This window comes from Callorhinchus milii, unplaced genomic scaffold (genome assembly GCF_018977255.1).
Source record: "Callorhinchus milii isolate IMCB2004 unplaced genomic scaffold, IMCB_Cmil_1.0 Scaffold71, whole genome shotgun sequence".
Classification (NCBI taxonomy): domain Eukaryota; kingdom Metazoa; phylum Chordata; class Chondrichthyes; order Chimaeriformes; family Callorhinchidae; genus Callorhinchus; species Callorhinchus milii.
Genome location: NW_024704812.1, coordinates 70,377 through 212,477, shown reverse-complemented (window position 1 = coordinate 212,477; position 142,101 = coordinate 70,377). Strand labels below are relative to the sequence as shown.

The 142,101-nt window shown below is 48.8% G+C and overlaps 8 protein-coding genes and 1 long non-coding RNA gene across 11 annotated transcripts in view; all 9 read left to right on the top strand.

The window, feature by feature from the left end:
• The window catches only part of LOC121851610 (carcinoembryonic antigen-related cell adhesion molecule 1-like), a 7,133-nt gene extending 3,690 nt beyond the window's left edge, over positions 1-3,443 (top strand). The window contains exons 4-6 of the mRNA XM_042345652.1: positions 158-448; positions 1,211-1,495; positions 3,403-3,443. Coding sequence (XP_042201586.1) covers positions 158-448; positions 1,211-1,495; positions 3,403-3,443 — 617 coding nt within the window. The remainder of the gene's footprint in view (positions 1-157; positions 449-1,210; positions 1,496-3,402) is intronic.
• A 2,158-nt stretch (positions 3,444-5,601) lies between these two features.
• LOC121851615 lies at positions 5,602-8,396 on the top strand. Its single transcript, XR_006085935.1, has 4 exons — positions 5,602-5,661; positions 6,718-6,773; positions 7,549-7,593; positions 8,266-8,396. It is a non-coding gene; the product is annotated as an uncharacterized LOC121851615 (long non-coding RNA).
• Positions 8,397-13,400: 5,004 nt separating this feature from the next.
• Positions 13,401-40,240, top strand: LOC121851614 (carcinoembryonic antigen-related cell adhesion molecule 5-like). Its single transcript, XM_042345661.1, has 10 exons — positions 13,401-13,574; positions 14,844-15,128; positions 16,956-17,240; positions 19,438-19,728; positions 36,096-36,335; positions 36,670-36,984; positions 37,408-37,506; positions 38,559-38,614; positions 39,390-39,434; positions 40,110-40,240. Exons 2-10 carry the CDS (start codon positions 14,933-14,935, stop codon positions 40,170-40,172), a joined length of 1,590 nt encoding a protein of 529 aa, XP_042201595.1. The 5' UTR covers positions 13,401-13,574; positions 14,844-14,932; the 3' UTR covers positions 40,173-40,240.
• On the top strand, positions 20,317-25,077 carry LOC103172937 (V-set and immunoglobulin domain-containing protein 10-like). The gene is made up of 6 exons (XM_042345662.1): positions 20,317-20,500; positions 20,842-21,156; positions 21,646-21,744; positions 22,650-22,705; positions 23,032-23,076; positions 24,951-25,077. Exons 1-6 carry the CDS (start codon positions 20,320-20,322, stop codon positions 25,011-25,013), a joined length of 759 nt encoding a protein of 252 aa, XP_042201596.1. The 5' UTR covers positions 20,317-20,319; the 3' UTR covers positions 25,014-25,077.
• Positions 40,241-43,788: 3,548 nt separating the features above from the next.
• Positions 43,789-55,460, top strand: LOC121851609 (hemicentin-1-like). Its single transcript, XM_042345651.1, has 12 exons — positions 43,789-43,878; positions 44,870-45,193; positions 46,299-46,583; positions 47,218-47,508; positions 48,271-48,555; positions 50,461-50,751; positions 51,288-51,527; positions 51,868-52,182; positions 52,611-52,709; positions 53,778-53,833; positions 54,610-54,654; positions 55,330-55,460. Exons 1-12 carry the CDS (start codon positions 43,815-43,817, stop codon positions 55,390-55,392), a joined length of 2,358 nt encoding a protein of 785 aa, XP_042201585.1. The 5' UTR covers positions 43,789-43,814; the 3' UTR covers positions 55,393-55,460.
• A 3,192-nt stretch (positions 55,461-58,652) lies between these two features.
• On the top strand, positions 58,653-84,079 carry LOC103174531 (V-set and immunoglobulin domain-containing protein 10-like). The gene is made up of 10 exons (XM_042345656.1): positions 58,653-58,729; positions 59,807-60,130; positions 61,327-61,611; positions 79,194-79,484; positions 80,027-80,266; positions 80,605-80,919; positions 81,377-81,475; positions 82,213-82,268; positions 82,597-82,641; positions 83,317-84,079. Exons 1-10 carry the CDS (start codon positions 58,666-58,668, stop codon positions 83,377-83,379), a joined length of 1,782 nt encoding a protein of 593 aa, XP_042201590.1. The 5' UTR covers positions 58,653-58,665; the 3' UTR covers positions 83,380-84,079.
• Positions 84,080-87,005: 2,926 nt separating this feature from the next.
• Positions 87,006-111,860, top strand: LOC103174355 (carcinoembryonic antigen-related cell adhesion molecule 1-like). 3 transcript variants are annotated; one of them, XM_042345658.1, is made up of 10 exons: positions 87,006-87,110; positions 88,333-88,656; positions 89,979-90,263; positions 94,135-94,425; positions 94,961-95,200; positions 95,539-95,853; positions 96,276-96,374; positions 97,429-97,484; positions 111,007-111,051; positions 111,730-111,860. In XM_042345658.1, exons 1-10 carry the CDS (start codon positions 87,047-87,049, stop codon positions 111,790-111,792), a joined length of 1,782 nt encoding a protein of 593 aa, XP_042201592.1. In that variant the 5' UTR covers positions 87,006-87,046; the 3' UTR covers positions 111,793-111,860. The 3 variants fall into 3 exon arrangements, with proteins under 3 accessions (XP_042201592.1, XP_042201591.1, XP_042201593.1); XM_042345657.1 differs by lacking the exon at positions 94,135-94,425 and adding an exon at positions 90,892-91,182; XM_042345659.1 differs by lacking the exon at positions 94,961-95,200.
• A 7,573-nt stretch (positions 111,861-119,433) lies between these two features.
• Positions 119,434-126,705, top strand: LOC103174401 (titin-like; the record flags this gene model as incomplete). The annotated part of the gene is made up of 9 exons (XM_042345650.1): positions 119,434-119,569; positions 120,309-120,629; positions 122,613-122,778; positions 123,314-123,552; positions 123,892-124,206; positions 124,692-124,790; positions 125,475-125,530; positions 125,856-125,900; positions 126,579-126,705. Coding segments are annotated over 9 exons (1,440 nt in total), but the record flags the coding sequence as incomplete, so codon positions are not given.
• An 8,831-nt stretch (positions 126,706-135,536) lies between these two features.
• LOC103171921 (V-set and immunoglobulin domain-containing protein 10-like 2) lies at positions 135,537-138,699 on the top strand. Its single transcript, XM_042345660.1, has 6 exons — positions 135,537-135,740; positions 136,313-136,552; positions 136,891-137,058; positions 137,335-137,402; positions 137,733-137,777; positions 138,579-138,699. The coding sequence occupies exons 1-6, from the start codon at positions 135,542-135,544 to the stop codon at positions 138,639-138,641; spliced, it is 783 nt and encodes a 260-aa protein (XP_042201594.1). The 5' UTR covers positions 135,537-135,541; the 3' UTR covers positions 138,642-138,699.
• Positions 138,700-142,101: the final 3,402 nt, after the last annotated feature.

Here is a 142,101-nt window from a genome sequence, read left to right as displayed (position 1 = left end):
TGTATATGTTATGAGCAAAACGCAGCAGCCAATTGCACACAGCAGCGACCCACAAACAGTCAGAGGTCTGTGATACATGTAAAAAGACTGTTTCTCTCACACTATCATCTGCCATCCATTTATCTATCTATGCATAGTTTAATGCTTTTTCTTTCAGATGGCCCTGATCCACTCACCTTTATTGTGAGTGGGCAGGTGATATGTGACAGTTTGGTCCCAGGACAGTACTGTGGGAAGGAGGGAGATTTGATGACCCTCAACTGTCAGACGAAATGTTTCCCAGAGTGTAACTACAGGTGGACACATAACACCACAGTCATTGCCGGCAACACCTCACAGCTGCCTATAGAGAGCCTCACGTTCAACAACAGCGGGGATTACACTTGCAATGTGAAGAATGATTACACCACGATTAGCCGCACGGAGAAGGTTTCAATCCTCGTGTACAGTGAGTTAGTTATCTCAGTCAAAAATGTCATGGTGTAAACAACAACAGTGGCTTTCATATCAGGACGACGTCCCAAGGCACTGGATAGTCAGGGATCCGCACTCGAGGTGGGGGTTGGGATAAGGAGGGGTGGAGGGCGGGTAGGGTTGGAATAGAAGGATGACTGGAGGCATGGCCGGTCGAAGAGGAAGGCCTTGAAATGGGTCTTTAAGGTGGCCTGGACTTGGGTATAGAGAGCACAATTGCCAAGTTTGGAGCCTGGGCAGGACTGGGGTGATGGGGGTACAGAGTTTAGTGTGTGATCAGGAGCCACACACATGATACTAAGCTAAGAAAAGTAGTAAACAGTGAGGAGGAGAGTAACAGACTGCAAGAGGACATAGACAGACTGGTAACATGGGCAGACATGATGAAGTTTAATGTGGAGAAGTGCAAAGTGATGTATTTTGGGACGATATACTGTAAAGTGAATTGCCGGTCTATTTTGTGGGCGAAACTCTGCAGCCAATTGCACACAGCAGTGTCCCACAAACAGTCGTGGATTGGGGCAGAGAGGCTGAAGGCCCAACCGCTGATGGTGGGGCAGGTGGGCGGGGGGCATGAAGCAGGCCGGAGCCCGCTGAGCAGAGGGAGCGGAGGTAAGGAGAGAGGAGTGAGGTTGTAGAGGACATTCAAGGTGAGGACCAGGATCTTGAACTGAAGCAGAACAGCTTTGTGTTAAGTAAAGTAAATCCGGATGAAATGAAACACTTTATCTTACAGCTCTGCTGTCCAATGTGAGCATCAGCCTGAGTCCAGACAAGGAGATATTTATCGAGAATAAAGACACAACGACATTGAGGTGTACAGCGATGGGATTGTTCCCCACCTATTCCTGGGCACTGGGTGGACACCCGTTACCTGTAACCCCACGTTACACACTGTCTGCAGCTAATAGCACTCTGACAATCAGCCCCGTACACAGGAACGACAGTGGAGGGTTTATCTGCGCGGCCAGTAACCCGGTGAACAGTGACAGCAGCAAACCAGTGAAGCTGGTGATAACTTGTGAGTATATTTGCTGTGGTGTTAAAACCAGATCAACGTGAGCTGAACAGGACAGTGCAGTTGGCCCACGTATATCCCTACTTGTTCCAGCCTGGCTCAGCTCTCTATAAGTCAGAAGGTTGTGGGTTCAAGCCTCACGTCAGTACTTGGAACTCATATAGTCCTTCCTCCACTCATAGAAACACACATAGACATGGCTCTGCTGACCTGCAGTAAGTGGGAACCTACTTGTCAGTTCATTGCCGGATCACTTTCTGGAGGTAATAACCACTCCATAAAATGTCAACCAATTGCACACAGCAGTGTCCCACAAACAGTTGGGGATTCAGGGACCAATTCATTAATATTATTTTTTGAAGGAATTTTTACCCTCGGAAAAGCGATCCATCAGTCGACTAACAACTGGGTCCCCACACACTGCGAGGTAAACAGAGGCGTGCGGAGTAAGGAAACTTGCCCAATGTTTTGCCCTATAAATAATATAATAAACCTTTCATTTGATGCCGCGCTCTTTACGTCTTTGAGACAACTCAAAATGCTTCACAGAATATATTGTAAAGTGAATTGACTGTATATTTGTGGGTGAAACACAATTGCACACAGCGTCGTCCCAAAACAGCCGTGGATTGAAGTGCCCAATTTACTATTAGTTTCTTTCTGGAGGGGTTATTATCAGGCGTGTGGAGTAAGGAAACTTGCCCAAGCATTCGCACCCTGATGGGAATTGAACTCAAGTTCACTTACGAGGCAAATGCTCTAACCACTGAGCAACAGGACTCCACTATTGTTATTATCATTGAAGAGCCGCTGTTTGGATGAGACGTTAAACTATCTGCCTGTTCAGGTTAAAGATCCCATCACTATCTGAGTGTCAATCGGCCACTTGACTGTAGAGGGCCCCACAGACAAACCTAATCTCCCCACCAGACTGCAACACCCACACTTGAGCCCGAGAGGGAGTTTAGGGACCAGGAGCAGGAACCCCGACTCGCTTTAAACTCCATGACCCAAAGTCAGCCTCACGTGACCTGAGCTGCAATAACAGTAAAGATAATAACAATAATAATGATCATAGTCATGATCATCAGAATAATAATCATTCTTGCACTTGATATATCGCCTTATCAAGCGAGAGGACCTGGGTTTGATTCCCGCGCAGGTCAGGACGAAAGCTTAGGCAGGTACATTACTCCACCCAACACTCGCCCCCACCCCCACCCCCCCACACACATACACCCCACTGTTTAGCAGCGCCAATGTCTTGGGACGTCCTCCCGACGTTAAGGACGCCCTATAAATGTAATATTATTGTTGTTGTATTTTGTTGTTTACCTAACAGTAAGCGGGAACCCTTGTTAGTCGATTGCCAGATCACTTTTCCGAATGTATTAACCCCTCCAAAAAAAACACCTCCTCACGTCTCAAATCACTTCACAGAATATACTGTAAAGTGAATTGACTGTATATTTTATGGATGAAACACAACAACAACAACAGGATTACATTTGTATAGCGTGTTTCACATCGGGAGGATGTCCCAAGGCACTGGACAGTGACAGCATTTCAGACCCGAGCTGGAGTCACGGGGGGAGAAGGGAGGGGCGGGGAAGGGGGATGGCCGATGGCATGGTCGAAGAGGAGGGTCTTGAGGCGTGACTTGAAGGAGGCTAAGGAGGGCGTGAAGCGGAATGACTGGGGGATAGGATTCCAGAGGTTGGGGGCAGAGTGGCTGAAGTCTCTCCCGCCAATGGTGGGGTGGGTGGGTCGGGGGACGGCAGCCAATTGCGCACAGGAGGGACCCACAAACAGTCGGAGGTCTGTGATACATGTAAAAAGGCTGTTTCTCTCACACTATCATCTGCCACCCATTTATCTATCTATGTCATCACTTAATGTTTTTCTTTCAGATGGCCCTGATCCACCCACAGTATATATGAGTGGGCAGTGATATGTGACAGTTTGGTCCCAGGACAGTACTGTGGGAAGGAGGGAGATTTAGTGACGCTCAACTGTCAGACGAAATGTTTCCCAGAGTGTAACTACAGGTGGACACATAACACCACAGTCATTGCCGGCAACACCTCACTGCTGCCTATAGAGAGCCTCACGTTCAACAACAGCGGGGATTACACTTGCAATGTGAAGAATGATTACACCACGATTAGCCACACGGAGAAGGTTTCAATCCTCGTGTACAGTGAGTTAGATCTCAGTCAAAATTGGCACTGTCTAAATAACAACACATGGCATTTACACAGTGGCTTTCACGTCAGGAGGATGTCTCAAGGCGCTGGACAGTCAGGGACCCACATCTGAGCTGGGGTTGCTATCAGGAGGGTTGGAGGGCAGGGAGATGGGTGTAGGAGGGTGACCGAAGGCACGGTCTGTCGAAGAGGAGGATCTTGAGATAGGTTTCGAAGGAGGTGAGGGAGGCGTGGCAGAGGGATTGTGGGAGTTTCAGAGGGTGGGTCAGAGAGGCTGAAGGGGATGGGCGGGCGGGGAACATGGAGCAGGCCGGGAGCCCGCTAAGCAGAGGGAGCGGACCGGTTGGTCAGGGATTAGGAGGTCACAGAGGTAGGGAGGGAGGAGTGAGGCCATGGAGGGCTTTAAAGCTGAGCACCAGGATCTTGAACAGTATCCTCTGAGGGATGGGGAGCCAGTGGAGCCGGGCGAGGGTGGGGACAACTCAAGGTGGAGCCAATAACTGGACTGTTTGTCTTTGCCTTGTTCAAGGGGCTCCCACACAGCGGATCACATGCGGGAGCAGCAGATAAAGGAACAGCATTGGTGTTGATGTGCTCCTGGGCTGGTGGGGTGCCAGACTCTGTCCTTCAGCTGAAGGTTGGACAGACGACTGTCAATGCGACAAACGAGGGGAATGTCACCATCACAAAGGATCAGCTCAGCTCCCGAGGAGATCTTCACATGTGTTGGACGCCATGTTGTCTCTGACAGTCAATGCTCTATAGTTATTGGTGAGGACTTGAGGGGCTGGAAACAGCAACAACGATGACAAATTTACACTTGTATAGCGCCCCTTCAACGTCGCAAAAGATGTTCCAGGACGCTGCACAGTCAGGGTTTTTGGACCTGAGCTGGGAGTTGGGGGCAGGAGGGGGTGGAGGACAGGGGGGGGTGGGTTTTGGGGGTGGGAGGGTGGCCTGAATGTGCGGGTTGGTCGAAGAGGAAGGTCTTTAGATGGGATTTAAGATGTCTCGATGGCGTGATAAGGCGCTGTATCAAACAGGAGGATTATTATTATTCCTACTGACTGTTGGGGTGACTGTGTTGCTGTTTTGCTGAACGCTGTCTGTGCTGTTACACAGATAAACCCCAGAGAGCGTCAGGGTCTGAGCCTCAGGTGGAAGTGGGGAAGGAGGCAGATGTGACCTTAGACGTGTCACTGACAGACACAGTGCGGGTGTCAGACCCTGGCCTGCTGCCCGCACACTTACATGGTCGAAGGAAGACAACTTCCATCACTGGGCTCTGACGACAAGTTTCAACATACCTCAGGACTACCTTCTCTAAACTGCTCATCAGTAAATTCCAGGCAAACCGATCAGGGCACATATCAATGCCGTGTCACTAACGCAAGGGAGAGAACTTCTCCAATTTGACGTGACTTTGAAAGGCGGAGGTAAGTTTATTGATATTTGACACACACACAGACACACACCCACAGACACACACACACACACACACACACACACACCGCAGACACACATAGACACACATACACACACAGATGTGCACTCTGTTTATCAGCAGTAGGTAGGAACCCGCTGTTAGTCAATTGACGGTTCACTTTCTGGGGGTCATAATCCCTCCAAAAAAACAAAAAATCTGGGTCAATCAATCCACGACTGTTTGTGGGTCACCGCTGTGCGCAATTGGCTGCTGTGTCCGCCCACAAAAATACACAGTTACTACACTTTACAACAACGTGATAAGGCGCTGTATCAAATGCGAGGATTGCTATGATTTACATGAGGTCTGTGCTGTGGTCTCTATGTTACGAGAGTATAATCTAATAGAGAGACAGTGAAGGTGTTTTCTCTCCGCAGTGAATGTGGCCCTGATAGTGGGGACAATGTGGGGGCTGTGGGCTGTGGTGGTCATTGCAACACTCGCTGTGGTGTACGTTTACAGGAAACGTAAGGAAGGTGAGGCCGTATATACACAGGAAAACCTTTCACCTTCATGTTCTGTAGTTTATTATACCAGCCCAGACCCCCCTCAGCCACTCACCCTCTCACTGTCCTCTCTCTCTGCAGTCTCTTACCCCTCCGTCTCTCTCTATCTGTCTCTAGCCCCTCCATCTCACTCTCTTTCACTATCAGTCTCTCCCACTTTGTCTCTCTCTCTCTATCAGCCTCTCCCCCTCCCATTTCACCCTCTCTTTTCTATCAGTCTTCTACCCCTTCTCTCTGTCACCCTCCATCACTCTCAGTCTCTCCCTCTCCATTTCACCCACTCTTTTCTATCAGTTTCTACCCCTCTCTCTCTATCACCCTCCATCTCACTCTCTGTCAGTCTCTATCCATCCATCTCCCCCTCTCGCTATCAATCACTCCTCCTCCGTCTCACTCTCTCTCACTTTCAGTCTCTCCCTCTTTATCTCACTCTGTCAGTCTCTCCCTCTGTCTCACACTCCCTCTATTAGTCTCTATCCACCTCCATCACAAACTCAATCAGTCTCTACCCTCTCCGTCTCACTCTTCCTCCATCAGTCTCTCCCCCTCCATCTTTCTCTCTCTCTCTATCAGTCTCTCCCACTCCATTTCACCCTCTCCTTTCTATCAGCCTCTACCCCTGTCTCTCTATCACCCTCCATCTCACTCTCTATCAGTCTCTATCCATCCATCTCCCCCTCTCTCTTTCAATCGCTCCCTCTTTGTCTTTCTGTCAGGCTTTAACCCTATCTCTCACTACCAATCTCTCTCTCTCTCTCTGTCTCTCTATCAGTGCCTCCTTCTCCGTTTCTCTCCAAGTTCACCGGTTCAGCAAATGTACAAACTCTTGTATATTTTCAAGATTTTCTACGATTTCAAGATCCTCTCACTCGTTTTCAAACCCCTTCATGCCCTGGCACCTCCCTACCTCTCCGACCTGCTCACCCCCCACCGCCCCCACACCGGCCTCCTATTTGTCCCTCGTTCCCTCCATCCCACCATCAGAGGCTGTGCCTTTGAATAAACAAGTTGTTGTTTATTTTCCAGCCAAAACACAGCAAGAGACAGAGGGTGAACCATACTACGAGACCATTGATGTCAGAGTAAGTGCTGTGCAGTCCTGTAGCTCAGTGGTTAGAGCCCTCGCCTCTCAAGCGAGAGGATCCGGTTTTGTTTCCCGGACAGGGCAAAACCTTAGGCAATTGACTCCCCTTTGATACGACTCAAAGACGTGATAAGGCACTGTATCAAATGCAACGATTATTATTATTTTTGAAACCACACAGTCACTACTCTTTACCGTGTATCAAGATTTCAAGATCCTCATCCTCACCTACAAGGCCATTCACGGCCTCGCTCCCTCCTACCTCTCCGACCTACTATCCCCCTACCTACCTGCCCGTACCCTCCGTTCCTCTGGCTCCGGTCTGCTCCACGTCCCCCGCCCCAATCGCCCTACCATCGGTGGTCGGGCCTTCAGCCTCTCAGCCCCAGGCTCTGGAACTCTATCCCCCAGTGCCTTCGCCGCTTCCTCCCTTTCCTCCTTCAAGGCCGGTCTCAAAACCTTTCTCTTTGACCGAGCCTTCAGCTCCCCTCTCGACTCTCTTCCCCCTCCTCGCTCCCTCCCTTCCCTCCCCTTACCCTGACCATTTCCCCCCTGCTCGGGTCATGACCCAACTGTGCAGCGCTTGGGACGTCCTCCTGACGTGAAAGGCGCTTTATAAATGGAATCTTGTTGTTGTTGTTGTTGTATCCTGTGAAGCGCTTTGAGATGTTATGAAGACGTGATAAGGCACTGTATGAAATGCAATGGTTATTATTATTTACTGCTAACGACATTGCTAATGAATAGCTAAACTGTGTTTGGTTATATTTTAGGCTTCCTCTGCCAATGTCTCCCAGAAGGATTCAGGCCCTTACATGGTGAGGAAACAAATGGCTGACACGGACAGTGTGTCAGCCCGGCTCAGTCTCTTGCTGTCCCAACTCTGTCCTTTACGACCCTAAACTGTCCTTCATCCCCTCATCCGTGCCATGACCTGATATGCCTTCCCCACCTCCGCCATATTGCCCGGCTCGCCACTGTCTCTCACCGCAGGCCACCGAGGCCCTCATCCATGTGTTCACCACAAACAGGCTTGACTTTGCCCCTCCCTGCTTGTCGGCCTCCCAACGCCTCCCTCTACAAACTGCAGATCATCCAGAACTAACTCTGCAGCTCCCCATACCCCCTAACAACCTGTCCGCTCTCTCTGCTCAGCGGGCTCCGGCCTGCTTCACATCCCCCGCCTCACCTGCCCCACCATCGGTTGGGCCTTCAGTTACTCTGCCCCACCCTCTGGAACTCCATCCCACAGTCCCTCCATCCCACCCCATCACTCCCTCACCTCCTTCAAGGCCTGTCACAAGACTTTCCTCTTCAACCTGGTCACCTTCCTAACCCCTACCTCGCCACCATCCACCCCGTCCTGATCCCAACCCACAGCTCAGATCCAAATCCCTGACTGTCCAGGTCCTTGGGACGTCCTCCTGATGTGAAAGGTTCAGTGTAAAATGTTGTTAGTAATGGTCTGTCCGATCTGCATTGTGTTTCAGGACCTTGGAAAGCACCAAAAAGATATTTATCACAATTTACGTCGTAATGGCACCAGGAAGTAGATAGCTGTGACAACGTAGATCGATTTCAAGATCCTTTCAATCATCTACAAATCTCTTCAGGCTCTGGCACCTCCCTACCTCTCTCTCCGACCTGCTGACCCCCCCAACCCACTACCCACTGCCTCCTCTCGGCTGCCTCCGGCCTCCTGCGTGTCCCTCGTGCCCTCTGATCCATCATGGGGGTCGTATTGTCAGACTTTGGAGCTCTCTCCACCGATCCCTCCGCCTTTCCCCCTTTCCTCCCCTCTCCTATCCTTCCCCCTCTTTTAGATCAAGACTGAAAATCTTTCTCTTTGACCATGCTCACGGTCACCTTCTGCCTGTCTCTCCCCTCCAACTGGCTCTGCGTCAGGCTCCACCACTCCGAGACGCTACCCTCATAAAGGGCGCTGTGTAAATACAAGTTGTTGTTGTTGTGACTTATCGGCTCACTGAGAAGTTAATGTTATTTACCAGGAGTTCAGTATTCAGGGTGAAACGTAGGGCAAGTTTCCTTACTCCACACACACACACACAGACACATACGCAGACACAGACTCACACACACACATACTCACAGAAACGCACACACAGACATACACACACAGACATGCACACACAGACATACACACGCACACGCGTTTGCCTCTGTTTACCAAGCAGTAAGTAGGACCTCGCTTGTTAGTCAGCAGCCAATTAATTGCACGTGCACAGAGGTGCCCACAAACAGTTGCGGATTGAAGTGACCAATTTGTCTTTTTTGCAAGAATTACTATTATTACTATTATTATTAGTGAGAGACCTGAGTTCGATTCCTGGCCGGGCGAGGCCTTGGACAAGTTTCCTTACTCCACACCCTGATAATAATCCCTCAAAAAAAACAATAATAAATTGGTCATTCCAATCCACGACTGTTTGTGGGACACTGCTGTGTACAATTGGCTGCTGTGTTTCACCTACAAATGTAGTCAATTCACTATTCTGTGAAGCGCTTTGAGACGTCTAGAAGACGTGAAAAGCGTATATCAAATGCAAGGATTATTATTATTATTATTATTATTGTTGTTATTACCATTATTATCCCAGTCAGCTGGTACAGGACAAGGTACAGGAATCTGAGGCCACGAGCCAGCTTTATGAGTGAGCTAATCTTACAATGGCTTTCACTTCCACATGAAATCACTGCTTCAAACCAACTGAAACCTTTGAGCTGTACAGCGATTAACTCCAGACATTCCTAACTCACAGGTCACTGAGCTCCGGGTGGTTAACCTGTCAGGGGTTTTATCGTTGGAGTCCTGCAGCTCAGTGGTTACAGCACTCGCCTCACAAGCGAGAGGACCTTTGTTCGATTCCTGGGCGGGTCGGGGCATAATGTCCTTATTTCACACGCACACGCCTCTGTTTACACTGCAGTAAGTAAGAATACGGTTGTTAGTCGACTGGTGGATTACTTTTCTGGGGGTAATAATCCTTACAAAAAATAATATATTGGCTACTTCGATCCACGACTGTTTGTAGGACACTGCTGTGCGCAATTGTCTGCCGCGTTTCACCCACAAATATACAGTCAATTCACTTTACAGTGTATTCTGTGAAGAGCTCTGAGATCTCGAAGACGTGTTAAGGCGCTATATCAAATGATTATTATTATTATTATTATGGAATCACAGAATCTTACAGCACAGGCGGAAGCCATTCAGCCCATCGTGTCTGTGCCGGTTCTTTGAAAGAGCTGCCCAATCAGTCCCACTCCCCCGCTCCTACCCCGTATCTCTGCATATTTTTCCTTTTCAAGTCCCTGTCCAATTCCCTTTCCGGCAGTGCGTTCCAGACCGTAACAAATCGCTGCGTAAATATCCCCTCGTCTCCCCTCTGGTTCTTTTCCCAATTATATTAAATCTATGTTCTCCCGTTACTGACCCACACACCAGTGGAAACAGTTTCTCCCTATTTACTCTATCAAAACCCCTCATCATTTTGAACACCTATATTAGATCTCCCCTATCCTCCTCTTGCTCTAAGGAGAACAATCTCAGCTTCTCTCGTCTCTCCACATTTCTCTCTTGTTATCTTCTTCTGGTAATAAAATTCCTTTGGTTTGACCGCAATAATTCCATCTTGTGTCAGAGGTTAGGAGTGTGGTGGGGTGCACACTATCCCTGACAGTCACTACACAGTCACTGAACACACAGTCACTACACTTTACAGTAGCATATCCTGCTAAGCTCCTTGAGCCACTTCAATGACATGATAATTGGTTGCCGTGTTTTGGCTACAAAATACACAGTCACTCCACTCTACAGTCTGTTCTATGAATGAGATGTCTCGACAACGTGATAAGGCGCGATATCAAATGCAATGATTATTATGTTCATGTCAGGAGGACGTCCCAAGGCGCTGGACAGTCAGAGGTTTATACCCAGGTTGGGGGTTGGGATCAGGAAGGGTAGAGGACTGGGAGAGTGAGGGTAGGACAGTGACCAAAGATGTGATGGTCGACGAGGAAGGTCTTGAAACTGGCCTTGAAGGAGGCGAGAGAGGGGGTGGAGAGGCTGAAGGCCCGACAGCCAATGGTGGGGGAGGCGGGTGGGGGATGTGAAGCCGGCCGGAGCCTACTGAGTGGAGAGAATGGACAGGTTGGTAGGGGCTTAGTTAGGAGTTCACAGAGGTGGGGGGGAGTGAGGCCATGGAGTGCTTCGAAGGTGAGGACCAGGAGCTTGAACTGTACTCTCTCAGTGATGGGGAGCCAGTGGAGCCGGGCGAAGATGGGGGTGATGGGGTAACGAAACATGACCCTGAACACATCCCTAAACAGTCACTGAACACATCACAAAACACACACTAAACTTGTGTCTCAGTGAGTATCTTGTGGAGTCCCTGTAGCTCAGGGGTTAGAGCGCTCGCCTCGCAAGCGAACGGATCTGGGTTCGATTCCCAGGTGTGTCAGGGCAAAACCTTAAGCAAGTTTCCTTACCCCCCCACACACACACACTTGTTACTCACGCCCCTGTTTACCAGCAGTCAGTAGGAACCCGGTCGTCAGTCGATTGGCGGAATGCGTTTCTGGGGGTAATAATAACTTCAAAAAAATAACAATAATGTGGTCACTCAATCCACAACTGTTTGTGGAGACGTCGCTGTGTGCAATTGGCTGCCATGTTTCAGCCTCCAAAACACACAGTCACTCCACCTTACAGCGTATCCTGTGAAGCGCTTTGAGACGTTCCGAAGATGTGATAAGGCGCTGTATCAGATGGAAGGATTATTCAAAATTTTTTGTAACTATTAAGGCACTCAATCCTCTACTGTTTGTGGAACATTGCTGTGCGGAATTGGCTGCTGCGTTTCTCCCACAAAACAGTCCCTACATTTCCCAGTGTATCCTGTGAAGCACTTTGAGAAGTCTCAAAAACGTGATAAGGCGCTGTGTCAAATGCAAGGATTATTATTATAATAATATTAAAAATAGTGAGGGCGTAAAGTGTGTCTTACAGGAAGCAAAACTATTTATCTCATAAATTAACATATTAATTCCTGACAAAGTGAAAGTGCACCGGGTGCCATTAGAGCCAGTGTCAGGGTCTCTCCACAGTAACAGTAATGATTAACAGCAGACTCTGCCCTGCGTTCAGGTGACAGCCCATATTCAGTTTGTCTCTGTCTCTCTCCCTAACGTGTATATGTGGTGGTTTCCAGCCGCGAGGATGTTGGTGGCTGCTCTGCTCATTCTGGTCACTAATTTGGGTGAGTTACTGGTAACAACATAAGCAAAGGTCCATCTCGTTCATCTCCCACCATCCTGGCAGTCGCTACACATGTCGTGTCACAAACTATATACTGTGTGTGTGTGTGTCTATCTGTCTCTCTGTGTGTCTTGATGTGTGTGAGTCTCTGTGTCTCCTCTCTCTAAGACTTCGCTCACTAATATACAGTCAATTCACTTTACAGTGTCTTCTGTGAAGCGCTTTGGGACGTCCGACGTGAAAAGCACTATATCAAATGCAAGGATTATTATTATTATTATTATTATTATTATTATTATACGACTGTGTGTCTGTGTATGTGTGTCTATACACTGTATCCTGAGATATTATTTTCTTGCAGAAATCTATCCAATTTGATCTTGAAATAAATAACATTTTCTGCTTCTGCCGTCTGTCTCCTTTGGGATCCTGTTTCCCACTCTCTCACTGAGGTCGTTTTTCCACAGAATTGTTCTGAATTGTGGAGTCCTGTAGCTCAGTGGTTGGAGCACTCGCCTCGCAAGTGAGAGTCCTGGGTTTGATTCCCGGGCGGCACAGGGCGAGAGGTTGGGTAAGTTTCCTTACTCCACACACACGCGCCTCTATTTACCGAACAATAAGTGGGAACCACTTGTTGGTCGGTTGGCGGATCGCTTCTCTGGGGATAATAATTCCTTCAAAATAAAAAAATTGGTCACTCAATCCACGGCTCTGTGTGGGTCGCTATTGTGTACAATTGGCTGAAAGGGTTCACCCACAAAATATACAATAATTCACTTTACAGTACAGCCCATGAAGCGCGTTCAGACGTCTCAAAGACGTGATAAGGCACTATATCAAATGCAAGAACTATTAATATAATATTAATAATCATTCCATTTATACAGTGTGCACTGCAGTGCCAAAAAACAGTCATGGTTTGAGTCATCAATTTATTACTTTTTTGAAGGAATTGTTATCCCGAAAAAGTCTCTAATCGGTTAACAACCGGGTTCCGACTTACTGCGAGAAAAACAGAGGCGTGTGTGTGAAGTAAGGAAACTGCCCAACGTTTCGCCCTTCCGCCCGGGGATCAAATCTGGGTCTGCTCACTTGCGAGACGAGTGCTCGAACAATAACTACAGGATTATTATTAATATTATTATTTTTATATTGTGAGATTACCTGGTGATTGACTGTTGTGTGTGTTATGTGTTACAGAGCAGGTGGGAGCTTTCAGTCTGACCGTCACTGAGAGTCACATAGAAGCCACAGCCGGACAATCTGTGTACTTCCTGGTAATGCCCAGTGAACAGGGAAATTTCAGTGTATCGTGGAAAGTCAACAGCATCTTAATCGTATCAGCACAGGGAACAACAGTGAATTACTCTCCAGACTACCAGGGTCGGGCTGAGCTTTACCGCAGCAATGCCACTCTACGTCTGGACACAGTGACTCCGACTGATTCCGGTTCGTACTCAGTGATTGTGTTTGAATTAAGCCACGGATCAGCCACAGCAGCTTTACAACTGCGTGTTCACAGTGAGTAAACAACAACTTGCATTTACACTGCGCCCCTCACGTGGGGTAGCGTCCGGGAAGGCTGGACAGGGAGGGGGGAGGTGATGGTAAACCCAATCAAAAAGGAAGGATATTAGGTGGGATTTGAAGGTGGGGAACGAGAGGGGGAGACGGAGGGATTGACAGGGAGAGAGTGACAGAGTTTCAGGGCGTAACAGCTGAAAATACAGCCACCGATGATGGAGCGGAGGGGCCGAGGGGCAAACAGGAGGGTGTGATGGCCCCCGGACCGATTTCATTTCATTCAGTTCAGTGTGGTCCAACAGGCGGTACCTGGGCTGTCAGCTGCCCGGAGGTGATTTTGTGCGGCCGGCGACCATTTGCAATGTTCCAACTTCCCCAACCACCCCTCCCTCCCTCCCTCTCTCCCTGGTGAACGTCCTCACAGGGCAGCGGCAGGAGCCGGCGTTTGGGAGAATGCAGCGAGCAGAGCCTTTACTGCAGGAAGGCAAACAAATCTCTTACCAACTGCGCCCTTGGGCTCCTGCCACTGCAGATTGGGAGAGACAGATTGCGAGAGAGAGAGGGGAGAGAGAGAGGGGGAAAGAGAGGGAAAGGGAGAGGAGGGGAGAGAGAGGGGCGGGAGAGAAGGGGGAGGGGGAAATAGAAGGGGGAGAGAGTGGGAAAGAGAGGGCAAGAGACGGGGAGAAGTGGGAGGGGGGAGAGGGGATGAGAGAGTGGGGTTGGGGAGTGAGTGGGGGGGGAGAGAGGAGGAGAGAGAGGAGTAGAGACACACTTGCTCTGCCTTCCTGATAGACTGCAGTAAAGGCTCTGCTCACTGGGTCTTCCCAACCATCAGCTCCTGCCGCAGCCCAGGGAGGGGGGGAGGGAGGGAGGAGAGGAAGCGAAGTGGAAATGGCCTCAGGTTGGATGTGGTCTGTGGACCTTTGTCAAATAGGGTAATCCGTCCCACGGCAGCCACCCTGCTTCAGAGCATCGGTGAGAGCAGGGTGGGCCAACTGGTGGCCCACGGGCCGCATCCGGCCCCCGGGCCCATTTCATTTCATTCATTAAGCCAATAAACCTGGACTGTGAGCTCCCAAAGTGGGGCTTTAAACCATAACATTGTGCTACCAAATGAGCCAGACTGAGACCTGAATAAACAGTGAATCATAACAAACAGCGTCAGAAATAAAGTGTAGGGTTCAGCAAAGTGACTCTGAACAGGTCTGTGTCAGTGAAGTGAATCTGAACAAGTTTCTGAATGAAATGAAATGCGTTATCTTACAGCTCCGGTGTCCAATGTGAGCATCAGCCTGAGTCCAGACAAGGAGATATTTATCGAGAACAAAGACACAGTGGCACTAAGATGTACAGCGATGGGATCGTTCCCCACCTATTCCTGGGCACTGGATGGACACCCGTTACCTGTAACCCCACGTTACACACTGTCTGCAGATAATAGCACTCTGACAATCAGCCCCGTACACAGGAACGACAGTGGAGGGTTTATCTGCACGGCCAGTCACCTGGTGGGCAGTGACAGCAGCAAACCGGTGGCCCTAACCATACAAGGTGAGTTGGACCAATACAAACAAAAGGCAATACTGCAGATGCTGGAAATCTGAAAGAAAAACAGACGTCGCTGGGAACACTCAGCAGGTCAGGCGGCATCTATGGAGAGAGGAAACGGGTCAACGTTTCAGGTCCACGACCCTTCGTTCTGACATTCTGATGAAGGGTCGTGGACCCAAAATGCTGACTCACTTTCCTCTCTCCATAGATGCTGCCTGACCGGCTGAGTGTTCCCAGCGACATCTGCTTTTGGACCAATGGAAATGTGCGCCCTTGTCATGCGGAGCCCACTCCAATATTATATTATTAGTACAATCTACGATATTATATTAATACAATCTACAATATTATATTATTAATACAATAATAATACAAGAGTCTCAACGACGTGATAAGGCGCTATATCAAATACGAGTATTGTCATTATTATTATTAGAAACCCGGTACAAATAATAATGTACTTTCCGGCCCACGGGCCTCACTGACGTCACTGTGGGGCGCTCGGCTCAGGACATGCAAATGGGCTTCACTTGGATTCACCGCTGTTGTGATTGTTTGCGTCTGTGTGTGAGTGTGTGTGTCTCTCTCTCTTTGTGAGTGTGTCTCTGTGTCCGTGTGTGAATGAGTGTGTGTGTGTGTCTCCCTATATGCATTTGTGAGCTATGTGTGTCTCTGTGTGACTGTGTATCTCTGTTTGTGAGTGTCGTTGTGTGTCTGTGTCTCCGTCTGTTTGTGAATGTCCCCTTGTGTGTCTCTCTATGTGTTTGTGAGTGTCTCTCTGTGTCTGTGAGTGCGTCTCAATCTATGGGATATGCTCCCAATGTAAAAGGCGCTATACAAATGTGTGTGTTGCTCTCTGTGTCTGTGTGTGTGTCTCTCGCTGAGTCTCTGAGTGTGTGTGTCTCTCTGTGAGAGTGTGTGTCTCTCTGTGTTTCTGTATGTGCGTCTCTCTGTGAGTGTGTGACTCTCCCTGTGTGTGTTTGTGTGTGTGTGTGTGCGTCTCTTTCTCCCCCACCCCCGCAAAAAAGACACCCAGTCCTTGATAAAGAAGCAATTATATTTTTCCCCAACAATGTAATATTTCTTATTTCCTCGTGTTCAGTTTTTATCAATAAAGTGAAAACATGTTCATCAATATCCCCGATCAACTTCCCGCCATTTTCTGCAAAATTTGTCAAAAATGCCCAAATCCCCCACAACTTTTACTTTTCTTGGCCCAGATTGTTGAGCGCATAACTACTGGTGTAACAATACTACTAACTACAGAACTGCATACTATGTACGGAGACCTGTAGCTCAGGGGTTAGAGCACTGGCCTCGCAAGTGAGAGGGTTTGATTCCTGGCGAAACAATGCGCAGGTTTCCTACTGCACACGTCTCTGTTTAACAGCAGTCAGTAGGAACCCAGTTGTTAGTCCATTGGCGGATCAGTTTTCTGGGGGCAATAATTACTTCAAAAAAATAAAATAATAATAATAATTTGGTCACTCAATCGACAACTGTTTCTGGGGATGTCGCTGGGCTCAATTGACAGCCGCGTTTCACCCACAAGTTACACAGTATATTCTGTGAAGTGCTTTCAGATGTCTCGAAGATATGATAAGTCGCTGTATCCAATGCAAGGATTAATATTATAACAACAACAGCTTACATTGATATAGCCCCCCTCACGCAGGATAGCGTCCCAGAGCACTTGATGTCTGAATTAAGGGGGAAAAATAATAACACAAACAGTGTTGGAAATGCAATGCAGTGTTAGTAAAGTGAATCAGAACAGCTTTGTGTTAAGCTTTGTGTCTGAATGAAATAAAACACTTTATCTTACAGCCCTGGTGTCCAATGTGAGCATCAGCCTGAGTCCAGACAAGGAGATATTTATCGAGAATGAAGACACAGCGACACTGAGATGTACAGCGATGGGATCGTTCCCCACCTATTCCTGGGCACTGGGTGGACACCCGTTACCTGTAACCCCACGTTACACACTGTCTGCAGATAATAGCACTCTGACAATCAGCCCCGTACACAGGAGCGACAGTGGAGGGTTTATCTGCACGGCCAGTAACCCGGTGAACAGTGACAGCAGCAAACCAGTGAAGCTGGTGATAACTTGTGAGTATATTTGCTGTGGTGTTAAAACCAGATCAACGTGAGCTGAACAGGACAGTGCAGTTGGCCCACGTATATCCCTACTTGTTCCAGCCTGGCTCAGCTCTCTATAAGTCAGAAGGTTGTGGCCTCACCTCAGTACTTGGAACTCATGTAGTCCAGACTGAAGCTCCAATGCAATGCTGGAATATTCTACATTGGGGTTTGATGCTGTGAATAGAGGAACAAACAGTGGGGTCCTGTAGTGGTTGGAGCCCTCACCTCGCAAGTGAGAGGACTTTGGTTTGATTCCCACCAATCGACTAATAACCGGGTTCCTAATTACTGCTCAGTAAACAGAGGGTGTGTTTGGGAGTAGGGAAACTTGGCCGACATTTTTGCTCTATCAATAATATAATAATCCTTGCATTTGATACAGTGCTTTTCACGTCTTCTGGACGACTGAAACGCTTCACAGAATATACTGTAAAGTGAATTGACTATATTTGTGGGTGAAATGTGGCAGACAGTTGCGCACAGCGACATCCCCACAAACAGCCATAGATTGAAGTAACCAATTTATTATTGTTTTTTTTTCTTGAGGGATTATTATCAGGCGTGTGGAGTGAGGAAAGTTGCCCAAGCATTCACCCCCTGCTGGGAATCGAACCCAAGACTCTCACTTGCTCGAAACACTGAGCTACAGGACTCCACTATTGTTATTATCATTGAAGAGCCGTTGTTTGGATGAGACGTTAAACTATCTGTCTGTTCAGGTTAAAGATCTCATCACCATTTGAGTATCAATCGGCCACTTGACTGTAGAGGGCCCCACAGACAAACCTAATCTCCTCACTAGACTGCAACACACACACCTGAGCCCGAGAGGGAGTTTAGGGACCAGGAGCAGGAACCCCGACTCGCTTTAAACTCCATGACCCAAAGTCAGCCTCACGTGACCTGAGCTGCAATAACAGTAATGATAATCACAATAATAATGATCATAGTCATGATCATCAGAATAATAATCATTCTTGCACTTGATATATCGCCTTATCAAGCGAGAGGACCTGGGTTTGATTCCCGGGCGGGTCAGGACGACACCTAACGCAACTTTCCTTACTCCACCCACACACCCCACATTCACCCCCACACACACTATTGTTTGCCTAACAGTAAGCGGGAACCCTTGTTAGTCGATTGCCGGATCACTTTTCCAGAGGTATTAACACATCCAAAAAACGTGCCTTACCTCGTCTCAAATCGCTTCACAGAATATATTGTAAAGTGAATTCACTGTATATTTTATGTGTGAAACGCGCAGCCAATTGCGCTCAGGAGGGACCCACAAAAGGCCAGAACAACAGCAACAACATCAACAAAATTACATTTATAGAGCGCCTTTCACGTCAGGAAAACGTTCCAAAGTGCTGAACAGTCAGGTGTCGGGGCCCGAGCATGTGGGAGGGGTGGGGGAGGGGTGAGGGAAGGCAGAGAGGTGGGAGGGAGACCAAAAGCACGATAAAGAAGAGGGTCTTGAGACCGGCCTTGAAGGAGACCAGGGAGGAAGCGAGGCCAAGGGACCGTGGGATGGAGTTCCAGAGTGTGGGGCAGAGAAGCTGAAAGCCCGGCCAGCGATGGGCCGGGTAGGAGACATGGAGCAGCCGGAGCCCACTGAACGGAGGACGCGGGCAGGTTGGTAGGGAGTCAGCAGGTCAGAGAGATAGGAGGGGGCAAGGCCATGGATGGCCTTAAAGGTGAGGACAAGCATCTGGTATTCCATCCTCTGAGGGATGGGGAGCCAGTGGAGTCGGCGAGGGTGGGAGTGATGGGGTCACGGAGCCGGGTGCACGAGAGTACACGAGCTGCAGAGTTTTGGATGATCTGCAGTTTCTGAAGGGAAGAGTTGGGAAGGCCGATGAGGAGGGAGTTCACGTAATCAAACCTTGAGGTGATGAATGCGTGGGTGAAGGCTTCGGAAGCCTGATGGCTGAGACAGTGGCGGAGTCTGGCAATATTGCGGAGGTGGCGGAGTCTGGCAATATTGCGGAGGTGGCGGTAGGCAGTGCTGTCATGGCGCGGATGTGGGGGAGAAAGGACAGTTCAGGGTCAAACAAGATTCCCAGGTTCCTGTGATACATGTAAAAAGGCTGTTTCTCTCACACTATCATCTGCCATCCATTTATCTATCTATGTCATAGTTTAATGCTTTTTCTTTCAGATGGCCCTGATCCACCCACAGTTGAAGTGATCGGGCTGGAGCTATGTGACAGCTTCTTCCCAGGACAGTACTGTGGGAAGGAGGGAGATTTAGTGACACTCAACTGTCAGACGAAATGTTTCCCAGAGTGTAACTACACGTGGACACATAACACCGCGGTCATTGCCGGCAACACCTCACAGCTGCCTATAGAGAGCCTCACGTTCCAAAGCAGCGGGGATTACACTTGCAATGTGGAGAGCGATTACACCACGATTAGCCGCACGGAGAAGGTTTCAATCCTCGTGTACAGTGAGTTAGATCTCAGTCAAAGTTGGCACTGTCTAAATAACAACACATGGCATTTACACAGTGGCTTTCACGTCAGGAGGATGTCCCAAGGCGCTGGACAGTCAGGGACCCACACCTGAGCTGGGGGTTGCTATCAGGAGGGTTGGAGGGCAGGGAGATGGGTGTAGGAGGGTGACGAAGGCACAGTAGATCGCACAGGTTTGAAGAAGGCGAGGGAGAGGGCGAGGCGGAGCGGTTATGGGAGTTTCATAGGATGGGGCAAATTAGGGCAGAACGCCGATGATGGAGTGGGCCGGGAAGGGACATGGAGTAGGTTGGAGCCTAATGAGCGGAGGGAGTGGACAGCTTGGTCAGGGGTTAGGAGGTCACAGAGGAAGGGAGGGAGAAGTGAGGCCATTGAGGGCTTTGATAGTTGAGGATCAGGATCTTGAACAGTATCCTCTGAGGGATGGGGAGCCAGTGGAGCCGGGCGAGGGTGGGGACAACTCAAGGTGGAGCCAATAACTGGACTGTTTGTCTTTGCCTTGTTCAAGGGACTCCCACACAGCAGATCACATGCGGAGCAGCGGATAAAGGAACAGCAGTGGGTTGATGTGCTCCTGGGCTGGTGGGGTGCCAGACACTGTCCTTCAGCTGAAGGTCGGACAGACGATTGTCAATGGGACAAACGAGGGGAATGTCACCATCACAAAGGATCAGCTCAGCTCCCGAGAGATCTTCACATGTGTTGGACGCCATGTTGTCTCTGACAGTCAATGCTCTATAGTCATTGGTGAGGACTTGAGGGCTGAACAGCAGCGACAATAACAAATTACACTTGTATAGCACCCTTCACGTCGCAAACACGTCCCGGGACGCTGCATAGTCTGGGTTTTTGGACCTGAGCTGGGAGTTGGGGTCAGGAGGGGTGGAGGGCAGGGGGTGGTGGTGGTTGGGGGTGGGAGGGTGGCTGAAGGTGCGGTTGGTCGAAGAGGAAGGTCTTTAGATGGGATTTAAGATGTCTCGATGGCGTGATAAGGCGCTGTATCAAACGGGAGGATTATTATTATTCCTACTGACTGTTGGGGTGACTGTGTTGCTGTTTTGCTGAACGCCGTCTGTGCTGTTATACAGATAAACCCCAGAGAGCGTCAGGGTCTGAGCCTCAGGTGGAAGTGGGGAAGGAGGCAGATGTGACCTTAGACGTGTCACTGACAGACACAGTGCGGGTGTCAGACCCTGGCCTGCTGCCCGCACACTTTACATGGTCGAAGGAAGACAACTCCATCACTGGCTCTGACGGCAAGTTCAACATCACCTCAGGACTAACCTTCTCTAAACTGCTCATCAGTAAATTCCAGGCAACCGATCAGGGCACATATCAATGCCATGTCACTAACGCAATGGGAGAGAACCTCTTCCAATTTGACGTGACTTTGAAAGGCGGAGGTAAGTTATGATATGTTGACACACACACAGACACACACACAGACACACACACTTACACAGTCACAGACACACACAAACTCACAGACAGACATATACACCCCACCGCAGACAACACCCACAGACACACACACACACACACACGCAGACACACATAGACACACATACACACACAGATGTGCACCTCTGTTTATCAGCAGTAGGTAGGAACCCGCTGTTAGTCAATTGACGGTTCACTTTCTGGGGGTCATAATCCCTCCAAAAAAACAAAGAATCTGGTCAATCAATCCACAACTGTTTGTGGGTCACCGCTGTGCGCAATTGGCTGCTGTGTTCCGCCGACAAAATACAGTTACGACACTTTACAACGACGTGATAAGGCGCTGTATCAAATGCGAGGATTGATATGATGTTCATGAGGTCTGTGCTGTGGTCTCTATGTTACGAGAGTATAATCTAATAGAGAGACAGTGAAGGTGTTTCTCTCCGCAGTGAATGTGGCCCTGATAGTGGGGACAATAGTGGGGGCTGTGGCTGTGGTGGTCATTGCAACACTCGCTGTGGTGTACGTTTACAGGAAACGTAAGGAAGGTGAGGCCGTATATACACAGGAAAACCTTTCACCTTCATGTTCTGTTGTTTATATACCAGCCCAGACCCCCCTCAGCCACTCACCCTCTCACTGTCCTCTCTCTCTGTCAGTCTCTACCCCTCCGTCTCACTCTCTTTCACTATCAGTCTCTCCCCCTCCATCTCTCTCTGTCAGTCTCTACCCCTCCGTCTCTCTCTATCTGTCTCTACCCCCTCCGTCTCACTCTCTCTCACTCCCAGTCTCTCCCCCTTCATGTCTCTCTATCAGTCTCTTCCCTTCTGTCTCACACTCCCTCTATTAGTCTCTATCCACCTCCGTCACAAACTCAAATCAGTCTCTACCCTCTCCGTCTCACTCTTCCTCCATCAGTCTCTCCCCCTCTATCTCTCTCTCTCTCTCTCTCTCTCTCTCTCTCTCTCTCTCTCTCTCTATCAGTCTCTCCCACTCCATTTCACCATCTCCTTTCTATCAGCCTCTATCCCCCCCTCTCTATCACCCTCCATCTCACTCTCTATCAGTCTCTATCCATCCATCTCCACCATTCTCTTTCAATCGCTCCCTCTTTGTCTTTCTGTCAGGCTCTAACCCTATCTCTCGCTACCAATCTCTCTCTCTCTCTCTCTTTCTCTCTCTCTCTGTCTCTCTATCAGTCCCTCCTTCTCCGTTTCTCTCCAAGTTCACCGGTTCAGCAAATGTACAAACTCTTGTAGATTTTCAAGATTTTCTACGATTTCAAGATCCTCTCACTCGTTTTCAAACCCCTTCATGCCCTGGCACCTCCCTACCTCTCTGACCTGCTCACCCCCCACCGCCCCCACACCGGCCTCCTATTTGTCCCTCGTTCCCTCCATCCCACCATCAGAGGCTGTGCCTTTGAATAAACAAGTTGTTGTTTATTTTCCAGCCAAAACACAGCAAGAGACAGAGGGTGAACCACACTACGAGACCATTGATGTCAGAGTAAGTCCTGTGCAGTCCTGTAGCTCAGTGGTTAGAGTCCTCGCCTCTCAAGCGAAAGGATCCGGTTTTGTTTCCCGGACAGAGCAAAACCTTAGGCAATTGGCTCCTCTTTGACACGACTCAAAGACGTGATAAGGCACTATATCAAATGCAACAATTATTATTATTACGAAACAACAGTCAATTCTCTTTACCGTGTATCTTGTGAAGCACTTTGAGACGTTTTGAAGACGTGATAAGCTGCCTTGTGAAATGCAATGGTTATTATTATTTATTGCTAACGACATTGCTAATGAGTAGCTAAACTGTGTTTGTTTATATTTTAGGCTTCCTCTGCCAATGTCTCCCAGAAGGATTCAGGCCCTTACATGGTGAGGAAACAAATGGCTGACACGGACAGTGTGTCAGCCCGGCTCAGTCTCTTGCTGTCCCACCTCTGTCCTTTATGACCCTCAACTGTCCTTCATCCCCTCATCCATACCATGTCCTGCTATGCCTTCCTCCACTATATTGCCCGGCTCCGCCACTGTCTCTCACCACAGGCCACCGAGGCCCTCATCCATGTGTTCACCACATACAGGCTTGACTTTGCCCACTCCCTGCTTGTCGGCCTTCCCAACGCCTCCCTCTACAAACTGCAGATCATCCAGAACTAACTCTGCAGCTCTGTCCTCTCCCACCCCAGGCTCTGCCCCCCATCAGCCCCACCCTCCCCAACTCCACTGCTTCCCATCACACACAGCATACAGACATGGAGTTAACTCCCACATGTATGCGGATGACACCCAACTCTACCTTTCCTCCTCTACTCTCAACTCCACGACCCCCGATGTCCTGACAGCTGTCTGTCCGACATCGAGTCCTGGACGAGAGACAACTTTCTTCAGCTCAACGTGTGCAAAACCGAGGCCCTCCTGATTGGCTCACGTCAGCGCCTCCGCACCTCAGGCACTGACAGCATCAGCATCGAAGGCCGCACTCTCCACCTCTCAAAGCCATCAGGAACCTCGGGGTTTTGTTCGACCCTGAGCTGTCCTTTCTCCCTCACATCCGCACCACAACTAGCACCGCCTTCCATCACCTCCGGAACATCGCCAGACTACGAAACCCTGGTTCACGCCTATGTCACCTCAAGGCTAGACTACGGGAACTCTCTCCTCGCCGGCCTTCCCGCCACCTCCCTCCACACTGCAGGTCATTCAGAACTCTGCAGCTCGTGTACTGTCCCGCACCAGACACCGCGACCACATCACTCCCACCCTCGCCCTCGCCCTCGCCCTCGCCCTCGCTCGCCTCCACTGCTCCCCATCCCCCAGAGGATTGATTTCAAGATCCTCATCCTCACCTACAAGGCCATCCACGGCCTCGCTCCCTCCTACCTCTCCAACCTACTATCCCCCTACCTACCTGCCCGTACCCTCCGTTCCTCTGGCTCCGGTCTGCTCCACGTCCCCCGCCCAACCGCCCTACCATCGGAGGTCGGGCCTTCAGCCTCTCAGCCCCCAGGCTCTGGAACTCTATCCCCCAGTGCCTTCGCCGCTTCCTCCCTCTCCTCCTTCAAGGCCGGTCTCAAAACCTTTCTCTTTGACCGAGCCTTCAGATCCCCTCTCGACTCTCTTCCCCCTCCTCGCTCCCTCCCTTCCCTTCCCTCACCCTGACCATTTCCCCCCTCCTTGCTCCCTCCCTTCCCTCCCCTCACCCTGACCATTTCCCCCCTGCTCGGGTCATGACCCAACTGTGCAGCGCCTTGGGACGTCCTCCTGACGTGAAAGGCGCTTTATAAATGGAATCTTGTTGTTGTTGTTGTTGTTCAAGATCCTGGTCCTCACCTTCAAAGCCCTCCATGGCTTTGCTCCCCACTACCTCTGTGACCTCCTAACCCCTAACAACCTGTCCTCTCCCTCTGCTCAGTGGGCTCCGACCTGCTTCACATCCCCTGCCTCACCTGCCCCACCATCGGTCAGGCCTTCAGTTACTCTGCCCCACCCTCTGGAACTCCATCCCACAATCCCTCGGTTTCACTCACTCCCTCACCTCCTTGAAGGCCTGTCTCAAGACTTTTCTCTTCAACCTGGTCACCCTCCTACCCCCTCCCTCCCCACCCTCCATCCCTTCCTGATCCCAACCCACAGCTCAGATCCAAATCCCTGACTCTCCAGGTCCTTGGGACGTCCTCCTGATGTGAAAGGTTCAGTGTAAAATGTTGTTGTTAGTAATGGTCTGTCTGATCTGCATTGTGTTTCAGAACCTTGGAAAGCACCAGAAAGATATTTATCACAATTTACGTCGTAATGGCACCAGGAAGTAGATAGCTGTGACAACGTAGATCGATTTCAAGATCCTTTCAATCATCTACAAATCCCTTCAGGCTCCGGCACCTCCCTACCTCTCTCTCCGACCTGCTGACCCCCCCAACCCACTAGCCGCTGCCTCCTCTCGGCTGCCTCTGGCCTCCTGCGTGTCCCTCGTGCCCTCTGATCCATCATGGGGGGTCGTATTGTCAGACTTTGTGGAGTTCTCTCCCCCGATCACTCCGCCTTTCCCCCTTTCCTCCCCTCTCCTATCCTTCCCCCTCTTTTAGATCACGACTGAAAATCTTTCTCTTTGACCATGCTCACGGTCACCTTCTGCCTGTCTCTCCCCTCCACCTGGCTCTGCGTCAGGCTCCACCACTCCGAGACGCTACCCTCGTAAAGGGCGCTGTGTAAATACAAGTTGTTGTTGTTGTGACTTATCGGCTCACTGAGAAGTTAATGTTATTTATCAGGAGTTCAGTATTCAGGGTGAAACGTAGGGCAAGTTTCCTTACTCCACACACACATACGCAGACACAGACTCACACACACATACTCACAGAAACGCACACACACAGACATACACACACACACAGACATGCACACACAGACAAACACACACACACGCGAGCGCGCGCCTCTGTTTACCAAGCAGAATGTAGGACCTCACTTGTTAGTCAACAGCCAATTAATTGCACAGAGGTGTCCCACAAATAGTGGATTGAAGTGACCAATTTATCTTTTTTGCAAGAATTACTATTATTACTATTTCTACTATTATTAGTTAGAGACCTGAGTTTGATTCCCGGCCGGGCGAGGCCTTAGACAAGTTTCCTTACTCCACACCCTGATAATAATCCCTCAAAAAAACAATAATAAATTGGTCATTTCAATCCACGACTGTTTGTGGGACACTGCTGTGCGTAATTGGCCTCCGCATTTCCCCCACAAATTTATGCAGTCGATTCACTATTCTGTGAAGCGCTTTGAGACGTCCAGAAGATGTAAGGATTATTATTATTGTTGTTATTACCATTATTATCCCAGCCAGCTGCAGGCAAGGTACAGGAATCTGAGGCCACGAGCCAGCTTTATGAGTGAGCTAATCTTACAATGGCTTTCACTTCCACATGAAATCACTGCTTCAAAACAACTGAAACCTTTGAGCTGTTCAGCAATTAACTCCAGACATTCCTAACTCACAGGTCACTGAGCTCCGGGTGGTTTACCTGTCAGGGGTTTTATCGTTGGAGTCCTGCAGCTCAGTGGTTACAGCACTCGCCTCACAAGCGAGAGGACCTTTGTTGGATTCCTGGGCGCGTCGGGGCATAATGTCCTTATTTCACACGCACACGCCTCTGTTTACACTGCAGTAAGTAAGAATACGGTTGTTAGTCGACTGGTGGATTGCTTTTCTGGGGGTAATAATCCTTACAAAAAAAATAATATATTGGCTACTTCTACCCACGACTATCTTTGGGACACTGCTGTGCGCAATTGGCTCCCGCGTTTCGCCCACAAATATACAGTCAATTCACTTCACAGTATATTCTGTGAAGAGCTCTGAGATCCCAAAGACGTGTTACGGCGCTATATCAAATGCAAGGATTATTATTATTGTTGTAGAATCACAGAATCTTACAACACAGGCGGAGGCCATTCGGCCCATCGTGTCTGTGCCGGTTCTTTGAAAGAGCTGCCCAATCAGTCCCACTCCCCCGCTCCTACCCCGTATCTCTGCATATTTTCCTTTTCAAGTCCCTGTCCAATTCGCTTTTGAAAGCTACTATGGAATCTGATTTCATAAGCCTTTCCGGCAGTGCGTTCCAGACCATGACAAATCGCTGCGTAAATGTCCCCTCGTCTCCCCTCTGGTTCTTTTCCCAATTATATTAAATCTATGTTCTCCCGTTACTGACCCACACACCAGTTGAAACAGTTTCTCCCTATTTACTCTATCAAACCCCTCATCATTTTGAACACCTATATTAGATCTCCCCTATCCTCCTCTTGCTCTAAGGAGAACAATCTGAGCTTCTCTCGTCTCTCCACATTTCTCTCTTGTTATCTTGTTCTGGTAATAAAATTCCTTTGGTTTGACCGCAATAATTCCATCTTGTGTCAGAGGTTAGGAGTGTGGTGGGGTGCACACTAACCCTGACAGTCACTACGCAGTCACTGAACACACAGTCACTACACTTTACAGTAGCATATCCTGCTAAGCTCTTTGAGCCACTTCAATGACATGATAATTGGTTGCCATGTTTTGGCTACAAAATACACAGTCACTCCACTCTACAGTCTGTTCTATGAATGAGATGTCACGACGACATGATAAGGCGCGATATCAAATGCAATGATTATTATGTTCATGTCAGGAGGACGTCCCAAGGCGCTGGACAGTCAGAGGTTTATACCCAGGATGGGGGTTGGGATCAGGAAGGGTAGAGGACGGGGAGGGGGAAGGTAGGACAGTGACCAAAGATGTGATGGTCGAAGAGGAAGGTGTTGAAACTGGCCTTGAAGGAGGCGATGGAGGGGGTGGAGAGGCTGAAGGCCCGACAGCCAATCGGTGGGAGATGTGAAGCCGGCCGGAGGCTACTGAGTGGAGAGAGTGGACAGGTTGGGAGGGGGTGAGTTAGGAGTTCACAGAGGTGGGGGGGAGTGAGGCCATGGAGGGCTTTAAAGGTGAGGACCAGGAGCTTGAACTGTACCCTCTCAGTGATGGGGAGTCAGTGGAGTCGAACGAAGATGGGGGTGATGGGGTAACGAAACATGACCCTGAACACATCCCTAAACAGTCACTGAACACATCACAAAACACACACTAAACTTGTGTCTCAGTGAGTATCTTGTGGAGTCCCTGTAGCTCAGGGGTTAGAGCGCTCGCCTCGCAAGCGAACGGATCTGGGTTCGATTCCAAGGTGTGTCAGGGCAAAACCTTAAGCAAGTTTCCTTACCCCACACACACACACTTTTTACTCGCGTCCCTGTTTACCAGCAGTCAGTAGGAACCCGTTCGTCAGTCGATTGGCGGAATGCGTTTCTGGGGGTAATAATAACTTCAAAAAAATAACAATAATGTGGTCACTCAATCCACAACTGTTTGTGGAGACGTCGCTGTGTGCAATTGGCTGCCATGTTTCAGCCGCCAAAACACACAGTCACTCCACTTTACAGCGTATCCTATGAAGCGCTTTGAGGCATCTCGAAGATGTGATAAGGCACCGTATCAAATGCAGGATTATTAAAAAAAAAGTTAACTATTGGGTCATATAGTTTGTGGAACATTGCTGTGCGCAATTAGCTGCTGCGTTTCGCCACAAACACACAGTCACTACAATTCACAGTGTATTCTGTGAAGCGCTTTGAAAAGTCTCAAAGACGTGATAACGCACTGCGTCAAACGCAAGGATTATTATAATATTAAAAATAGTGAGGGCGTAAAGTGTGTCTTACAGGAAGCAAAACTATTCATCTCATAAATTAACATATTAATTCCTGACAAAGTGAAAGTGCACCGGGTGCCATTAGAGCCAGTGTCAGGGTCCCCTACAGTAACAGTAATGATTAACAGCAGACTCTGCCCTGCGTTCAGGTGACAGCCCATATTCAGTTTGTCTCTGTCTCTCTCCCTAACGTGTATATGTGGTGGTTTCCAGCCGCGAGGATGTTGGTGGCTGCTCTGCTCATTCTGGTCACTAATTTGGGTGAGTTACTGGTAACAACATAAGCAAAGGTCCATCTCGTTCATCTCCACCGTCCTGGCAGTCGCTACACATGTCGTGTCCCAAACTATATACTGTGTGTCTGTGTGTGTGTGTCTATATACTGTATCCTGAGATATTATTTTCTTGCAGAAATCTATCCAATTTGATCTTGAAATAAATGACATTTTCTGCTTCCGCCGTCTGTCTCCTTCGGGATCCGTTTCCCACTCTCTCACTGAGGTCGTGTTTCCACAGAATTGTTCTGAATTGTGGAGTCCTGTAGCTCAGTGGTTGGAGCACTCGCCTCGCAAGTGAGAGTCCTGGGTTTGATTCCCGGGCGGCACAGGGCGAGAGGTTGGGCAAGTTTCCTTACTCCACACACACGCGCCTCTATTTACCGAACAATAAGTAGGAACCACTTGTTGGTCGATTGGCAGATCGCTTCTCTGGGGATAATAATCCTTCAAAATAAAAAAAGGTCACTCAATCCACGGCTCTTTGTGGGACTGTTGTGCACAATTGGCTGCCAAGTTTCACCCACAAAATATACAATAATTCAATTTACAGTACACCCGTGAAGCGCTTTCAGACGTCTCAAAGACGTGATAAGGCACTATATGAAATGCAAGATATTATATACTATTAATAATCATTCCATTTATACAGTGTGCACTGTAGTGCCCGCAAACAGTCATGGTTTGAGTCATCAATTTATTACTTTTTTGAAGGAATTGTTATCCCGAAAAGCCTCTAATCGGTTAACAACCGGGTTCCTACTTACTGCGAAGAAACAGAGGCGTGTGTGTGAAGTAAGGAAACTGCCCAACGTTTCGCCCTTCCGCCCGGGGATCAAATCTGGGTCTCCTCACTTGCGAGACGATGTTGAACAATAACTGCAGGATTATTATTAATATTATTATTTTTATATTGTGAGATTCCTGGAGATTGACTGTTGTGTGTGTTGTGTTACAGAGCAGGTGGGAGCTTTCAGTCTGACCGTCACTGAGAGTCACATAGAAGCCACAGCCGGACAATCTGTGTACTTCCTGGTAATGCCCAGTGAACAGGGAAGTTTTACTATAACATGGACAGTCAACACCAGCTCCACAATCGCAGCAGCACAGGGAACAACAGTGAAGTACTATGGAGACTACCAGGGTCGGGCTGAGCTTTACCCCAACAATGCCACTCTACGTCTGGACACAGTGACTCCGGCTGATTCCGGTTCGTACTCAGTGACTGTGTTTGAATTAAACCACGGATCAGCTCACAGCAGCTTTACAACTGCGTGTTCACAGTGAGTAAACAAACAACAAACTTACATTTACACCACATCCCTCACGTGGGGTAGCGTCCGAGAGCACTTGATAGGGCAGAATCTGACCCGAGCCGGTGGAGAGGAGAGGGGGAGGTGACGGTAAACCAATCAAAAAGGAAGGATATTAGGTGGGATTTGAAGGTGGGGAACGAGAGGGGGAGACGGAGGGATTGACAGGGAGAGAGTGACAGACTTTCAGGGCGTAACAGCTGAAAATACAGCCACCGATGATGGAGCGGAAGGGGCCGAGGGGCAAACAGGAGGGTGTGATGGCCCCCGGACCAATTTCATTTCATTCATTCAGCTCAGTGTGGTCCAACAGGCGGTACATGGGCTGTCAGCTGCCCGGAGGTGATTTTGTGCGGCCGGCGACCATTTGCAATGTTCCAACTTCCACTCCCCCACCCCTCCCTCCCTCCCTGGTGAACGTCCTCACAGGGCAGTGGCAGGAGCCGTTTGGGAGAATCCGAGCGAGCAGAGCCTTTACTGCAGTCTGTCAGGAAGGCAAATGAGTCTCTTACCAACTGTGTCCTTGGGCTCCTACCACTGCAGATTGGGAGAGAGATTGGGAGAGAGAGGGGGAGAGAGAGAGGAGAAGAGGGAGGCATGAAAGATAAGGGGAGAGAGGGGAAGGGAGAGGGGAGAGAGGGGGGGGGAGAGAAGGGGAGGGAGAGGGGAAATAGAAGGGGGAGAGAGTGGGAAAGAGAGGCAAGGTCGGGAAGAGTGAGAGGGGAGAGAGGGAATGAGAGAGTGGGGTTGGGGAGTGGGTGGTGGGGGAGAGAGGAGGAGAGAGAGAGGAGCAGAGACACACTTGCTCTGCCTTCCTGATAGACTGCAGTAAAGGGCCCATTTCATCTCATTCATTAAGCCAATAAACCTGGACTGTGAGCTCCCAGAGTGTGACTTTAAACCATAAAATTGTGCTACCAAATGAGCCAGACTGAGACCTGAATAAACAGTGAATCATAACAAACAGCGTCAGAAATAAAGTGTAGGGTTCAGCAAAGTGACTCTGAACAGTCTGTGTCAGTGAAGTGAATTGAACAAGTTTCTGAATGAAATGAAATGCGTTATCTTACAGCTCCGGTGTCCAATGTGAGCATCAGCCTGAGTCCAGACAAGGAGATATTTATCGAGAATAAAGACACAGTGACACTAAGATGTACAGCGATGGGATCGTTCCCCACCTATTCCTGGGCACTGGATGGAAACCCGTTACCTGTAACCCCACGTTACACACTGTCTGCAGATAATAGCACTCTGACAATCAGCCCCGTACACAGGAGCGACAGTGGAGGGTTTATCTGCACGGCCAGTACCTGGTGGGCAGTGACAGCAGTAAACCAGTGAAGCTGGTGATAACTTGTGAGTATATTTGCTGTTGTGTTAAAACCAGATCAACGTGAGCTGAACAGGACAGTGCAGTTGGCCCACGTATATCCCTACTTGTTCCAGCCTGGCTCAGCTCTCTATAAGTCAGAAGGTTGTGGCCTCACGTCAGTACTTGGAACTCATGTAGTCCAGACTGAAGCGCCAATGCAATGCTGGAATATTCTACATTGGGGTTTGATGCTGTGAATAGAGAAACAAACAGTGGGGTCCTGTCGTGGTTGGAGCCCTCACCTCGCAAGTGAGAGACTTTGGTTTGATTCCACCAATCGACTAATAACCGGGTTCCTAATTACTGCTCAGTAAACAGACGGTGTGTTTGGGAGGAGGGAAACTTGGCCGACGTTTTTCTCTATCAATAATATAATAATCCTTGCATTTGATACAGCGCTTTTCACGTCTTCAAGACGACTGAAACGCTTCACAGAATACACTGTAAAGTGAATTGACTGTATATGTTATGAGCAAAACGCAGCAGCCAATTGCACACAGCAGCGAACCACAAACAGTCAGAGGTCTGTGATACATGTAAAAAGACTGTTTCTCTCACACTATCATCTGCCATCCATTTATCTATCTATGTCATAGTTTAATGCTTTTTCTTTCAGATGGCCCTGATCCACTCACCTTTATTGTGAGTGGGCAGGTGATATGTGACAGTTTGGTCCCAGGACAGTACTGTGGGAAGGAGGGAGATTTGATGACCCTCAACTGTCAGACGAAATGTTTCCCAGAGTGTAACTACAGGTGGACACATAACACCACAGTCATTGCCGGCAACACCTCACAGCTGCCTATAGAGAGCCTCACGTTCAACAACAGCGGGGATTACACTTGCAATGTGAAGAATGATTACACCACGATTAGCCGCACGGAGAAGGTTTCAATCCTCGTGTACAGTGAGTTAGATCTCAGTCAAAAATGTCATGGTGTAAACAATACATGACATTTACACAGTGGTTTTCACGTCAGGAGGACAGTCAGGGATCTGCACCCGAGCTGTGGATTGGGATCAGGAGGGGTGGAGGGTGGGGAGGGTCGGGATAGGAGGATGACTGAAGGCATGGTCGGTCGAAGAGGAGGGCCTTGAGATAGGTCTTTAAGATGGCCTTGGGTATAGGGAGCACAATTTCCACGTCTGCAGCCTTGGCAAATTCCAAGTTTGGAGCCTGGGCAGGACTGGGGTACAGAGTTTAGTGTGTGTGAGATCAGGAGCCACACACATGATACTAGGCTGGAAAAGTAGTAAATAGTGAGGAGGTTAGTAACAGACTGCAAGAGGACATAGACAGACTGGTAACATGGGCAGACATGATGAAGTTTAATGTGGAGAAGTGCAAAGTGATGTATTTTGGGACGATATACTGTAAAGTGAATTGCCGGTCTATTTTGTGGGCGAAACTCTGCAGCCAATTGCACACAGCAGTGTCCCACAAACAGTCGTGGATTGGGGCAGAGAGGCTGAAGGCCCAACCGCTGATGGTGGGGCAGGTGGGCGGGGGCATGAAGCAGGCCGGAGCCCGCTGAGCAGAGGGAGCGGAGGTAAGGAAGAGGAGTGAGGTTGTAGAGGACATTCAAGGTGAGGACCAGGATCTTGAACTGAAGCAGAACAGCTTTGTGTTAAGTAAAGTAAATCCGGATGAAATGAAACACTTTATCTTACAGCTCTGCTGTCCAATGTGAGCATCAGCCTGAGTCCAGACAAGGAGATATTTATCGAGAATAAAACACAACGACATTGAGGTGTACAAGCGATGGGATTGTTCCCCACCTATTCCTGGGCACTGGTGGACACCCGTTACCTGTAACCCCACGTTACACACTGTCTGCAGCTAATAGCACTCTGACAATCAGCCCCGTACACAGGAACGACAGTGGAGGGTTTATCTGCACGCCAGTAACCCGGTGAACAGTGACAGCAGCAAACCAGTGAAGCTGGTGATAACTTGTGAGTATATTTGCTGTGTGTGTTAAAACCAGATCAACGTGAGCTGAACAGGACAGTGCAGTTGGCCCACGTATATCCCTACTTGTTCCAGCCTGGCTCAGCTCTCTATAAGCAGAAGGTTGTGGGTTCAAGCCTCACGTCAGTACTTGGAACTCATATAGTCCTTCCTCCACTCATAGAAACACACATAGACATGGCTCTGCTGACCTGCAGTAAGTGGGAACCTACTTGTCAGTTCATTGCCGGATCACTTTCTGGAGGTAATAACCACTCCATAAAATGTCAACCAATTGCACACAGCAGTGTCCCACAAACAGTTGGGGATTCAGGGACCAATTCATTAATATTATTTTTGAAGGAATTTTTACCCTCGGAAAAGCGATCCATCAGTCGACTAACAACTGGGTCCCCACACACTGCGAGGTAAACAGAGGCGTGCGGAGTAAGGAAACTTGCCCAATGTTTTGCCCTATAAATAATATAATAAACCTTTCATTTGATGCCGCGCTCTTTACGTCTTTGAGAATCTCAAAATGCTTCACAGAATATATTGTAAAGTGAATTGACTGTATATTTGTGGGTGAAACACAATTGCACACAGCGTCGTCCCAAAACAGCCGTGGATTGAAGTGACCAATTTACTATTAGTTTCTTTCTGGAGGGTTTATTATCAGGCGTGTGGAGTAAGGAAACTTGCCCAAGCATTCGCACCCTGATGGGAATTGAATTCAACTTCACTTACGAGGCAAATGCTCTAACCACTGAGCAACAGGACTCCACTATTGTTATTATCATTAAAGAGCCGCTGTTTGGATGAGACGTTAAACTATCTGCCTGTTCAGGTTAAAGATCCCATCACTATCTGAGTGTCAATCGGCCACTTGACTGTAGAGGGCCCCACAGACAAACCTAATCTCCCCACCAGACTGCAACACCCACACTTGAGCCCGAGAGGGAGTTTAGGACCAGGAGCAGGAACCCGACTCGCTTTAAACTCCATGACCCAAAGTCAGCCTCACGTGACCTGAGCTGCCAATAACAGTAAAGATAATAACAATAATAATGATCATAGTCATGATCATCAGAATAATAATTCATTCTTGCACTTGATATATCGCCTTTATCAAGCGGAGAGGACCTGAGTTTGATTCCCGCGCAGGTCAGGACGAAAGCTTAGGCAGGTACATTACTCCACCCAACACTCGCCCCACCCCCACCCCCCCACACACATACACCCCACTGTTAGCAGCGCCAATGTCTTGGGACGTCCTCCCGACGTTAAGGACGCCCTATAAATGTAATATTATTGTTGTTGTATTTTGTTGTTACCTAACAGTAAGCGGGAACCCTTGTTAGTCGATTGCCAGATCACTTTTCCGAATGTATTAACCCCTCCAAAAAAAACACCTCCTCACGTCTCAAATCACTTCACAGGAATATACTGTAAAGTGAAATTGACTGTATATTTTATGGATGAAAACACAACAACAACAACAGGATTACATTTGTATAGCGTGTTTCACATCGGGAGGATGTCCCAAGGCACTGGACAGTGACAGCATTTCAGACCCGAGCTGGAGTCACGGGGGGAGAAGGGAGGGGCGGGGAAGGGGATGGCCGATGGCATGGTCGAAGAGGAGGGTCTTGAGGCGTGACTTGAAGGAGGCTAAGGAGGGCGTGAAGCGGAATGACTGGGGGATAGGATTCCAGAGGTTGGGGGCAGAGTGGCTGAAGCTCTCCCGCCAATGGTGGGGTGGGTGGGTCGGGGGACGGCAGCCAATTGCGCACAGGAGGGACCCACAAACAGTCGGAGGTCTGTGATACATGTAAAAAGGCTGTTTCTCTCACACTATCATCTGCCACCCATTTATCTATCTATGTCATCACTTAATGTTTTTCTTTCAGATGGCCCTGATCCACCCACAGTATATATGAGTGGGCAGGTGATATGTGACAGTTTGGTCCCAGGACAGTACTGTGGGAAGGAGGGAGATTTAGTGACGCTCAACTGTCAGACGAAATGTTTCCCAGAGTGTAACTACAGGTGGACACATAACACCACAGTCATTGCCGGCAACACCTCACAGCTGCCTATAGAGAGCCTCACGTTCAACAACAGCGGGGATTACACTTGCAATGTGAAGAATGATTACACCACGATTAGCCACACGGAGAAGGTTTCAATCCTCGTGTACAGTGAGTTAGATCTCAGTCAAAATTGGCACTGTCTAAATAACAACACATGGCATTTACACAGTGGCTTTCACGTCAGGAGGATGTCTCAAGGCGCTGGACAGTCAGGGACCCACATCTGAGCTGGGGTTGCTATCAGGAGGGTTGGAGGGCAGGGAGATGGGTGTAGGAGGGTGACCGAAGGCACGGTCTGTCGAAGAGGAGGATCTTGAGATAGGTTTCGAAGGAGGTGAGGGAGGCGTGGCAGAGGGATTGTGGGAGTTTCAGAGGGTGGGTCAGAGAGGCTGAAGGGGATGGGCGGGCGGGGAACATGGAGCAGGCCGGAGCCCGCTAAGCAGAGGGAGCGGACCGGTTGGTCAGGGATTAGGAGGTCACAGAGGTAGGGAGGGAGGAGTGAGGCCATGGAGGGCTTTAAAGCTGAGCACCAGGATCTTGAACAGTATCCTCTGAGGGATGGGGAGCCAGTGGAGCCGGGCGAGGGTGGGGACAACTCAAGGTGGAGCCAATAACTGGACTGTTTGTCTTTGCCTTGTTCAAGGGGCTCCCACACAGCAGATCACATGCGGAGCAGCAGATAAAGGAACAGCATTGGTGTTGATGTGCTCCTGGGCTGGTGGGGTGCCAGACTCTGTCCTTCAGCTGAAGGTCGGACAGACGATTGTCAATGCGACAAACGAGGGGAATGTCACCATCACAAAGGATCAGCTCAGCTCCCGAGAGATCTTCACATGTGTTGGACGCCATGTTGTCTCTGACAGTCAATGCTCTATAGTTATTGGTGAGGACTTGAGGGCTGAACAGCAACAACGATGACAAATTACACTTGTATAGCGCCCTTCACGTCGCAAAGATGTTCCAGGACGCTGCACAGTCAGGGTTTTTGGACCTGAGCTGGGAGTGGGGCAGGAGGGGTGGGACAGGGGGGTGGGTTTTGGGGTGGGAGGGTGGCTGAATGTGCGGTTGGTCGAAGAGGAAGGTCTTTAGATGGGATTTAAGATGTCTCGATGGCGTGATAAGGCGCTGTATCAAACAGGAGGATTATTATTATTCCTACTGACTGTTGGGGTGACTGTGTTGCTGTTTTGCTGAACACTGTCTGTGCTGTTACACAGATAAACCCCAGAGAGCGTCAGGGTCTGAGCCTCAGGTGGAAGTGGGGAAGGAGGCAGATGTGACCTTAGACGTGTCACTGACAGACACAGTGCGGGTGTCAGACCCTGGCCTGCTGCCCGCACACTTTACATGGTCGAAGGAAGACAACTCCATCACTGGCTCTGACGACAAGTTCAACATCACCTCAGGACTAACCTTCTCTAAACTGCTCATCAGTAAATTCCAGGCAACCGATCAGGGCACATATCAATGCCGTGTCACTAACGCAATGGGAGAGAACTTCTTCCAATTTGACGTGACTTTGAAAGGCGGAGGTAAGTTATGATATTTTGACACACACACAGACACACACCCACAGACACACACACACACACACACACACACACACGCAGACACACATAGACACACATACACACACAGATGTGCACCTCTGTTTATCAGCAGAAGGTAGGAACCCGCTGTTAGTCAATTGACGGTTCACTTTCTGGGGTCATAATCCCTCCAAAAAAACAAAAAATCTGGTCAATCAATCCACGACTGTTTGTGGGTCACCGCTGTGCGCAATTGGCTGCTGTGTTCCGCCCACAAAATACACAGTTACTACACTTTACAACAACGTGATAAGGCGCTGTATCAAATGCGAGGATTGCTATGATTTACATGAGGTCTGTGCTGTGGTCTCTGTGTTACGAGAGTATAATCTAATAGAGAGACAGTGAAGGTGTTTCTCTCCGCAGTGAATGTGGCCCTGATAGTGGGGACAATAGTGGGGGCTGTGGCTGTGGTGGTCATTGCAACACTCGCTGTGGTGTACGTTTACAGGAAACGTAAGGAAGGTGAGGCCGTATATACACAGGAAAACCTTTCACCTTCATGTTCTGTTGTTTATATACCAGTCCAGACCCCCTCAGCCACTCACCCTCTCACTGTCCTCTCTCTCTGCCAGTCTCTACCCCTCCGTCTCTCTCTATCTGTCTCTAGCCCCTCCATCTCACTCTCTTTCACTATCAGTCTCTCCCACTTTGTCTCTCTCTCTATCAGCCTCTCCCCCTCCATTTCACCCTCTCTTTTCTATCAGTCTCTACCCCTTCTCTCTGTCACCCTCCATCACTCTCAGTCTCTCCCTCTCCATTTCACCCACTCTTTTCTATCAGTTTCTACCCCTCTCTCTCTATCACCCTCCATCTCACTCTCTGTCAGTCTCTATCCATCCATCTCCCCCTCTCGCTATCAATCACTCCTCCTCCGTCTCACTCTCTCTCACTTTCAGTCTCTCCCTCTTTATCTCACTCTGTCAGTCTCTTCCCCTCTGTCTCACACTCCCTCTATTAGTCTCTATCCACCTCCATCACAAACTCAATCAGTCTCTACCCTCTCCGTCTCACTCTTCCTCCATCAGTCTCTCCCCCTCCATCTTTCTCTCTCTCTCTATCAGTCTCTCCCACTCCATTTCACCCTCTCCTTTCTATCAGCCTCTACCCCTGTCTCTCTATCACCCTCCATCTCACTCTCTATCAGTCTCTATCCATCCATCTCCCCCTCTCTCTTTCAATCGCTCCCTCTTTGTCTTTCTGTCAGGCTTTAACCCTATCTCTCACTACCAATCTCTCTCTCTCTCTCTGTCTCTCTATCAGTGCCTCCTTCTCCGTTTCTCTCCAAGTTCACCGGTTCAGCAAATGTACAAACTCTTGTATATTTTCAAGATTTTCTACGATTTCAAGATCCTCTCACTCGTTTTCAAACCCCTTCATGCCCTGGCACCTCCCTACCTCTCCGACCTGCTCACCCCCCACCGCCCCCACACCGGCCTCCTATTTGTCCCTCGTTCCCTCCATCCCACCATCAGAGGCTGTGCCTTTGAATAAACAAGTTGTTGTTTATTTTCCAGCCAAAACACAGCAAGAGACAGAGGGTGAACCATACTACGAGACCATTGATGTCAGAGTAAGTGCTGTGCAGTCCTGTAGCTCAGTGGTTAGAGCCCTCGCCTCTCAAGCGAGAGGATCCGGTTTTGTTTCCCGGACAGGGCAAAACCTTAGGCAATTGACTCCCCTTTGATACGACTCAAAGACGTGATAAGGCACTGTATCAAATGCAACGATTATTATTATTTTTGAAACCACACAGTCACTACTCTTTACCGTGTATCAAGATTTCAAGATCCTCATCCTCACCTACAAGGCCATTCACGGCCTTGCTCCCTCCTACCTCTCCAACCTACTATCCCCCTACCTACCTGCCCGTACCCTCCGTTCCTCTGGCTCCGGTCTGCTCCACGTCCCCCGCCCCAATCGCCCTACCATCGGTGGTCGGGCCTTCAGCCTCTCAGCCCCAGGCTCTGGAACTCTATCCCCCAGTGCCTTCGCCGCTTCCTCCCTTTCCTCCTTCAAGGCCGGTCTCAAAACCTTTCTCTTTGACCGAGCCTTCAGCTCCCCTCTCGACTCTCTTCCCCCTCCTCGCTCCCTCCCTTCCCTCCCCTTACCCTGACCATTTCCCCCCTGCTCGGGTCATGACCCAACTGTGCAGCGCTTGGGACGTCCTCCTGACGTGAAAGGCGCTTTATAAATGGAATCTTGTTGTTGTTGTTGTTGTATCCTGTGAAGCGCTTTGAGATGTTATGAAGACGTGATAAGGCACTGTATGAAATGCAATGGTTATTATTATTTACTGCTAACGACATTGCTAATGAATAGCTAAACTGTGTTTGGTTATATTTTAGGCTTCCTCTGCCAATGTCTCCCAGAAGGATTCAGGCCCTTACATGGTGAGGAAACAAATGGCTGACACGGACAGTGTGTCAGCCCGGCTCAGTCTCTTGCTGTCCCAACTCTGTCCTTTACGACCCTAAACTGTCCTTCATCCCCTCATCCGTGCCATGACCTGATATGCCTTCCCCACCTCCGCCATATTGCCCGGCTTCGCCACTGTCTCTCACCGCAGGCCACCGAGGCCCTCATCCATGTGTTCACCACAAACAGGCTTGACTTTGCCCCCTCCCTGCTTGTCGGCCTCCCCAACGCCTCCCTCTACAAACTGCAGATCATCCAGAACTAACTCTGCAGCTCCCCATACCCCCTAACAACCTGTCCGCTCTCTCTGCTCAGCGGGCTCCGGCCTGCTTCACATCCCCCGCCTCACCTGCCCCACCATCGGTTGGGCCTTCAGTTACTCTGCCCCACCCTCTGGAACTCCATCCCACAGTCCCTCCATCCCACCCCATCACTCCCTCACCTCCTTCAAGGCCTGTCACAAGACTTTCCTCTTCAACCTGGTCACCTTCCTAACCCCTACCTCGCCACCATCCACCCCGTCCTGATCCCAACCCACAGCTCAGATCCAAATCCCTGACTGTCCAGGTCCTTGGGACGTCCTCCTGATGTGAAAGGTTCAGTGTAAAATGTTGTTAGTAATGGTCTGTCCGATCTGCATTGTGTTTCAGGACCTTGGAAAGCACCAAAAAGATATTTATCACAATTTACGTCGTAATGGCACCAGGAAGTAGATAGCTGTGACAACGTAGATCGATTTCAAGATCCTTTCAATCATCTACAAATCTCTTCAGGCTCTGGCACCTCCCTACCTCTCTCTCCGACCTGCTGACCCCCCCAACCCACTACCCACTGCCTCCTCTCGGCTGCCTCCGGCCTCCTGCGTGTCCCTCGTGCCCTCTGATCCATCATGGGGGGTCGTATTGTCAGACTTTGGAGCTCTCTCCACCGATCCTCCGCCTTTCCCCCTTTCCTCCCCTCTCCTATCCTTCCCCCTCTTTTAGATCAAGACTGAAAATCTTTCTCTTTGACCATGCTCACGGTCACCTTCTGCCTGTCTCTCCCCTCCAACTGGCTCTGCGTCAGGCTCCACCACTCCGAGACGCTACCCTCATAAAGGGCGCTGTGTAAATACAAGTTGTTGTTGTTGTGACTTATCGGCTCACTGAGAAGTTAATGTTATTTACCAGGAGTTCAGTATTCAGGGTGAAACGTAGGGCAAGTTTCCTTACTCCACACACACACACACAGACACATACGCAGACACAGACTCACACACACACATACTCACAGAAACGCACACACAGACATACACACACAGACATGCACACACAGACATACACACGCACACGCGTTTGCCTCTGTTTACCAAGCAGTAAGTAGGACCTCGCTTGTTAGTCAGCAGCCAATTAATTGCACGTGCACAGAGGTGCCCCACAAACAGTTGCGGATTGAAGTGACCAATTTGTCTTTTTTGCAAGAATTACTATTATTACTATTATTATTAGTGAGAGACCTGAGTTCGATTCCTGGCCGGGCGAGGCCTTGGACAAGTTTCCTTACTCCACACCCTGATAATAATCCCTCAAAAAAAACAATAATAAATTGGTCATTCCAATCCACGACTGTTTGTGGGACACTGCTGTGTACAATTGGCTGCTGTGTTTCACCTACAAATGTAGTCAATTCACTATTCTGTGAAGCGCTTTGAGACGTCTAGAAGACGTGAAAAGCGTATATCAAATGCAAGGATTATTATTATTATTATTATTGTTGTTATTACCATTATTATCCCAGTCAGCTGGTACAGGACAAGGTACAGGAATCTGAGGCCACGAGCCAGCTTTATGAGTGAGCTAATCTTACAATGGCTTTCACTTCCACATGAAATCACTGCTTCAAACCAACTGAAACCTTTGAGCTGTACAGCAATTAACTCCAGACATTCCTAACTAACAGGTCACTGAGCTCCGGGTGGTTAACTGTCAGGGGTTTTATCGTTGGAGTCCTGCAGCTCAGTGGTTACAGCACTCGCCTCACAAGCGAGAGGACCTTTGTTTGATTCCTGGGCGGGTCGGGGCATAATGTCCTTATTTCACACGCACACGCCTCTGTTTACACTGCAGTAAGTAAGAATACGGTTGTTAGTCGACTGGTGGATTACTTTTCTGGGGTAATATTCCTTACAAAAAATAATATATTGGCTATTTCGATCCACGACTGTTTGTAGGACACTGCTGTGCGCAATTGTCTGCCGCGTTTCGCCCACAAATATACAGTCAATTCACTTTACAGTGTACTCTGTGAAGAGCTCTGAGATCTCGACGTGTTAAGGCGCTATATCAAATGATTATTATTATTATGATTATGGAATCACAGAATCTTACAGCACAGGCGGAAGCCATTCAGCCCATCGTGTCTGTGCCGGTTCTTTGAAAGAGCTGCCCAATCAGTCCCACTCCCCCGCTCCTACCCCGTATCTCTGCATATTTTTCCTTTTCAAGTCCCTGTCCAATTCCCTTTCCGGCAGTGCGTTCCAGACCGTAACAAATCGCTGCGTAAATGTCCCCTCGTCTCCCCTCTGGTTCTTTTCCCAATTATATTAAATTTATGTTCTCCCGTTACTGACCCACACACCAGTGGAAACAGTTTCTCCCTATTTACTCTATCAAAACCCCTCATCATTTTGAACACCTATATTAGATCTCCCCTATCCTCCTCTTGCTCTAAGGAGAACAATCTCAGCTTCTCTCGTCTCTCCACATTTCTCTCTTGTTATCTTCTTCTGGTAATAAAAATCCTTTGGTTTGACCGCAATAATTCCATCTTGTGTCAGAGGTTAGGAGTGTGGTGGGGTGCACACTATCCCTGACAGTCACTACACAGTCACTGAACACACAGTCACTACACTTTACAGTAGCATATCCTGCTAAGCTCTTTGAGCCACTTCAATGACATGATAATTGGTTGCCGTGTTTTGGCTACAAAATACACAGTCACTCCACTCTACAGTCTGTTCTATGAATGAGATGTCACGACGACATGATAAGGCTCGATATCAAATCCAATGATTATTATATTCATGTCAGGAGGACGTCCCAAGGCGCTGGACAGTCAGAGGTTTATACCCAGGATGGGGGTTGGGATCAGGAAGGGTAGAGGACGGGGAGGAGGAAGGTAGGACGGTGACCAAAGGTGTGATGGTCGAAGAGGAAGATCTTGAAACTGGCCTTGAAGGAGGCGAGGGAGGGGGCGGAGAGGCTGAAGGCCCGACAGCCAATGGTGGGGGAGGCGGGTGGGGGATGTGAAGCCGGCCGGAGCCTACTGAGTGGAGAGAGTGGACAGGTTGGTAGGGGGTGAGTTAGGAGTTCACAGAGGTGGGGGGGAGTGAGGCCATGGAGTGCTTCGAAGGTGAGGACCAGGAGCTTGAACTGTACTCTCTCAGTGATGGGGAGCCAGTGGAGCCGGGCGAAGATGGGGGTGATGGGGTAACGAAACATGACCCTGAACACATCCCTAAACAGTCACTGAACACATCACAAAACACACACTAAACTTGTGTCTCAGTGAGTATCTTGTGGAGTCCCTGTAGCTCAGGGGTTAGAGCGCTCGCCTCGCAAGCGAACGGATCTGGGTTCGATTCCCAGGTGTGTCAGGGCAAACCCTTAAGCAAGTTTCCTTACTCCACACACACACTTTTTACTCACACCCCTGTTTACCAGCAGTCAGTAGGAACCCGGTCGTCAGTTGATTGGCGGAATGCGTTTCTGGGGGTAATAATAACTTCAAAAAAATAACAATAATGTGGTCACTCAATCCACAACTGTTTGTGGAGACGTCGCTGTGTGCAATTGGCTGCCATGTTTCAGCCGCCAAAACACACAGTCACTCCACTTTACAGCGTATCCTATGAAGCGCTTTGAGGCATCTCGAAGATGTGATAAGGCACCGTATCAAATGCAGGATTATTAAAAAAAAAGTTAACTATTGGGTCATATAGTTTGTGGAACATTGCTGTGCGCAATTAGCTGCTGCGTTTCGCCCACCAAACACACAGTCACTACAATTCACAGTGTATTCTGTGAAGTGCTTTGAGACATCTCAAAAATGTGATAAGGCGCTGCGTCAAACGCAAGGACTATTATTATAATAATATTAAAAATAGTGAGGGTGTAAAGTGTGTCTTACAGGAAGTAAAACTATTCATCTCATAAATTAACATATTTATTCCTGACAAAGTGAAAGTCCACCGGGTGCCATTAGAGCCAGTGTCAGGGTCTCCCTACAGTAACAGTAATGATTAACAGCAGACTCTGCCCTGCGTTCAGGTGACAGCCCATATCCAGTTTGTCTCTGTCTCTCTCCCTAACGTGTATATGTGGTGGTTTCCAGCCGCGAGGATGTTGGTGGCTGCTCTGCTCATTCTGGTCACTAATTTGGGTGAGTTACTGGTAACAACATAAGCAAAGGTCCATCTCGTTCATCTCCCACCGTCCTGGCAGTCGCTACACATGTCGTGTCCCAAACTATATACTGTGTGTCTGTGTGTGTGTGTCTATATACTGTATCCTGAGATATTATTTTCTTGCAGAAATCTATCCAATTTGATCTTGAAATAAATGACATTTTCTGCTTCCGCCGTCTGTCTCCTTCGGGATCCCGTTTCCCACTCTCTCACTGAGGTCGTGTTTCCACAGAATTGTTCTGAATTGTGGAGTCCTGTAGCTCAGTGGTTGGAGCACTCGCCTCGCAAGTGAGAGTCCTGGGTTTGATTCCCGGGCGGCACAGGGCGAGAGGTTGGGCAAGTTTCCTTACTCCACACACACGCGCCTCTATTTACCGAACAATAAGTAGGAACCACTTGTTGGTCGGTTGGCGGATCGCTTCTCTGGGGATAATAATTCCTTCAAAATAAAAAAAATTGGTCACTCAATCCACAGCTCTGTGTGGGACACTATTGTGTACAATTGGCTGAAAGGGTTCACCCACAAAATATACAATAATTCAATTTACATTACACCCCGTGAAGCGCTTTCAGACGTCTCAAAGACGTGATAAGGCACTATATGAAATGCAAAGATTATTATTATACTATTAATAATCATTCCATTTATACAGTGTGCACTGTAGTGCCCGCAAACAGTCATGGTTTGAGTCATCAATTTATTACTTTTTTGAAGGAATTGTTATCCCGATAAAGCCTCTAATCGGTTAACAACCGGGTTCCTACTTACTGCGAAGCAAACAGAGGCGTGTGTGTGAAGTAAGGAAACTGCCCAACGTTTCGCCCTTCCGCCCGGGGATCAAATCTGGGTCTCCTCACTTGCGAGACGAGTGCTTGAACAATAACTGCAGGATTATTATTAATATTATTATTTTTATATTGTGAGATTTCCTGGAGATTGACTGTTGTGTGTGTTGTGTGTTACAGAGCAGGTGGGAGCTTTCAGTCTGACCGTCACTGAGAGTCACATAGAAGCCACAGCCGGACAATCTGTGTACTTCCTGGTAATGCCCAGTGAACAGGGAAGTTTTACTATAACATGGACAGTCAACACCAGCTCCACAATCGCAGCAGCACAGGGAACAACAGTGAAGTACTATGGAGACTACCAGGGTCGGGCTGAGCTTTACCCCAACAATGCCACTCTACGTCTGGACACAGTGACTCCGGCTGATTCCGGTTCGTACTCAGTGACTGTGTTTGAATTAAACCACGGATCAGCCTCAGCAGCTTTACAACTGCGTGTTCACAGTGAGTAAACAACAACAACAACTTACATTTACACCACATCCCTCACGTGGGGTAGCGTCCGAGAGCACTTGATAGGGGCAGAATCTGACCCCGAGCCGGTGGGAGAGGGAGGGGGGAGGTGACGGTAAACACAATCAAAAAGGAAGGATATTAGGTGGGATTTGAAGGTGGGGAACGAGAGGGGGAGACGGAGGGATTGACAGGGAGAGAGTGACAGACTTTCAGGGCGTAACAGCTGAAAATACAGCCACCGATGATGGAGCGGAAGGGGCCGAGGGGCAAACAGGAGGGTGTGATGGCCCCCGGACCGATTTCATTTCATTCATTCAGCTCAGTGTGGTCCAACAGGCGGTACATGGGCTGTCAGCTGCCCGTTGGTGATTTTGTGCGGCCGGCGACCATTTGCAATGTTCCAACTTCCTCTCCCCCACCCCTCCCTCCCTCCCTGGGGAACGTCCTCACAGGGCAGTGGCAGGAGCCGGCGTTTGGGAGAATCCAGCGAGCAGAGCCCTTACTGCAGTCTGTCAGGAAGGCAAATGAGTCTCTTACCAACTGTGTCCTTGGGCTCCTACCACTGCTGATTGGGAGAGAGTGATTGGGAGAGAGAGAGGGGAGAGAGAGAGGGAGAAGAGAGGGAGGCATGAAAGATAAGGGGGAGAGAGGGGAAGGGAGAGGGGAGAGAGGAAGGGAGAGAAGGGGAAAGAGAAGGGGGAAAGAGTGGGAAAGAGAGGGCAAGGTCGGGAAGAGTGAGAGGGGAGAGAGGGAATGAGAGAGTGGGGTTGGGGAGTGGGTGGTGGGGAGAGAGGAGGAGAGAGAGAGGAGCAGAGACACACTTGCTCTGCCTTCCTGATAGACTGCAGTAAAGGGCCCATTTCATCTCATTCATTAAGCCAATAAACCTGGACTGTGAGCTCCCAGAGTGTGACTTTAAACCATAAAATTGTGCTACCAAATGAGCCAGACTGAGACCTGAATAAACAGTGAATCATAACAAACAGCGTCAGAAATAAAGTGTAGGGTTCAGCAAAGTGACTCTGAACAGATCTGTGTCAGTGAAGTGAATTGGAACAAGTTTCTGAATGAAATGAAATGCGTTATCTTACAGCCCTGGTGTCCAATGTGAGCATCAGCCTGAGTCCAGACAAGGAGATATTTATCGAGAATGAAGACACAGTGACACTGAGATGTACAGCGATGGGATCGTTCCCCACCTATTCCTGGGCACTGGATGGAAACCCGTTACCTCTAACCCCACGTTACACACTGTCTGCAGATAATAGCACTCTGACAATCAGCCCCGTACACAGGAGCGACAGTGGAGGGTTTATTTGCACGGCCAGTTACCTGGTGGGCAGTGACAGCAGTAAACCAGTGAAGCTGGTGATAACTTGTGAGTATATTTGCTCTGTTGTGTTAAAACCAGATCAACGTGAGCTGAACAGGACAGTGCAGTTGGCCCACGTATATCCCTACTTGTTCCAGCCTGGCTCAGCTCTCTATAAGTCAGAAGGTTGTGGCCTCACGTCAGTACTTGGAACTCATGTAGTCCAGACTGAAGCGCCAATGCAATGCTGGAATATTCTACATTGGGGTTTGATGCTGTGAATAGAGAAACAAACAGTGGGGTCCTGTCGTGGTTGGAGCCCTCACCTCGCAAGTGAGAGCACTTTGGTTTGATTCCCACCAATCGACTAATAACCGGGTTCCTAATTACTGCTCAGTAAACAGACGGTGTGTTTGGGAGTAGGGAAACTTGGCCGACGTTTTTCTCTATCAATAATATAATAATCCTTGCATTTGATACAGCGCTTTTCACGTCTTCTGGACGACTGAAACGCTTCACAGAATACACTGTAAAGTGAATTGACTATATGTTATGAGCAAAACGCAGCAGCCAATTGCACACAGCAGCGACCCACAAACAGTCAGAGGTCTGTGATACATGTAAAAAGACTGTTTCTCTCACACTATCATCTGCCATCCATTTATCTATCTATGCCATAGTTTAATGCTTTTTCTTTCAGATGGCCCTGATCCACTCACCTTTATTGTGAGTGGGCAGGTGATATGTGACAGTTTGGTCCCAGGACAGTACTGTGGGAAGGAGGGAGATTTGATGACCCTCAACTGTCAGACGAAATGTTTCCCAGAGTGTAACTACAGGTGGACACATAACACCACAGTCATTGCCGGCAACACCTCACAGCTGCCTATAGAGAGCCTCACGTTCAACAACAGCGGGGATTACACTTGCAATGTGAAGAATGATTACACCACGATTAGCCGCACGGAGAAGGTTTCAATCCTCGTGTACAGTGAGTTAGTTATCTCAGTCAAAAATGTCATGGTGTAAACAACAACAGTGGCTTTCATATCAGGACGACGTCCCAAGGCACTGGATAGTCAGGGATCCGCACTCGAGGTGGGGGTTGGGATAAGGAGGGGTGGAGGGCGGGTAGGGTTGGAATAGAAGGATGACTGGAGGCATGGCCGGTCGAAGAGGAAGGCCTTGAAATGGGTCTTTAAGGTGGCCTGGACTTGGGTATAGAGAGCACAATTGCCAAGTTTGGAGCCTGGGCAGGACTGGGGTGATGGGGGTACAGAGTTTAGTGTGTGATCAGGAGCCACACACATGATACTAAGCTAAGAAAAGTAGTAAACAGTGAGGAGGAGAGTAACAGACTGCAAGAGGACATAGACAGACTGGTAACATGGGCAGACATGATGAAGTTTAATGTGGAGAAGTGCAAAGTGATGTATTTTGGGACGATATACTGTAAAGTGAATTGCCGGTCTATTTTGTGGGCGAAACTCTGCAGCCAATTGCACACAGCAGTGTCCCACAAACAGTCGTGGATTGGGGCAGAGAGGCTGAAGGCCCAACCGCTGATGGTGGGGCAGGTGGGCGGGGGGCATGAAGCAGGCCGGAGCCCGCTGAGCAGAGGGAGCGGAGGTAAGGAAAGAGGAGTGAGGTTGTAGAGGACATTGAAGGTGAGGACCAGGATCTTGAACTGAAGCAGAACAGCTTTGTGTTAAGTAAAGTAAATCCGGATGAAATGAAACACTTTATCTTACAGCTCTGCTGTCCAATGTAAGCATCAGCCTGAGTCCAGACAAGGAGATATTTATCGAGAATAAAGACACAACGACATTGAGGTGTACAGCGATGGGATTGTTCCCCACCTATTCCTGGGCACTGGATGGACACCCGTTACCTGTAACCCCACGTTACACACTGTCTGCAGCTAATAGCACTCTGACAATCAGCCCCGTACACAGGAACGACAGTGGAGGGTTTATCTGCGCGGCCAGTAACCCGGTGAACAGTGACAGCAGCAAACCAGTGAAGCTGGTGATAACTTGTGAGTATATTTGCTGTGGTGTTAAAACCAGATCAACGTGAGCTGAACAGGACAGTGCAGTTGGCCCACGTATATCCCTACTTGTTCCAGCCTGGCTCAGCTCTCTATAAGTCAGAAGGTTGTGGGTTCAAGCCTCACGTCAGTACTTGGAACTCATATAGTCCTTCCTCCACTCATAGAAACACACATAGACATGGCTCTGCTGACCTGCAGTAAGTGGGAACCTACTTGTCAGTTCATTGCCGGATCACTTTCTGGAGGTAATAACCACTCCATAAAATGTCAACCAATTGCACACAGCAGTGTCCCACAAACAGTTGGGGATTCAGGGACCAATTCATTAATATTATTTTTTGAAGGAATTTTTACCCTCGGAAAAGCGATCCATCAGTCGACTAACAACTGGGTCCCCACACACTGCGAGGTAAACAGAGGCGTGCGGAGTAAGGAAACTTGCCCAATGTTTTGCCCTATAAATAATATAATAAACCTTTCATTTGATGCCGCGCTCTTTACGTCTTTGAGACAACTCAAAATGCTTCACAGAATATATTGTAAAGTGAATTGACTGTATATTTGTGGGTGAAACACAATTGCACACAGCGTCGTCCCAAAACAGCCGTGGATTGAAGTGCCCAATTTACTATTAGTTTCTTTCTGGAGGGGTTATTATCAGGCGTGTGGAGTAAGGAAACTTGCCCAAGCATTCGCACCCTGATGGGAATTGAACTCAAGTTCACTTACGAGGCAAATGCTCTAACCACTGAGCAACAGGACTCCACTATTGTTATTATCATTGAAGAGCCGCTGTTTGGATGAGACGTTAAACTATCTGCCTGTTCAGGTTAAAGATCCCATCACTATCTGAGTGTCAATCGGCCACTTGACTGTAGAGGGCCCCACAGACAAACCTAATCTCCCCACCAGACTGCAACACCCACACTTGAGCCCGAGAGGGAGTTTAGGGACCAGGAGCAGGAACCCCGACTCGCTTTAAACTCCATGACCCAAAGTCAGCCTCACGTGACCTGAGCTGCAATAACAGTAAAGATAATAACAATAATAATGATCATAGTCATGATCATCAGAATAATAATCATTCTTGCACTTGATATATCGCCTTATCAAGCGAGAGGACCTGGGTTTGATTCCCGCGCAGGTCAGGACGAAAGCTTAGGCAGGTACATTACTCCACCCAACACTCGCCCCCACCCCCACCCCCCACACACATACACCCCACTGTTTAGCAGCGCCAATGTCTTGGGACGTCCTCCCGACGTTAAGGACGCCCTATAAATGTAATATTATTGTTGTTGTATTTTGTTGTTTACCTAACAGTAAGCGGGAACCCTTGTTAGTCGATTGCCAGATCACTTTTCCGAATGTATTAACCCCTCCAAAAAAAACACCTCCTCACGTCTCAAATCACTTCACAGAATATACTGTAAAGTGAATTGACTGTATATTTTATGGATGAAACACAACAACAACAACAGGATTACATTTGTATAGCGTGTTTCACATCGGGAGGATGTCCCAAGGCACTGGACAGTGACAGCATTTCAGACCCGAGCTGGAGTCACGGGGGGAGAAGGGAGGGGCGGGGAAGGGGGATGGCCGATGGCATGGTCGAAGAGGAGGGTCTTGAGGCGTGACTTGAAGGAGGCTAAGGAGGGCGTGAAGCGGAATGACTGGGGGATAGGATTCCAGAGGTTGGGGCAGAGTGGCTGAAGTCTCTCCCGCCAATGGTGGGGTGGGTGGGTCGGGGGACGGCAGCCAATTGCGCACAGGAGGGACCCACAAACAGTCGGAGGTCTGTGATACATGTAAAAAGGCTGTTTCTCTCACACTATCATCTGCCACCCATTTATCTATCTATGTCATCACTTAATGTTTTTCTTTCAGATGGCCCTGATCCACCCACAGTATATATGAGTGGGCAAGTGATATGTGACAGTTTGGTCCCAGGACAGTACTGTGGGAAGGAGGGAGATTTAGTGACGCTCAACTGTCAGACGAAATGTTTCCCAGAGTGTAACTACAGGTGGACACATAACACCACAGTCATTGCCGGCAACACCTCACAGCTGCCTATAGAGAGCCTCACGTTCAACAACAGCGGGGATTACACTTGCAATGTGAAGAATGATTACACCACGATTAGCCACACGGAGAAGGTTTCAATCCTCGTGTACAGTGAGTTAGATCTCAGTCAAAATTGGCACTGTCTAAATAACAACACATGGCATTTACACAGTGGCTTTCACGTCAGGAGGATGTCTCAAGGCGCTGGACAGTCAGGGACCCACATCTGAGCTGGAGGTTGCTATCAGGAGGGTTGGAGGGCAGGGAGATGGGTGTAGGAGGGTGACCGAAGGCACGGTCTGTCGAAGAGGAGGATCTTGAGATAGGTTTCGAAGGAGGTGAGGGAGGCATGGCAGAGGGATTGTGGGAGTTTCAGAGGGTGGGTCAGAGAGGCTGAAGGGGATGGGCGGGCGGGGAACATGGAGCAGGCCGGAGCCCGCTAAGCAGAGGGAGCGGACCGGTTGGTCAGGGATTAGGAGGTCACAGAGGTAGGGAGGGAGGAGTGAGGCCATGGAGGGCTTTAAAGCTGAGCACCAGGATCTTGAACAGTATCCTCTGAGGGATGGGGAGCCAGTGGAGCCGGGCGAGGGTGGGGACAACTCAAGGTGGAGCCAATAACTGGACTGTTTGTCTTTGCCTTGTTCAAGGGGCTCCCACACAGCAGATCACATGCGGAGCAGCAGATAAAGGAACAGCATTGGTGTTGATGTGCTCCTGGGCTGGTGGGGTGCCAGACTCTGTCCTTCAGCTGAAGGTCGGACAGACGATTGTCAATGCGACAAACGAGGGGAATGTCACCATCACAAAGGATCAGCTCAGCTCCCGAGAGATCTTCACATGTGTTGGACGCCATGTTGTCTCTGACAGTCAATGCTCTATAGTTATTGGTGAGGACTTGAGGGCTGAACAGCAACAACGATGACAAATTACACTTGTATAGCGCCCTTCACGTCGCAAACACATCCCGGGACGCTGCACAGTCAGGGTTTTTGGACCTGAGCTGGGAGTTGGGGTCAGGAGGGGTGGAGGGCAGGGGGGGGTGGGTTTTGGGGTGGGAGGGTGGCTGAATGTGCGGTTGGTCGAAGAGGAAGGTCTTTAGATGGGATTTAAGATGTCTCGATGGCGTGATAAGGCGCTGTATCAAACAGGAGGATTATTATTATTCCTACTGACTGTTGGGGTGACTGTGTTGCTGTTTTGCTGAACACTGTCTGTGCTGTTACACAGATAAACCCCAGAGAGCGTCAGGGTCTGAGCCTCAGGTGGAAGTGGGGAAGGAGGCAGATGTGACCTTAGACGTGTCACTGACAGACACAGTGCGGGTGTCAGACCCTGGCCTGCTGCCCGCACACTTTACATGGTCGAAGGAAGACAACTCCATCACTGGCTCTGACGGCAAGTTCATCATCACCTCAGGACTAACCTTCTCTAAACTGCTCATCAGTAAATTCCAGGCAACCGATCAGGGCACATATCAATGCCGTGTCACTAACGCAATGGGAGAGAACTTCTTCCAATTTGACGTGACTTTGAAAGGCGGAGGTAAGTTATGATATTTTGACACACACACAGACACACACCCACAGACACACACACACACACACACACACACACACACACGCAGACACACATAGACACACATACACACACAGATGTGCACCTCTGTTTATCAGCAGTAGGTAGGAACCCGCTGTTAGTCAATTGACGGTTCACTTTCTGGGGGTCATAATCCCTCCAAAAAAACAAAAAATCTGGTCAATCAATCCACGACTGTTTGTGGGTCACCGCTGTGCGCAATTGGCTGCTGTGTTCCGCCCACAAAATACACAGTTACTACACTTTACAACAACGTGATAAGGCGCTGTATCAAATGCGAGGATTGCTATGATTTACATGAGGTCTGTGCTGTGGTCTCTATGTTACGAGAGTATAATCTAATAGAGAGACAGTGAAGGTGTTTCTCTCCGCAGTGAATGTGGCCCTGATAGTGGGGACAATAGTGGGGGCTGTGGCTGTGGTGGTCATTGCAACACTCGCTGTGGTGTACGTTTACAGGAAACGTAAGGAAGGTGAGGCCGTATATACACAGGAAAACCTTTCACCTTCATGTTCTGTTGTTTATATACCAGTCCAGACCCCCTCAGCCACTCACCCTCTCACTGTCCTCTCTCTCTGCCAGTCTCTACCCCTCCGTCTCTCTCTATCTGTCTCTAGCCCCTCCATCTCACTCTCTTTCACTATCAGTCTCTCCCACTTTGTCTCTCTCTCTCTATCAGCCTCTCCCCCTCCATTTCACCCTCTCTTTTCTATCAGTCTCTACCCCTTCTCTCTGTCACCCTCCATCACTCTCAGTCTCTCCCTCTCCATTTCACCCACTCTTTTCTATCAGTTTCTACCCCTCTCTCTCTATCACCCTCCATCTCACTCTCTGTCAGTCTCTATCCATCCATCTCCCCCTCTCGCTATCAATCACTCCTCCTCCGTCTCACTCTCTCTCACTTTCAGTCTCTCCCTCTTTATCTCACTCTGTCAGTCTCTTCCCCTCTGTCTCACACTCCCTCTATTAGTCTCTATCCACCTCCATCACAAACTCAATCAGTCTCTACCCTCTCCGTCTCACTCTTCCTCCATCAGTCTCTCCCCCTCCATCTTTCTCTCTCTCTCTATCAGTCTCTCCCACTCCATTTCACCCTCTCCTTTCTATCAGCCTCTACCCCTGTCTCTCTATCACCCTCCATCTCACTCTCTATCAGTCTCTATCCATCCATCTCCCCCTCTCTCTTTCAATCGCTCCCTCTTTGTCTTTCTGTCAGGCTTTAACCCTATCTCTCACTACCAATCTCTCTCTCTCTCTCTTTCTCTCTCTCTCTGTCTCTCTATCAGTGCCTCCTTCTCCGTTTCTCTCCAAGTTCACCGGTTCAGCAAATGTACAAACTCTTGTATATTTTCAAGATTTTCTACGATTTCAAGATCCTCTCACTCGTTTTCAAACCCCTTCATGCCCTGGCACCTCCCTACCTCTCCGACCTGCTCACCCCCCACCGCCCCCACACCGGCCTCCTATTTGTCCCTCGTTCCCTCCATCCCACCATCAGAGGCTGTGCCTTTGAATAAACAAGTTGTTGTTTATTTTCCAGCCAAAACACAGCAAGAGACAGAGGGTGAACCATACTACGAGACCATTGATGTCAGAGTAAGTGCTGTGCAGTCCTGTCGCTCAGTGGTTAGAGCCCTCGCCTCTCAAGCGAGAGGATCCGGTTTTGTTTCCCGGACAGGGCAAAACCTTAGGCAATTGACTCCCCTTTGATACGACTCAAAGACGTGATAAGGCACTGTATCAAATGCAACGATTATTATTATTTTTGAAACCACACAGTCACTACTCTTTACCGTGTATCAAGATTTCAAGATCCTCATCCTCACCTACAAGGCCATTCACGGCCTCGCTCCCTCCTACCTCTCCGACCTACTATCCCCCTACCTACCTGCCCGTACCCTCCGTTCCTCTGGCTCCGGTCTGCTCCACGTCCCCCGCCCCAATCGCCCTACCATCGGTGGTCGGGCCTTCAGCCTCTCAGCCCCCAGGCTCTGGAACTCTATCCCCCAGTGCCTTCGCCGCTTCCTCCCTTTCCTCCTTCAAGGCCGGTCTCAAAACCTTTCTCTTTGACCGAGCCTTCAGCTCCCCTCTCGACTCTCTTCCCCCTCCTCGCTCCCTCCCTTCCCTCCCCTTACCCTGACCATTTCCCCCCTGCTCGGGTCATGACCCAACTGTGCAGCGCTTGGGACGTCCTCCTGACGTGAAAGGCGCTTTATAAATGGAATCTTGTTGTTGTTGTTGTTGTATCCTGTGAAGCGCTTTGAGATGTTATGAAGACGTGATAAGGCACTGTATGAAATGCAATGGTTATTATTATTTACTGCTAACGACATTGCTAATGAATAGCTAAACTGTGTTTGGTTATATTTTAGGCTTCCTCTGCCAATGTCTCCCAGAAGGATTCAGGCCCTTACATGGTGAGGAAACAAATGGCTGACACGGACAGTGTGTCAGCCCGGCTCAGTCTCTTGCTGTCCCAACTCTGTCCTTTACGACCCTAAACTGTCCTTCATCCCCTCATCCGTGCCATGACCTGATATGCCTTCCCCACCTCCGCCATATTGCCCGGCTTCGCCACTGTCTCTCACCGCAGGCCACCGAGGCCCTCATCCATGTGTTCACCACAAACAGGCTTGACTTTGCCCCCTCCCTGCTTGTCGGCCTCCCCAACGCCTCCCTCTACAAACTGCAGATCATCCAGAACTAACTCTGCAGCTCCCCATACCCCCTAACAACCTGTCCGCTCTCTCTGCTCAGCGGGCTCCGGCCTGCTTCACATCCCCCGCCTCACCTGCCCCACCATCGGTTGGGCCTTCAGTTACTCTGCCCCACCCTCTGGAACTCCATCCCACAGTCCCTCCATCCCACCCCATCACTCCCTCACCTCCTTCAAGGCCTGTCACAAGACTTTCCTCTTCAACCTGGTCACCTTCCTAACCCCTACCTCGCCACCATCCACCCCGTCCTGATCCCAACCCACAGCTCAGATCCAAATCCCTGACTGTCCAGGTCCTTGGGACGTCCTCCTGATGTGAAAGGTTCAGTGTAAAATGTTGTTAGTAATGGTCTGTCCGATCTGCATTGTGTTTCAGGACCTTGGAAAGCACCAAAAAGATATTTATCACAATTTACGTCGTAATGGCACCAGGAAGTAGATAGCTGTGACAACGTAGATCGATTTCAAGATCCTTTCAATCATCTACAAATCTCTTCAGGCTCTGGCACCTCCCTACCTCTCTCTCCGACCTGCTGACCCCCCCAACCCACTACCCACTGCCTCCTCTCGGCTGTCTCCGGCCTCCTGCGTGTCCCTCGTGCACTCTGATCCATCATGGGGGTCGTATTGTCAGACTTTGGAGCTCTCTCCACCGATCCCTCCGCCTTTCCCCCTTTCCTCCCCTCTCCTATCCTTCCCCCTCTTTTAGATCAAGACTGAAAATCTTTCTCTTTGACCATGCTCACGGTCACCTTCTGCCTGTCTCTCCCCTCCAACTGGCTCTGCGTCAGGCTCCACCACTCCGAGACGCTACCCTCATAAAGGGCGCTGTGTAAATACAAGTTGTTGTTGTTGTGACTTATCGGCTCACTGAGAAGTTAATGTTATTTACCAGGAGTTCAGTATTCAGGGTGAAACGTAGGGCAAGTTTCCTTACTCCACACACACACACACAGACACATACGCAGACACAGACTCACACACACACATACTCACAGAAACGCACACACAGACATACACACACAGACATGCACACACAGACATACACACGCACACGCGTTTGCCTCTGTTTACCAAGCAGTAAGTAGGACCTCGCTTGTTAGTCAGCAGCCAATTAATTGCACGTGCACAGAGGTGCCCCACAAACAGTTGCGGATTGAAGTGACCAATTTGTCTTTTTTGCAAGAATTACTATTATTACTATTATTATTAGTGAGAGACCTGAGTTCGATTCCTGGCCGGGCGAGGCCTTGGACAAGTTTCCTTACTCCACACCCTGATAATAATCCCTCAAAAAAAACAATAATAAATTGGTCATTCCAATCCACGACTGTTTGTGGGACACTGCTGTGTACAATTGGCTGCTGTGTTTCACCTACAAATGTAGTCAATTCACTATTCTGTGAAGCGCTTTGAGACGTCTAGAAGACGTGAAAAGCGTATATCAAATGCAAGGATTATTATTATTATTATTATTGTTGTTATTACCATTATTATCCCACTCAGCTGGTACAGGACAAGGTACAGGAATCTGAGGCCACGAGCCAGCTTTATGAGTGAGCTAATCTTACAATGGCTTTCACTTCCACATGAAATTAGTGCTTCAAACCAACTGAAACCTTTGATCTGTACAGCGATTAACTCCAGACATTCCTAACTCACAGCTCACTGAGCTCCGGGTGGTTTACCTGTCAGGGGTTTTATCGTTGGAGTCCTGCAGCTCAGTGGTTACAGCACTCGCCTCACAAGCGAGAGGACCTTTGTTTGATTCCTGGGCGGGTCGGGGCATAATGTCCTTATTTCACACGCACACGCCTCTGTTTACACTGCAGTAAGTAAGAATACGGTTGTTAGTCGACTTGTGGATTACTTTTCTGGGGGTAATAATCCTTACAAAAAAATAATATATTGGCTGCTTCGATCCACGACTGTTTGTAGGACACTGCTGTGCGCAATTGTCTGCCGCGTTTCGCCCACAAATATACAGTCAATTCACTTCACAGTATATTCTGTGAAGAGCTCTGAGATCTCGACGTGTTAAGGCGCTATATCAAATGATTATTATTATTATTATTATGGAATCACAGAATCTTACAGCACAGGCGGAAGCCATTCAGCCCATCGTGTCTGTGCCGGTTCTTTGAAAGAGCTGCCCAATCAGTCCCACTCCCCCGCTCCTACCACGTATCTCTGCATATTTTTCCTTTTCAAGTCCCTGTCCAATTCCCTTTCCGGCAGTGCGTTCCAGACCGTAACAAATCGCTGCGTAAATGTCCCCTCGTCTCCCCACTTCAATGACATGATAATTGGTTGCCGTGTTTTGGCTACAAAATACACAGTCACTCCACTCTACAGTGTGTTCTATGAATGAGATGTCTCGACAACGTGATAAGGCTCGATATCAAATGCAATGATTATTATGTTCATGTCAGGAGGACGTCCCAAGGCGCTGGACAGTCAGAGGTTTATACCCAGGATGGGGGTTGGGATCAGGAAGGGTAGAGGACGGGGAGGGGGAAGGTAGGACGGTGACCAAAGGTGTGATGGTCGAAGAGGAAGATCTTGAAACTGGCCTTGAAGGAGGCGATGGAGGGGGTGGAGAGGCTGAAGGCCCGACAGCCAATCGGTGGGAGATGTGAAGCCGGCCGGAGCCTACTGAGTGGAGAGAGTGGACAGGTTGGTAGGGGCTTAGTTAGGAGTTCACAGAGGTGGGGGGGAGTGAGGCCATGGAGTGCTTCGAAGGTGAGGACCAGGAGCTTGAACTGTACTCTCTCAGTGATGGGGAGCCAGTGGAGCCGAACGAAGATGGGGGTGATGGGGTAACGAAACATGACCCTGAACACATCCCTAAACAGTCACTGAACACATCACAAAACACACACTAAACTTGTGTCTCAGTGAGTATCTTGTGGAGTCCCTGTAGCTCAGGGGTTAGAGCGCTCGCCTCGCAAGCGAACGGATCTGGGTTCGATTCCCAGGTGTGTCAGGGCAAAACCTTAAGCAAGTTTCCTTACCCCACACACACACACACTTTTTACTCACACCCCTGTTTACCAGCAGTCAGGAGGAACCCGGTCGTCAGTCGATTGGCGGAATGCGTTTCTGGGGGTAATAATAACTTCAAAAAATAACAATAATGTGGTCACTCAATCCACAACTGTTTGTGGAGACGTCACTGTGTGCAATTGGCTGCCATGTTTCAGCCGCCAAAACACACAGTCACTCCACTTTACAGCGTATCCTATGAAGCGCTTTGAGGCATCTCGAAGATGTGATAAGGCACCGTATCAAATGCAGGATTATTAAAAGAAAAGTTAACTATTGGGTCATATAGTTTGTGGAACGTTGCTGTGCGCAATTAGCTGCCGCGTATCGCGCACCAAACACACAGTCACTACAATTCACAGTGTATTCTGTGAAGTGCTTTGAGACATCTCAAAAACGTGATAAGGCGCTGCGTCAAACGCAAGGACTATTATTATAATAATATTAAAAATAGTGAGGGCGTAAAGTGTGTCTTACAGGAAGTAAAACTATTCATCTCATAAATTAACATATTAATTCCTGACAAAGTGAAAGTGCACCGGGTGCCATTAGAGCCAGTGTCAGGGTCTCTCCACAGTAACAGTAATGATTAACAGCAGACTCTGCCCTGCGTTCAGGTGACAGCCCATATTTAGTTTGTCTCTGTTTCTCTCTCCCTAACGTGTATATGTGGTGGTTTCCAGCCGCGAGGATGTTGGTGGCTGCTCTGCTCATTCTGGTCACTAATTTGGGTGAGTTACTGGTAACAACATAAGCAAAGGTCCATCTTGTTCATCCCCCACCATCCTGGCAGTCGCTACACATATCGTGTCCCAAACTATATACGTGTGTGTGTGTGTGTGTGTGTCTCTCTGTCTGTGTGTGTGTCTCTGTCTCTCTCTGTGTCTTGGTGTGTGTGAGTCTGTGTGTCTCCTTTCTCTGTGTCTATGTCTGTGTGTCTGTGTGTGTATATACTGTATCCTGAGATATTATTTTCTTGCAGAAATCTATCCAATTTGATCTTGAAATAAATGACATTTTCTGCTTCCGCCGTCTGTCTCCTTCGGGATCCCGTTTCCCACTCTCTCACTGAGGCGGTGTTTCCACAGAATTGTTCTGAATTGTGGAGTCCTGTAGCTCAGTGGTTGGAGCACTCGCCTCGAAAGTGAGAGTCCTGGGTTTGATTCCCGGGCGGCACAGGGCGAGAGGTTGGGCAAGTTTCCTTACTCCACACACACGCGCCTCTATTTACCGAACAATAAGTACGAACCACTTGTTGGTCGGTTGGCGGATCGCTTCTCTGGGGATAATAATTCCTTCAAAATAAAAAAATTGGTCACTCAATCCACAGCTCTGTGTGGGTCGCTATTGTGTACAATTGGCTGAAAGGGTTCACCCACAAAATATACAATAATTCACTTTACAGTACACCCCGTGAAGCGCTTTCAGACGTCTCAAAGACGTGATAAGACGTGATCAAATGCAAGGACTATTAATATAATATTAATAATTATTCATTTATACAGTGTGCACTGTAGTGCCCACGAACAGTCATGATTTGAGTCATCAATTTATTATTTCTTTGAAGGAATTGTTATCCCGAAAAAGCCTCTAATCGGTTAACAACCGGGTTCCTACTTACTGCGATGAAAACAGAGGTGTGTGTGTGAAGTAAGGAAACTGCCCAACATTTCGCCCTTCCGCCCGGGGATCAAACCCGGGTCCTCTCGCTTGTGAGGCGAGTGCTCGAACCATTGAGCTACAGGATTATTATTAATATTATTATTACAGTGTGATTGATTGACTGTTGTGTGTGTTATGTGTTACAGAGCAGGTGGGAGCTTTCAGTCTGACCGTCACTGAGAGTCACATAGAAGCCACAGCCGGACAATCTGTGTACTTCCTGGTAATGCCCAGTGAACAGGGAAGTTTTACTATAACATGGACAGTCAACACCAGCTCCACAATCGCATCAGCACAGGGAACAGCAGTGAAGTACTTTGGAGACTACCAGGGTCGGGCTGAGCTTTACCCCAACAATGCCACTCTACGTCTGGACACAGTGACTCCGGCTGATTCCGGTTCGTACTCAGTGATTGTGTTTGAATTAAGCCACGGAACAGCCACAGCAGCTTTACAACTGCGTGTTCACAGTGAGTAAACAACAACAACTTGCATTTACACCACATCCCTCACGTGGGGTAGCGTCCGGGAGCGCTTAACAGGGGCAGAATCTGACCCCGAGCCGGTGGGAGAGGGAGGGGGGAGGTGACGGTAAACACAATCAAAAAGGAAGGTCATTAAATAGAATTTGGAGGTGGGGAACGAGAGGGTGAGACGGAGGGATTGCGGGAGAGAGTGACAGAGTTTTGGGGCGTAGCACCTGAAGGTCCATCTACCAATGGAGGGCGAGGTTGATGGGGGTACGGAATTTAGTGCTTGTGATCGGAAGCCCTGTGGAGTCCTGTAGGGTATTAGTTAGAGCAGGAAGGTCAACTGGCGGCCCGTGGGCCACATCCGGCCCCCCGGACCGATTTCATTTCATTCATTCAGCTCATTGTGGTCCAAGAGGCGGTACGTGGGCTGTCAGCTGCCCGTTGGTGATTTTGTGCGGCTGGCGGCCATTTGCAATGTTCCAACTTCCTCTCCCCCACCCCTCCCTCCCTCCCTGGTGAATGTCCTCACAGGGCAGTGGCAGGAGCCGGCGTTTGGGAGAATCCAGCGAGCAGAGCCCTTACTGCAGTCTGTCAGGAAGGCAAATGAGTCTCTTACCAACTGTGTCCTTGGGCTCCTACCACTGCTGATTGGGAGAGAGTGATTGGGAGAGAGAGAGGGGAGAGAGAGAGAGAGGGAGAAGAGAGGGAGGCATGAAAGATAAGGGGGAGAGAGGGGAAGGGAGAGGGGAGAGAGGAGGGGGGGGAGAGAAGGGGGAGGGAGAGGGGGAAATAGAAGGGGGAGAGAGTGGGAAAGAGAGGGCAAGGTCGGGAAGAGTGAGAGGGGAGAGAGGGAATGAGAGAGTGGGGTTGGGGAGTGGGTGGTGGGGAGAGAGGAGGAGAGAGAGAGGAGCAGAGACACACTTGCTCTGCCTTCCTGATAGACTGCAGTAAAGGGCCCATTTCATCTCATTCATTAAGCCAATAAACCTGGACTGTGAGCTCCCAGAGTGTGACTTTAAACCATAAAATTGTGCTACCAAATGAGCCAGACTGAGACCTGAATAAACAGTGAATCATAACAAACAGCGTCAGAAATAAAGTGTAGGGTTCAGCAAAGTGACTCTGAACAGGTTTGTGACAGTGAAGTGAATTGGAACAAGTTTCTGAATGAAATGAAATGCGTTATCTTACAGCTCCGGTGTCCAATGTGAGCATCAGTCTGAGTCCAGACAAGGAGATATTTATCGAGAACAAAGATACAGCGACACTAAGATGTACAGCGATGGGATCGTTCCCCACCTATTCCTGGGCACTGGATGGAAACCCGTTACCTCTAACCCCACGTTACACACTGTCTGCAGATAATAGCACTCTGACAATCAGCCCCGTACACAGGAGCGACAGTGGAGGGTTTATCTGCACGGCCAGTCACCTGGTGGGCAGTGACAGCAGTAAACCAGTGAAGCTGGTGATAACTTGTGAGTATATTTGCTGTTGTGTTAAAACCAGATCAACGTGAGCTGAACAGGACAGTGCAGTTGGCCCACGTATATCCCTACTTGTTCCAGCCTGGCTCAGCTCTCTATAAGTCAGAAGGTTGTGGCCTCACGTTAGTACTTGGAACTCATGTAGTCCAGACTGAAGCGCCAATGCAATGCTGGAATATTCTACATTGGGGTTTGATGCTGTGAATAGAGAAACAAACAGTGGGGTCCTGCAGTGGTTGGAGCCCTCACCTCGCAAGTGAGAGGACTTTGGTTTGATTCTCACCAATCGACTAATAACCGGGTTCCTAATTACTGCTCAGTAAACAGACGGTGTGTTTGGGAGTAGGGAAACTTGGCCGACGTTTTGCTCTATCAATAATATAATAATCCTTGCATTTGATACAGCGCTTTTCACATCTTCTGGACGACTGAAACGCTTCACAGAATATACTGTAAAGTGAATTGACTGTATATGTTATGAGCAAAACGCAGCAGCCAATTGCACACAGCAGCGAACCACAAACAGTCAGAGGTCTGTGATACATGTAAAAAGACTGTTTCTCTCACACTATCATCTGCCATCCATTTATCTATCTATGTCATAGTTTAATGCTTTTTCTTTCAGATGGCCCTGATCCACTCACCTTTATTGTGAGTGGGCAGGTGATATGTGACAGTTTGGTCCCAGGACAGTACTGTGGGAAGGAGGAAGATTTGATGACCCTCAACTGTCAGACAAAATGTTTCCCAGAGTGTAACTACAGGTGGAAACATAACACCACAGTCATTGCCGGCAACACCTCACAGCTGCCTATAGAGAGCCTCACGTTCAACAACAGCGGGGATTACACTTGCAATGTGAAGAATGATTACACCACGATTAGCCGCACGGAGAAGGTTTCAATCCTCGTGTACAGTGAGTTAGTTATCTCAGTCAAAAATGTCATGGTGTAAACAACAACAGTGGCTTTCATATCAGGACGACGTCCCAAGGCACTGGATAGTCAGGGATCCGCACTCGAGGTGGGGGTTGGGATAAGGAGGGGTGGAGGGCGGGTAGGGTTGGAATAGAAGGATGACTGGAGGCATGGCCGGTCGAAGAGGAAGGCCTTGAAATGGGTCTTTAAGGTGGCCTGGACTTGGGTATAGAGAGCACAATTGCCAAGTTTGGAGCCTGGGCAGGACTGGGATGATGGGGGTACAGAGTTTAGTGTGTGATCAGGAGCCACACACATGATACTAAGCTAAGAAAAGTAGTAAACAGTGAGGAGGAGAGTAACAGACTGCAAGAGGACATAGACAGACTGGTAACATGGGCAGACATGATGAAGTTTAATGTGGAGAAGTGCAAAGTGATGTATTTTGGGACGATATACTGTAAAGTGAATTGCCGGTCTATTTTGTGGGCGAAACTCTGCAGCCAATTGCACACAGCAGTGTCCCACAAACAGTCGTGGATTGGGGCAGAGAGGCTGAAGGCCCAACCGCTGATGGTGGGGCAGGTGGGCGGGGGGCATGAAGCAGGCCGGAGCCCGCTGAGCAGAGGGAGCGGAGGTAAGGAGAGAGGAGTGAGGTTGTAGAGGACATTCAAGGTGAGGACCAGGATCTTGAACTGAAGCAGAACAGCTTTGTGTTAAGTAAAGTAAATCCGGATGAAATGAAACACTTTATCTTACAGCTCTGCTGTCCAATGTGAGCATCAGCCTGAGTCCAGACAAGGAGATATTTATCGAGAATAAAGACACAACGACATTGAGGTGTACAACGATGGGATTGTTCCCCACCTATTCCTGGGCACTGGGTGGACACCCGTTACCTGTAACCCCACGTTACACACTGTCTGCAGCTAATAGCACTCTGACAATCAGCCCCGTACACAGGAACGACAGTGGAGGGTTTATCTGCACGGCCAGTAACCCGGTGAACAGTGACAGCAGCAAACCAGTGAAGCTGGTGATAACTTGTGAGTATATTTGCTGTGGTGTTAAAACCAGATCAACGTGAGCTGAACAGGACAGTGCAGTTGGCCCACGTATATCCCTACTTGTTCCAGCCTGGCTCAGCTCTCTATAAGGCAGAAGGTTGTGGGTTCAAGCCTCACGTCAGCACTTGGAACTCATATAGTCCTTCCTCCACTCATAGAAACACACATAGACATGGCTCTGCTGACCTGCAGTAAGTGGGAACCTACTTGTCAGTTGATTGCCGGATCGCTTTCTGGAGGTAATAACCACTCCATAAAATGTCAACCAATTGCACACAGCAGTGTCCCACAAACAGTTGGGGATTCAGGGACCAATTCATGAATATTATTTTTTGAAGGAATTTTTACCCTCGGAAAAGCGATCCATCAGTCGACTAACAACTGGGTCCCCACACACTGCGAGGTAAACAGAGGCGTACGGAGTAAGGAAACTTGCCCAATGTTTTGCCCTATAAATAATATAATAAACCTTTCATTTGATGCCGCGCTCTTTACATCTTTGAGACATCTCAAAATGCTTCACAGAATATATTGTAAAGTGAATTGACTGTATATTTGTGGGTGAAACACAATTGCACACAGCGTCGTCCCAAAACAGCCGTGGATTGAAGTGACCAATTTACTATTAGTTTCTTTCTGGAGGGTTTATTATCAGGCGTGTGGAGTAAGGAAACTTGCCCAAGCATTCGCACCCTGATGGGAATTGAATTCAACTTCACTTACGAGGCAAATGCTCTAACCACTGAGCAACAGGACTCCACTATTGTTATTATCATTAAAGAGCCGCTGTTTGGATGAGACGTTAAACTATCTGCCTGTTCAGGTTAAAGATCCCATCACTATCTGAGTGTCAATCGGCCACTTGACTGTAGAGGGCCCCACAGACAAACCTAATCTCCCCACCAGACTGCAACACACACACTGAGCCCGAGAGGGAGTTTAGGGACCAGGAGCAGGAACCCCGACTCGCTTTAAACTCCATGACCCAAAGTCAGCCTCACGTGACCTGAGCTGCAATAACAGTAAAGATAATAACAATAATAATGATCATAGTCATGATCATCAGAATAATAATCATTCTTGCACTTGATATATCGCCTTATCAAGCGAGAGGACCTGGGTTTGATTCCCGCGCAGGTCAGGACGAAAGCTTAGGCAGGTACATTACTCCACCCAACACTCGCCGCCACCCCCACCCCCCCACACACATACACCCCACTGTTTAGCAGCGCCAATGTCTTGGGACGTCCTCCCGACGTTAAGGACGCCTATAAATGTAATATTATTGTTGTTGTATTTTGTTGTTTACCTAACAGTAAGTGGAACCCTTGTTAGTCGATTGCCGGATCACTTTTCCGAATGTATTAACCCCTCCAAAAAAAACACCTCCTCACGTCTCAAATCACTTCACAGAATATACTGTAAAGTGAATTGACTGTATATTTTATGGATGAAACACAACAACAACAACAGGATTACATTTGTACAGCGCCTTTCACATCGGGAGGAGTCCCAAAGCACTGGACAGTGACAGCATTTCAGACCCGAGCTGGTGTCGGGGGGGAGAAGGGAGGGGCGGGGAAGGGGGATGGCCGATGGCATGGTCGAAGAGGAGGGTCTTGAGGCGTGACTTGAAGGAGGCTAAGGAGGGCGTGAAGCGGAATGACTGGGGGATAGGATTACAGAGGTTGGGGGCAGAGTGGCTGAAGGCTCTCCCGCCAATGGTGGGGTGGGTGGGTCGGGGGACGGCAGCCAATTGCGCACAGGAGGGACCCACAAACAGTCGGAGGTCTGTGATACATGTAAAAAGGCTGTTTCTCTCACACTATCATCTGCCACCCATTTATCTATCTATGTCATCACTTAATGTTTTTCTTTCAGATGGCCCTGATCCACCCACAGTATATATGAGTGGGCAAGTGATATGTGACAGTTTGGTCCCAGGACAGTACTGTGGGAAGGAGGGAGATTTAGTGACGCTCAACTGTCAGACGAAATGTTTCCCAGAGTGTAACTACAGGTGGACACATAACACCACAGTCATTGCCGGCAACACCTCACAGCTGCCTATAGAGAGCCTCACGTTCAACAACAGCGGGGATTACACTTGCAATGTGAAGAATGATTACACCACGATTAGCCACACGGAGAAGGTTTCAATCCTCGTGTACAGTGAGTTAGATCTCAGTCAAAATTGGCACTGTGTAAACAATACATGACATTTACACAGTGGTTTTCACGTCAGGAGGATGTCTCAAGGCGCTGGACAGTCAGGGACCCACATCTGAGCTGGGGTTGCTATCAGGAGGGTTGGAGGGCAGGGAGATGGGTGTAGGAGGGTGACCGAAGGCACGGTCTGTCGAAGAGGAGGATCTTGAGATAGGTTTTGAAGGAGGTGAGGGAGGCGTGGCAGAGGGATTGTGGGAGTTTCAGAGGGTGGGGGCAGAGAGGCTTAAGGGGATGGGCGGGCGGGGAACATGGAGCAGGCCGGAGCCCGCTAAGCAGAGGGAGCGGACCGGTTGGTCAGGATTAGGAGGTCACAGAGGTAGGAAGGGAGGAGTGAGGCCATGGAGGGCTTTAAAGCTGAGCACCAGGATCTTGAACTGTATCCTCTGAGGGATGGGGAGCCAGTGGAGCCGGGCGAGGGTGGGGACAACTCAAGGTGAGCCAATAACTGGACTGTTTGTCTTTGCCTTGTTCAAGGGGCTCCCACACAGCAGATCACATGCGGAGCAGCAGATAAAGGAACAGCATTGGTGTTGATGTGCTCCTGGGCTGGTGGGTGCCAGACACTGTCCTTCAGCTGAAGGTCGGACAGACGATTGTCAATGCGACAAACGAGGGGAATGTCACCATCACAAAGGATCAGCTCAGCTCCCGAGAGATCTTCACATGTGTTGGACGCCATGTTGTCTCTGACAGTCAATGCTCTATAGTTATTGGTGAGGACTTGAGGGCTGAACAACAACAACGATGACAAATTACACTTGTATAGCGCCTTTCACGTCGCAAAGACTTTCCAGGACGCTGCACAGTCAGGGTTTTTGGACCTGAGCTGGGAGTTGGGGTCAGGAGGGTGGAGGACAGGGGGGGTGGTGGTGGTTGGGGGTGGGAGGGTGGCTGAATGTGCGGTTGGTCGAAGAGGAAGGTCTTTAGATGGGATTTAAGATGTCTCGATGGCGTGATAAGGCGCTGTATCAAACGGGAGGATTATTATTATTCCTATTGACTGTTGGGGTGACTGTGTTGCTGTTTTGCTGAACACTGTCTGTGCTGTTACACAGATAAACCCCAGAGAGCGTCAGGGTCTGAGCCTCAGGTGGAAGTGGGGAAGGAGGCAGATGTGACCTTAGACGTGTCACTGACAGACACAGTGCGGGTGTCAGACCCTGGCCTGCTGCCTGCACACTTTACATGGTCGAAGGAAGACAACTCCATCACTGGCTCTGACGGCAAGTTCAACATCACCTCAGGACCAACCTTCTCTAAACTGCTCATCAGTGAATTCCAGGCAACCGATCAGGGCACATATCAATGCCATGTCACTAACGCAATGGGAGAGAACTTCTTCCAATTTGACGTGACTTTGAAAGGCGGAGTAAGTTATGATATGTTGACACACACACACACACACACACACTTACACAGTCACAGACACACACAAACTCACAGACAGACATACACACCCCACCGCAGACACACACCCACAGACACACACACATACAGACACACACACACAGACACACATAGACACACATACACACACAGACGCGTACCTCTGTTTATCAGCAGTAGGTAGGAACCCGCTGTTAGTCAATTGACGGTTCACTTCCGGAGGTCATCATAATCCTCCAAAAGAACAAAAATTGGTCAATCAATCCACGACTGTTTGTGGGACACTGCTGTGTGCAATTGGCTGCCGTGTTCCACCCACAAATACACAGTTACTACACTTTACAACGACGTGATAAGGCACTGTATCAAATGCGAGGATTGATATGATTTACATGAGGTCTGTGCTGTGGTCTCTGTGTTACGAGAGTATAATCTAATAGAGAGACAGTGAAGTGTTTCTCTCCGCAGTGAATGTGCCCTGATAGTGGGGACAATAGTGGGGGCTGTGGCTGTGGTGGTCATTGCAACACTCGCTGTGGTGTACGTTTACAGGAAACGTAAGGAAGGTGAGGCCGTATATACACAGGAAAACCTTTCACCTTCATGTTCTGTTGTTTATATACCAGTCCAGACCCCCCTCAGCCACTCACCCTCTCACTGTCCTCTCTCTCTGTCAGTCTCTACCCCTCCGTCTCTCTCTATCTGTCTCTAGCCCCTCCGTCTCACTCTCTTTCACTATCAGTCTCTCCCACTTTGTCTCTCTCTCTCTATCAGCCTCTCCCCCTCCATTTCACCCTCTCTTTTCTATCAGTCTCTCCCCCTTCTCTCTATCACCCTCCATCACTCTCAGTCTCTCCCTCTCCATTTCACCCACTCTTTTCTATCAGTTTCTACCCCTCTCTCTCTATCAACCTCCATCTCACTCTCTGTCAGTCTCTATCCATCCATCTCCCCCTCTCGCTATCAATCACTCCTCCTTTGTCTTTCTCTCTTTCTGTCAGGCTCTACCCCTATCTCTCTCTCTGTCAGTCCCTCCCTCTCCGTTTCTCTCCAGGTTCACCGGTTCAGCACCAAACTCTTGTTTATTTTCAAGATTTTCTACGATTTCAAGATACTCTCACCCGTTTCAAACCCTTTCATGCCTGGCACCTCCCTACCTCTCTGACCTGCTCACCCCCACCCCACACCGGCCTCCTATTTGTCCCTCGTTCCCTCCATCCCACCATCAGAGGCTGTGCCTTTGAATAAACAAGTTGTTGTTTATTTTCCAGCCAAAACACAGCAAGAGACAGAGGGTGAACCATACTACGAGACCATGATGTCAGAGTAAGTCCTGTGCAGTCCTGTAGCTCAGTGGTTAGAGCCCTCGCCTCTCAAGCGAGAGGATCCGGTTTTGTTTCCCGGACAGGGCAAAACCTTAGGCAATTGGCTCCCCTTTGATACGACTCAAAGACGTGATAAGCACTGTATCAAATGCAACAATTATTATTATGAAACCACACAGTCACTACTCTTTACCGTGTATCCTGTGAAGCACTTTGAGATGTTATAAGACGTGATAAGGCACTGTATGAAATGCAATGGTTATTATTATTTACTGCTAACGACATTGCTAATGAATAGCTAAACTGTGTTTGGTTATATTTTAGGCTTCCTCTGCCAATGTCTCCCAGAAGGATTCAGGCCCTTACATGGTGAGAAACAAATGGCTGACACGGACAGTGTGTCAGCCCGGCTCAGTCTCTTGCTGTCCCAACTCTGTCCTTTACGACCCTAAACTGTCCTTCATCCCCTCATCCATGCCATGACCTGATATGCCTTCCCCACCTCCGCCATATTGCCCGGCTCCGCCACTGTCTCTCACCGCAGGCCACCGAGGCCCTCATCCATGTGTTCACCACAAACAGGCTTGACTTTGCCCCTCCCTGCTTGTCGGCCTCCCCAACGCTCCCTGTGCAAACTGCAGATCATCCAGAACTAACTCTGCAGCTCCCATACCCCCTAACAACCTGTCCGCTCTCTCTGCTCAGCGGGCTCCGGCCTGCTTCACATCCCCCGCCTCACCTGCCCCACCATCGGTTGGCCTTCAGTTACTCTGCCCCACCCTCTGGAACTCCATCCCACAGTCCCTCCATCCCACCCCATCACTCCCTCACCTCCTTCAAGGCCTGTCACAAGACTTTCCTTTTCAACCTGGTCGCCTTCCTAACCCCTCCCTCGCCACCATCCACCCCGTCCTGATCCCAACCCACAGCTCAGATCCAAATCCCTGACTGTCCAGGTCCTTGGGACGTCCTCCTGATGTGAAAGGTTCAGTGTAAAATGTTGTTGTTAGTAATGGTCTGTCCCGATCTGCATTGTGTTTCAGGACCTTGGAAAGCACCAAAAAAGATATTTATCACAATTTACGTCGTAATGGCACCAGAAGTAGATAGCTGTGACAACGTAGATCGATTTCAAGATCCTTTCAATCATCTACAAATCTCTTCAGGCTCTGGCACCTCCCTACCTCTCTCTCCAACCTGCTGACTCCCCAACCCACTACACGCTGCCTCCTCTCGGCTGCCTCCGGCCTCCTGCGTGTCCCTCGTGCCCTCTGATCCATCATGGGGGTCGTATTGTCAGACTTTGTGGAGTTCTCTCCCCGATCACTCCGCCTTTCCCCCTTAACTCCCCTCTCCTATCCTTCTCCCTCTTTTAGATCAAGACTGAAAATCTTTCTCTTTGACCATGCTCACGGTCACCTTCTGCCTGTCTCTCCCCTCCAACTGGCTCTGCGTCAGGCTCCACCACTCCGAGACGCTACCCTCATAAAGGCGCTGTGTAAATACAAGTTGTTGTTGTTGTGACTTATCGGCTCACTGAGAAGTTAATGTTATTTACCAGGAGTTCAGTATCAGGGTGAAACGTAGGGCAGTTTCCTTACTCTACACACACACACACAGACACATACGCAGACACAGACTCACACACACACACATACTCACAGAAACGCACACACACAACATACACACACAGACATGCACACACAGACATACACACACGCGTTTGCCTCTGTTTACCAAGCAGTAAGTAGGACCTCGCTTGTTAGTCAACAGCCAAGTAATTGCACAGAGGTGCCCCCCAAACAGTTGCGGATTGAAGTGACCAATTTATCTTTTTTGCAAGAATTACTATTATTACTATTATTATTAGTGAGAGACCTGAGTTCGATTCCTGGCCGGGCGAGGCCTTGGACAAGTTTCCTTACCCCACACCCTGATAATAATCCCTCAAAAAAACAATAATAAATTGGTCATTCCAATCCACGACTGTTTGTGGGACACTGCTGTGTACAATTGGCTGCTGTGTTTCACCGACAAATGTAGTCAATTCACTATTCTGTGAAGCGCTTCGAGACGTCTAGAAGACGTGAAAAGCGTATATCAAATGCAAGGATTATTATTATTATTATTATTGTTGTTATTACCATTATTATCCCAGTCAGCTGGTACAGGACAAGGTACAGGAATCTGAGGCCACGAGCCAGCTTTATGAGTGAGCTAATCTTACAATGGCTTTCACTTCCACATGAAATTAGTGCTTCAAACCAACTGAAACCTTTGAGCTGTACAGCGATTAACTCCAGACATTCCTAACTCACAGATCACTGAGCTCCGGGTGGTTAACTGTCAGGGGTTTTATCGTTGGAGGTCCTGCAGCTCAGTGGTTACAGCACTCGCCTCACAGCGAGAGGACCTTTGTTTGATTCCTGGGCGGGTCGGGGCATAATGTCCTTATTTCACACGCACACGCCTCTGTTTACACTGCAGTAAGTAAGAAATACGGTTGTAGTCGACTGGTGGATTACTTTTCTGGGGTAATAATCCTTACAAAAAATAATATATTGGCTACTTCGATCCACAATGTTTGTAGGACACTGCTGTGCGCAATTGTCTGCCGCGTTTCGCCACAAATATACAGTCAATTCACTTTACAGTGTATTCTGTGAAGAGCTCTGAGATCTCGAAGACGTGATAAGGCGCTATATCAAATGCAAGATTATTATTATTGGTTGTAGAATCACAGAATCTTACAACACAGGGGGAGGCCATTCAGCCCATCGTGTCTGTGCCGGTTCTTTGAAAGAGCTGCCCAATGAGTCCCACTCCCCCGCTCCTACCCCGTATCTCTGCATAGTTTTCCTTTTCAAGTCCCTGTCCAATTCCCTTTTTGAAAGCTACTATGGAATCTGATTTCATGAGCCTTTCCGACAGTACGTTTTCAGATCGTAATAAATCGCTGCGTAAATGTCCCCTCGTCTCCCTCTGATTCTTTTCCCAATTATATTAAATCTATGTTCTCCCGTTACTGACCCACACACCAGTGGAACAGTTTCTCCCTATTTACTCTATCAAAACCCCTCATCATTTTGAACACCTATATTAGATCTCCCCTATCCTCCTCTTGCTCTAAGGAGAACAATCTCAGCTTCTCTCGTCTCTCCACATTTCTCTCTTGTTATCTTCTTCTGGTAATAAAATTCCTTTGGTTTGACCGCAATAATTCCATCTTGTGTCAGATGGTAAGGAGTGTGGTGGGGTGCACACTATCCCTGAACAGTCACTACACAGTCTCTGAACACACAGTCACTACACTTTACAGTAGCATATCCTGCTGAGCTCTTTGAGCCGCTTCCAATTAAATGATAATTGGCTGCTGTATTTCGGCTACAAAATACAGTCACTCCACTCTACAATGTGTTCTATGAATGAGATGTCTCGACGACGTGATAAGGCGCGATATCAAATGGAATGATTATTATATTCACGTCAGGAGGACATCCCAAAGTGCTGGACAGTCAGAGGTTTATACCCAGGTTGGCGGTTGGGATCAGGAAGGGTAGAGGACGGGAGAGTGAGGTAGGACAGTGACCAAAGATGTGATGGTCGACGAGGAAGGTCTTGAAACTGGCCTTGAAGGAGGCGAGGGAGGGGGCGGAGAGGCTGAAGGCCGACAGCCAATGGTGGGGAGGCGGGTGGGGGATGTGAAGCCGGCCGGAGCCTACTGAGTGGAGAGAATGGACAGGTTGGTAGGGGGTGAGTTAGGAGTTCACAGAGGTGGGGGGGAGTGAGGCCATGGAGTGCTTCGAAGGTGAGGACCAGGAGCTTGAACTGTACTCTCTCAGTGATGGGGAGTCAGTGGAGTCGAACGAAGATGGGGTGATGGGGTAACGAAACATGACCCTGAACACATCCCTAAACAGTCACTGAACACATCACAAAACACACACTAAACTTGTGTCTCAGTGAGTATCTTGTGGAGTCCCTGTAGCTCAGGGGTTAGAGCGCTCGCCTCGCAAGCGAACGGATCTGGGTTCGATTCCCAGGTGTGTCAGGGCAAAACCTTAGGCAAGTTTCCTTACCACACACACACACACACTTTTTACTCACACCTCTGTTTACCAGCAGTCAGTAGGAACCCGGGGGTTAGTCGATTGGGGGATCGATTTCCTGGGGGCAATAATATCTTTTAAAAAATAATAATAATGTGGTCACTCAATCCACAACTGTTTGTTGGGGAGTCGTGCTGTGTGCAATTGGCTGCCATTTCAGCCGCAAAACACACAGTCACTCCACTTTACAGCGTATCCTGTGAAGCGCTTTGAGACGTTTCGAAGATGTGATAAGGTGCTGTATCAGATGGAAGGATTATTCAAAAATTTTTGTAACTAATACGGCACTCAATCCTCTTACTGTTTGTGGAACGTTGCTGTATGGAATTGGCTGCTGCGTTTCTCCCACAAAACACAGTCACTACATTTCTCAGTGTATCCTGTGAAGCACTTTGAGAAGTCTCGAAAACGTGATAAGGCGCTGTGTCAAACGTAAGGACTATTATTATAATAATATTTAAAAATAGTGAGGGCGTAAATGGTGTCTTACAGGAAGTAAATCTATTTATCTCATAAATTAACATATTAATTCCTGACAAAGTGAAAGTGCACCGGGTGCCATTAGAGCCAGTGTCAGGGTCTCTCTACAGTAACAATAATGATTAACAGCAGACTCTGCCCTGTGTTCAGGTGACAGCCCATATTCAGTTTGTCTCTGTCTCTCTCCCTAACGTGTTATATGTGGTGGTTTCCAGCCGCGAGGATGTTGGTGGCTGCTCTGCTCATTCTGGTCACTAATTGGGTGAGTTACTGGTAACAACATAAGCAAAGGTCCATCTCGTTCATCCCCACCGTCCTGGCAGTCGTTCACATGTCGTGTCCCAAACTATATACTGTGTGTGTCTCCCACTGTGTGTGTGTATATATATATCTCTGTCTGGATGTGTGTGTCTGTCTCACAGTATGTCTCTGTCTGTGTGTGTGTGTGTGATTATCTGGGGGTGTCTGTCTCTCGGTATGTTTCTCTATCTATCCGCGTGTATCTATGTCTTTCTGTATGTGTCTCTCTGTGTGTCTCTGTGTATGTGTCGCTCTCTGTGTGTGTCTGTGTTTCTGTCTCTCAGTGTGTGTGTCTGTGTCTCTGTTTGTGAGTGTGTGTGTGTTTCTCTCAGTTTGTGAGTGTGTGTGTGTCTCTGTGTCCGCGTGTGTATGAGTGTGTGTGTGTGTCTCTCTATATGCATTTGTGAGTGTCTATGTGTGTCTCTGTTTGTCTGTGTATCTCTCTGTTTGTGAGTGTCTGTTTGTGTATCTCTCTGTTTGTGAGTGTCTGTGTGTCGTTGTGTGTCTGTGTCTCCTTCTCTGTGTGTTTGTGGATGTGCCTGTGTGTGTCTCTCTATGTGTGTGAGTGACTCTCTGTGTCTGTGAGTGTGTCTATCTATGAGATATCCTCCCGACGTGAAAGTCGCTACACAAATGGTACCTCTCTCTGCCTCTGTGTGTGTGTCTCTGTCTCGGTGTGTGTATGTGTCTGTCTCCTCTCTCTCTATGTCTTTCTGTGTGTATCTGTGGGTCTATCTACTGTATCCCAAGCTATTATTTTCTAGCAGAAATCTATCTAAATCTATCTTTCATCTTAAACAAATGACATTTTCTGAATTGTGCAGTTCTGTAGTTCAGTGGTAAGAGCGCTCACCTTGTAAGTGAGAGATCTGGGTTCGCTTCCCCTCTGGGGGAAACGTTGGGCAAGTTTCCTTACTTCACACGTACCCACACGCCTCTGTTTATCAGAAGTAAGTAGAAACCTGGTTGTTAGTCGATTGGCGGATTGCTTTTCTGGGGGTAATAATTCCTTCAAAACTTTTGTCCACAAATATAGTCAATTCACCTGACAGTAATTCTGTGAAGCGCTTTGAGACATCTCAAAGACGTGATAAGACGTTAGATCAAATGCAAGGATGAATATTATTATTACATTGTGATATTTGGTGATTGACTGTTGTGTGTTTTTGTATTACAGAGCAGGTGGGAGCTTTCAGTCTGACCGTCACTGAGAGTCAGATAGAAGCCACAGCCGGACAATCTGTGTACTTCCTGGTAATGCCCAGTGAACAGGGAAATTTTAGTATAATATGGAAAGTCAACACCAGCTCCACAATCGCAACAGCACAGGGAACAACAGTGAAAGTACTATGGAGACTACCAGGGTCGGGCTGAGCTTTACCCCAACAATGCCCACCTACGTCTGGACACAGTGACTCCGGGCTGATTCCGGTTCGTACTCAGTTCGTGTATGACTTTATCCTCGGAGCAGCCTCAGCAGATTTACAACTGCGTGTTCACAGTGAGTAAACAACAACAGCGCCCTTCACGCGGAGTGTCCCGGAGCACTTGGCAGGGCCGAGTCTGACCCCGACCCGGGGGGAGAGGGAGAGGGAGCGGTGACTGTAAACACGATCAAACTGGAAGGTCTTTAGGCGCGATTGAAGTGGGAGGGAGGGGCGAGGCGTTGGGATTGAGGGAGAAAGTGACGCAGTGGCTGAAGACACAGCCATTGATGGTGGAGTGGAGGGGACGAGGGACAAATAAGACAAGGATGGAACCAGCCAAGAGGAGCACCGAGAGGTGCAGTGGGGGTGAGCAGGTCGGAGAGTTAGGGCAGTTCCATGGCATGAAGGGATTTGAAAACGAGTGAGATGATCTCAAAATCGATCTGTTTGGTGATACGGAAACAGTGGAGCCTGGCGAGGCGGGGGTGATGGGGTACAGAGTTTAGTGTGTGATAGGGAGCCAGTGGGGCCTGGCGAGGCGGGGTGATGGGGTACAGGGTTTAGTGTGTGATAGGAAAGCCAGGCAAGTGCCAGTGGATCTTGGGAGCAAGAGAGGGGGGGGGGGGGGCGGGAGAGAGAGAGAGGAGGGGAGAGGGAGGGGGAGAGTGAGGAGCAGAGACGTATTTGCTCTGCTCTCCTGACAGACTGCAGTAAAGGCTCTGGTCGCTGGGTCTCCCAACCATCAGCTCCTGCCGCTGACCAGGGAGGGAGGGAGGGAGGGAGTGGAAATGGCCTCAGGTTGGATGTGGCTCGTGGATCTTTGACAAACGGGAATCCGGCCCACGGCAGCCACCCTGCTTCAGAGCATCGGTGAGAGCAGGGTGGGCCAACTGGTGGCCCACGGGCCGCATCCGGCCCCCGGGCCCATTTCATCTCATTCATTAAGCCAATAAACCTGGACTGTGAGCTCCCAGAGTGTGGCTTTAAACCATAAAATTGTGCTACCAAATGAGCCAAACTGAGACCTGAATAAACAGTGAATCATAACAAACAGCGTCAGAAATAAAGTGTAGGGTTCAGCAAAGTGACTCCGAACAGGTTTGTGACAGTGAAGTGAATCTGAACAAGTTTCTGAATGAAATGAAACTCGTTATCTTACAGCCCTGGTGTCCAATGTGAGCATCAGCCTGAGTCCAGACAAGGAGATATTTATCGAGAACGAAGACACAGTGACACTGAGATGTACAGCGATGGGATCGTTCCTCACCTATTCCTGGGCACTGGATGGACACCCGTTACCTGTAACCCCACGTTACACACTGTCTGCAGATAATAGCACTCTGACAATCAGCCCCGTACACAGGAACGACAGTGGAGGGTTTATCTGCACGGCCAGTAACCTGGTGGGCAGTGACAGCAGCAAACCGGTGGCCCTTACCATACAAGGTGAGCTGGACCAATACAAACAAAAGGCAATACTGCAGATGCTGGAAATCTGAAACAAAAACAGACGTCGCTGGGAACACTCAGCAGGTCAGGCGGCATCTATGGAGAGAGGAAACGGGTCAACGTTTCAGGTCCACGACCCTTCGTTCTGACATTCTGATGAAGGGTCGTGGACCCAAAATGTTGACTCACTTTCCTCTCTCCATAGATGCTGCCTGACCGGCTGAGTGTTCCCAGCGACATCTGCTTTTGGACCAATGGAAAAGTGCGTCCTTGTCATGCGGAGCCCACTCCAATATTATATTGTTAATACAATCTACAATATTATATTATTAATACAATCTACAATATTATATTATTAATACAATAATAATACAAGAGTCTCAACGACGGGATAAGGCGCTATATCAAATACGAGTATTGTCATTATTATTATTAGAAACCCGGTACAAATAATAATGTACTTTCCGGCCCACGGGCCTCACTGACGTCACTGTGGGGCGCTCGGCTCAGGACACGCAAATGGGCTTCACTTGGATTCACCGCTGTTGTGATTGTTTGCGTCTGTGTGTGAGTGTGTGTGTCTCTCTCTTTGTGAGTGTGTCTCTGTGTCCGTGTGTGAATGAGTGTGTGTGTGTGTCTCCCTATATGCATTTGTGAGCTATGTGTGTCTCTGTGTGACTGTGTATCTCTGTTTGTGAGTGTCGTTGTGTGTCTGCGTCTCCGTCTGTGTGTTTGTGAATGTCCCTTTGTGTGTCTCTCTATGTGTTTGTGAGTGTCTCTCTGTGTCTGTGAGTGCGTCTCAATCTATGGGATATGCTCCCAACGTGAAAGGCGCTATACAAATGTGTGTGTTGCTCTCCGTGTCTGTGTGTGTGCCTCACTCTGAGTCTCTGAGTGTGTGTGTCTCTCTGTGAGAGTGTGTGTCTCTCTGTGTTTCTGTATGTGCGTCTCTGTGAGCGTATGACTCTCCCTGTGTGTGTGTGTGTGTGTGTGTGTGTCTGTCTCTGTGTTTCTGAGTGTGTGTCTCTCTCTGTGAGTGTGTGACTCTCCCTGTGTGTGTGTGTGTGTGTGAGACTGTCTCTGTGTTTCTGAGTGTGTGTGCCTCTCTCTGTGAGTGTGTGACTCTCCCTGTGTGTGTGTGAGTGTGTATCTCTCTCGCCCACACCGCCCCAAAAAAAAACCCACCCAGTCCTCGGTAAAGAAGCAATTATATTTTTCCCCAACAATGTAACATGTTCACTTTTTATCAATAAAGTGAAAACATGTTCATCAAAATCCCCGATCAACTCCCCGCCATTTTCTGCAAAATGTGTCAAAAATGCCCAAATCGCCCCACAATTTTTACTTTTCTTGGCCCAGATTGTTGTTCGCATAACTACTGGTGTAACAATACTACTAACTACAGAACTGCATACTATGTACGGAGACCTGTAGCTCAGGGGTTAGAGCACTGGCCTCGAAAGTGAGAGGGTTTGATTCCTGGCGTAACGATGGGCAGGTTTCCTACTCCATACGTCTCTGTTTAACAGCAGTCAGTAGGAACCCAGTTGTTAGTCGATTGGTGGATCACTTTTCCGGGGGCAATAATTACTTCAAAAAAATAAAATAATAATAATAATTTGGTCACTCAATCCACAACTGTTTCTGGGGATGTCATTGGGCTCAATTGAAAGCCGCGTTTCACCCACAAGTTACACAGTATATTCTGTGAAGTGCTTTCAGATGTCTCGAAGATGTGATAAGTCGCTGTATCAAATGCAAAGATTATTATTATAACAACAACAGCTTACATTGATATAGCCCCCTCACGCAGGATAGCGTCCCAGAGCACTTGATGTCTGAATTAAGGGGGAAAAATAATAACACTAACAGTGTCGGAAATGCAGTGCAGTGTTAGTAAAGTGAATCAGAACAGCTTTGTGTTAAGCTTTGTGTCTGAATGAAATGAAACGCTTTATCTTACAGCCCTGGTGTCCAATGTGAGCATCAGCCTGAGTCCAGACGGGGAGATGATGATAGAGAATAAGGACACAGTGACACTGAGATGTACAGCGATGGGATCGTTCCCCACCTATTCCTGGGCACTGGGTGGACACCCGTTACCTGTAACCCCACGTTACACACTATCTGCAGATAATAGCACTCTGACAATCAGCCCCGTACACAGGAACGACAGTGGAGGGTTTATCTGCACGGCCAGTAACCTGGTGAGCAGTGACAGCAGCAAACCAGTGAAGCTGGTGATAACTTGTGAGTATATTTGCTGTGGTGTTAAAACCAGATCAACGTGAGCTGAACAGGACAGTGCAGTTGGCCCACGTATATCCCTACTTGTTCCAGCCTGGCTCAGCTCTCTATAAGTCAGAAGGTTGTGGCCTCACGTCAGTACTTGGAACTCATGTAGTCCAGACTGAAGCTCCAATGCAATGCTGGAATATTCTACATTGGGGTTTGATGCTGTGAATAGAGAAACAAACAGTGGGGTCCTGTAGTGGTTGGAGCCCTCACCTCGCAAGTGAGAGGACTTTGGTTTGATTCTCACCAATCGACTAATAACCGGGTTCCTAATTACTGCTCAGTAAACAGAGGGTGTGTTTGGGAGTAGGGAAACTGGGCCGACGTTTTGCTCTGTCAATAATATAATAATCCTTGCATTTGATACAGCGCTTTTCACGTCTTCTGGACGACTGAAACGCTTCACAGAATACACTGTAAAGTGAATTGACTGTATATGTTATGAGCAAAACGCAGCAGCCAATTGCACACAGCAGCGACCCACAAACAGTCAGAGGTCTGTGATACATGTAAAAAGGCTGTTTCTCTCACGCTATCATCTGCCATCCATTTATCTATCTATGCCATAGTTTAATGCTTATTCTTTCAGATGGCCCTGATCCACCCACAGTTGAAGTGATCGGGCTGGAGCTATGTGGCAGCTTGTTCTCAGGCCACTACTGTGGGAAGGAGGGAGATTTAGTGACACTCAACTGTCAGACGAAATGTTTCCCAGAGTGTAACTACAGGTGGACACATAACACCGCGGTCATTGCCGGCAACACCTCACAGCTGCCTATAGAGAGCCTCACGTTCCAAAGCAGCGGGGATTACACTTGCAATGTGGAGAGCGATTACACCACGATTAGCCGCACGGAGAAGGTTTCAATCCTCGTGTACAGTGAGTTAGATCTCAGTCAAAATTGGCACTGTGTAAACAACACATGACATTTACACAGTGGCTTTCACATCAGGAGGATGTCCCAAGGCACTGGACAGTCAGGGACCCACACCTGAGCTGGGGGTTGCTATCAGGAGGGTTGGAGGGTGGGGAGGATGGGTGTAGGAGGGTGAACGAAGGCACAGTCTGTCAAAGAGGAGGATCTTGAGATAAGTTTTGAAGGAGGTGAGGGAGATGTGGCAGAGGGATTGTGGGAGTTTCAGAGGGTGGGGGCAGAGAGACTGAAGGCCCGACCGCTGATGGTGAGGAGGGCCGGGCGGGGGTCATGGAGCAAGGAGGAGCCCAATAAGGGGAGGTTGGTCAGGGGTGAGGAGGTCACAGAGGTAGGGAGGGAGGAGTGAGGCCATGGAGGGCTTTAAAGCTGAGCACCAGGAACTGGAACAGTATCCTCTGAGGGATGGGGAGCCAGTGGAGCCGGGCGAGGGTGGGGACAACTCAAGGTGGAGCCAATAACTGGACTGTTTGTCTTTGCCTTGTTCAAGGGGCTCCCACACAGCAGATCACATGCGGAGCAGCAGATAAAGGAACAGCATTGGTGTTGATGTGCTCCTGGGCTGGTGGGGTGCCAGACACTGTCCTTCAGCTGAAGGTCGGACAGACGATTGTCATTGAGACAAACGAGGGGAATGTCACCATCACAAAGGATCAGCTCAGCTCCCGAGAGATCTTCACATGTGTTGGACGCCATGTTGTCTCTGACAGTCAATGCTCTATAGTCATTGGTGAGGACTTGAGGGCTGAACAACAACAACGATGACAAATTACACTTGTATAGCGCCCTTCACGTCGCAAACACGTCCCGGGACGCTGCACAGTCAGGGTTTTTGGACCTGAGCTGGGAGTTGTGGTCAGGAGGGGTGGAGGGCAGTGGGGTGGGTTTTGGGGTGGGAGGGTGGCTGAAGGTGCGGTTGGTCGAAGAGGAAGGTCTTTAGATGGGATTTAAGATGTCTCGATGGCGTGATAAGGCGATGTATCAAACAGGAGGATTATTATTATTCCTACTGACTGTTGGGGTGACTGTGTTGCTGTTTTGCTGAACGCCGTCTGTGCTGTTACACAGATAAACCCCAGAGAGCGTCAGGGTCTGAGCCTCAGGTGGAAGTGGGGAAGGAGGCAGATGTGACCTTAGACGTGTCACTGACAGACACAGTGCGGGTGTCAGACCCTGGCCTGCTGCCCGCACACTTTACATGGTCGAAGGAAGACAACTCCATCACTGGCTCTGACGGCAAGTTCAACATCACCTCAGGACTAACCTTCTCTAAACTGCTCATCAGTAAATTCCAGGCAACCGATCAGGGCACATATCAATGCCGTGTCACTAACGCAATGGGAGAGAACTTCTTCCAATTTGACGTGACTTTGAAAGGCGGAGGTAAGTTATGATATGTTGACACACACACAGACACACACACAGACACACACACTTACACAGTCACAGACACACACAAACTCACAGACAGACATGTACACCCCACCGCAGACAACAGACACACACACACACATACACACACAGACGCGCACCTCTGTTTATCAGCAGTAGGTAGGAACCCGCTGTTAGTCAATTGACGGTTCACTTTCTGGGGGTCATAATCCCTCCAAAAAAACAAAAAATCTGGTCAATCAATCCACGACTGTTTGTGGGTCACCGCTGTGCGCAATTGGCTGCTGTGTTCCGCCGACAAAATACAGTTACGACACTTTACAACGACGTGATAAGGCGCTGTATCAAATGCGAGGATTGCTATGATTTACATGAGGTCTGTGCTGTGGTCTCTATGTTACGAGAGTATAATCTAATAGAGAGACAGTGAAGGTGTTTCTCTCCGCAGTGAATGTGGCCCTGATAGTGGGGACAATAGTGGGGGCTGTGGCTGTGGTGGTCATTGCAACACTCGCTGTGGTGTACGTTTACAGGAAACGTAAGGAAGGTGAGGCCGTATATACACAGGAAAACCTTTCACCTTCATGTTCTGTAGTTTATATACCAGCCCAGACCCCCCTCAGCCACTCACCCTCTCACTGTCCTCTCCATCTATCAGTCTCTACCCCTTCATCTCACTCTCTTTCACTGTCAGTCTCTCCCCCTTCATCTCTCTCTATCAGTCTCTTCCCCTCTGTCTCACACTCCCTCTGTTAGTCTCTATCCACCTCCGTCACAAACTCAATCAGTCTCTATCTTCTCCGTCTCACTCTTCCTCCATCAGTCTTGACCCATCATCTTTCTCTCTCTCTCTATCAGTCTCTCCCACTCCATTTCACCATCTCCTCTCTATCACCCTCCATCTCACTCTCTATCAGTCTCTATCCATCCATCTCCACCTCTCTCTTTCAATCGCTCCCTCTTTGTCTTTCTGTCAGGCTCTAACCCTATCTCTCACTGCCAATCTCTCTCTTTCTCTCTCTCTCTCTCTCTATCAGTCCCTCCCTCTCCATTTCTCTCCAAGTTAACCGGTTCAGCAAATGTACAAACTTGTAGATTTTCAAGATTTTCTACGATTTCAAGATCCTCTCACTCGTTTTCAAACCCCTTCATGCCCTGGCACCTCCCTACCTCTCCGACCTGCTCACCCCCACCCCACACCGGCCTCCTATTTGTCCCTCGTTCCCTCCATCCCACCATCAGAGGCTGTGCCTTTGAATAAACAAGTTGTTGTTTATTTTCCAGCCAAAACACAGCAAGAGACAGAGGGTGAACCACACTACGAGACCATTGATGTCAGAGTAAGTCCTGTGCAGTCCTGTAGCTCAGTGGTTAGAGTCCTCGCCTCTCAAGCGAGAGGATCCGGTTTTGTTTCCCGGACAGGGCAAAACCTTAGGCAATTGGCTCCTCTTTGATACGACTCAAAGACGTGATAAGGCACTGTATCAAATGCAACGATTATTATTATTATGAAACCACACAGTCACTACTCTTTACCGTGTATCCTGTGAAGCGCTTTGAGATGTTATGAAGACGTGATAAGGCACTGTATGAAATGCAATGGTTATTATTATTTACTGCTAACGACATTGCTAATGAATAGCTAAACTGTGTTTGGTTATATTTTAGGCTTCCTCTGCCAATGTCTCCCAGAAGGATTCAGGCCCTTACATGGTGAGGAAACAAATGGCTGACACGGACAGTGTGTCAGCCCGGCTCAGTCTCTTGCTGTCCCACCTCTGTCCTTTACGACCCTAAACTGTCCTTCATCCCCTCATCCGTGCCATGACCTGCTATGCCATCCCCACCTCCGCCATATTGCCCGGCTCCGCCACTGTCTCTCACCACAGGCCACCGAGGCCCTCATCCATGTGTTCACCACAAACAGGCTTGACTTTGCCCACTCCCTGCTTGTCGGCCTCCCCAACGCCTCCCTCTACAAACTGCAGATCATCCAGAACTAACTCTGCAGCTCCCCATACCCCCTAACAACCTGTCCGCTCTCTCTGCTCAGCGGGCTCCGGCCTGCTTCACATCCCCCGCCTCACCTGCCCCACCATCGGTTGGGCCTTCAGTTACTCTGCCCCACCCTCTGGAACTCCATCCCACAGTACCTCCATCCCACCCCATCACTCCCTCACCTCCTTCAAGGCCTGTCACAAGACTTTCCTCCTCAACCTGGTCACCTTCCTAACGCCTACATCGCCACTATCCACCCCGTCCTGATCCCAACCCACAGCTCAGATCCAAATCCCTGACTGTCCAGGTCCTTGGGACGTCCTCCTGATGTGAAAGGTTCAGTGTAAAATGTTGTTGGTAATGGTCTGTCCGATCTGCATTGTGTTTCAGGACCTTGGAAAGCACCAAAAAGATATTTATCACAATTTACGTCGTAATGGCACCAGGAAGTAGATAGCTGTGACAACGTAGATCGATTTCAAGATCCTTTCAATCATCTACAAATCTCTTCAGGCTCTGGCACCTCCCTACCTCTCTCTCCGACCTGCTGACCCCCCCAACCCACTACCCACTGCCTCCTCTCGGCTGCCTCCGGCCTCCTGCGTGTCCCTCGTGCCCTCTGATCCATCATGGGGGGTCGTATTGTCAGACTTTGGAGTTCTCTCCCCCGATCTCTCCGCCTTTCCACCTTTCCTCCCCTCTCCTATCCTCGTCCCTCTTTCTCACGACTGAACATCTTTCTCTTTGACCATGCTCACGGTCACCTACTCCCTGTCTCTCCCTGACTCTGCGTCAGGCTCCACCACTCCGAGACGCTACCCTCGTAAAGGGCGCTGTGTAAATACAAGTTGTTATTGTTGTTGTTGTTGTTGTGACTTATCGGCTCACTGAGAAGTTAATGTTATTTACCAGGAGTTCAGTATTCAGGGTGAAACGTTGGGCAAGTTTCCTTACTCCACACACACAGACACATACGCAGACACAGACTCACACACACACACATACTCACAGAAACGCACACACACAGACATACACACACAAACAGACATGCACACACAGACACACACACGCGCGCGCGCCTCTGTTTACCAAGCAGAAAGTAATCTCGCTTGTTAGTCAACAGCCAATTAATTGCACAGAGGTGTCCCACAAACAGTTGTGGATTGAAGTGACCAATTTATCTTTTTTGCAAGAATTACTATTATTATTATCACTATTATTATTAGTGAGAGACCTGAGTTTGATTCCCGGCCGGGCGAGGCCTTGGGTAAGTTTCCTTACTCCACACCCTGATAATAATCCCTCAAAAAAAACAATAATAAATTGGTCATTTCAATCCACGACTGTTTGTGGGACACTGCTGTGCGTAATTGGCCTCCGCATTTCGCCCACAAATTTATGCAATCAATTCACAATTCTGTGAAGCGTATGGAGTCGTCAAGAAGATGTGAAAAGCGCTATATCAAATGCAAGGATTATTATTATTATTATTATTACCATTATTATCCCAGCCAGCTGCAGGCAAGGTACAGGAATCTGAGGCCACGAGCCAGCTTTATGAGTGAGCTAATCTTACAATGGCTTTCACTTCCACATGAAATCACTGCTTCAAACCAACTGAAACCTTTGAGCTGTACAGCGATTAACTCCAGACATTCCTAACTCACAGGTCACTGAGCTCCGGGTGGTTTACCTGTCAGGGGTTTTATCGTTGGAGTCCTGCAGCTCAGTGGTTACAGCACTCGCCTCACAAGCGAGAGGACCTTTGTTCGATTCCTGGGCGGGTCGGGGCATAATGTCCTTATTTCACACGCACACGCCTCTGTTTACACTGCAGTAAGTAAGAATACGGTTGTTAGTCGACTGGTGGATTACTTTTCTGCGGGTAATAATCCTTACAAAAAAATAATATATTGGCTGCTTCGATCCACGACTGTTTGTGGGACACTGCTGTGCGCAATTGTCTGCCGCGTTTCGCCCACAAATATACAGTCAATTCACTTTACAGTGTACTCTGTGAAGAGCTCTGAGATCTCGACGTGTTAAGGCGCTATATCAAATGGAATTATGGAATCACAGAATCTTACAGCACAGGCGGAGGCCATTCAGCCCATCGTGTCTGTGCCGGTTCTTTGAAAGAGCTGCCCAATCAGTCCCACTCCCCCGCTCCTACCCCGTATCTCTGCATATTTTTCCTTTTCAAGTCCCTGTCCAATTCCCTTTTGAAAGCTACTATGGAATCTGATTTCATGAGCCTTTCCGACAGTACGTTTCAGATCGTAATAAATCGCTGCGTAAATGTCCCCTCGTCTCCCCTCTGGTTCTTTTCCCAATTATATTAAATCTATGTTCTCCCGTTACTGACCCACACACCAGTGGAAACAGTTTCTCCCTATTTACTCTATCAAAACCCCTCATCATTTTGAACACCTATATTAGATCTCCCCTATCCTCCTCTTGCTCTAAGGAGAACAATCTCAGCTTCTCTCGTCTCTCCACATTTCTCTCTTGTTATCTTCTTCTGGTAATAAAATTCCTTTGGTTTGACCGCAATAATTCCATCTTGTGTCAGAGGTAAGGAGTGTGGTGGGGTGCACACTAACCCTGACAGTCACTACACAGTCTCTGAACACACAGTCACTACACTTTACAGTAGCATATCCTGCTGAGCTCTTTGAGCCGCTTCAATTAAATGATAATTGGCTGCTGTATTTCGGCTACAAAATACAGTCACTCCACTCTACAATGTGTTCTATGAATGAGATGTCTCGACGACGTGATAAGGCGCGATATCAAATGGAATGATTATTATATTCACGTCAGGAGGACATCCCAAAGTGCTGGACAGTCAGAGGTTTATACCCAGGTTGGGGGTTGGGATCAGGAAGGGTAGAGGACGGGGAGAGTGAGGGTAGGACAGTGACCAAAGATGTGATGGTCGACGAGGAAGGTCTTGAAACTGGCCTTGAAGGAGGCGAGGGAGGGGGCGGAGAGGCTGAATGCCCGACAGCCAATGGTGGGGGAGGCGGGTGGGGGATGTGAAGCCGGCCGGAGCCTACTGAGTGCAGAGAATGGACAGGTTGGTAGGGGGTGAGTTAGGAGTTCACAGAGGTGGGGGGGAGTGAGGCCATGGAGTGCTTCGAAGGTGAGGACCAGGAGCTTGAACTGTACTCTCTCAGTGATGGGGAGTCAGTGGAGCCGAACGAAGATGGGGGTGATGGGGTAACGAAACATGACCCTGAACACATCCCTAAACAGTCACTGAACACATCACAAAACACACACTAAACTTGTGTCTCAGTGAGTATCTTGTGGAGTCCCTGTAGCTCAGGGGTTAGAGCGCTCGCCTCGCAAGCGAGAGGATCTGGGTTCGATTCCCAGGTGTGTCAGGGCAAAACCTTAAGCAAGTTTCCTTACTCCACACACACACTTTTTACTCACACCTCTGTTTATCAGCAGTCAGTAGGAACCCGGGGGTTAGTTGATTGGGGGATCGATTTCCTGGGGGCAATAATATCTTTTAAAAAATAATAATAATGTGGTCACTCAATCCACAACTGTTTGTGGGGACGTCGCTGTGTGCAATTGGCTGCCATGTTTCAGCCCCCAAAACACACAGTCACTCCACTTTACAGCGTATCCTGTGAAGCGCTTTGAGACGTTTCGAAGATGTGATAAGGTGCTGTATCAGATGGAAGGATTATTCAAAATTTTTTGTAACTAATACGGCACTCAATCCTCTACTGTTTGTGGAACATTGCTGTATGGAATTGGCTGCTGCGTTTCTCCCACAAAACACAGTCACTACATTTCTCAGTGTATCCTGTGAAGCACTTTGAGAAGTCTCAAAAACGTGATAAGGCGCTGTGTCAAACGCAAGGACTATTATTATAATAATATTAAAAATAGTGAGGGCGTAAAATGTGTCTTACAGGAAGTAAATCTATTTATCTCATAAATTAACATATTAATTCCTGACAAAGTGAAAGTGCACCGGGTGCCATTAGAGCCAGTGTCAGGGTCTCTCTACAGTAACAGTAATGATTAACAGCAGACTCTGCCCTGCGTTCAGGTGACAGCCCATATTCAGTTTGTCTCTGTCTCTCTCCCTAACGTGTATATGTGGTGGTTTCCAGCCGCGAGGATGTTGGTGGCTGCTCTGCTCATTCTGGTCACTAATTTGGGTGAGTTACTGGTAACAACATAAGCAAAGGTCCATCTCGTTCATCTCCCACCGTCCTGGCAGTCGTTCGACATGTCCCAAACTATATACTGTGTGTGTCTCCCACTGTGTGTGTGTGTATATATATCTCTGTCTGGATGTGTGTGTCTGTCTCACAGTGTATGTCTCTGTCTGTGTGTGTGTGTGTGTGATTATCTGGGGGGTGTCTGTCTCTCGGTATGTTTCTCTATCTATCCGCGTGTATCTATGTCTTTCTGTATGTGTCTCTCTGTGTGTCTCTGTGTATGTGTCGCTCTCTGTGTGTGTCTGTGTTTCTGTCTCTCAGTGTGTGTGTCTGTGTCTCTGTTTGTGAGTGTGTGTGTTTCTCTCAGTTTGTGAGTGTGTGTGTGTCTCTGTGTCCGCGTGTGTATGAGTGTGTGTGTGTGTCTCTCTATATGCATTTGTGAGTGTCTATGTGTGTCTCTGTTTGTCTGTGTATCTCTCTGTTTGTGAGTGTCTGTTTGTCTGTGTATCTCTCTGTTTGTGAGTGTCTGTGTGTCGTTGTGTGTCTGTGTCTCCTTCTCTGTGTGTTTGTGGATGTGCCTGTGTGTGTCTCTCTATGTGTGTGAGTGACTCTCTGTGTCTGTGAGTGTGTCTATCTATGAGATATCCTCCCGACGTGAAAGTCGCTACACAAATGGTACCTCTCTCTGCCTCTGTGTGTGTGTCTCTGTCTCGGTGTGTGTGTATGTGTCTGTCTCCTCTCTCTCTATGTCTTTCTGTGTGTATCTGTGGGTCTATCTACTGTATCCCAAGCTATTATTTTCTAGCAGAAATCTATCTAAATCTATCTTTCATCTTAAACAAATGACATTTTCTGAATTGTGCAGTTCTGTAGTTCAGTGGTAAGAGCGCTCACCTTGTAAGTGAGAGATCTGGGTTCGCTTCCCCTCTGGGGGAAACGTTGGGCAAGTTTCCTTACTTCACACGTACCCACACGCCTCTGTTTATCAGAAGTAAGTAGAAACCTGGTTGTTAGTCGATTGGCGGATTGCTTTTCTGGGGGTAATAATTCCTTCAAAACTTTTGTCCACAAATATAGTCAATTCACCTGACAGTAATTCTGTGAAGCGCTTTGAGACATCTCAAAGACGTGATAAGACGTTAGATCAAATGCAAGGATGAATATTATTATTACATTGTGATATTTGGTGATTGACTGTTGTGTGTGTTTTGTATTACAGAGCAGGTGGGAGCTTTCAGTCTGACCGTCACTGAGAGTCAGATAGAAGCCACAGCCGGACAATCTGTGTACTTCCTGGTAATGCCCAGTGAACTGGGAAATTTTAGTATAATATGGAAAGTCAACACCAGCTCCACAATCGCATCAGCAAAGGGAACAGCAGTGAAGTACTTTGGAGACTACCAGGGTCGGGCTGAGCTTTACCCCAACAATGCCACTCTACGTCTGGACACAGTGACTCCGGCTGATTCCGGTTCGTACTCAGTGTCTGTGTTTGACTTAATCCTCGGAGCAGCCTCAGCAGATTTACAACTGCGTGTTCACAGTGAGTAAACAACAACAGCGCCCTTCACGCGGAGTGTCCCGGAGCACTTTGCAGGGGCCGAGTCTGACCCCGACCCGGGGGGGGAGAGGGAGAGGAAGGCGGTGACTGTAAACACGATCAAAATGGAAGGTCTTTAGGTGCGATTTGAAGGTGGGGAGGGAGGGGCGAGGCGTTGGGATTGAGGGAGAAAGTGACGCAGTGGCTGAAGACACAGCCATTGATGGTGGAGTGGAGGGGACGAGGGACAAACAAGACAAGGATGGAACCAGCCAAGAGGAGGCACCGAGAGGTGCAGTGGGTGGGTGAGCAGGTCGGAGAGTTAGGGCAGTACCATGGCATGAAGGGATTTGAAAACGAGTGAGATGATCTCAAAATCGATCTGTTTGGTGATACGGAAACAGTGGAGCCTGGCGAGGGCGGGGGTGATGGGGTACAGAGTTTAGTGTGTGATAGGGAGCCAGTGGGGCCTGGCGAGGGCGGGGGTGATGGGGTACAGAGTTTAGTGTGTGATTAAGGAGCCAGTGGGGTCTGGTGAGGGCGGGGGTGATGGGGTACAGAGTTTAGTGTGTGATAGGGAGCCAGTGGGGCCTGGCGAGGGCTCAGGTGATGGGGTACAGAGTTTAGTGTGTGATAGGGAGCCAGTGGGGTCTGGTGAGGGCGGGGGTGATGGGTTACAGAGTTTAGTGTGTGATAGGAAAGCCAGGCAAGTGCCAGTGGATCTTGGGAGCAAGGGAGGGGGGGGGAGAAAGAGAGGGGGGAGAGAGGGGAGTGAAAAAGAGTGGGGGCAGAGAGAGGGAGGGGGGGAGAGGGAGGGGGAGTGTGAGGAACAGCGACGTATTTGCTCTGCTCTCCTGACAGACTGCAGTAAAGGCTCTGGTCGCTGGGTCTTCCCAACCATCAGCTCCTGCCGCTGACCAGGGAGGGAGGGAGGGAGGGAGGGAGTGGAAATGGCCTCAGGTTGGATGTGGCTCGTGGATCTTTGACAAATAGGGGAATCCGGCCCACGGCAGCCACCCTGCTTCAGAGCATCGGTGAGAGCAGGGTGGGCCAACTGGTGGCCCACGGGCCGCATCCGGCCCCCGGGCCCATTTCATTTCATTCATTAAGCCAATAAACCTGGACTGTGAGCTCCAAGAGTGGGGCTTTAAACCATAACATTGTGCTTCCAAATGAGCCAGACTGAGACCTGAATAAACAGTGAATCATAACAAACAGCGTCAGAAATAAAGTGTAGGGTTCAGCAAAGTGACTCTGAACAGGTCTGTGTCAGTGAAGTGAATCTGAACAAGTTTCTGAATGAAATGAAACGCGTTATCTTACAGCTCCGGTGTCCAATGTGAGCATCAGCCTGAGTCCAGACAAGGAGATATTTATCGAGAATAAAGACACAGTGACACTAAGATGTACAGCAATGGGATCGTTCCCCACCTATTCCTGGGCACTGGATGGACACCCGTTACCTGTAACCCCACGTTACACACTGTCTGCAGATAATAGCACTCTGACAATCAGCCCCGTACACAGGAGCGACAGTGGAGGGTTTATCTGCACGGCCAGTCACCTGGTGGGCAGTGACAGCAGCAAACCAGTGAAGCTGGTGATAACTTGTGAGTATATTTGCTGTTGTGTTAAAACCAGATCAACGTGAGCTGAACAGGACAGTGCAGTTGGCCCACGTATATCCCTACTTGTTCCAGCCTGGCTCAGCTCTCTATAAGTCAGAAGGTTGTGGCCTCACGTCAGTACTTGGAACTCATGTAGTCCAGACTGAAGCTCCAATGCAATGCTGGAATATTCTACATTGGGGTTTGATGCTGTGAATAGAGAAACAAACAGTGGGGTCCTGTAGTGGTTGGAGCCCTCACCTCGCAAGTGAGAGGACTTTGGTTTGATTCCCACCAATCGACCAATAACCGGGTTCCTAATTACTGCTCAGTCAACAGAGTTTGGGAGTAGGGAAACTTGGCCGACGTTTTTCTCTATCAATAATATAATAATCCTTGCATTTGATACAGCGCTTTTCACGTCTTCTGGACGACTGAAACGCTTCACAGAATACACTGTAAAGTGAATTGACTGTATATGTTATGAGCAAAACGCAGCAGCCAATTGCACACAGCAGCGACCCACAAACAGTCAGAGGTCTGTGATACATGTAAAAAGACTGTTTCTCTCACACTATCATCTGCCATCCATTTATCTATCTATGCCATAGTTTAATGCTTTTTCTTTCAGATGGCCCTGATCCACTCACCTTTATTGTGAGTGGGCAGGTGATATGTGACAGTTTGGTCCCAGGACAGTACTGTGGGAAGGAGGGAGATTTGATGACCCTCAACTGTCAGACGAAATGTTTCCCAGAGTGTAACTACAGGTGGACACATAACACCACAGTCATTGCCGGCAACACCTCACAGCTGCCTATAGAGAGCCTCACGTTCAACAACAGCGGGGATTACACTTGCAATGTGAAGAATGATTACACCACGATTAGCCGCACGGAGAAGGTTTCAATCCTCGTGTACAGTGAGTTAGTTATCTCAGTCAAAAATGTCATGGTGTAAACAACAACAGTGGCTTTCATATCAGGACGACGTCCCAAGGCACTGGATAGTCAGGGATCCGCACTCGAGGTGGGGGTTGGGATAAGGAGGGGTGGAGGGCGGGTAGGGTTGGAATAGAAGGATGACTGGAGGCATGGCCGGTCGAAGAGGAAGGCCTTGAAATGGGTCTTTAAGGTGGCCTGGACTTGGGTATAGAGAGCACAATTGCCAAGTTTGGAGCCTGGGCAGGACTGGGGTGATGGGGGTACAGAGTTTAGTGTGTGATCAGGAGCCACACACATGATACTAAGCTAAGAAAAGTAGTAAACAGTGAGGAGGAGAGTAACAGACTGCAAGAGGACATAGACAGACTGGTAACATGGGCAGACATGATGAAGTTTAATGTGGAGAAGTGCAAAGTGATGTATTTTGGGACGATATACTGTAAAGTGAATTGCCGGTCTATTTTGTGGGCGAAACTCTGCAGCCAATTGCACACAGCAGTGTCCCACAAACAGTCGTGGATTGGGGCAGAGAGGCTGAAGGCCCAACCGCTGATGGTGGGGCAGGTGGGCGGGGGGCATGAAGCAGGCCGGAGCCCGCTGAGCAGAGGGAGCGGAGGTAAGGAAGAGGAGTGAGGTTGTAGAGGACATTCAAGGTGAGGACCAGGATCTTGAACTGAAGCAGAACAGCTTTGTGTTAAGTAAAGTAAATCCGGATGAAATGAAACACTTTATCTTACAGCTCTGCTGTCCAATGTGAGCATCAGCCTGAGTCCAGACAAGGAGATATTTATCGAGAATAAAGACACAGCGACATTGAGGTGTACAGCGATGGGATTGTTCCCCACCTATTCCTGGGCACTGGTGGACACCCGTTACCTGTAACCCCACGTTACACACTGTCTGCAGCTAATAGCACTCTGACAATCAGCCCCGTACACAGGAACGACAGTGGAGGGTTTATCTGCACGGCCAGTAACCCGGTGAACAGTGACAGCAGCAAACCAGTGAAGCTGGTGATAACTTGTGAGTATATTTGCTGTGGTGTTAAAACCAGATCAACGTGAGCTGAACAGGACAGTGCAGTTGGCCCACGTATATCCCTACTTGTTCCAGCCTGGCTCAGCTCTCTATAAGGCAGAAGGTTGTGGGTTCAAGCCTCACGTCAGCACTTGGAACTCATATAGTCCTTCCTCCACTCATAGAAACACACATAGACATGGCTCTGCTGACCTGCAGTAAGTGGGAACCTACTTGTCAGTTCATTGCCGGATCACTTTCTGGAGGTAATAACCACTCCATAAAATGTCAACCAATTGCACACAGCAGTGTCCCACAAACAGTTGGGGATTCAGGGACCAATTCATTAATATTATTTTTTGAAGGAATTTTTACCCTCGGAAAAGCGATCCATCAGTCGACTAACAACTGGGTCCCCACACACTGCGAGGTAAACAGAGGCGTGCGGAGTAAGGAAACTTGCCCAATGTTTTGCCCTATAAATAATATAATAAACCTTTCATTTGATGCCGCGCTCTTTACGTCTTTGAGACAACTCAAAATGCTTCACAGAATATATTGTAAAGTGAATTGACTGTATATTTGTGGGTGAAACACAATTGCACACAGCGTCGTCCCAAAACAGCCGTGGATTGAAGTGCCCAATTTACTATTAGTTTCTTTCTGGAGGGGTTATTATCAGGCGTGTGGAGTAAGGAAACTTGCCCAAGCATTCGCACCCTGATGGGAATTGAACTCAAGTTCACTTACGAGGCAAATGCTCTAACCACTGAGCAACAGGACTCCACTATTGTTATTATCATTGAAGAGCCGCTGTTTGGATGAGACGTTAAACTATCTGCCTGTTCAGGTTAAAGATCCCATCACTATCTGAGTGTCAATCGGCCACTTGACTGTAGAGGGCCCCACAGACAAACCTAATCTCCCCACCAGACTGCAACACCCACACTTGAGCCCGAGAGGGAGTTTAGGGACCAGGAGCAGGAACCCCGACTCGCTTTAAACTCCATGACCCAAAGTCAGCCTCACGTGACCTGAGCTGCAATAACAGTAAAGATAATAACAATAATAATGATCATAGTCATGATCATCAGAATAATAATCATTCTTGCACTTGATATATCGCCTTATCAAGCGAGAGGACCTGGGTTTGATTCCCGCGCAGGTCAGGACGAAAGCTTAGGCAGGTACATTACTCCACCCAACACTCGCCCCCACCCCCACCCCCCCACACACATACACCCCACTGTTTAGCAGCGCCAATGTCTTGGGACGTCCTCCCGACGTTAAGGACGCCCTATAAATGTAATATTATTGTTGTTGTATTTTGTTGTTTACCTAACAGTAAGCGGGAACCCTTGTTAGTCGATTGCCAGATCACTTTTCCGAATGTATTAACCCCTCCAAAAAAAACACCTCCTCACGTCTCAAATCACTTCACAGAATATACTGTAAAGTGAATTGACTGTATATTTTATGGATGAAACACAACAACAACAACAGGATTACATTTGTATAGCGTGTTTCACATCGGGAGGATGTCCCAAGGCACTGGACAGTGACAGCATTTCAGACCCGAGCTGGAGTCACGGGGGGAGAAGGGAGGGGCGGGGAAGGGGGATGGCCGATGGCATGGTCGAAGAGGAGGGTCTTGAGGCGTGACTTGAAGGAGGCTAAGGAGGGCGTGAAGCGGAATGACTGGGGGATAGGATTCCAGAGGTTGGGGGCAGAGTGGCTGAAGTCTCTCCCGCCAATGGTGGGGTGGGTGGGTCGGGGGACGGCAGCCAATTGCGCACAGGAGGGACCCACAAACAGTCGGAGGTCTGTGATACATGTAAAAAGGCTGTTTCTCTCACACTATCATCTGCCACCCATTTATCTATCTATGTCATCACTTAATGTTTTTCTTTCAGATGGCCCTGATCCACCCACAGTATATATGAGTGGGCAGGTGATATGTGACAGTTTGGTCCCAGGACAGTACTGTGGGAAGGAGGGAGATTTAGTGACGCTCAACTGTCAGACGAAATGTTTCCCAGAGTGTAACTACAGGTGGACACATAACACCACAGTCATTGCCGGCAACACCTCACAGCTGCCTATAGAGAGCCTCACGTTCAACAACAGCGGGGATTACACTTGCAATGTGAAGAATGATTACACCACGATTAGCCACACGGAGAAGGTTTCAATCCTCGTGTACAGTGAGTTAGATCTCAGTCAAAATTGGCACTGTCTAAATAACAACACATGGCATTTACACAGTGGCTTTCACGTCAGGAGGATGTCTCAAGGCGCTGGACAGTCAGGGACCCACATCTGAGCTGGGGTTGCTATCAGGAGGGTTGGAGGGCAGGGAGATGGGTGTAGGAGGGTGACCGAAGGCACGGTCTGTCGAAGAGGAGGATCTTGAGATAGGTTTCGAAGGAGGTGAGGGAGGCGTGGCAGAGGGATTGTGGGAGTTTCAGAGGGTGGGTCAGAGAGGCTGAAGGGGATGGGCGGGCGGGGAACATGGAGCAGGCCGGAGCCCGCTAAGCAGAGGGAGCGGACCGGTTGGTCAGGGATTAGGAGGTCACAGAGGTAGGGAGGGAGGAGTGAGGCCATGGAGGGCTTTAAAGCTGAGCACCAGGATCTTGAACAGTATCCTCTGAGGGATGGGGAGCCAGTGGAGCCGGGCGAGGGTGGGGACAACTCAAGGTGGAGCCAATAACTGGACTGTTTGTCTTTGCCTTGTTCAAGGGGCTCCCACACAGCAGATCACATGCGGAGCAGCAGATAAAGGAACAGCATTGGTGTTGATGTGCTCCTGGGCTGGTGGGGTGCCAGACTCTGTCCTTCAGCTGAAGGTCGGACAGACGATTGTCAATGCGACAAACGAGGGGAATGTCACCATCACAAAGGATCAGCTCAGCTCCCGAGAGATCTTCACATGTGTTGGACGCCATGTTGTCTCTGACAGTCAATGCTCTATAGTTATTGGTGAGGACTTGAGGGCTGAACAGCAACAACGATGACAAATTACACTTGTATAGCGCCCTTCACGTCGCAAAGATGTTCCAGGACGCTGCACAGTCAGGGTTTTTGGACCTGAGCTGGGAGTTGGGGGCAGGAGGGGTGGAGGACAGGGGGGTGGGTTTTGGGGTGGGAGGGTGGCTGAATGTGCGGTTGGTCGAAGAGGAAGGTCTTTAGATGGGATTTAAGATGTCTCGATGGCGTGATAAGGCGCTGTATCAAACAGGAGGATTATTATTATTCCTACTGACTGTTGGGGTGACTGTGTTGCTGTTTTGCTGAACACTGTCTGTGCTGTTACACAGATAAACCCCAGAGAGCGTCAGGGTCTGAGCCTCAGGTGGAAGTGGGGAAGGAGGCAGATGTGACCTTAGACGTGTCACTGACAGACACAGTGCGGGTGTCAGACCCTGGCCTGCTGCCCGCACACTTTACATGGTCGAAGGAAGACAACTCCATCACTGGCTCTGACGGCAAGTTCAACATCACCTCAGGACTAACCTTCTCTAAACTGCTCATCAGTAAATTCCAGGCAACCGATCAGGGCACATATCAATGCCGTGTCACTAACGCAATGGGAGAGAACTTCTTCCAATTTGACGTGACTTTGAAAGGCGGAGGTAAGTTATGATATTTTGACACACACACAGACACACAACCACAGACACACACACACACACACACACACACACGCAGACACACATAGACACACATACACACACAGATGTGCACCTCTGTTTATCAGCAGAAGGTAGGAACCCGCTGTTAGTCAATTGACGGTTCACTTTCTGGGGGTCATAATCCCTCCAAAAAAACAAAAAATCTGGTCAATCAATCCACGACTGTTTGTGGGTCACCGCTGTGCGCAATTGGCTGCTGTGTTCCGCCCACAAAATACACAGTTACTACACTTTACAACAACGTGATAAGGCGCTGTATCAAATGCGAGGATTGCTATGATTTACATGAGGTCTGTGCTGTGGTCTCTGTGTTACGAGAGTATAATCTAATAGAGAGACAGTGAAGGTGTTTCTCTCCGCAGTGAATGTGGCCCTGATAGTGGGGACAATAGTGGGGGCTGTGGCTGTGGTGGTCATTGCAACACTCGCTGTGGTGTACGTTTACAGGAAACGTAAGGAAGGTGAGGCCGTATATACACAGGAAAACCTTTCACCTTCATGTTCTGTTGTTTATATACCAGTCCAGACCCCCTCAGCCACTCACCCTCTCACTGTCCTCTCTCTCTGCCAGTCTCTACCCCTCCGTCTCTCTCTATCTGTCTCTAGCCCCTCCATCTCACTCTCTTTCACTATCAGTCTCTCCCACTTTGTCTCTCTCTCTCTATCAGCCTCTCCCCCTCCATTTCACCCTCTCTTTTCTATCAGTCTCTACCCCTTCTCTCTGTCACCCTCCATCACTCTCAGTCTCTCCCTCTCCATTTCACCCACTCTTTTCTATCAGTTTCTACCCCTCTCTCTCTATCACCCTCCATCTCACTCTCTGTCAGTCTCTATCCATCCATCTCCCCCTCTCGCTATCAATCACTCCTCCTCCGTCTCACTCTCTCTCACTTTCAGTCTCTCCCTCTTTATCTCACTCTGTCAGTCTCTTCCCCTCTGTCTCACACTCCCTCTATTAGTCTCTATCCACCTCCATCACAAACTCAATCAGTCTCTACCCTCTCCGTCTCACTCTTCCTCCATCAGTCTCTCCCCCTCCATCTTTCTCTCTCTCTCTATCAGTCTCTCCCACTCCATTTCACCCTCTCCTTTCTATCAGCCTCTACCCCTGTCTCTCTATCACCCTCCATCTCACTCTCTATCAGTCTCTATCCATCCATCTCCCCCTCTCTCTTTCAATCGCTCCCTCTTTGTCTTTCTGTCAGGCTTTAACCCTATCTCTCACTACCAATCTCTCTCTCTCTCTCTGTCTCTCTATCAGTGCCTCCTTCTCCGTTTCTCTCCAAGTTCACCGGTTCAGCAAATGTACAAACTCTTGTATATTTTCAAGATTTTCTACGATTTCAAGATCCTCTCACTCGTTTTCAAACCCCTTCATGCCCTGGCACCTCCCTACCTCTCCGACCTGCTCACCCCCCACCGCCCCCACACCGGCCTCCTATTTGTCCCTCGTTCCCTCCATCCCACCATCAGAGGCTGTGCCTTTGAATAAACAAGTTGTTGTTTATTTTCCAGCCAAAACACAGCAAGAGACAGAGGGTGAACCATACTACGAGACCATTGATGTCAGAGTAAGTGCTGTGCAGTCCTGTAGCTCAGTGGTTAGAGCCCTCGCCTCTCAAGCGAGAGGATCCGGTTTTGTTTCCCGGACAGGGCAAAACCTTAGGCAATTGACTCCCCTTTGATACGACTCAAAGACGTGATAAGGCACTGTATCAAATGCAACGATTATTATTATTTTTGAAACCACACAGTCACTACTCTTTACCGTGTATCAAGATTTCAAGATCCTCATCCTCACCTACAAGGCCATTCACGGCCTTGCTCCCTCCTACCTCTCCAACCTACTATCCCCCTACCTACCTGCCCGTACCCTCCGTTCCTCTGGCTCCGGTCTGCTCCACGTCCCCCGCCCCAATCGCCCTACCATCGGTGGTCGGGCCTTCAGCCTCTCAGCCCCCAGGCTCTGGAACTCTATCCCCCAGTGCCTTCGCCGCTTCCTCCCTTTCCTCCTTCAAGGCCGGTCTCAAAACCTTTCTCTTTGACCGAGCCTTCAGCTCCCCTCTCGACTCTCTTCCCCCTCCTCGCTCCCTCCCTTCCCTCCCCTTACCCTGACCATTTCCCCCCTGCTCGGGTCATGACCCAACTGTGCAGCGCTTGGGACGTCCTCCTGACGTGAAAGGCGCTTTATAAATGGAATCTTGTTGTTGTTGTTGTTGTATCCTGTGAAGCGCTTTGAGATGTTATGAAGACGTGATAAGGCACTGTATGAAATGCAATGGTTATTATTATTTACTGCTAACGACATTGCTAATGAATAGCTAAACTGTGTTTGGTTATATTTTAGGCTTCTCTGCCAATGTCTCCCAGAAGGATTCAGGCCCTTACATGGTGAGGAAACAAATGGCTGACACGGACAGTGTGTCAGCCCGGCTCAGTCTCTTGCTGTCCCAACTCTGTCCTTTACGACCCTAAACTGTCCTTCATCCCCTCATCCGTGCCATGACCTGATATGCCTTCCCCACCTCCGCCATATGGCCCGGCTCCGCCACTGTCTCTCACCACAGGCCACCGAGGCCCTCATCCATGTGTTCACCACAAACAGGCTTGACTTTGCCCCCTCCCTGCTTGTCGGCCTCCCCAACGCCTCCCTCTACAAACTGCAGATCATCCAGAACTAACTCTGCAGCTCCCCATACCCCCTAACAACCTGTCCGCTCTCTCTGCTCAGCGGGCTCCGGCCTGCTTCACATCCCCCGCCTCACCTGCCCCACCATCGGTTGGGCCTTCAGTTACTCTGCCCCACCCTCTGGAACTCCATCCCACAGTCCCTCCATCCCACCCCATCACTCCCTCACCTCCTTCAAGGCCTGTCACAAGACTTTCCTCTTCAACCTGGTCACCTTCCTAACCCCTACCTCGCCACCATCCACCCCGTCCTGATCCCAACCCACAGCTCAGATCCAAATCCCTGACTGTCCAGGTCCTTGGGACGTCCTCCTGATGTGAAAGGTTCAGTGTAAAATGTTGTTAGTAATGGTCTGTCCGATCTGCATTGTGTTTCAGGACCTTGGAAAGCACCAAAAAGATATTTATCACAATTTACGTCGTAATGGCACCAGGAAGTAGATAGCTGTGACAACGTAGATCGATTTCAAGATCCTTTCAATCATCTACAAATCTCTTCAGGCTCTGGCACCTCCCTACCTCTCTCTCCGACCTGCTGACCCCCCCAACCCACTACCCACTGCCTCCTCTCGGCTGCCTCCGGCCTCCTGCGTGTCCCTCGTGCCCTCTGATCCATCATGGGGGGTCGTATTGTCAGACTTTGGAGCTCTCTCCACCGATCCCTCCGCCTTTCCCCCTTTCCTCCCCTCTCCTATCCTTCCCCCTCTTTTAGATCAAGACTGAAAATCTTTCTCTTTGACCATGCTCACGGTCACCTTCTGCCTGTATCTCCCCTCCAACTGGCTCTGCGTCAGGCTCCACCACTCCGAGACGCTACCCTCATAAAGGGCGCTGGTGTAAATACAAGTTGTTGTTGTTGTGACTTATCGGCTCACTGAGAAGTTAATGTTATTTTACCAGGAGTTCAGTATTCAGGGTGAAACGTAGGGCAAGTTTCCTTACTCCACACACACACACACAGACACATACGCAGACACAGACTCACACACACACATACTCACAGAAACGCACACACAGACATACACACACAGACATGCACACACAGACATACACACGCACACGCGTTTGCCTCTGTTTACCAAGCAGTAAGTAGGACCTCGCTTGTTAGTCAGCAGCCAATTAATTGCACGTGCACAGAGGTGCCCCACAAACAGTTGCGGATTGAAGTGACCAATTTGTCTTTTTTGCAAGAATTACTATTATTACTATTCATTGCTGTGCGCAATTAGCTGCCGCGTATCGCGCACCAAACCACAGTCACTACAATTCACAGTGTATTCTGTGAAGTGCTTTGAGACATCTCAAAAACGTGATAAGGCGCTGCGTCAAACGCAAGGACTATTATTATAATAATATTAAAAATAGTGAGGGCGTAAAGTGTGTCTTACAGGAAGTAAAACTATTCATCTCATAAATTAACATATTAATTCCTGACAAAGTGAAAGTCCACCGGGTGCCATTAGAGCCAGTGTCAGGGTCTCTCTACAGTAACAGTAATGATTAACAGCAGACTCTGCCCTGCGTTCAGGTGACAGCCCATATCCAGTTTGTCTCTGTCTCTCTCCCTAACGTGTATATGTGGTGGTTTCCAGCCGCGAGGATGTTGGTGGCTGCTCTGCTCATTCTGGTCACTAATTTGGGTGAGTTACTGGTAACAACATAAGCAAAGGTCCATCTCGTTCATCCCCCACCATCCTGGCAGTCGCTACACATATCGTGTCCCAAACTATATACTGTGTGTGTGTGTCTCTCCTACTGTGTCTATGTCTGTGTGTCTGTCTATATACTGTATCCTGAGATATTATTTTCTTGCAGAAATCTATCCAATTTGATCTTGAAATAAATGACATTTTCTGCTTCCGCCGTCTGTCTCCTTCGGGATCCTGTTTCCCACTCTCTCACTGAGGTGGTGTTTCCACAGAATTGTTCTGAATTGTGGAGTCCTGTAGCTCAGTGGTTGGAGCACTCGCCTCGAAAGTGAGAGTCCTGGGTTTGATTCCCGGGCGGCACAGGGCGAGAGGTTGGGCAAGTTTCCTTACTCCACACACACGCGCCTCTATTTACCGAACAATAAGTACGAACCACTTGTTGGTCGGTTGGCGGATCGCTTCTCTGGGGATAATAATTCCTTCAAAATAAAAAATTGGTCACTCAATCCACGGCTCTGTGTGGGTCGCTATTGTGCACAATTGGCTGAAAGGGTTCACCCACAAAATATACAATAATTCACTTTACAGTACACCCTGAAGCGCGTTTCAGACGTCTCAAAGACGTGATAAGGCACTATATCAAATGCAAGAACTATTAATATAATATTAATAATCATTCCATTTATACAGTGTGCACTGCAGTGCCAAAAACAGTCATGGTTTGAGTCATCAATTTATTACTTTTTTGAAGGAATTGTTATCCCGAAAAAGTCTCTAATCGGTTAACAACCGGGTTCCGACTTACTGCGAAAAACAGAGGCGTGTGTGTGAAGTAAGGAAACTGCCCAACGTTTCGCCCTTCCGCCCGGGGATCAAATCTGGGTCTCCTCACTTGCGAGACGAGTGCTTGAACAATAACTAAAGGATTATTATTAATATTGTTATTTTTATATTGTGAGATTACCTGGTGATTGACTGTTGTGTGTGTTATGTGTTACAGAGCAGGTGGGAGCTTTCAGTCTGACCGTCACTGAGAGTCACATAGAAGCCACAGCCGGACAATCTGTGTACTTCCTGGTAATGCCCAGTGAACAGGGAAATTTCAGTGTATCGTGGAAAGTCAACAGCATCTTAATCGTATCAGCACAGGGAACAACAGTGAATTACTCTCCAGACTACCAGGGTCGGGCTGAGCTTTACCCCAACAATGCCACTCTACGTCTGGACACAGTGACTCCGGCTGATTCCGGTTCGTACTCAGTGACTGTGTTTGATATAAACCACGGAGGAGCCACAGCAGATTTACAACTGCGTGTTCACAGTGAGTAAACAACAACAACAACTTGCATTTACACTGCGCCCCTCATGTGGTGTAGCGTCCGGGAAGGCTGGACAGGGAGAGGGGAGGTGATGGTAAACCCAATCAAAAAGGAAGGATATTAGGCGGGATTTGAAGGTGGGGAACGAGAGGGGGAGACGGAGGGATTGACAGGGAGAGAGTGATAGAGTTTCAGGGCGTAACAGCTGAAAATACAGCCACCGATGATGGAGCGGAAGGGGCCGAGGGGCAAACAGGAGGGTGTGATGGCCCCCGGACCGATTTCATTTCATTCATTCAGTTCAGTGTGGTCCAACAGGCGGTACGTGGGCTGTCAGCTGCCCGGAGGTGATTTTGTGCGGCCGGCGACCATTTGCAATGTTCCAACTTCCCCAAACCCCCTCCCTCCCTCCCTCCCTGGTAAATGTCCTCACAGGGCAGCGGCAGGAGCCGGCGTTTGGGAGAATGCAGCGAGCAGAGCCTTTACTGCAGGAAGGCAAACGAGTCTCTTACCAACTGCGCCCTTGGGCTCCTGCCACTGCAGATTGGGAGAGACAGATTGCGAGAGAGAGAGGGGAGAGAGAGAGGGGAAAGAGAGGGAAAGGGAGAGGAGGGGAGAGAGAGGGGAGAAATAGAAGGGGAGAGAGTGGGAAAGAGAGGGCAAGAGACGGGGGAAGTGGGAGGGGGAGAGGGATGAGAGAGTGGGGTTGGGGAGTGAGTGGGGGGGGAGAGAGGAGGAGAGAGAGGAGTAGAGACACACTTGCTCTGCCTTCCTGATAGACTGCAGTAAAGGCTCTGCTCACTGGGTCTTCCCAACCATCAGCTCCTGCCGCAGCCCAGGGAGGGGGGGAGGGAGGGAGGAGAGGAAGCGAAGTGGAAATGGCCTCAGGTTGGATGTGGTCTGTGGACCTTTGTCAAATAGGGGAATCCGGCCCACGGCAGCCACCCTGCTTCAGAGCATCGGTGAGAGCAGGGTGGGCCAACTGGTGGCCCACGGGCCGCATCCGGCCCCCGGGCCCATTTCATTTCATTCATTAAGCCAATAAACCTGGACTGTGAGCTCCCAAAGTGGGGCTTTAAACCATAACATTGTGCTACCAAATGAGCCAGACTGAGACCTGAATAAACAGTGAATCATAACAAACAGCGTCAGAAATAAAGTGTAGGGTTCAGCAAAGTGACTCTGAACAGGTCTGTGTCAGTGAAGTGAATCTGAACAAGTTTCTGAATGAAATGAAATGCGTTATCTTACAGCTCCGGTGTCCAATGTGAGCATCAGCCTGAGTCCAGACAAGGAGATATTTATCGAGAACAAGACACAGTGGCACTAAGATGTACAGCGATGGGATCGTTCCCCACCTATTCCTGGGCACTGGATGGACACCCGTTACCTGTAACCCCACGTTACACACTGTCTGCAGATAATAGCACTCTGACAATCAGCCCCGTACACAGGAACGACAGTGGAGGGTTTATCTGCACGGCCAGTCAACCTGGTGGGCAGTGACAGCAGCAAACCGGTGGCCCTAACCATACAAGGTGAGTTGGACCAATACAAACAAAAGGCAATACTGCAGATGCTGGAAATCTGAAAAAAAAAGACGTCGCTGGGAACACTCAGCAGGTCAGGCGCATCTATGGAGAGAGGAAACGGGTCAACGTTCAGGTCCACGACTCTTCGTTCTGACTTCTGATGAAGGGTCGTGGACCCAAATGCTTGACTCACTTTCCTCTCTCCATAGATGCTGCCTGACCGGCTGAGTGTTCCAGCGACATCTGCTTTTGGACCAATGAAAGTGCGCCTTGTCATGCGGAGCCCACTCCAAATATTATATTATTAGTACAATCTACATATTATATTATTAATACAATCTACAATATTATATTATAATAAATAATACAGAGTCTCAACGACGTGATAAGGCGCTATATCAAATACGAGTATTGTCATTATTATTATTAGAAACCCGGTACAAACAATAATATACTTTCCGGCCCACGGGCCTCGCTGACGTCACTGTGGGGCGCTCGGCTCAGGACACGCAAATGGGCTTCACTTGGATTACCGCTGTTGTGATTGTTTGTCTGTGTGTGAGTGTGTGTGTCTGTCTCTTCGTGAGTGTGTCTCTGTGTCCGTGTGTGTATGAGTGTGTTTGTGTGTCTCCCTATATGCATTTGTGAGCTTTGTGTGTCTCTGTGTGACTGTGTATCTCTGTTTGTGAGTGTCTGTGTGTCGTTGTGTGTCTGCGTCTCCGTCTGTGTGTTTGTGGATGTCCTTTTGTGTGTCACTCTATGTGTTTGTGAGTGTCTCTCTGTGTCTGTGAGTGTGTCTCAATCTATGGGATATGCTCCCAACGTGAAAGGCGCTATACAAATGTGTGTGTTGCTCTCCGTGTCTGTGTGTGTGTGTCTCACTCTGAGTCTCTGAGTGTGTGTGTCTCTCTGTGAGAGTGTGTGTCTCTCTGTGTTTCTGTATGTGCGTCTCTGTGAGTGTATGACTCTCCCTGTGTGTGTTTGTGTGTGTGTGTGTCTGTCTCTGTGTTTCTGAGTGTGTGTCTCTCTCTGTGAGTGTGTGACTCTCCCTGTGTGTGTGTGTGTGTGTGACTGTCTCTGTGTTTCTGAGTGTGTGCCTCTCTCTGTGAGTGTGTGACTCTCCCTGTGTGTGTGTGAGTGTGTATCTCTCTACTCCCACACCGCCCCCCAAAAAAACCCACCCAGTCCCTGGTAAAGAAGCAATTATATTTTTCCCCAACAATGTAACATGTTCACTTTTTATCAATAAAGTGAAAACATGTTCATCAAAATCCCCGATCAACTCCCCGCCATTTTCTGCAAAATGTGCCAAAAATGCCCAAATCGCCCCACAACTTTTACTTTTCTTGGCCCAGATTGTTGTTCGTATAACTACTGGTGTAACAATACTACTAACTACAGAACTGCATACTATGTACGGAGACCTGTAGCTCAGGGGTTAGAGCACTGGCCTCGAAAGTGAGAGGGTTTGATTCCTGGCGAAACGATGGGCAGGTTTCCTACTGCACACGTCTCTGTTTAACAGCAGTCAGTAGGAACCCAGTTGTTAGTTGATTGGCGGATCAGTTTTCTGGGGGCAATAATTACTTCAAAAAAATAAAATAATAATAATAATTTGGTCACTCAATCCACAACTGTTTCTGGGGATGTCGCTGGGCTCAATTGAAAGCCGCGTTTCACCCACAAGTTACACAGTATATTCTGTGAAGTGCTTTCAGATGTCTCGAAGATGTGATAAGTCGCTGTATCAAATGCAAAGATTATTATTATAACAACAACAGCTTACATTGATATAGCCCCCCTCACGCAGGATAGCGTCCCAGAGCACTTGATGTCTGAATTAAGGGTGAATAATAATAACACTAATAGTGTCGGAAATGCAGTGCAGTGTTAGTAAAGTGAATCAGAACAGCTTTGTGTTAAGCTTTGTGTCTGAATGAAATGAAACGCTTTATCTTACAGCCTGGTGTCCAATGTGAGCATCAGCCTGAGTCCAGACGGGGAGATGATGATAGAGAATAAGGACACAGTGACACTGAGATGTACATCGATGGGATCGTTCCCCACCTATTCCTGGGCACTGGGTGGACACCCGTTACCTGTAACCCCACGTTACACACTGTCTGCAGATAATAGCACTCTGACAATCAGCCCCGTACACAGGAGCGACAGTGGAGGGTTTATCTGCACGGCCAGTAACCTGGTGAGCAGTGACAGCAGCAAACCAGTGAAGCTGGTGATAACTTGTGAGTATATTTGCTGTGGTGTTAAAACCAGATCAACGTGAGCTGAACAGGACAGTGCAGTTGGCCCACGTATATCCCTACTTGTTCCAGCCTGGCTCAGCTCTCTATAAATCAGAAGGTTGTGGCCTCACCTCAGTACTTGGAACTCATGTAGTCCAGACTGAAGCTCCAATGCAATGCTGGAATATTCTACATTGGGGTTTGATGCTGTGAATAGAGGAACAAACAGTGGGGTCCTGTAGTGGTTGGAGCCCTCACCTCGCAAGTGAGAGGACTTTGGTTTGATTCCCACCAATTGACTAATAACCGGGTTCCTAATTACTGCTCAGTAAACAGAGGGTGTGTTTGGGAGTAGGGAAACTTGGCCGACATTTTGCTCTATCAATAATATAATAATCCTTGCATTTGATACAGCGCTTTTCACGTCTTCTGGACGACTGAAACGCTTCACAGAATATACTGTAAAGTGAATTGACTGTATATTTGTGGGTGAAACGTGGCAGACAGTTGCGCACAGCGACATCCCCACAAACAGCCATAGATTGAAGTAACCAATTTATTATTGTTTTTTTTTTCTTGAGGGATTATTATCAGGCGTGTGGAGTAAGGAAAGTTGCCCAAGCATTCCCCCACCTGCTGGGAATCGAACCCAAGACTCTCACTTGCTCGAAACACTGAGCTACAGGACTCCACTATTGTTATTATCATTGGAAGAGCCGTTGTTTGGATGAGACGTTAAACTATCTGTCTGTTCAGGTTAAAGATCTCATCACCATTTGAGTATCAATCGGCCACTTGACTGTAGAGGGCCCCACAGACAAACCTAATCTCCTCACTAGACTGCAACACACACACCTGAGCCCGAGAGGGAGGTTAGGGACCAGGAGCAGGAACCCTGACTCGCTTTAAACTCCATGACCCAAAGTCAGCCTCACGTGACCTGAGCTGCAATAATAGTAATGATAATCACAATAATAATGATCATAGTCATGATCATCAGAATAATAATCATTCTAGCACTTGATATATCGCCTTATCAAGCGAGAGGACCTGGGTTTGATTCCCGGGCGGGTCAGGACGACACCTAACGCAACTTTCCTTACTCCACCCACACACCCCACATTCACCCCCACACACACTATTGTTTGCCTAACAGTAAGCGGGAACCCTTGTTAGTCGATTGCCGGATCACTTTTCCAGAGGTATTAACACATCCAAAAAACGTGCCTTACCTCGTCTCAAATCGCTTCACAGAATATATTGTAAAGTGAATTCACTGTATATTTTATGTGTGAAACGCGCAGCCAATTGCGCTCAGGAGGGACCCACAAAAGGCCAGAACAACAGCAACAACATCAACAAAATTACATTTATAGAGCGCCTTTCACGTCAGGAAAACGTTCCAAAGTGCTGAACAGTCAGGTGTCGGGGCCCGAGCATGTGGGAGGGGTGGGGGAGGGGTGAGGGAAGGCAGAGAGGTGGGAGGGAGACCAAAAGCTCGATAAAGAAAAGGGTTTTGAGACCGGACTTGAAGGAGGCCAAGGAGGAAGCGAGGCCAAGGGACCGTGGGATGGAGTTCCAGAGTGTGGGGGCAGAGAAGCTGAAAGCCCGGCCAGCGATGGGCCGGGTAGGAGACATGGAGCAGCCGGAGCACACTGAACGGAGGACGCGGGCAGGTTGGTAGGGAGTCAGCAGGTCAGAGAGATAGGAGGGGGCAAGGCCATGGATGGCCTTAAAGGTGAGGACAAGCATCTGGTATTCCATCCTCTGAGGGATGGGGAGCCAGTGGAGTCGGCGAGGGTGGGAGTGATGGGGTCACGGAGCCGGGTGCACGAGAGTACACGAGCTGCAGAGTTTTGGATGATCTGCAGTTTCTGAAGGGAAGAGTTGGGAAGGCCGATGAGGAGGGAGTTCACGTAATCAAACCTTGAGGTGATGAATGCGTGGGTGAAGGCTTCGGAAGCCTGATGGCTGAGACAGTGGCGGAGTCTGGCAATATTGCGGAGGTGGCGGAGTCTGGCAATATTGCGGAGGTGGCGGTAGGCAGTGCTGTCATGGCGCGGATGTGGGGGAGAAAGGACAGTTCAGGGTCAAACAAGATTCCCAGGTTCCTGTGATACATGTAAAAAGGCTGTTTCTCTCACACTATCATCTGCCATCCATTTATCTATCTATGTCATAGTTTAATGCTTTTTCTTTCAGATGGCCCTGATCCACCCACAGTTGAAGTGATCGGGCTGGAGCTATGTGACAGCTTCTTCCCAGGACAGTACTGTGGGAAGGAGGGAGATTTGATGACCCTCAACTGTCAGACGAAATGTTTCCCAGAGTGTAACTACACGTGGACACATAACACCGCGGTCATTGCCGGCAACACCTCACAGCTGCCTATAGAGAGCCTCACGTTCTACAACAGCGGGGATTACACTTGCAATGTGAAGAATGATTACACCACGATTAGCCGCACAGAGAAGGTTTCAATCCTCGTGTACAGTGAGTTAGATCTCAGTCAAAGTTGGCACTGTCTAAATAACAACACATGGCATTTACACAGTGGCTTTCACGTCAGGAGGATGTCCCAAGGCGCTGGACAGTCAGGGACCCACACCTGAGCTGGGGGTTGCTATCAGGAGGGTTGGAGGGCAGGGAGATGGGTGTAGGAGGGTGACGAAGGCACAGTAGATCGCACAGGTTTGAAGAAGGCGAGGGAGAGGGCGAGGCGGAGCGGTTATGGGAGTTTCATAGGATGGGGCAAATTAGGGCAGAACGCCGATGATGGAGTGGGCCGGGAAGGGACATGGAGTAGGCTGGAGCCTAATGAGCGGAGGGAGTGGACAGCTTGGTCAGGGGTTAGGAGGTCACAGAGGTAGGGACAGAGGAGTGAGGCCATGGAGGGCTTTAAAGCTGAGCACCAGGATCTTGAACTGTATCCTCTGAGGGATGGGGAGCCAGTGGAGCCGGGCGAGGGTGGGGACAACTCAAGGTGGAGCCAATAACTGGACTGTTTGTCTTTGCCTTGTTCAAGGGACTCCCACACAGCAGATCACATGCGGAGCAGCGGATAAAGGAACAGCAGTGGGGTTGATGTGCTCCTGGGCTGGTGGGGTGCCAGACTCTGTCCTTCAGCTGAAGGTCGGACAGACGATTGTCAATGCGACAAACGAGGGGAATGTCACCATCACAAAGGATCAGCTCAGCTCCCGAGAGATCTTCACATGTGTTGGACGCCATGTTGTCTCTGACAGTCAATGCTCTATAGTCATTGGTGAGGACTTGAGGGCTGAACAGCAGCGACAATAACAAATTACACTTGTATAGCACTCTTCACGTCGCAAACACGTCCCGGGACGCTGCACAGTCTGGGTTTTTGGACCTGAGCTGGGAGTTGGGGTCAGGAGGGGTGGAGGGCAGGGGGGTGGGTTTTGGGGTGGGAGGGTGGCTGAAGGTGCGGTTGGTCGAAGAGGAAGGTCTTTAGATGGGATTTGAGACGTCTCGATGGCGTGATAAGGCGCTGTATCAAACGGGAGGATTATTATTATTCCTATTGACTGTTGGGGTGACTGTGTTACTGTTTTGCTGAACGCCGTCTGTGCTGTTACACAGATAAACCCCAGAGAGCGTCAGGGTCTGAGCCTCAGGTGGAAGTGGGGAAGGAGGCAGATGTGACCTTAGACGTGTCACTGACAGACACAGTGCGGGTGTCAGACCCTGGCCTGCTGCCCGCACACTTTACATGGTCGAAGGAAGACAACTCCATCACTGGCTCTGACGGCAAGTTCAACATCACCTCAGGACTAACCTTCTCTAAACTGCTCATCAGTAAATTCCAGGCAACCGATCAGGGCACATATCAATGCCGTGTCACTAACGCAATGGGAGAGAACTTCTTCCAATTTGACGTGACTTTGAAAGGCGAAGGTAAGTTATGATATGTCAGTACACACACAGACAGACACACACACACAGACACACACAGACACACATAGAGACACATGCACACACCTCTGTTCACCAGCAGAAGGTACGAAGCCACTTGTCAGTCAATTGACGGTTCACTTTCCGGGGGTCATAATCCCTCCAAAAAAACAAAAAATCTGGTCAATCAATCCACGACTGTTTGTGGGTCACCGCTGTGTGCAATTGGCTGCCGTGTTCCGCCCACAAAATACACAGTTACTACACTTTACAACGACGTGATAAGGCACTGTATCAAATGCGAGGATTGATATGATGTTCATGAGGTCTGTGCTGTGGTCTCTATGTTACGAGAGTATAATCTAATAGAGAGACAGTGAAGGTGTTTCTCTCCGCAGTGAATGTGGCCCTGATAGTGGGGACAATAGTGGGGGCTGTGGCTGTGGTGGTCATTGCAACACTCGCTGTGGTGTACGTTTACAGGAAACGTAAGGAAGGTGAGGCCGTATATACACAGGAAAACCTTTCACCTTCATGTTCTGTTGTTTATATACCAGCCCAGACCCCCTCAGCCACTCACCCTCTCACTGTCCTCTCTCTCTGTCAGTCTCTACCCCTCCGTCTCACTCTATCTGTCTCTATCCCCTCCGTCTCGCTCTCTTTCACTATCAGTCTCTCCCCCTTGTCTCTCTCTATCAGTCTCTCCCCCTCCGTCTCACTCTCTCTCACTATCAGTCTCTCCCCCTTCATGTCTCTCTATCAGTCTCTTCCCTTCTGTCTCACACTCCCTCCATTAGTCTCTATCCACCTCAGTCACAAGCTCAATCAGTCTCTACCCTCTCCGTCTCACTCTTCCTCCATCAGTCTCTCCCCCTCTATCTCTCTCTCTCTCTCTATCAGTCTCTCCCACTCCATTTCACCATCTCCTTTCTATCAGCCTCTATCCCCCCCTCTCTATCACCCTCCATCTCACTCTCTATCAGTCTCTATCCATCCATCTCCACCTCTCTCTTTCAATCGCTCCCTCTTTGTCTTTCTGTCAGGCTTTAACCCTATCTCTCACTGCTAATCTCTCTCTCTCTCTCTCTCTCTCTCTCTCTCTCTCTCTATCAGTCCCTCCCTCTCCATTTCTCTCCAAGTTCACCGGTTCAGCACCAAACTCTTGTAGATTTTCAACATTTTCTACGATTTCAAGATCCTCTCACTCGTTTTCAAACCCCTTCATGCCCTGGCACCTCCCTACCTCTCCGACCTGCTCACCCCCACCGCCCCACACCGGCCTCCTATTTGTCCCTCGTTCCCTCCATCCCACCATCAGAGGCTGTGCCTTTGAATAAACAAGTTGTTGTTTATTTTCCAGCCAAAACACAGCAAGAGACAGAGGGTGAACCACACTACGAGACCATTGATGTCAGAGTAAGTCCTGTGCAGTCCTGTAGCTCAGTGGTTAGAGTCCTCGCCTCTCAAGCGAGAGGATCCGGTTTTGTTTCCCGGACAGGGCAAAACCTTAGGCAATTGGCTCCCCTTTGATACGACTCAAAGACGTGATAAGGCACTGTATCAAATGCAACGATTATTATTATTATGAAACCACACAGTCACTACTCTTTACCGTGTATCCTGTGAAGCGCTTTGAGATGTTATGAAGACGTGATAAGGCACTGTATGAAGTGCAAGGGTTATTATTATTTACTGCTAACAACATTGCTAATGAGTAGCTAAACTGTGTTTGGTTATATTTTAGGCTTCCTCTGCCAATGTCTCCCAGAAGGATTCAGGCCCTTACATGGTGAGGAAACAAATGGCTGACACGGACAGTGTGTCAGCCCGGCTCAGTCTCTTGCTGTCCCACCTCTGTCCTTTACAACCCTAAACTGTCCTTCATCCCCTCATCCATGCCATGACCTGCTATGCCATCCCCACCTCCACCATATTGTCCGGCTCCGCCACTGTCTCTCACCGCAGGCCACCGAGACCCTCATCCATGTGTTCACCACAAACAGGCTTGACTTTGCCCCCTCCCTGCTTGTCGGCCTCCCCAACGCCTCCCTCTACAAACTGCAGATCATCCAGAACTAACTCTGCAGCTCCCCATACCCCCTAACAACCTGTCCGCTCTCTCTGCTCAGCGGGCTCCGGCCTGCTTCACATCCCCCGCCTCACCTGCCCCACCATCGGTTGGGCCTTCAGTTACTCTGCACCACCCTCTGGAACTCCATCCCACAGTCCCTCCATCCCACCCCATCACTCCCTCACCTCCTTCAAGGCCTGTCACAAGACTTTCCTCCTCAACCTGGTCACCTTCCTAACGCCTACATCGCCACTATCCACCCTCTCCTGATCCCAACCCACAGCTCAGATCCAAATCCCTGACTCTCCAGGTCCTTGGGACGTCCTCCTGATGTGAAAGGTTCAGTGTAAAATGTTGTTGTTGGTAATGGTCTGTCCGATCTGCATTGTGTTTCAGGACCTTGGAAAGCACCAAAAAGATATTTATCACAATTTACGTCGTAATGGCACCAGGAAGTAGATAGCTGTGACAACGTAGATCGATTTCAAGATCCTTTCAATCATCTACAAATCTCTTCAGGCTCTGGCACCTCCCTACCTCTCTCTCCGACCTGCTGACCCCCCAACCCACTACCCACTGCCTCCTCTCGGCTGCCTCCGGCCTCCTGCGTGTCCCTCGTGCCCTCTGATCCATCATGGGGGGTCGTATTGTCAGACTTTGGAGCTCTCTCCACCGATCCTCCGCCTTTCCCCCTTTCCTCCCCTCTCCTATCCTTCCCCCTCTTTTAGATCACTACTGAAAATCTTTCTCTTTGACCATGCTCACGGTCACCTACTCCCAGTCTCTCCCCTCCAACTGGCTCTGCGTCAGGCTCCACCACTCCGAGACGCTACCCTCGTAAAGGGCGCTGTGTAAATACAAGTTGTTGTTGTTGTGACTTATCAGCTCACTGAGAAGTTAATGTTATTTACCAGGAGTTCAGTATTCAGGGTGAAACGTAGGGCAAGTTTCCTTACTCCACACACACAGACACATACGCAGACACAGACTCACACACACACACATACTCACAGAAACGCACACACAGACATACACACACACACACACGCGCGCGTGCCATTGTTTATGAAGCAGAAAGTAATCTCGCTTGTTAGTCAACAGCCAATTAATTGCACAGAGGTGTCCCACAAACAGTTGTGGATTGAAGTGACCAATTTATCTTTTTTGCAAGAATCACTATTATTACTATTACTATTATTATTAGTGAGAGACCTGAGTTCGATTCCTGGCCGGGCGAGGCCTTGGGTAAGTTTCCTTACTCCACACCCTGATAATAATCCCTCAAAAAAAACAATAATAAATTGGTCATTCCAATCCACGACTGTTTGTGGGACACTGCTGTGCGTAATTGGCCTCCGCATTTCGCACACAAATTTATGCAATCAACTCACAATTCTGTGAAGCGCTTTGAGACGTCCAGAAGATGTAAGGATTATTATTATTGTTATTATTATTATTACCATTGCTATCCCAGCCAGCTGCAGGCAAGGTACAGGAATCTGAGGCCACGAGCCAGCTTTATGAGTGAGCTAATCTTACAATGGCTTTCACTTCCACATGAAATCACTGCTTCAAACCAACTGAAACCTTTGAGCTGTACAGCAATTAACTCCAGACATTCCTAACTCACAGGTCACTGAGCTCCGGGTGGTTTACCTGTCAGGGGTTTTATCGTTGGAGTCCTGCAGCTCAGTGGTTACAGCACTCGTCTCACAAGTGAGAGGACCTTTGTTCGATTCCTGGGCGGGTCGGGGCATAATGTCCTTATTTCACACGCACACGCCTCTGTTTACACTGCAGTAAGTAACAATACGATTATTAGTCGACTGGTGGATTACTTTTCTGCGGGTAATAATCCTTACAAAAAAATAATATATTGGCTGCTTCGATCCACGACTGTTTGTGGGACACTGCTGTGCACAATTGTCTGCCGCGTTTCGCCCACAAATATACAGTCAATTCACTTTACAGTGTAAATGGAATTATGGAATCACAGAATCTTACAACACAGGCGGAGGCCATTCGGCCCATCGTGTCTGTGCCGGTTCTTTGAAAGAGCTGCCCAATCAGTCCCACTCCCCCGCTCCTACCCCGTATCTCTGCATAGTTTTCCTTTTCAAGTCCTGTCCAATTCCCTTTTGAAAGCTACTATGGAATCTGATTTCATGAGCCTTTCCGACAGTACGTTTCAGATCGTAATAAATCGCTGCGTAAATGTCCCCTCGTCTCCCCTCTGGTTCTTTTCCCAATTATATTAAATCTATGTTCTCCCGTTACTGACCCACACACCAGTGGAAACAGTTTCTCCCTATTTACTCTATCAAAACCCCTCATCATTTTGAACACCTATATTAGATCTCCCCTAACCTCCTCTTGCTCTAAGGAGAACAATCTCAGCTTCTCTCGTCTCTCCACATTTCTCTCTTGTTATCTTCTTCTGGTAATAAAATTCCTTTGGTTTGACCGCAATAATTCCATCTTGTGTCAGAGGTAAGGAGTGTGGTGGGGTGCACACTAACCCTGACAGTCACTACACAGTCTCTGAACACACAGTCACTACACTTTACAGTAGCATATCCTGCTGAGCTCTTTGAGCCGCTTCAATTAAATGATAATTGGCTGCTGTATTTCGGCTACAAAATACAGTCACTCCACTCTACAATGTGTTCTATGAATGAGATGTCTCGACGACGTGATAAGGCGCGATATCAAATGCAATGATTATTATGTTCATGTCAGGAGGACATCCCAAAGTGCTGGACAGTCAGAGGTTTATACCCAGGTTGGGGGTTGGGATCAGGAAGGGTAGAGGACGGGGAGAGTGAGGGTAGGACAGTGACCAAAGATGTGATGGTCGACGAGGAAGGTCTTGAAACTGGCCTTGAAGGAGGCGAGGGAGGGGGCGGAGAGGCTGAAGGCCCGACAGCCAATGGTGGGGGAGGCGGGTGGGGATGTGAAGCCGGCCGGAGCCTACTGAGTGGAGAGAATGGACAGGTTGGTAGGGGGTGAGTTAGGAGTTCACAGAGGTGGGGGGGAGTGAGGCCATGGAGTGCTTCGAAGGTGAGGACCAGGAGCTTGAACTGTACTCTCTCAGTGATGGGGAGTCAGTGGAGCCGAACGAAGATGGGGGTGATGGGGTAACGAAACATGACCCTGAACACATCCCTAAACAGTCACTGAACACATCACAAAACACACACTAAACCTGTGTCTCAGTGAGTATCTTGTCTCCACTGTAGCTCAGGGGTTAGAGCGCTCGCCTCGCAAGCGAACGGATCTGGGTTCGATTCCCAGGTGTGTCAGGGCAAAAGCTTAAGCAAGTTTCCTTACTCCACACACACACTTTTTACTCACACCTCTGTTTACCAGCAGTCAGTAGGAACCCGGGGGTTAGTTGATTGGGGGATCGATTTCCTGGGGGCAATAATATCTTTTAAAAAATAATAATAATGTGGTCACTCAATCCACAACTGTTTGTGGGGACGTCGCTGTGTGCAATTGGCTGCCATGTTTCAGCCCCCAAAACACACAGTCACTCCACTTTACAGCGTATCCTGTGAAGCGCTTTGAGACGTTTCGAAGATGTGATAAGGTGCTGTATCAGATGGAAGGATTATTCAAAATTTTTTGTAACTAATACGGCACTCAATCCTCTACTGTTTGTGGAACATTGCTGTATGGAATTGGCTGCTGCGTTTCTCCCACAAAACACAGTCACTACATTTCTCAGTGTATCCTGTGAAGCACTTTGAGAAGTCTCAAAAACGTGATAAGGCGCTGTGTCAAACGCAAGGACTATTATTATAATAATATTAAAAATAGTGAGGGCGTAAAATGTGTCTTACAGGAAGTAAATCTATTTATCTCATAAATTAACATATTAATTCCTGACAAAGTGAAAGTGCACCGGGTGCCATTAGAGCCAGTGTCAGGGTCTCCTACAGTAACAGTAATGATTAACAGCAGACTCTGCCCTGCGTTCAGGTGACAGCCCATATTCAGTTTGTCTCTGTCTCTCTCCCTAACGTGTATATGTGGTGGTTTCCAGCCGCGAGGATGTTGGTGGCTGCTCTGCTCATTCTGGTCACTAATTTGGGTGAGTTACTGGTAACAACATAAGCAAAGGTCCATCTCGTTCATCTCCCACCGTCCTGGCAGTCGTTCGACATGTCCCAAACTATATACTGTGTGTGTCTCCCACTGTGTGTGTGTGTATATATATCTCTGTCTGGATGTGTGTGTCTGTCTCACAGTGTATGTCTCAGTCTGTGTGTGTGTGTGTGTGATTATCTGGGGGGTGTCTGTCTCTCGGTATGTTTCTCTATCTATCCGCGTGTATCTATGTCTTTCTGTATGTGTCTCTCTGTGTGTCTAAGTGTATGTGTCTCTCTGTGTGTGTGTCTGTGTTCTGTCTCTCAGTGTGTGTGTCTGTGTCTCTGTTTGGGAGTGTGTGTGTTTCTCTCAGTTTGTGAGTGTGTGTGTGTGTGTCTCCGTGTCCGCGTTGTATGAGTGTGTGTGTGTCTCTCTATATGCATTTGTGAGTGTCTATGTGTGTCTCTGTTTGTCTGTGTATCTCTCTGTTTGTGAGTGTCTGTTTGTCTGTGTATCTCTCTGTTTGTGAGTGTCTGTGCGTTGTTGTGTGTCTGTGTCTCCTTCTCTGTGTGTTTGTGGATGTGCCTGTGTGTGTCTCTCTATGTGTGTGAGTGTCTCTCTGTGTCTGTGAGTGTGTCTATCTATGAGATATCCTCCCGATGTGAAAGTCGCTACACAAATGGTACCTCTCTCTGCCTCTGTGTGTGTGTCTCTGTCTCGGTGTGTGTGTATGTGTCTGTCTCCTCTCTCTCTATGTCTTTCTGTGTGTATCTGTGGGTCTATCTACTGTATCCCAAGCTATTATTTTCTAGCAGAAATCTATCTAAATCTATCTTCATCTTAAACAAATGACATTTTCTGAATTGTGCAGTTCTGTAGTTCAGTGGTAAGAGCGCTCACCTTGTAAGTGAGAGATCTGGGTTCGCTTCCCCTCTGGGGGAAACGTTGGGCAAGTTTCCTTACTTCACACGTACCCACACGCCTCTGTTTATCAGAAGTAAGTAGAAACCTGGTTGTTAGTCGATTGGCGGATTGCTTTTCTGGGGGTAATAATTCCTTCAAAACTTTTGTCCACAAATATAGTCAATTCACCTTACAGTAATTCTGTGAAGCGCTTTGAGACATCTCAAAGACGTGATAAGACGCGAGATCAAATGCAAGGATGAATATTATTATTACATTGTGATATTTGGTGATTGACTGTTGTGTGTGTTTTGTATTACAGAGCAGGTGGGAGCTTTCAGTCTGACCGTCACTGAGAGTCAGATAGAAGCCACAGCCGGACTATCTGTGTACTTCCTGGTAATGCCCAGTGAAACTGGGAAATTTTAGTATAATATGGAAAGTCACACCAGCTCCACAATCGCATCAGCAAAGGAACAGCAGTGAAGTACTATGGAGACTACCAGGGTCGGGCTGAGCTTACCCCAACAATGCCACTCTACGTCTGGACACCAGTGACTCCGGCTGATTCCGGTTCGTACTCAGTGTCTGTGTTTGACTTAATCTCGGAGCAGCCTCAGCAGATTTACAACTGCGTGTTCACAGTGAGTAACAACAACAGCGCCCTTCACGCGGAGTGTCCCGGAGCACTTTGCAGGGGCCGAGTCTGACCCCGACCCGGGGGGGGAGAGGGAGAGGAAGGCGGTGACTGTAAACACGATCAAAATGGAAGGTCTTTAGGTGCGATTTGAAGGTGGGGAGGGAGGGGCGAGGCGTTGGGATTGAGGGAGAAAGTGACGCAGTGGCTGAAGACACAGCCATTGATGGTGGAGTGGAGGGGACGAGGGAAAAACAAGACAAGGATGGAACCAGCCAAGAGGAGGCACCGAGAGTGCAGTGGGTGGGTGAGCAGGTCGGAGAGTTTAGGGCAGTACCATGGCATGAAGGGATTTGAAAACGAGTGAGATGATCTCAAAATCGATCTGTTTGGTGATACGGAAACAGTGGAGCCTGGCGAGGGCGGGGGTGATGGGGTACAGAGTTTAGTGTGTGATAGGGAGCCAGTGGGGCCTGGCGAGGGCGGGGGTGATGGGGTACAGAGTTTAGTGTGTGATAGGGAGCCAGTGGGGCCTGGCGAGGGCGGGGGTGATGGGGTACAGAGTTTAGTGTGTGATAGGGAGCCAGTGGGGCCTGGCGAGGGCGGGGGCGAGGGCGGAGGTGATGGGGTACAGAGTATAGTGTGTGATAGGGACCCAGTGGGGCCTGGCGAGGGCTCAGGTGATGGGGTACAGAGTTTAGTGTGTGATTAAGGAGCCAGTGGGGTCTGGTGAGGGCGGGGGTGATGGGTTACAGAGTTTAGTGTGTGATAGGAAAGCCAGGCAAGTGCCAGTGGATCTTGGGAGCAAGGGAGGGGGGGGGAGAAAGAGAGGGGGGAGAGAGGGGAGTGAAAAAGAGTGGGGGCAGAGAGAGGGAGGGGGGGAGAGGGAGGGGGAGTGTGAGGAACAGCGACGTATTTGCTTGCTCTCCTTGAAGACTGCAGTAAAGGCTCTGGTCGCTGGGTCTTCCCAACCATCAGCTCCTGCCGCTGACCAGGGAGGGAGGGAGGGAGGGAGTGGAAATGGCCTCAGGTTGGATGTGGCTCGTGGATCTTTGACAAATAGGGGAATCCGGCCCACGGCAGCCACCCTGGCTTCAGAGCATCGGGAGAGCAGGGTGGGCCAACTGGTGGCCCACGGGCCGCATCCGGCCCCCGGGCCCATTTCATTTCATTCATTAAGCCAATAAACCTGGACTGTGAGCTCCAAGAGTGGGGCTTTAAACCATAACATTGTGCTACCAAATGAGCCAGACTGAGACCTGAATAAACAGTGAATCATAACAAACAGCGTCAGAAATAAAGTGTAGGGTTCAGCAAAGTGACTCCGAACAAGTTTGTGTCAGTGAAGTGAATCTGAACAAGTTTCTGAATGAAATGAAACGCGTTATCTTACAGCTCCGGTGTCCAATGTGAGCATCAGTCTGAGTCCAGACAAGGAGATATTTATCGAGAATAAAGACACAGTGACACTAAGATGTACAGCAATGGGATCGTTCCCCACCTATTCCTGGGCACTGGATGGACACCGTTACCTGTAACCCCACGTTACACACTGTCTGCAGATAATAGCACTCTGACAATCACCCCGTACACAGGAGCGACAGTGGAGGGTTTATCTGCACGGCCAGTCACCTGGTGGGCAGTGACAGCAGTTAAACCAGTGAAGCTGGTGATAACTTGTGAGTATATTTGCTGTTGTGTTAAAACCAGATCAACGTGAGGCTGAACAGGACAGTGCAGTTGGCCCACGTATATCCCTACTTGTTCAGCTGGCTCAGCTCTCTATAAGTCAGAAGGTTGTGGGTTCACGTCAGTACTTGGAACTCATGTAGTCCAGACTGAAGCTCCAATGCAATGCTGGAATATTCTACATTGGGGTTTGATGCTGTGAATAGAGGAACAAACAGTGGGGTCCTGTAGTGGTTGGAGCCCTCACCTCGCAAGTGGGAGGACTTTGGTTTGATTCTCACCAATCGACTAATAACCGGGTTCCTAATTACTGCTCAGTAAACAGAGGGTGTGTTTGGGAGGAGAGAAACTTGGCCGACGTTTTGCTCTATCAATAATATAATAATCCTTGCATTTGATAACAGTGCTTTTCACATCTTCTGGACGACTGAAACGCTTCACAGAATATACTGTAAAGTGAATTGACTGTATATGTTATGAGCAAAACGCAGCAGCCAATTGCACACAGCAGCGACCCACAAACAGTCAGAGGTCTGTGATACATGTAAAAAGACTGTTTCTCTCACACTATCATCTGCCATCCCATTTATCTATCTGTGTCATAGTTTAATGCTTTTTCTTTCAGATGGCCCTGATCCACTCACCTTTATTGTGAGTGGGCAGGTGATATGTGACAGTTTGGTCCCAGGACAGTACTGTGGGAAGGAGGGAGATTTGATGACCCTCAACTGTCAGACGAAATGTTTCCCAGAGTGTAACTACAGGTGGACACATAAACCACAGTCATTGCCGGCAACACCTCACAGCTGCCTATAGAGAGCCTCACGTTCAACAACAGCGGGGATTACACTTGCAATGTGAAGAATGATTACACCACGATTAGCCGCACGGAGAAGGTTTCAATCCTCGTGTACAGTGAGTTAGTTATCTCAGTCAAAAATGTCATGGTGTAAACAACAACAGTGGCTTTCATATCAGGACGACGTCCCAAGGCACTGGATAGTCAGGGATCCGCACTCGAGGTGGGGGTTGGGATAAGGAGGGGTGGAGGGCGGGTAGGGTTGGAATAGAAGGATGACTGGAGGCATGGCCGGTCGAAGAGGAAGGCCTTGAAATGGGTCTTTAAGGTGGCCTGGACTTGGGTATAGAGAGCACAATTGCCAAGTTTGGAGCCTGGGCAGGACTGGGGTACAGAGTTTAGTGTGTGTGAGATCAGGAGCCACACACATGATACTAAGCTAAGAAAAGTAGTAAACAGTGAGGAGGAGAGTAACAGACTGCAAGAGGACATAGACAGACTGGTAACATGGGCAGACATGATGAAGTTTAATGTGGAGAAGTGCAAAGTGATGTATTTTGGGACGATATACTGTAAAGTGAATTGCCGGTCTATTTTGTGGGCGAAACTCTGCAGCCAATTGCACACAGCAGTGTCCCACAAACAGTCGTGGATTGGGGCAGAGAGGCTGAAGGCCCAACCGCTGATGGTGGGGCAGGTGGGCGGGGGCATGAAGCAGGCCGGAGCCCGCTGAGCAGAGGGAGCGGAGGTAAGGAGAGAGGAGTGAGGTTGTAGAGGACATTGAAGGTGAGGACCAGGATCTTGAACTGAAGCAGAACAGCTTTGTGTTAAGTAAAGTAAATCCGTATCTTACAGCTCTGCTGTCCAATGTGAGCATCAGCCTGAGTCCAGACAAGGAGATATTTATCGAGAATAAAGACACAACGACATTGAGGTGTACAGTGATGGGATTGTTCCCCACCTATTCCTGGGCACTGGATGGACACCCGTTACCTGTAACCCCACGTTACACACTGTCTGCAGCTAATAGCACTCTGACAATCAGCCCCGTACACAGGAACGACAGTGGAGGGTTTATCTGCGCGGCCAGTAACCCGGTGAACAGTGACAGCAGCAAACCAGTGAAGCTGGTGATAACTGTGAGTATATTTGCTGTTGTGTTAAAACCAGATCAACGTGAGCTGAACAGGACAGTGCAGTTGGCCCACGTATATCCCTACTTGTTCCAGCCTGGCTCAGCTCTCTATAAGTCAGAAGGTTGTGGGTTCAAGCCTCACGTCAGCACTTGGAACTCATATAGTCCTCCACTCATAGAAACACACATAGACATGGCTCTGCTGACCTGCAGTAAGTATGAACCTACTTGTCAGTTCATTGCCGGATCACTTTCTGGAGGTAATAACCACTCCATAAAATGTCAACCAATTGCACACAGCAGTGTCCCACAAACAGTTGGGGATTCAGGGACCAATTCATTAATATTATTTTTTGAAGGAATTTTTACCCTCGGAAAAGCGATCCATCAGTCGACTAACAACTGGGTCCCCACACACTGCGAGGTAAACAGAGGCGTGCGGAGTAAGGAAACTTGCCCAATGTTTTGCCCTATAAATAATATAATAAACCTTTCATTTGATGCCCGCTCTTTACGTCTTTGAGACATCTCAAAATGCTTCACAGAATATATTGTAAAGTGAATTGACTGTATATTTGTGGGTGAAACACAATTGCACACAGCGTCGTCCCAAAACAGCCGTGGATTGAAGTGACCAATTTACTATTAGTTTCTTTCTGGAGGGTTTATTATCAGGCGTGTGGAGTAAGGAAACTTGCCCAAGCATTCGACCCTGATGGAATTGAACTCAAGTTCACTTACGAGGCAAATGCTCTAACCATTGAGCAACAGGACTCCACTATTGTTATTATCATTGAAGAGCCGCTGTTTGGATGAGACGTTAAACTATCTGCCTGTTCAGGTTAAAGATCCCATCACTATCTGAGTGTCAATCGGCCACTTGACTGTAGAGGGCCCCACAGACAAACCTAATCTCCTCACTAGACTGCAACACACACACCTGAGCCCGAGAGGGAGTTTAGGGACCAGGAGCAGGAACCCCGACTCGCTTTAAACTCCATGACCCAAAGTCAGCCTCACGTGACCTGAGCTGCAATAACAGTAAAGATAATAACAATAATAATGATCATAGTCATGATCATCAGAATAATAATCATTCTTGCACTTGATATATCGCCTTATCAAGCGAGAGGACCTGGGTTTGATTCCCGGGCGGGTCAGGACGAAAGCTTAGGCAGGTACATTACTCCACCCAACACTCGCCCCCACCCCCACCCCCCCACACACATACACCCCACTGTTTAGCAGCGCCAATGTCTTGGGACGTCCTCCCGACGTTAAGGACGCTCTATAAATGTAATATTATTGTTGTTGTATTTTGTTGTTTACCTAACAGTAAGCGGAAACCCTTGTTAGTCGATTGCCGATCACTTTTCCGAATGTATTAACCCCTCCAAAAAAAACACCTCCTCACGTCTCAAATCACTTCACAGAATATACTGTAAAGTGAATTGACTGTATATTTTATGGGTGAAACACAACAACAACAACAGGATTACATTTGTATAGCGTCTTTCACATCGGGAGGATGTCCCAAGGCACTGGACATGACAGCATTTCAGACCCGAGCTGGAGTCACGGGGGGAGAAGGAGGGGCGGGGAAGGGGGATGGCCGATGGCATGGTCGAAGAGGAGGGTCTTGAGGCGTGACTTGAAGGAGGCTAAGGAGGGCGTGAAGCGGAATGACTGGGGGATAGGATTACAGAGGTTGGGGCAGAGTGGCTGAAGGCTCTCCCGCCAATGGTGGGGTGGGTGGGTCGGGGGACGGCAAGCCAATTGCGCACAGGAGGGACCCACAAACAGTCGGAGTCCTGTGATACATGTAAAAAGGCTGTTTCTCTCACACTATCATCTGCCATCCATTTATCTATCTATGTCATCACTTAATGTTTTTCTTCAGATGGCCCTGATCCACCCACAGTATATATGAGTGGCAGGTGATATGTGACAGTTTGGTCCCAGGACAGTACTGTGGGAAGGAGGGAGATTTAGTGACGCTCAACTGTCAGACGAAATGTTCCCAGAGTGTAACTACAGGTGGACGCATAACACCACAGTCATTGCCGGCAACACCTCACAGCTGCCTATAGAGAGCCTCACGTTCAACAACAGCGGGGATTACACTTGCAATGTGAAGAATGATTACACCACGATTAGCCACACCGGAGAAGGTTTCAATCCTCGTGTACAGTGAGTTAGATCTCAGTCAAAATTGGCACTGTCTAAATAACAACACATGGCATTTACACAGTGGCTTTCACGTCAGGAGGATGTCTCAAGGCGCTGGACAGTCAGGGACCCACATCTGAGCTGGGGTTGCTATCAGGAGGGTTGGAGGGCAGGGAGATGGGTGTAGGAGGGTGACTGAAAGCACGGTCTGTCGAAGAGGAGGATCTTGAGATAGGTTTTGAAGGAGGTGAGGGAGGCGTGGCAGAGGGATTGTGGGAGTTTCAGAGGGTGGGGGCAGAGAGGCTTAAGGGGATGGGCGGGCGGGGAACATGGAGCAGGCCGGAGCCCGCTAAGCAGAGGGAGCGGACCGGTGGTCAGGGATTAGGAGGTCACAGAGGTAGGGAGGGAGGAGTGATGCCATGGAGGGCTTTAAAGCTGAGCACCAGGATCTTGAACTGTATCCTCTGAGGGATTGGGAGCCAGTGGAGCCGGGCGAGGGTGGGGACAACTCAAGGTGGAGCCAATAACGGACTGGTTTGTCTTTGCCTTGTTCAAGGGGCTCCCACACAGCAGATCACATGCGGAGCAGCCAGATAAAGGAACAGCATTGGTGTGATGTGCTCCTGGGGTGGTGGGGTGCAGACTCTGTCCTTCAGCTGAAGGTTGGACAGACGATTGTCAATGCGACAAACGAGGGGAATGTCACCATCACAAAGGATCAGCTCAGCTCCCGAGAGATCTTCACATGTGTTGGACGCCATATTGTCTCTGACAGTCAATGCTCTATAGTCATTGGTGAGGACTTGAGGGCTGAACAACAACAACGATGACAAATTACACTTGTATAAGCGCCCTTCACGTCGCAAACACGTCCGGGACGCTGCATAGTCTGGGTTTTGGACCTGAGCTAGGAGTTGGGGTCAGGAGGGTGGAGGGCAGGGGGTGGTGGTGGTTGGGGGTGGGAGGGTGGCTGAAGGTGCGGTTGGTCGAAGAGGAAGGTCTTTAGATGGGATTTAAGATGTCTCGATGGCGTGATAAGGCGCTGTATCAAACGGGAGGATTATTATTATTCCTACTGACTGTTGGGGTGACTGTGTTGCTGTTTTGCTGAACACCATCTGTGCTGTTACACAGATAAACCCCAGAGAGCGTCAGGGTCTGAGCCTCAGGTGGAAGTGGGGAAGGAGGCAGATGTGACCTTAGACGTGTCACTGACAGACACAGTGCGGGTGTCAGACCCTGGCCTGCTGCCCGCACACTTTACATGGTCGAAGGAAGACAACTCCATCACTGGCTCTGACGGCAAGTTCAACATCACCTCAGGACCGACCTTCTCTAAACTGCTCATCAGTAAATTCCAGGCAACCGATCAGGGCACATATCAATGCCATGTCACTAACGCAATGGGAGAGAACTTCTTCCAATTTGACGTGACTTTGAAAGGCGGAGGTAAGTTATGATATGTTGACACACACACAGACACACACACACACACACACACTTACACAGTCACAGACACACACAAACTCACAGACAGACATATAGACCCCACCGCAGACAACACCCACAGACACACACACACACAAACACACACACGCAGACACACATACACACACAGATGTGCACCTCTGTTTATCAGCAGTAGGTAGGAACCCGCTGTTAGTCAATTGACGGTTCACTTTCTGGGGTCATAATCCTCCAAAAAAACAAAAAATCTGGTCAATCAATCCACAACTGTTTGTGGGTCACCGCTGTGCGCAATTGGCTGCTGTGTTCCGCCCAAAAAATACACAGTTACTACATTTTACAACGACGTGATAAGGCGCTGTATCAAATGCGAGGATTGATGTGATTTACATGAGGTCTGTGCTGTGGTCTCTATGTTACGAGAGTATAATCTAATAGAGAGACAGTGAAGGTGTTTCTCTCCGCAGTGAATGTGGCCCTGATAGTGGGGACAATAGTGGGGGCTGTGGCTGTGGTGGTCATTGCAACACTCGCTGTGTTGTACGTTTACAGGAAACGTAAGGAAGGTGAGGCCGTATATACACAGGAAAACCTTTCACCTTCATGTTCTGTTGTTTATATACCAGCCCAGACCCCCCTCAGCCACTCACCCTCTCACTGTCCTCTCTCTCTGTCAGTCTCTACCCCTCCGTCTCTCTCTATCTGTCTCTAGCCCCTCCATCTCACTCTCTTTCACTATCAGTCTCTCCCACTTTGTCTCTCTCTCTCTATCAGCCTCTCCCCCTCCATTTCACCCTCTCTTTTCTATCAGTCTCTACCCCTTCTCTCTATCACCCTCCATCACTCTCAGTCTCTCCCTCTCCATTTCACCCACTCTTTTCTATCAGTTTTTACCCCTCTCTCTCTATCACCCTCCATCTCACTCCCTGTCAGTCTCTATCCATCCATCTCCCCCTCTCGCTATCAATCATTCCTCCTTTGACTTTCTCTCTCTCTGTCAGTCCCTCCCTCTCCGTTTCTCTCCAAGTTCACCGGTTCAGCACCAAACTCTTGTTTATTTTCAAGATTTTCTACGATTTCAAGATCCTCTCACCCGTTTTCAAACCCCTTCATACCCTGGCACCTCCCTACCTCTCCGACCTGCTCACCCCCAACCGCCCCCACACCGGCCTCCTATTTGTCCCTCGTTCCCTCCATCCCACCATCAGAGGCTGTGCCTTTGAATAAACAAGTTGTTGTTTATTTTCCAGCCAAAACACAGCAAGAGACAGAGGGTGAACCATACTACGAGACCATTGATGTCAGAGTAAGTCCTGTGCAGTCCTGTAGCTCAGTGGTTAGAGTCCTCGCCTCTCAAGCGAGAGGATCCGGTTTTGTTTCCCGGACAGGGCAAAACCTTAGGCAATTGGCTCCCCTTTGATACGACTCAAAGACGTGATAAGGCACTGTATCAAATGCAACAATTATTATTATGAAACCACACAGTCACTACTCTTTACCGTGTATCCTGTGAAGCGCTTTGAGATGTTATGAAGACGTGATAAGGCACTGTATGAAATGCAATGGTTATTATTATTTACTGCTAACGACATTGCTAATGAATAGCTAAACTGTGTTTGGTTATATTTTAGGCTTCCTCTGCCAATGTCTCCCAGAAGGATTCAGGCCCTTACATGGTGAGGAAACAAATGGCTGACACGGACAGTGTGTCAGCCCGGCTCAGTCTCTTGCTGTCCCACCTCTGTCCTTTACGACCCTAAACTGTCCTTCATCCCCTCATCCATACCATGACCTGCTATGCCTTCCCCACCTCCGCCATATTGCCCGGCTCCGCCACTGTCTCTCACCGCAGGCCACCGAGGCCCTCATCCATGTGTTCACCACAAACAGGCTTGACTTTGCCCACTCCCTGCTTGTCGGCCTCCCCAACGCCTCCCTCTACAAACTGCAGATCATCCAGAACTAACTCTGCAGCTCCCCATACCCCCTAACAACCTGTCCGCTCTCTCTGCTCAGCGGGCTCCGGCCTGCTTCACATCCCCCGCCTCACCTGCCCCACCATCGGTTGGGCCTTCAGTTACTCTGCCCCACCCTCTGGAACTCCATCCCACAGTCCCTCCATCCCACCTCATCACTCCCTCACCTCCTTCAAGGCCTGTCACAAGACTTTCCTCCTCAACCTGGTCACCTTCCTAACCCCTCCCTCGCCACCATCCACCCCGTCCTGATCCCAACCCACAGCTCAGATCCAAATCCCTGACTCTCCAGGTCCTTGGGACGTCCTCCTGATGTGAAAGGTTCCGTATAAAATGTTGTTGTTAGTAATGGTCTGTCCGATCTGCATTGTGTTTCAGGACCTTGGAAAGCACCAAAAAGATATTTATCACAATTTACGTCGTAATGGCACCAGGAAGTAGATAGCTGTGACAACGTAGATCAATTTCAAGATCCTTTCAATCATCTACAAATCCCTTCAGGCTCTGGCACCTCCCTACCTCTCTCTCCGACCTGCTGACCCCCCCAACCCACTACCCACTGCCTCCTCTCGGCTGCCTCCGGCCTCCTGCGTGTCCCTCGTGCCCTCTGATCCATCATGGGGGGTCGTATTGTCAGACTTTGTGGAGTTCTCTCCCCCGATCACTCCGCCTTTCCCCCTTTCCTCCCCTCTCCTATCCTTCTCCCTCTTTTAGATCAAGACTGAAAATCTTTCTCTTTGACCATGCTCACGGTCACCTTCTGCCTGTCTCTCCCCTCCAACTGGCTCTGCGTCAGGCTCCACCACTCCGAGACGCTACCCTCATAAAGGGCGCTGTGTAAATACAAGTTGTTGTTGTTGTGACTTATCGGCTCACTGAGAAGTTAATGTTATTTACCAGGAGTTCAGTATTCAGGGTGAAACGTAGGGCAAGTTTCCTTACTCCACACACACAGACACATACGCAGACATACACACACACACGCGCGCGCGCCTCTGTTTACCAAGCAGAAAGTAATCTCGCTTGTTAGTCAACAGCCAATTAATTGCACAGAGGTGTCCCACAAACAGTTGTGGATTGAAGTGACCAATTTGTCTTTTTTGCAAGAATTACTATTATTACTATTATTATTAGTGAGAGACCTGAGTTCGATTCCTGGCCGGGCGAGGCCTTGGACAAGTTTCCTTACTCCACACCCTGATAATAATCCCTCAAAAAAAACAATAATAAATTGGTCATTCCAATCCACGACTGTTTGTGGGACACTGCTGTGTACAATTGGCTGCTGTGTTTCACCTACAAATGTAGTCAATTCACTATTCTGTGAAGCGCTTTGAGACGTCTTGAAGACGTGAAAAGCGTATATCAAATGCAAGGATTATTATTATTATTATTGTTGTTATTACCATTATTATCCCAGCCAGCTGCAGGCAAGGTACAGGAATCTGAGGCCACGAGCCAGCTTTATGAGTGAACTAATCTTACAATGGCTTTCACTTCCACATGAAATCACTGCTTCAAACCAACTGAAACCTTTGAGCTGTACAGCGATTAACTCCAGACATTCCTAACTAACAGGTCACTGAGCTCCGGGTGGTTAACTGTCAGGGGTTTTATCGTTGGAGTCCTGCAGCTCAGTGGTTACAGCACTCGCCTCACAAGCGAGAGGACCTTTGTTCGATTCCTGGGCGCGTCGGGGCATAATGTCCTTATTTCACACGCACACGCCTCTGTTTACACTGCAGTAAGTAAGAATACGGTTGTTAGTCGACTGGTGGATTACTTTTCTGGGGGTAATATTCCTTACAAAAAATAATATATTGGCTATTTCGATCCACGACTGTTTGTAGGACACTGCTGTGCGCAATTGTCTGCCGCGTTTCGCCCACAAATATACAGTCAATTCACTTTACAGTGTACTCTGTGAAGAGCTCTGAGATCTCGACGTGTTAAGGCGCTATATCAAATGATTATTATTATTATGATTATGGAATCACAGAATCTTACAGCACAGGCGGAAGCCATTCAGCCCATCGTGTCTGTGCCGGTTCTTTGAAAGAGCTGCCCAATCAGTCCCACTCCCCCGCTCCTACCCCGTATCTCTGCATATTTTTCCTTTTCAAGTCCCTGTCCAATTCCCTTTTGAAAGCTACTATGGAATCTGATTTCATAGCCTTTCCGGCAGTGCGTTCCAGACCGTAACAAATCGCTGCGTAAATGTCCCCTCGTCTCCCCTCTGGTTCTTTTCCCAATTATATTAAATCTATGTTCTCCCGTTACTGACCCACACACCAGTGGAAACAGTTTCTCCCTATTTACTCTATCAAAACCCCTCATCATTTTGAACACCTATATTAGATCTCCCCTATCCTCCTCTTGCTCTAAGGAGAACAATCTCAGCTTCTCTCGTCTCTCCACATTTCTCTCTTGTTATCTTCTTCTGGTAATAAAATTCCTTTGGTTTGACCGCAATAATTCCATCTTGTGTCAGAGGTTAGGAGTGTGGTGGGGTGCACACTATCCCTGACAGTCACTACACAGTCACTGAACACACAGTCACTACACTTTACAGTAGCATATCCTGCTAAGCTCTTTGAGCCACTTCAATGACATGATAATTGGTTGCCATGTTTTGGCTACAAAATACACAGTCACTCCACTCTACAGTCTGTTCTATGAATGAGATGTCACGACGACATGATAAGGCGCGATATCAAATGCAATGATTATTATGTTCATGTCAGGAGGACGTCCCAAGGCGCTGGACAGTCAGAGGTTTATACCCAGGATGGGGGTTGGGATCAGGAAGGGTAGAGGACGGGGAGGAGGAAGGTAGGACGGTGACCAAAGATGTGATGGTCGAAGAGGAAGGTCTTGAAACTGGCCTTGAAGGAGGCGAGGGAGGGGGTGGAGAGGCTGAAGGCCCAACAGCCACTTGTGGGGGATGTGAAGCCGGCCGGAGGCTACTGAGTGGAGAGAATGGACAGGTTGGTAGGGGGTTAGTTAGGAGTTCACAGAGGTGGGGGGGAGTGAGGCCATGGAGGGCTTTAAAGGTGAGGACCAGGAGCTTGAACTGTACCCTCTGAGTGATGGGGAGCCAGTGGAGCCGAACGAAGATGGGGGTGATGGGGTAACGAAACATGACCCTGAACACATCCCTAAACAGTCACTGAACACACTAAACTTGTACCTCAGCGAATATCTTGTCTCCACTGTAGCTCAGGGGTTTAGAGCGCTCGCCTCGCAAGCGAGAGGATCTGGGTTCAATTCCTGGGTGTGTCAGGGCAAAACCTTAAGCAAGTTTCCTTACTCCACACACACACACTTGTTACTCACACCTCTGTTTACCAGCAGTCAGTAGGAACCCGGGGGTTAGTCGATTGGGGGATCGATTTCCTGGGGGCAATAATATCTTTTAAAAAATAATAATAATGTGGTCACTCAATCCACAACTGTTTGTGGGGACGTCACTGTGTGCAATTGGCTGCCACATTTCAGCCCCCAAAACACACAGTCACTCCACTGTACAGCGTATCCTGTGAAGCGCTTTGAGACGTTTCGAAGATGTGATAAGCGCCGTATCAAATGCAGGATTGCTCAAAAAAAAATAACAATTACGGCACTCAATCCTCTACTGTTTGTGGAACATTGCTGTGCGGAATTGGCTGCTGCGTTTCTCCCACAAAACACAGTCACTACATTTCCCAGTGTATCCTGTGAAGCACTTTGAGAAGTCTCAAAAACGTTATAAGGCGCTGTGTCAAACGCAAGGACTATTATTATAATAATATTAAAAATAGTGAGGGCGTAAAATGTGTCTTACAGGAAGTAAAACTATTTATCTCATAAATTAACATATTAATTCCTGACAAAGTGAAAGTGCACCGGGTGCCATTAGAGCCAGTGTCAGGGTCTCCCTACAGTAACAGTAATGATTAACAGCAGACTCTGCCCTGCGTTCAGGTGACAGCCCATATTCAGTTTGTCTCTGTCTCTCTCCCTAACGTGTATATGTGGTGGTTTCCAGCCGCGAGGATGTTGGTGGCTGCTCTGCTCATTCTGGTCACTAATCTGAGTGAGTTACTGGTAACAACATAAGCAAAGGTCCATCTCGTTCATCTCCCACCGTCCTGGCAGTCGCTAGACATGTCGTGTCACAAACTATATACTGTGTGTCTCTCTCACTCTGTGTATGTGTGTGTCTATCTCTCAGTGTGTGTCTCTGTCTGTGTGTGTGTGTGTCTGTCTCTCAGTGTGTGTGTCTCTGTCTCTCTGTATGTGTCTCTCTCTGTGATTGTGTGTCTCTGTCTATGTGTGTGTGTGTCTCTGTGTGTGTGTGATTCCTTCTCTATGTCTGTGTGTCTGTGTGTGTATGTCTCTGTGTGTGTGTGTAACTCCTGTGTGTCTGTGTGTGTCTATATACTGTATCCCAAGATATTATTTTCCAGTAAAAATCTATCAAAGTTGATCTTGAAACAAATGACATTTTCTGCTTCCACCGTCTGTCTCCATCGGGATCCTGTTCAATAAGTTTACTACTCACTCACTGAATAGTTGAGAGAGTTCTGAATTGTAAAGTCCTGTAGCTCAGCGGTTAAAGAACTTGCCTCGCAAGTGAGAGACCTGGTTTGATTCCCGGGAGAGCAAATTGTTGGGCAAGTTTCCTTACTCCACACACACCTCTGTTTACCAGCAGGAAGTAGGAACCCGGTTGTTAGTTGATTGGCGGATCGCTTTTTTTGGGAGTAATAATTCCTTCAAAATTTTGCCCACAAAATATACAGTGAATTCAACTTACAGTAGATTCTGTGAAGCGCTTTGAGACATCTCAAAGACGTGATAAGACGTTAGATCAAATGCAAGGATTAATATTAATATTATTATTACACTGTGATTGATTGACTGTTGTGTGTGTTATGTGTTACAGAGCAGGTGGGAGCTTTCAGTCTGACCGTTACTGAGAGTCACATAGAAGCCACAGCCGGACAATCTGTGTACTTCCTGGTAATGCCCAGTGAACAGGGAAGTTTTAGCATATCATGGAAAGCCAACACCAGCTCCACAATCGCAACAGCACAGGGAACAACAGTGAAATATTTTGGAGACTACCAGGGTCGGGCTGAGCTTTACCCCAACAATGCCACTCTACGTCTGGACACAGTGACTCCGGCTGATTCCGGTTCGTACTCAGTGATTGTGTTTGAATTATACCACGGATCAGCCACAGCAGCTTTACAACTGCGTGTTCACAGTGAGTAAACAACAACAACAACTTGCATTTACACCACATTCCTCACATAGGGTAGAGTCCGAGAGCGCTGGACAGGGGCAGAGTCTGACCCCGAGCCGGTGGGAGAGGGAGGGGGGAGGTGACGGTAAATACAATTAAATAGGCGTGATTTGAAGGTGGGGAGTGAGGGGGCGAGATGGAGGGGTTGATAGGGAGAGCTTCAGGGCATAGTGGCTGAAGGTACGGTCACCAATGATGGAGCAGAGGGAGCGAAGGACAAACAGAAGGGTGTGATAGGGAGCCAGTGGGGCCTGGCGAGGGCAGGGGTGATGGGGTACAGGGTTTAGTGTGTGATAGGGAGCCAGTGGGGCCTGGCGAGGGCTGGGGTGGTGGGAGTACAGAGTTCAGTGTGTGTGAGGGCTGGGGTGATTAGTTTACACATTAGTTTACACTCGAAGCGCTTTGGGACATCCTCCCGACGTGAAAAGCGCTATATCAAATGCAAGGATTATTATTATTATTATTATTACACAGTACAGAGATTTCACTAAATATCATTAATTTCTCCTGAAATAGATTTCATTTAAACAGTTCCACATATCAGGTTTCTCGGTGGAACTGAATTAATGTGTTGGATACAGAGAGAGACTGAGATCTTGTGATGGTCACAGACCGGCGACAAACTCACTCTGAAACTGATCAATTAATCAACTTTGTGCCTGGGGGTTTGTCAAAGGGCAGACCTTGGTGTCGGCCTGACTCAGTCGGCAGCACTTCAATCAGCAGGTTGTGTTTCAAGCCCTGTGGAGTCCTGTAGGGTGTTGGTTAGAGCAGGACGGTCAACTGGTGGCCCGCGGGCCGCATCCTTGGATTCACTACTATTGTGATTGTGTGTGATTGTCTGTGTGTGAGAGTGTGTGTGTGGTGGTGTGTGTATGAGGGTGTGTCTGTGTATGTATGACTGAGAGTGAGTATTGTGTTTGTATGTGTGTGTGTGACTGTATGTGTGTGAGTTTCTGTGTGAGAATGTGTGTATAGGTCTGTGTGTGAGGTTGTGTATGTCTGTCTCTGTGTGAGTTTGTGTGTAAAGGTGAGAGAGGGAGTGTGAGTGTCTGTGTGTGTGTCTGTCTGTGTGTGTGAGAGTGTGTGAAGGTAAGAGAGAGAGTGTCTGTCTGTGTGTGTGTATATAAGTCTGCTGTGTGAGTTTGAGTATGTCTGTCTGTTTGTGTGTGAATTTGAGAGAGGGAATGTGAGTGTTTGTGTGTCTCTGTGTGGCTGTGAATCTGTGTGTCTGTTTCTCTCTGTGTGAGTGTGTGTGTGTGTGTCTCTGTGTGTGTCCGTGTCTCTGTGAGTGTGTGTGTCTGTGTCTCTGTGAGTGTGTGTGTGTCTGTGTTTGTTTCTCTCTCAGTTTGTGAGTGTGTGTCTCTGTGCATGTGTGTATGAGTGTGTGTATGCCTCTTTATGCATTCGTGAGTGCCTGTGTATCTCTTTGTTCGTGAGTGTCTATGTGTCTCTGTGTGTTTGTGTATCTCTCTGTTTGAGAGTGTCTGTGTGTCTCTGTGTACCTCTCTGTTGCGAGTATCTGTGTGTTGTTGTGTGTCCGTGTCTCCCTCTGTGTGTTTGTGGATGTGCCTGTATGTGTGTCTCTGTATCTGTAATAATAAATAATAAATAATCCTTGCATTTGATATAGCACAGTATCACATCTTCTGGACATCTCAAAGCGCTTCACAGAATACACTGTAAAGTGAATTCTGTATATTTATGGGCGAAACGCAGCAGCCCGTTGCGCACAGTAGTGTCCCACAAACAGTTGTGGATTACGTGACTGTAAGTGTGTCTCTATCTATGGGACATCCTCCCGACGTGAAAGGCGCTATACAAATGTATCCCTCTCTGTATCTGTGAGAGTGTGTGTCTCTCTCTGTGTCTGTCTATCTGTGAGTGTGAGTCTCTCTCTCTGTCTCTGAGTGTGTGTTTCTCTATGAGTGTGTGAGTCTCTCTCTGAGTCTGTGTGTGTGTGTATGTGGCTCTCTGTGTTTCTGTGTGTGTGTCTCTCTCTCCCCCCACCACCACAAAAAAGGCCACCCAGTCCTTGTTAAAGAAGCAATTATATTTTCCTCACTCAATCCACGACTGTGGGAGACTCTGTGCACAATTGGCTGCCGTGTTGCGCCCAGAAAATATACAGTCAATTCACTTCATTGAATTATTATTATCAGTGTCAGAAATAAAGTGTGAGGTCAGTAAAGTTTCAGAATGAAATGAAACGCGTTATCTTACAGCCCTGGTGTCCAATGTGAGCATCAGCCTGAGTCCAGACAAGGAGATATTTATCGAGAATGAAGACACAGTGACACTGAGATGTACAGCGATGGGATCGTTCCCCACCTATTCCTGGGCACTGGATGGACACCCGTTACCTGTAACCCCACGTTACACACTGTCTGCAGATAATAGCACTCTGACAATCAGCCCCGTACACAGGAGCGACAGTGGAGGGTTTATCTGCACGGCCAGTAACCTGGTGGGCAGTGACAGCAGCAAACCAGTGAAGCTGGTGATAACTTGTGAGTATATTTGCTGTGGTGTTAAAACCAGATCAACGTGAGCTGAACAGGACAGTGCAGTTGGCCCACGTGTATCCCTACTTGTTCCAGCCTGGCTCAGCTCTCTATAAGTCAGAAGGTTGTGGCCTCACGTCAGTACTTGGAACTCATGTAGTCCAGACTGAAGCTCCAATGCAATGCTGGAATATTCTACATTGGGGTTTGATGCTGTGGATGGAGGAACAAACAGTGGGGTCCTGTAGTGGTTGGAGCCCTCACCTCGCAAGTGAGAGCTCTTTGGTTTGATTCCCAGTTAGCGATCCACCAATCGACTAATTAAGGGTTCCTAATTACTGCTCAGTAAACAGAGGGTGTGTTTGGGAGTACGGAAACTTGGCCGACGTTTTGCTCTATAACTAATATAATAATCCTTGCATTTGATACAGTGCTTTTCATGTGTTTTAGACAACTCAAACGCTTCACAGAATATACTGTAAAGTGAATTGACTGTATATTTGTGGGTAAAACGCGGCAGACAATTGCGCACAGCAACGTCCCACAAACAGCCGTAGATTGAAGTCACCAATTTATTTTCTTGAAGGATTATTATCAGGCGTGTGGAGTAAGGAAACTTGCCCAAGCATTCACCCCCTGCTGGGAATCAAACACAAATAAGGAATGCCTCTAACCACGGAGCTAGTTATTATTGTCATTGGAAGAGCCGTTGTTTGGATGAGACGTTAAACTATCTGCCTGTTCAGGTTAAAGATCCCATCACTATTTGAGTGTCAATCGGCCACTTGACTGTAGAGGGCACCACAGACAAACCTAATCTCCCCACCAGACTGCAACACCCACACTTGAGCCCGAGAGGGAGTTTAGGGACCAGGAACAGGAACCCTGACTCGCTTTAAACTCCATGACCCACAGATCACCTTAAATTCAGCCTCACGCGACCTGAGCTGCAATAATAATAATGATAATAACAATAATAATGATCATAGTTATCATCATAAGAATAAGAATCATCCTTGCATTTGACAATCAAGCAAGAGAGGACCTGGGTTCAATTCCCGGGCGGGTCAGAGCGAAACCTTAAGCAACTTTCCTTACTCCACCCACACCCCACATCCGCGCCCCACACCCCACAAGCACACCCACACACACACACACCACATTACTTACGGAGCAGTAAGTGGGAACCCTTGTTAGTCGATTGGCAGATCACTTTTCGGGAGGTATTAACCCCTCCAAAAAAAACACCTTACCTCGTCTCAAATCGCTTCACAGAATATACTGTCAAGTGAATTGACTGTAGATTTTATGGGCAAAACTCGGCAGCCAATTGCGCACAGCAGCGTCCCACAAACAGCCAGAGATCTGTGATACATGTAAAAAGGCTGTTTCTCTCACACTATCATCTGCCATCCATTTATCTATCTATGTCACAGTTTAATGCTTATTCTTTCAGATGGCCCTGATCCACCCACAGTTGAAGTGATCGGGCTGGAGCTATGTGACAGCTTCTTCCCAGGACAGTACTGTGGGAAGGAGGGAGATTTATGACCCTCAACTGTCAGACGAAATGTTTCCCAGAGGGCAACTACAGGTGGACACATAACACCACAGTCATTGCCGGCAACACCTCACAGCTGCCTATAGAGAGCCTCACGTTCCACAACAGCGGGGATTACACTTGCAATGTGGAGAGCGATTACACCACGATTAGCCGCACGGAGAAGGTTTCAATCCTCGTGTACAGTGAGTTAGATCTCAGTCAAAATTGGCACTGTCTAAATAACAACACATGACATTTACACAGTGGCTTTCACGTCAGGAGGATGTCCCAAGGCACTGGACAGTCAGGGACCCACACCTGAGCTGGGGGTTGCTATCAGGTGGGTTGGAGGGCAGGGAGATGGGTGTAGGAGGTTGACCGACGGCACAGTCTGTCGAAGAGGGAAATCTTGAGATGGGTTATAAAGGAGGCGAGGGCGGCATGGCAGAGGGATTGTGGAAGTTTCAGAGGGTGGGGGCAGAGAGGCCTAAGGCCCAAACACAGACATAAGGCCCGACCACTGACGGTGGGGCAGGCGGGAGGGGACATGGAGCAGTGCAGCACCCGCTGAGCGGAGGGAGCGGACAGGTTGGTCGGGGGTTAGGAGGCCATAGAGGTAGGGAGGGAGAAGTGAAGCAATGGAGGGCTTTGAAGCTGAGCACCAGGATCTTGAACAGTATCCTCTGAGGGATGGGGAGCGAGTGGAGCCGGGCGAGGGTGGGGACAACTCAAGGTGGAGCCAATAACTGGACTGTTTGTCTTTGCCTTGTTCAAGGGGCTCCCACACAGCAGATCACATGCGGAGCAGCAGATAAAGGAACAGCATTGGTGTTGATGTGCTCCTGGGCTGGTGGGGTGCCAGACTCTGTCCTTCAGCTGAAGGTCGGACAGACGATTGTCAATGCGACAAACGAGGGGAATGTCACCATCACAAAGGATCAGCTCAGCTCCCGAGAGATCTTCACATGTGTTGGACGCCATGTTGTCTCTGACAGTCAATGCTCTATAGTCATTGGTGAGGACTTGAGGGCTGAACAACAACAACGATGACAAATTACACTTGTATAGCGCCCTTCACGTCGCAAACATGTCCCGGGACGCTGCACAGTCAGGGTTTTTGGACCTGAGCTGGGAGTTGGGGTCAGGAGGGGTGGAGGGCAGGGGGGTGGGTTGGGGGGTGGGAGGGTGGCTGAAGGTGCGGTTGGTCGAAGAGGAAGGTCTTTAGATAGGATTTAAGATGTCTCGATGGCGTGATAAGGCGCTGTATCAAACGGGAGGATTATTATTATTCCTACTAACTGTTGGGGTGACTGTGTTGCTGTTTTGCTGAACGCTGTCTGTGCTGTTACACAGATAAACCCCAGAGAGCGTCAGGGTCTGAGCCTCAGGTGGAAGTGGGGAAGGAGGCAGATGTGACCTTAGACGTGTCACTGACAGACACAGTGCGGGTGTCAGACCCTGGCCTGCTGCCCGCACACTTTACATGGTCGAAGGAAGACAACTCCATCACTGGCTCTGACGGCAAGTTCATCATCACCTCAGGACTAACCTTCTCTAAACTGCTCATCAGTAAATTCCAGGCAACCGATCAGGGCACATATCAATGCCATGTCACTAACGCAATGGGAGAGAACTTCTTCCAATTTGACGTGACTTCAAACCCCTTCATGCCCTAGTACCTCCCTACCTCTCCGACCTGCTCAACCCCCCCTCTGGCCTCCTGCTTATCCCTCGTTCCCTCTATCCCACCATCAGAGGCTGCGCCTTTGAATAAACAAGTTGTTGTTTATTTTCTAGCCAAGACACCCCGCAGTGCACAGCGAGAGACAGAGTGGGAACCACACTACGAGAACATTGATGTCAGAGTAAGTTCTGTGCAGTCCTGTAGCTCAGTGGTTAGAGCACTCGGCTCGCAAGCGAGAGAATCCGGTTTCGATTCCCGGACAAGGACCGTAGGCAATTGGCTCCCCTTTGATATGACTCAAAGTCGTGATAAGGTGCTGTATCAAATGCAAGGATTATTATTATTATGATAAAAACACAGTCACTACACTTTACGGTGTATCCTGTGAAGCACTTTGAGACGTCTCGAAGATATGACATGATAAGCTGCTGTATGAAGTGCAAGGGTTATTATTATTTACTGCTAACGACATTGCTACTGAATAGCTAAACTGTGTTTGGTTATATTTTAGGCTTCCTCTGCCAATGTCTCCCAGAAGGATTCAGGCCCTTACATGGTGAGGAAACAAATGGCTGACATGGACAGTGTGTCAGCCCGGCTCAGTCTCTTGCTGTCCCACCTCTGTTCTTTACGACCCTAAACTGTCCTTCATCCCCTCATCCATGCCATGACCTGCTATGCCTTCCCCACCTCCACCATATTGCCCGTCTCCGCCACTGTCTCTCACCACAGGCCACCGAGACCCTCATCCATGTGTTCACCACATACAGGCTTGACTTTGCCCACTCCCTGCTTGTCGGCCTTCCCAACGCCTCCCTCTACAAACTGCAGATCATCCAGAACTAATTCTGCAGCTCTGTCCTCTCCCACCCCAGGCTCTGCCCCCCATCAGCCCCACCCTTCCCGACTCCACTGCTTCCCATCACACACAGCATACAGTTCAAGATCCTGGTCTTCACCTTCAAAGCCCTCCATGACGTTGCTCCCCACTACCTCTGCGACCTCCTCACCCCTCTGCCTCCGGCCTGCTTCACATCCCCCACCTCGCCTGCCCCACCATCGGTCGGGCGTTCAGTCACTCTGCCCCATCCTCTGGAACTCCATCTCACAATCCTTCCATCTCACTCCCTCCCTCACCTCCTTCAAGGCCTGTCTCAAGACTTTCGTCTTCAATCAACTGCTCCTTTGGTCACCCTCCCACCCCCCACCCTCCCCGCCCTCCACCCCTCCTGATCCCAACCTACAGCTCAGATCCAAATCCCTGACTGTCCAGCTCCTTGGGACGTCCTCCTGACATGAAAGGCTCTGTGTAAATGTGTTGATAGTAATGATCTGTCCTGTATTCATTGTGTTTCAGAACCTTGGAAAGCACCAAAAAGATATTTATCACAATTTACGTCGTAATGGCCCCGGGAAGTAAATAGCTGTGACAACGTAGATCGATTTCAAGATCCTTTAATAATATAATCCTTGCATTTGATATACGTCTTCTCGACGTCTCAAAGCGCTTCACAGAATATGCTGTAAAATGAATTGACCATACGTTTGTACGAATATCAATCATCTACAAATCCTTTCAGGCCTTGGCACCCCCTACCTCTCTCTCCGACCTGCTGACCGCCCAACCCATGACATGCTGCCTCCACTCAGCTGGATGCGGCCTCCTGCTTGTCCCTCGTGCCCTCCAATCCATCGTGGATGTCCGTACTTTCAAACTTTCGAGCTCTCTCCCCCAATCCTTCCGCCTTGTCCCCACTTTCCTGCCGTCCCCTCCCCACTCTTTTAGATCACAACTGAAGGCCTTCCTCTTTGACCATGCTTATGGTCACTTCCTCCCTCTCTCCCCTCCCACTGGCTTGGCATGAGGCTCCGCCACTCCGAGATGCTTCCCCATGTAAAGAGTGCTGTGTAAATTCCAATTGTTGTTGTTGTGACTTAACTTATCGACTCATTGACAAGTTAACATTATTCACCACTAGTTCAGTATTCAAGGTGAAACGAAGGCAAGTTTTATTACTCCACACACACAGACGCCTCTGTTTACCAAGCAGTAAGTCGGAACCCGCTTGTTAGTCGATAGATGGATCGCTTTTCTGGGGGGTTATAATTCCTTGCGAAAGAAATATAATAATAATTGGTCACTTAATCCAAGACTGTTTGTGGGACGTCGCTGTGCGCAAATGCAATGATTATTCTATTTGATACAACGCTTTATGACGTCTCCGAGACGTCTCAAAGCACTTCACAGGGAGATACTGTGAAGTGCGGTGACTGTATATTTTATGGGTAGAACGCAACAGCCAATTGCATGAGCGCAGAGATGTCCCAATAACAGTCGTGGATTGAAGTGACCAATTTATTTGTTTTGCAAGAATTATTATTATCATTATTATTACTATTCCTAGCCCGCTGCAGGCCAGGTACAGCAATCTGAGGCAACGAGCCAGTTTTATGAGTGAGCAAATCTTGCAATGGGTTTTACTTCCACATGAAATCATACGATCCAACCCCTAAGCATATCTTCCCCTCCCTTCCCCTCAGTATTCCGAAGGAACCCTTCCCTCTGTGACTCCCTGGTTCATTCCTCCATCACCACCAGCAGTTCTTCTCCTCCCCCCGGCTCCTTCCCATGCCAGCGCAGGAGATGCAATACCTGCCCTTTCCCCTCCTCCCATACCACTGTCCAAGGCCCCAAACACAGGACCCAAAATGTTGACCTACTTCCTTTCTCCATAGACGCTGCATGACCTGCTGAGTGTTCCCAGCAATTTCTGTTTCTGTTTCTATCTTGTTATGTTTTTCTGCTAATAAAATTCCTTTGGTTTAATCGCAATAATTCAATGTCAGAGGCTAGGAGTGTGGCGGGGTGCACACTGACTACACAGTCACTAAACACACAGTCACTACACTTTACAGTATATCCTGCCAAGTGCTTTGAGCCGCAAAGGGAATGTGGGTTGAAGTTCCAGATAATGGGGCAGAGAGGCTGACGGCCCGAACAACAGTGCTGGGTGGGCCGGGTGGAGGATGTGAAGCAGCCTGGAGCCCGTTGAACGGAGGGAGCAGACGGGGAGCAAGGCCATGGAGGGCTTTGAAGGTGAGGACCAGGATCTTGAACGGTACCCTCTCAGTGATGGGGAGCCAGTGGAGCCGGGCGAAGATGGGAGTGATGGGGTCCCAAAACATGATCCTGAACACATCCCTAAACAGTCACTGAACACATCACAAAACACACACTAAACTTGTATCTCAGCGAGTATCTTGTGGAGTCCCTGTAGCTCAGTGGTTGGAGTCCCTGTAGCTCAGTGGTTGGAGTGCTCATCTCACAAGCGAGAGGATCTGAGTTCGATTCCCAGTCGGGTCAGGGCAAAATCTTAAGCAAGTTTCCTTACACCACACACACACACACACTTTTTAGTCACACCTCTGTTTACCAGCAGTAAGTAGGAATCCAGTTGTTAGTCGATTGGCAGATCGCTTTTCTGGGGGTAATAAGAGGACCTGGATCCACTTTCCAGTTAGGCGAAATGTTGGATAAGTGTCCTTGTTAGTTGGTTGGTGGATCGCTTTCCGGAGGTAATAACACTTCCATAAAATGGCAATCAATTGCACACAGTGTTTTCCCATAAATAGTTGTGGATTGAGTGACCAATTTATGATTATTATTTTTTGATGATTACGTTTTGCCCTATAAATATAATGATTCTTGCATTTGATACAGTGCTTTTCACATCTTCTTGATGTCTTAAAACGCTTCACAGAATATACTGTAAAGTGAATTGACTGTAAAGCCAATTGAGCACAGCGACGTCCCCCCTGCTGGGAATTGAACCCAAGTCTCTCACTTGCGAGGCTCTAACCACTGAACTACAGGAATCCACTATTAGTATTATCATTGGAAGAGCAGTTGTTTGGATGAGATGTTAAACTATCTGCCTGTTCAGGTTAAAGATCTCATCACCATTTGAGTGTCAATCGGCCACTCGACTGTAGAGGGCCCCACAGACAAACCTAATCTCTCTCCACCAGACTGTAACACACATACCTGAGCACTAGAGGGAGCGTTAGGGACCAGGAGCAGGAACCCCGACTCGCTTTGAACTCCATGATCCACAGATCACCTTAAATTCACGTGACCTGAGCTGTAATAATAAAAATAAGGATAAGAATCAGAACAATAATAATAAAAATAATGATAACAAAACTAATGGTCATAATCATGATCATCATCACAATAATCCTTGCATTTGATACATCGCCTTATCAAGCGAGAGGACTTGTGTTTGATTCCTGGGCGGGTCAGGGCGAAATCTTATTCCAATCCCACACGTGCCCCCAATTCCCCCCCCCCCAATTCCCCCCCCCCCCCCCCACACACACACACGCGCCTCTGTTTACCTAAAAGTAAGTAGGAACCCGTTAGTCGATTGCCGGATCACTTTCCGGGAAGTATTAACCCCTCCAAAAAGAACGTCTCAAATCACTTCACAGAATATACTGTAAAGTGAATTGACTGTATATTTTATGGGTGAAACGCGGCAGCCGATTGCGCACAGGAGGGACCCACAAACAGTCAGAAGCCTGTGCTACTTGTAAAAAGACTGTTTCTCTCATGCTCTAATCTGCCATCCATTTATCTATCTATGTCACAGTTTAATGTTTTTCCTTTCAGATGGCCCTGATTGACGCACAGTTAATGTGAGTGGGCAAGTGATATGTGACATATTGTTCCCAGGCCAACTGTGGGAAGGAGGGAGATTTTGTGACTTAGCGCCTTTCATGTTGGGAGGAAATCCCAAGGCGCTGGACAGTACACAGCATTACAGACCAAAGCTGGGGTCAGAGAGGAGAGGGGAGGGGAAGGGTCATAGTCGAAGAGG

Bases quoted from the DNA above. Each gene is read 5' to 3' on its own strand.
- LOC121851614 (XM_042345661.1), top strand. From the start codon at position 14,933: ATGGGATCGTTCCCCACCTATTCCTGGGCACTGGATGGACACCCGTTA. The intron at 38,615-39,389 runs GTAAGTGCTGTG...GTTATATTTTAG, and splicing joins ACGAGACCATTGATGTCAGA to GCTTCCTCTGCCAATGTCTC. The intron at 39,435-40,109 runs GTGAGGAAACAA...ATTGTGTTTCAG, and splicing joins AGGATTCAGGCCCTTACATG to GACCTTGGAAAGCACCAAAA.
- LOC103172937 (XM_042345662.1), top strand. From the start codon at position 20,320: ATGTGCTCCTGGGCTGGTGGGGTGCCAGACACTGTCCTTCAGCTGAAG. The intron at 21,157-21,645 runs GTAAGTTATGAT...TTCTCTCCGCAG, and splicing joins CGTGACTTTGAAAGGCGGAG to TGAATGTGGCCCTGATAGTG. The intron at 21,745-22,649 runs GTGAGGCCGTAT...TTTATTTTCCAG, and splicing joins TTACAGGAAACGTAAGGAAG to CCAAAACACAGCAAGAGACA.
- LOC121851609 (XM_042345651.1), top strand. From the start codon at position 43,815: ATGTGGTGGTTTCCAGCCGCGAGGATGTTGGTGGCTGCTCTGCTCATT. The intron at 47,509-48,270 runs GTGAGTTAGTTA...TTTATCTTACAG, and splicing joins GGTTTCAATCCTCGTGTACA to CTCTGCTGTCCAATGTAAGC. The intron at 54,655-55,329 runs GTGAGGAAACAA...ATTGTGTTTCAG, and splicing joins AGGATTCAGGCCCTTACATG to GACCTTGGAAAGCACCAAAA.
- LOC103174531 (XM_042345656.1), top strand. From the start codon at position 58,666: ATGTGGTGGTTTCCAGCCGCGAGGATGTTGGTGGCTGCTCTGCTCATT. The intron at 80,267-80,604 runs GTGAGGACTTGA...GCTGTTACACAG, and splicing joins TCAATGCTCTATAGTCATTG to ATAAACCCCAGAGAGCGTCA. The intron at 81,476-82,212 runs GTGAGGCCGTAT...TTTATTTTCCAG, and splicing joins TTACAGGAAACGTAAGGAAG to CCAAAACACAGCAAGAGACA.
- LOC103174355 (XM_042345658.1), top strand. From the start codon at position 87,047: ATGTGGTGGTTTCCAGCCGCGAGGATGTTGGTGGCTGCTCTGCTCATT. The intron at 90,264-94,134 runs GTGAGTATATTT...TTTTTCTTTCAG, and splicing joins AGTGAAGCTGGTGATAACTT to ATGGCCCTGATCCACCCACA. The intron at 95,854-96,275 runs GTAAGTTATGAT...TTCTCTCCGCAG, and splicing joins CGTGACTTTGAAAGGCGGAG to TGAATGTGGCCCTGATAGTG.
- LOC103171921 (XM_042345660.1), top strand. From the start codon at position 135,542: ATGACCCTCAACTGTCAGACGAAATGTTTCCCAGAGGGCAACTACAGG. The intron at 137,059-137,334 runs GCAAGTTCATCA...TTTATTTTCTAG, and splicing joins CTCCATCACTGGCTCTGACG to CCAAGACACCCCGCAGTGCA. The intron at 137,403-137,732 runs GTAAGTTCTGTG...GTTATATTTTAG, and splicing joins ACGAGAACATTGATGTCAGA to GCTTCCTCTGCCAATGTCTC.